Source organism: Canis lupus, chromosome 17 (genome assembly GCF_011100685.1).
Source record: "Canis lupus familiaris isolate Mischka breed German Shepherd chromosome 17, alternate assembly UU_Cfam_GSD_1.0, whole genome shotgun sequence".
Lineage (NCBI taxonomy): Eukaryota > Metazoa > Chordata > Mammalia > Carnivora > Canidae > Canis > Canis lupus.
In genome coordinates this window covers 34883757-35011592 of record NC_049238.1, presented here as the reverse complement: position 1 = coordinate 35011592, position 127836 = coordinate 34883757, and the positions used below count along the sequence as shown (strand labels likewise).

Here is a 127836-nt window from a genome sequence, read left to right as displayed (position 1 = left end):
GTTATGAATCTAGGAATTTGTTTGTGAATTGGTCATAACATTTCTCCTGCTTCCTTTTCATGCTGCAAGCTTGAACCCACCATTCCAGTGGATCAAGATTCTTTTTAATCCTGATTCCATCATCAGGATCCCGTACCTCACCTCTTGGTTTCATGTAGTTTGTGCTGAGCAAGAGGGACAGGTTCTGATCTAGAGCAGCCAACACACCACCTGAAACCTTCATAGACTCTACTTTGTTTATCGACCCTCTGTGACCCCATGTACTTCAGTCTTCTGGTTGTGGCTGGGTGGGCTTGTCTTTCTGGTCTAGCTCCCCTCTTCCAGGCCTGCAATCTTGAGAGTCTCTGCTGCTACATCCTGTGTCCTCCCAGAGCAATCTCAAGGGGACAAAGGGTGGAGCCACTTTTTCCTAGCTGCAATCTAAGCTCTCTCTACTTCAGACTTTTGTCATGGAACTCCTGGGCATCTGGGCAGGACGTGCCCAAGAGGTCAAGACTCGGGTCAGACAGAGCTCCTGAGGGTCTGGCCGGTGAGCACCCAGGAGGAAGAAATGGATACGTGGCACCTCCAAAGAGGGAACATCAATAACCTTTCCTTGCAGTTAATGTGGTGACGGGAAGAGACTGAACTGCAGAAGATGTGACAATAGGATGTACAAGAAGATGTTGCAGCAGCTCACCTCCAACTTGTGTCTGTTTGCTTTCTCAGGCAGGCTGTAGAGGGAGCAAGGCCCCTGGATCACATGAGGCTCCAAATTGCCCCAAGGTTCTGCAAACCAGACTCAGTCTTCTCAAAGGGCCATGGCTACAAGTGCCACGGGTTGAGGAGGAAGGAAATGTCAGTGTCAGATGTGGCCTGGGCCCTGACCTTGGAAAGAAGGGGTAGCCCAGGAAACTATAGGTAATGAGGAAGAGGGAGCTGAGTAGCCTTGAGGAGGTATGGCTCAGGCCAGAAGATGCTGTCTCCCTAATTGACACAGAGACCAAGATGAGAGACTTGAGAACAGAATGACCCTCTGGTCTCAAGGAGACTCACCTGGCCATGCAGAGAGTACACAGCCTACTCAGGGGGCCAGGTCTGGAAGGACTGAAGTCTTTAGTTGACCCAGATACTTCCTATGACAAGTCCTTCTGGAAGATCTATGAGTAGTGGGCTGCTTCTTTTAGCATAACAGAGTGCAGCCATCTCCATGTGCCTGGGCCTCTGCCATCCTGACTATGACCACTTCTGACAAGGCTGCCTGTCCTGACATACTTGCTGCCCAGGCAGCCATGTTGAAAGCTGCACCTGGCTTGCAGTGGTTACCACAGGGATACTAGAGCACTTTGCTGAAAACCCCCCATGCTTCCTGTACCCTCTCTTTGGGCTGAGACCCATCCTTCATGCTTAGCGAAACTCATGAAGAAGTTCCCAGGGACATGCCATTCACCAAAGAGTATCCTCCCTTTCCCATCCCACTCCACTCCTTCCTTGTCTGCTTCACTCACCACCACATGCACACAATTTCAGCTTGGGGTCTCTCCCATCTATTCCTTATTTATTTATTTATTTATTTATTTATTTATTTATTTATTTGAATTTTAAGTAGGCTGCATGCCCCACATAGGGCTTGAAGTCATGACCCTGATATCAAGAGTCACATGTTCTACTGACTAAGCCAGCCAGGCGCCACATCTCCCATCTATTCTTGAATCACATTCACTTTCAGACCCTCTGGCTGAGACAGAATATTCTATCTTTATTTTTTTTTTTTTATTTTTTATTTTTTTTTAAATTTTTATTTACTTATGATAGTCACAGAGAGAGAGAGAGGCAGAGACACAGGCAGAGGGAGAAGCAGGCTCCATGCACCGGGAGCCCGACGTGGGATTCGATCCCGGGTCTCCAGGATCGCGCCCTGGGCCAAAGGCAGGCGCCAAACCGCTGCGCCACCCAGGGATCCCGAATATTCTATCTTTAAATTGAAATCTGCTTTCTACCCTAGGGAAACATTTATGGAGAATACTTTGTGTGCCAGGTTCTGTGTTTTGGGCTGGGGGCAGGGAGATGTGAGGATGAATACAATACAACTTCTATGTTGGGAAGATAGAGTCACGACCAGGATGTATGGACCAACCTGAAGGACCCCCCAACTGACCCTGGGGAAGGGACCCAAGAGCCTTCCAGAGAGGATGACCATTGAGCCAAGTCTTGAAGGATGAACAGAAATGAGGTAGGTATAAGCAGAGGATGAGATACAGCAGGGGAGCAGGCCGGCAGGGACAGGACAGGGTGGGTAGAAGATGAGAGCAGAGCACTGTGGGACCGTCAGGGGGTGCTTGGAAGACAAATTAAGGAATTCACCTTCATCCTGAGGCTGGAGAAGGAGCCACTTGAGAATTTGAAGCCAGAGTCACATGGTCTGATCTGCATTTTCAATGGTCCTTTCTGGAGAAAATCTCAGGAGGTGATATTGGAAGGATGCAGTTGAGAGTGGCTGGATGCAAGAATGGGGGACCAAGAGTCAAGGATGGTTTTGTGGCTTGGCATACATGGTAGTAGAAATTCTCCAAAATATTCCCATAAAGTTACACCTTCTTCCATTCTCATGGAATTCTTACCCCAAAGCTTTTCAGAATGATACACATTAGGTGGCATACGTGTTTGGTGGCTTCTTGGAACAAGGTTCTACTCCTGGGACTGTGGCCACCATCTTTTGGATGTTGCCTCCTGTTTAGAGGACTGTCCTTACACACCCATACCCATGGTGCTGGGCTCAGCACTGTCACTGTAGCATGAAGGATTGTCATCGTGGGCTAGACTATGGTGGCCTAGGAGATACTGCCTCACATGTGCGCCATGAGCTTCTCTGTACTAGTTTTCAGAATGTGGCCCGCAGTGCTGTGGGCTCTGGTGACAGTAGATCTGGGGACAACAGGTAGACTCAGATCAGCAGGACAGCCCTCTCTGTCCTGTTGGATGCAGAGAGGTGGTCTGCAGAGGGTCCTGGCTAACACACAGTGGGGAGAGGCCTCAGCCCAGACAGACCATCTGAGACAGAGCGGTAGGTGCTCGATGGGTTTCCTGTTCCAAGTCCTGAGCCCTCCTGAGGCCCAGCTCCACCTCCCAGGCTTGGACTCCTCAATTGCCCTGTTACTCTATAATAAATTCTCACTTTTCAAATCCTTCAGCAGCCTAACTGGGTCTCTGAATCTTGCCATCACAAGAATGTTGACTGAGACAATGTGTTCCAGCCTTGACTGTCTGTCCCCTTGGGTTGGTTTATAACCCATTCCCAGGACACAACATGAACACCTGAGGCCAGAAAGAAGTGGAACCAGCTTGCTCCTTTCCTGTTTCCTTAAGAACTTCGAGGCAATCTCTGCTCTCTATTTCCAGCAGGTGGCACATGAGGCAGCTGGCCAGCCACACCGGGTGTCCTGGGCCCTATATTCTGAAGGGCAGATCCCCTCCTTGCTCAGGGCTCCCCCTCTACACTCCCTACACTGACCTCAGGGTCATGGAGTTTGGAGACCATTACACTTTTGAGGACTGTGAGTCAGGGGCAGGAAAGTGGCCCAAGATAACCAGAGACAGCTCATTCCAGATCAACCAAAGAATTTCCATGGAGGGCAGAGGGTCCCAGTGGGTCACAGGAAGAAGGGACATGCAGGTGTGTCAGAAAGGTGTGGCTAAAAGGAGGGGAAAGGACAGGACCACACTTGAACTCCTCTCCATACTTCTAGAAGCCCAGCAGCTCTGCTGCCCCCCAGCCCCACACCTTTGGAGGCTGAGGCTGAGGCTGAGGCAGGGGGATCCCTACTGCCGATCCGGCCCAGCCCCAACACAGCCACTTGTCTTGCCTCGCTGCCTCCAAGGAATTCAACTGTAGCAGCAGGTTCATGGCTTCTCCCTGGTGCCCAGAGCTGGCCACCCCCGCTCCCCAGCACCTCTTGCTCTCCAAGGGGGGCCGGGGGGAGGGGACAAGTCTGTCCCATCTGATGATAGATTGTTCTTTCAGGATCCTGCTCAGGAAAGAGATTCCTGGCCTCATCACTGACTCAGGAAAGTCTCTTCTTAGGAGCCTCACTTTGTCCACCTGTCAAATGGTCAAATTCAGTATTTTTATCCACTGTCCTGCCCCTTAGGCCATAAAAGAGTTTGGTATGTTTTGTTTCTTCTTGGGGGAAATCTTACCTTCAAAGTACAGTGCTTTTATTATAGACACTTACAAAAACAATAGCAGTAGCGACTCATGGCTTAATTACAATAGTTGGTAAAAGGGAGAGAGTGGGAGGCTGCACAGGGTGGGGGCAGGGCTGCTTGTTTCCTGACCTGGAAAACTGGGGCCTAAGCTCCCCTGCCACCAGTGCGCTCAAGTCAGAGAATACCAGAAAACCCTACATGGACTTCACTGCACCACGGGTGGGTTATAGCAAGATAGGAAAGGGGCTTTTCTGGGGCAGGACTGACATTAGGCAGTGCTCACTGGGTGGGGGTGGAGGAGTATTAGTGGAGGAAGGGGTAAGTTCTTCCTAACAGCTCACACTGGAGGAGAGAGTAGAGAATGGAGGAGACCAGCTCTTCCTCTTGGCAGCCTCCAGGGGGCCATGGTGCCCCTAGGCAGGTGCTGGGCTCAGGTGAATGGGCTGGAGAGGATGAGGGATGGCCACAGCTGGCCTTTAGCTGTCTGGCACAGTCTCAGAGCAGAGTGGTCAGGGGCCCCCCTCCATGGGCTGGGGCCGGGCCTCCAAAGGCAGTGCTGGTCCTGGACCCTCCCTGGACCCAAGGAGCCAGTGCCCCCAGCCCATTCTGCCTTGCAGCCCTGATCCTCATCTCTGAGTCACCCTTTGATGAGGTTCCGTTTCCTGTCTGCACCCCGTTATTAACTGGACTATTCCTTCTCTGACTGTACTCTTGTCCTGGCTCAGAGGAAACTGAGGACAGCCAGAGGAGGGGTGAGGATTCTGCTGCAGGCTCAGCCCTGACTGAAATTTAGGTTACTTCTTTCCCTGCTCACCCCATCCCCCATGAGCAGCCCTGAATCCCTATGCCCCTCCCTCATCCCTGCCAACCAGGAACATAGCTTGGGGGGGGGGGGGGTGTACACAGACCTAGCCCCTCCCTCCAGGGCTCCCATTGGAGAATGGGGCTGCCACGGAAACTCATAAACTTCTACTACTTCTGTGAACATGAGTAACACATGTTTATTGCACAGAAAATAGGAAGTACAGATGAGCAGGAAAGAATTAAAAACGGCCACGATCCTACCGGAGACAGTGTTTATACCTTCAGTCCACGTGCTGTGTCGTAAGCAGCTGTTTGCACTTCCTAAAGCATTGTGACTATCTTTCAGGTCAAAAGAGCCGTTTCAACATCATTTTCTTTATTGATTTTCCTGCGTGTCCTCTGAGATGCTCATTTCACCATTTCCTTGGTGGTGGTGGCCGTCAGGATAGTTTCCCTATCGTGATTAGTGTTGCCAGAAACATCCCCCAACCATTTAGCAATATTTCCCCACAACCTGCTCAGCCACAGGCACCCTCTGGGTGCCAGGCACACAGCCACTTACAAAGCAGAGACATGTGTAGACACATCTCTGGCCCTCTGCTTGATTAGCTCTTTCAGCTGATGACTGGATGGGGCATTGCTGGGCCAAAGGGCACACCTTCGCCGGGATTCACCCTCCCCAAGGATGTGCCTGTCCCAGGGGCTCTGCTGAGAGCCGCTCTGGGCAAAGCCTGGTGGCCTCTGGGCTCCAGATTGGTGTGGCGGCGGGCGCAGGCCTGACCGCGGAGACAGAGCAGGCCCCAGAGGAAGCTGGGGAGGAGCCGGGTTCCTGGGTCGCGCCGCGTTCTTGCCACCCCTTGGGCCAGGGCTTCGCTGGTGGCTGTTTTCCCAGCCTCAGACTGGGCTGTTGGGTCTGGGTATGGAATATAATATTTGAAATCGGGCCACCCTAAACAACCCAGAGCGGCTGAGGTGTCTCCCCCAGCCGGCTCCCAGGCGGCCCTCGGGGGGCTCTGGGGTGCGGAGAGGGCGCCCCGGCTCCCACCCCGGCCTCCGAGGGCGGTCCCGGCCAGGCCCTGCCCCTCGCCCCCCCTCAGGCCTCCGCCCCTGCCCTTCCAGCGCTGCGGGCGGGCGCCCGGGCGGCTCGGGAGCCCAAACCCGTCGGGCCGGTTTTGAGAGCCTCGGACGCGGGCTGGTGAGGGATGCACCGCCTGCCCCGCGCCCCGTCCGCGCCGCCCGCCGCCTGAGCGCTCCCGCCTGCCCCGCGGCCCGCGGCCCCCATGGCGCGCGCGCCCGGCCTCCTGGCGCCCCTGCTGGGGCTGGGGCTGGGGCTGGGGCTGGGGCTGGGGCTGGGGCTGGGCCCGCCGGGGCCGGGGGCCGCGGACTGCGGGTCCCTCGGCGGCGCAGAGCGCCTGGCGTTCGCCCCGGCGCCCGGGGTCCACCGGCTGGCCCCTCGCGCCCGCCCGCCGGGGCCCCTGAACCCCCTGTACGGCACCGTGCGTCGCTTCCTCTCCGCGGTGCAGCTCAACCCCTTCCCCGCAGGTGAGTGCGCCCCTCCCTTGGTGGGCCTGGGAGCTAGCGGGTCCCCTGCACCGCGGGGCTCGCCTCCCCTGCCCGCGCCCGGGCCTTCCCCACCCGGCTTCCTTCCCAGGAGCCCCCCAGGCCCAAGGGCATCACCTGGAGACCTTCCTGCGTGACCTTGGGCAAGCCCTTTTTCCTCCCTGAGCCTCAGTTTCTCTGCCCTCAAGTGGAAGAACTTACATTAGAAGTTCTCCGAGACCTGGCTAGGATTTTCTCTGGGTCTGGTGGTACTAGGGGTTGGGAGGACCAGCAGGGGCTACAGCCCTGTCCCTCTCAGCCTGCCCCCTGCCTCTTGAAGGAAAGGGCTGCTAGGCCAGTCCCCTTCTCAGCTTTTAACCAGGCTGGTGGCTTCTCCACTGCGGGGCTTAGCTGTAGGGCCACCGAGGAAGGGTCCGCCAGGCCTCCTCTCAGCCACTCCCTGCCGTGGCAGCAGGAAGCCTGGGCATGATGGCACAGGGCTTGTCCTAGGGTGCCATGGTGGTGGGAGGAGCCCTTCCAGAGAGCCCACCTTCTCTCCTGGCAGTGGGGGTAGACACAGGGGCAGGGCAGGTGCTGTCCTCAACCCCCACCAGCTTGACTCTTTCCTCAGAGTTGGTAAAGACTTTGCTGAATGAGCCGTCCTCTGTGAAGGTGGATGAGGTGAGCCCTTGGGGGCCGGTGATGGGCGGAGGGAGCTCAGGGATGAGCATGAGGGACAGAAGTAGAAAGGCCTCCTCAGCTCAACCCATGGCCCACATTGCTGGGAGGCCCCAGGGTAGGGTCTCGGGCATCCCTTCCTCCCTCCCATGTACACTGCCAATGGCACACTAATTTCAGGCCGAAGCCCTGCCACTAACCGGTGGTGAGTGGGCAAACCGGGACCTCAGTCTCCTCATTTACAAGATGATAAATAACAAGGACACCGTACCCCTTGCATGGGTTCAAGGAGATGTGTGCAAAGTGCCCACTGTTTGTGCATGCCCTCCCCTTCGGGTTTCCCTGTGGCGTCAGGCAGGAAGCAGCTGCGGCCTGAGGGTCAGGACAGCCCCTCAGGCCCGCTGCCTTGCCCAGGTGGTGCGTTATGAGGCGGGCTACGTGGTGTGCGCTGTGATTGCCGGCCTCTACCTGCTGGCGGTGCCGATTGCCGGGCTGTGTTTCTGTTGCTGCCGCTGCCACCGGCGCTGTGGGGGCCGAGTGAAGACGGAGCACAAGGCCATGGCCTGTGAGCGAGGCACCCTCATGGCCTTCCTGCTGCTGACCACCCTCCTGCTACTGTGAGGGGCCCTCGGGTCGGGTGGGAGGTGTGGGCTGAGGCCGGAGGTGCCTGTGGGCATCCAGCAAGCCCCTGCCTCCTCCCCCACCCCTGCAGGATTGGTGTGGTCTGTGCCTTTGTCACCAACCAGCACACGCATGAGCAGATGGGCCACAGTGTTGAGGCTGTGCCTGAGATTCTGCTCAGCCTCCAGGGCCTGGTCTCCAATGTCCCCCAGGTAAGTATGGAGTTACCCCTCACACCCCCCGGAGTCTGCATGAGCACCAGCCTCAGGTAGAACTGAATAGTGTGGGGCCTGCAAATTAGAAAGGGTTTCCCTTTCAACACCTGACTGCCCCCTGCTGGAGAGTTGCTGTAACACATAAATGCACGGTCGGCATCTTCAGGATGGCCGCCCAGCTGTGGCATCCTGGGGGAGCTGGGGAAGGGACAAGAGGGGGGCTGTCAGGTGACAAGGGGAGAGCAGCCTCATGCCCCTGTGTTTGCCTAGGAGCTGCAGGCCGTGGCAGAGCAGTTCTCCCTTCCCCAGAAGCGAGTCTTGGAGGAACTGGATGGTGAGAGTTATAGCTGGCTGATATGCTGGGCAGCCCCTGGGTCCCCTGCTCAGGCCTACCTTGGGCGGCCCTCTCTTCCCCTCATCCTGCGCTCCACCTGGGCACACCTTCGCAGAGGCAGGGATTGGGCCCGGCTGGGGAGCACAGAAGTGCTGTGCTGAGGACCAAGAAGCCAGCACCTACCCTGCAGAGCCCAGTGCGGGGCCCAGGGAGGCTGGATGGATGGGTGAAGAGAGCCCCTAGGCTCCTGGGGGCCAGCCCTGCAGAATATCCTGTGCTCTCCAGGTGTCGGCATGAGCATTGGGAGCACGATCCATACCCAGCTCAAGAGCACCATGTATGAAGTGCTGGCCTCAGTGAGCAGCCTGGGACAGGGTGAGTGGGACTGCTGTCCTGGGTGGGCATCTCTTGGGGGCAGGCCCTACCCTCACTCAGCCCTGGATTTCTTATGCCACTGCAGCAAGCCCCTCGCATGACTTCCTGGTGGCTTTATCCCAGGATCCTCAACCTGGTTTAACATGCCCTGGGGCAGTTTCCATTATAACTACCGGGATTAATGACCCACATCCCTTTGGTTGCCAGGAGGGGGAGGTGTTCTATCTCCCTCAAGGCCTGTGAGGTCTCCTGGGAACCATGGAGACACCTCCGTCCAGAAGGGGGTCTCTCAGCCCTGCAGGTCTCTATGGATGACCTGCAAGCCCTGAACACCACTTTGGTGGAGCTGAGGAAGGGCCAGCAGGACCTGGAGCCAGCTGTCTACGAGCGCCGGGAGCGCCTCCTCACCCTGCTGCAGGAGCCCAGCTGTCAGGGTTGCACGGAGGCCCGGAGCCGAGCCCAGGCCCTGGAGCTGGGAGCTGACTTCAGCCAGGTGACTGCCTGTCCAAGTGAAGGGCATTGCTCTGCCTGCTGCCCCGGGAGTCCCTGGACGTTTCCTGAGGCAGACTCCTGATCCCTTTCCTTGAGCAGCTCCTCCCTTTCTGCACACCAAGGGTTAATGATAGCCATCTTGGCACTGGAGCCAGAGCTCTCTTGGGCCATGTGCCATGCTGTGCTTTGAGCTTCATGCCTGTTAGTTCCTTGCATTCTCCTTGCCACCTAGAGAAGTGTTCCCCATTTTGTAGGTGAGGACAATGAGGGTTCCTACCATCCTCCCTCAGGGCTCCTCCTTAAGCCTCTCCATAGACTTTGTCATCAGGCCTGGTCTCCAATGCCCCCATTTTAGGTATCCCCTGTGGACGATGTCCTGCATCGGCTGAAGGGTGTCCCAGAGGCCAATTTCTCCAGTATGGTCCAGGAGGTGAGTGCCTGCCCGTTCCACCTGACTTCCCCATGACCTGGTAGTTCACAAGTGAGGGTACCTCATTTTCCGCCTTGGGGGGTGGGAACCCAGTTGAACCTAAGACTTGGGTCAGGTCAGGGCCTTACCTACTGCATGGCTCCCTGGACTAAGAGACTCATGATGCTGGTTCTTAAGTGCACACAGTCTGGTGGGGGAGGCAGGCCTGGAACTCAGAAGGCAGAGCTGGGCCCCTCAAGGTGGTGGGAGCTGGGGTGGCAGGGGAGCAAGCATACAAGCTGAGCCCTAGAGGTGCAGATGGGCTGTGGGGGAAGGTACAGCGTGAGTCAGCACCTATAACCCAGGGCTTGGAAAGTGCCAGAGTTGGGAAAATGGTGAGTCACCTGTGCCGGGTGCTGGAGCCACAGGTTCCGGGAGGAAGGGAATCTAAGCTGAGGTTGGAGGAGCTGGTTGGAGCTGGACTTCAGGGAGCTAGGCCTGGCATCATGTACAGGGTGGATGGAAGAGAAGAGGATGGCTGGGAGGCTGCCGCAAGCAAGAGGGGTGGGGAGAGAATGGGGGAGGCTTCTAGGAGCAATGTTTTGAGGAGCTGAGTCAGGCTGGGCTGAGGGAGCAGAGAAGAGGCCATCCACCAAAAGAATAAAGGGACGTCCGTTTCCTGACTTCCTGATCTGGAAGCACTAGGACGGATGCCCTCCCTCTCAGCCTGGTGATGTCAGGGGTCCCTCAGGCTGGGACAGCAGGTGGAAAGCAAGAGGCACCTGCCTTTTTGTTCCGGCAGGAAAACAGCACCTTCAACGCCCTCCCACTCCTGGCAGCCTTGCAGACAGCCAATGTGGTCAAAGGTGAGGCTCTGGTCAGGGGCCAGGTTGGCTGCTGAGTGTGCCACCCCCACCAAAGAGGCTTGTGGAGACGGGAGTGGGGCAGTGGGGGTGGGGACGGAGGCTGAAGGCTGTCCTCCGTCTGGGCCTGGTCAGAGAGCGGGTCCTCTCTGTGGGTCCCAGATGTTCCTCCTGCCCATCCATCTTCTCCCCGGGTGACTTTTCCATCCCATAAGTCTCTGCTGCTTTGGGCAGAGCTGAAGAAGGTGGTGGCCCAGAAGCCTGAAGGCCTGAGGACACTGGCTGAAGAGTTCCCAGGCTGGGAGGCAGCCTCTCGCTGGAGCCGGACACTGGAAGAAGTGGAACAGAGTAGCCGCCCCTACCTGAAGGAAGTGCAGAGATACGAGAAATACAGGTGCCCAGGAACCCATGGGGGTGGGGGTGGGATAGGCAGCCCAGCCTCCCAGCCACGCTGGGCCTGATTTTGAGCCCTCATCAACTCCCGGCTATACTCAGCATCTGCCTCTACCTCAGCCAAGACCCCTTTCTTCTTGGGCCTCTGTCTCCACCTTGGCTATGTGCCCTTGGGACCCCATAGGAGCAGTGGGCCTCCATCTAGCTACTAGGTCCTATGCCAGCCCATCCTGGTGCCTTCCTTCTCAGTGACACCACACTCTCTCTCTGGCAGGTGGATTTGGGGCTGCGTGTTGTGCTCCGCAGTCCTACTTGTGGTGGTCTGTAACCTGTTGGGCCTCAACCTGGGCGTCTGGGGGCTGTCTGCCAGGAAGGACCCCAGCCGCTCAGAAGCCAAGGGCGAGGCTGGATCCCGTTTCCTCATGATGTAAGATGGGCTGGGGAGAGGGGAAGGGTCTCTTCCCCTGGGCCAGCCAGGTTCCTCTCATGCCCATATGTGGAGCATGGGAGCATATAGCTCCCAGTGTGGCTACAGAAGCAAGTCCTGGGACTCAAGAGGCTAAGCTCTACTTCTGGCTCTGGCACTGACTCCCTGGGTGACTCTGGGCAGATTACCAACCCATCTGGGTCTCCACATCCTCATCTGTGTAAAAGGGTTGGATCAGAGCAGGAATGACAAATAAGAAGCACTTCACCCTTCCAGACCAGGGGCGATTATAGTAATCAATGGGCACTCTCCTGCTAGGCCAGACATAGCCTCAGAATCCTTCTTAACCCAGCATCTAGATAACATTACCAATAGGAGGCCATGCCAGAAATAGAATCTGTTTGCCATCTCTGGACTAGATGGCTTCTAAGGCCATCTAAGGCTGCCACATTCAGTTGTATAGGCTGGTGACTGCATAATGTGCCTGACCAAGGGGGCGAGTAGAGGCTGAAATCTAGCCCTTGTTCTATTCTCCAAGCCTCAAACCCCAGCATGGGGCTGTGCCTCTCCTACAGAGAAGCCCTGCAATAGGTCAGCAGCACTGGTCTTATTCAGCCCATCTAAGTTGAGGGCCCTACTGTGCCAGGTGGCTCTGTTGAGGGCTGAGTTCTGGAGCCAGTCACCTCCATGTGCCTTAGGCTTAGAGGTGGGCCATCCTGTCTCTTTGAGCAATGCAGCTACTCTCTCTGGGCTGCTGGGGGGAGCCAGGGCACCAGTGATAGATGATGGTGGGAGGTGGGGGAGGGGGACAGCCAGCAGCTCTGAGTTCTCCTTCCTGGCCCTAGGAGGCTGAGTCTTCAAAGGGCTTTGCCCTGGGGCCAACTTGCTGACCAAGCTGGGCCCAGATGTGATGGGGCAGAGGGTGTGGTCCGGGGGAGCCAGCCTCCTCTCTCCCACCTCAGCCCTGTCCCTTTGCCTTCCCCAGGGGTGTGGGCTTCAGCTTCCTCTTCGCTGCACCCCTCATCCTCCTTGTTTTTGCCACCTTCCTGGTGGGCGGCAACGTGCAGACGCTGGTGTGTCAGAGCTGGGAAAGCAAGGAGCTCTACAAGGTGATCCTGCCTGCCCCGCTCTGGGGCCCAGTGGGAAGTGGAAGGGACAAGGCTCTAGGGGAGCTTGGGTGTCCTCACCATCAGCCTGCTCAGGGCTCTTTTCTCTTTGCCCCATTTCTAGTTTGCAGACACCCCAGGGAACTTGCCTCCATCCATGAATTTGTCTCAGCTTCTTGGTCTAAAGAAGAATATCAGTATCCTCCTGGCCTATCAGTGAGTGGGAAGCAGATGCTGGGGGACCTGTGGGGAGGACCTGAGGTAGGTGATGTCAGCACCCCCAACCCTCTGTCCTTTTCTCTCAACTTGAATGACTGTAACTCCTCCCCAGGCAGTGCAGGGAAGGGGCTGCACTCTGGAGTGTCCTGCAGCTCAATGACTCCTATGACCTGGAGAAGCACCTGAATATCAGCCAGGTAAGGGAACCTTCTGGAAGGCTGTGGGGATCCCTCCTGCAGAAATCCCTTCCTCTGGCCTTGCCTCTGTAGTGGGACCATATTATTGAACCCGAGAAGTCTGCAAGAGTGATTGAGGTACCTCAGGGGCAGAGGCCCCAGGTGAAAGCTCAGGGCCTGGCCCAGGGCAAGAGCCCAGGAGCGTTTCTAGGGTGTGTGGGTGGATGGGTGAGTGTCTGGAGGCCATGACCAGCTCTTGCAACTATGCTCCAGGAAGAACCGAACATAGCTGAGGTTGTAGCAGGAAAGGCTGGTGACAGCGAGTGACAGGGCCAGGGGGTGTATATATACTAAGGACAGACATTGGTTGGAATGCTACAGTCAGTAATGGGGTGGTTGGGGATGGGGTGTGACAGTGAAAAGGATAGTGATGAAGTTGGGAGTCACTCAGGGAGGGCTCACCAGAGGCCCTCTGCTGAGCTTGCACAGCCATAAATGTGGGCCAACAAAGCTATTTGATAATGGGTCCCCAGGGAAGGTCTGTGTTGCTGTCCACTAGCCAGATAGGTGCCAGAGGAGAGCTAGGTCTTTGTGGGGTGGGTTAGAGCGGGGACAGCTGAGAAGCAGAGGCCTCCTGGGAGACTAGCTGGAAGTATCTAAGGTGGGGGCCCTGAATATCCAGAAGGAAGGCTCTGTGGTGACCCCTTACCTTATCCCCCTGTCCCCCTCTCAGTACACTGCCAAGCTGCAGCAGGAGTTACAGAACCTCAAAGTAGACATGAAGAATCTGGACCTGCTGAGCCCAGCTGCCCACCGGGACCTGGAAGCCCTGCAGAGCAGTGGGCTCGAGAAAATCCACTATTCCAGCTTCTTTGTCCAGGTGAGCATGGAGCACCTCAGGCCAGACCATGGCAGTCAGAGGAGCTTTTAGAGGAGCTGGGCTGAGAGGTGGTATCTTCTCTCATCACAGCTCTCCACATTCCCTCCACTTTAAAAAAAAATTATTCATTCATTCATTCATTCATTCATTCATTCATTCATAAGAGACACCGAAAGAGAGGCAGAGACATAGGCAGAGGGAGAAGCAGTCTCCCTGTGGAGAGCCTGATGTGGGCCTTCCATCCTGGGACCCCGGGATCACGACCTGAGCCGAAGGCAGACGCTTAACCACTGAGCCACCCAGGCGTCCCTCCCTCCACTTTTCTGCATGTTCCTAGGGTCTCTTCCTGTCGGGAGTGTCCACACACCATGTGCCTCCAGCCTGTCCCATCGGGGCTGGGCAGGAATGAACATACTCCCACCCAACAGCATGTGTCGCTGTTCATGGTCCTGAACCCACTGCTGTGGAGCATGCTGGTGGGAGGTGGCCTCTTCATTAGGTTACACCAAAGGGCGCCTCACTGGTCTTTTTCTTCTATCCTAATGGAGACATATTTCACAGTTTCAGGTCAAACACACTGTGACCCATGTGTTACAATAGACTTAGCTGATGTGGGGTACTTCTGAATAGACTGGGAATTTGAGGGCTGGGGGAGCCAGAGTGCATTCCCTCCTGGCCTCTCCTGTCTGTCTCTAGATCCAGAAGCCCGTGGTGAACACCAACATGGAGAAGCTGGCCCAGGAGCTGGAAGAACTGGCCCGGACCCAAGTGAGAAGGGACCAGTGACCCCACTGGGCAGGCAGGAGTCAGAGAGAGGCCCCGGAAGTGGAAGAGGGTGGGAGTGTTTGGAGTAGGGAGGAACACAAAGGCAAAAGCAGAGGATTGTGGGTTCCAACCAGTGGGTGATGAATCTCTGTACCCCCTGGGTGGGCTTAAGAGTTTTGCAGTATCAGTTTTGATTCAAGCTCTACCTCCAATAGGCTGTGTGGCCATGGCAGGTCATTCAGCATCTTACGGCCTCGGTTTATTCATCTGTAAAGTGGATTATCCTCCACCTCAGATCAGATGAAGTAACTGGTCTGACATGCCACATTTGGGCAAGCATTTCTCAATTCTCGCTGCTCATGAAATCTGCTGGGACAGGTGTGAGGACAGTGTGATGGGCTAGACCGCATATGAATTGTCCTTGAGAAGCTTAAACTCTACTGGGAAAAAAAAAGCATTTTGCATTTATAAATATTTAGAGCTTAAAAAGTGTTCTTTAAGACATTGGCTTCACACCAAGCCCAGATGATGGGTAGAGCTGGGAGTGTTCGTTTTTGGCAGATGCCACCACAGCTCAGGCGACCTCCGGTGTGGTTGGCTTAGAGGCACTTAATAAGTTAGTGGTGGGCCTAGAATTTGGACTTCGTTCCCCCAAACCTGGATCAGGCTTAGGAGCTTAAGTAGGCCTTGATTTTCTGCCTCTGGGCCCAGCACTTTCCACATCTTCTCAGTATGTCTGATCAGTTGGGTAAAGAATATGTTGGCAAAGGCTGGCCTATCCCTGGCAGGGTGCCATTCTCATCTCTGTCTCCCCTCAGGGCAGTTCTGTGCTGGGGCAGCAGCTTCAGGAGGAAGCCCAGGGGCTTCAAAACCTCTATCAGGAGCAGGTCCTCCCTCAGCAGAGCCTTGTGGTAAGTGTGCTGGCCCAGGGAGCCTGGAACTTGGGGAAGAAGAGAGGCAGGGAGGGGTAAAAGAGGAGGGAGGGGCAGCAATGTTCCTTCTCTGTGCATCCCTTCCCTTAATCAGCGCTACTCTCTTCTCCACAGGCTAAGCTCAACCTCACCGTCAGGGCCCTGGCATCTTCAGCCCCGAACCTCCAGGTGGCTGCAGGGATGGGGAGGAGGGGTGGTGGAGCAGGTGGACAACAGAGGGGAAAAGGAAGTAAGGGCCCTGCTAGCTTGGGGTCTCGTCTACTCTGTTGAGTCCCACTGGAGGTTGAGGGTAGGGGGTGGGAAGAAATGTGGGTGGATAGCAGATCCTTAAAGACCACTGTCTTTGGCCTCTGTGTCTTAGGTCCTAACACCCCCAACCCAAGGTGAGTGTGTGTGTGTGTGTGTGTGTGTGTGTGTATGTGTGTGACATGTTGGATTAATAGATGGATGAGTGAATGCATGGCTGTTCCCTGACTGAGCAGGACACTGAATCAAGCCTCTCTCCTTTCCCTCAGATGGAAACCTCTAGTGTCTTGGACAAGGTCGCTTACCTAAAAGGAGAGTTGCCTACCTGGGCCACCAATATCTTGAGGAATGTGAGTGGGAGATGGGACGGGGCAGGAGGGTTGCCACATAGTCAGAGATGGACTCAGGTGCTAAAGCACATGGAGCTTCCACCCAGACTTCTCCAGCCCTGTCCCCTCACCCTGGCTCCCAGGAAGCACAGCTTGGCCTGTCCTGTTGGTGTCAAGCCTGGGGGATGGGGGTGCTGGTTCCTGGGCCATCTGTCAGCCTTGGGCTCCTCTCTTTCCTGCAGGAAAGTGAGTGTTTCCTGATCCGGGAGATGGGTTACTTTTCCCAGTATGTGGCCTGGGTAAGAGAGGAGGTGAGTGGGAGTCCAGGACCTCCTGACCTGAAGCAGGCTCCTCGTGGCACCGGCTCTTCACACTGTTGCATCCCTTTTCTGTCTCCTACAACCCCTGGGGGTGCCCTAGGTCTTCAGCTTTGAACCCAAACTCCCAAATCTGACATCTGCACCCCTACTTCCTGGTGGGGCTCTGCTCACTCAGCCTCTGCCACAGCCCTTCTCTGAGGCCTGGGTGCAAGCTGGGCCAGCCATGGCTCTCTAGAACATGCTGTCCACACCTTGCCCCCATGTCCTTCCTCATGCCGGACCCTTTGCCCAGTTCTCCAACCACATCTCCCCCTGAATGCCTATGCTGACATGGCCTCTGCAAGCTATCCAGTGCCCACACTAGCCAGGTGTGGTCCTGCTGAACCCCGACTGTGCATGTGTATGTGCATGTGTATGCGGTGCGTGCATGTGTGTGTGCATGCAAACGTGGGAGTAGGGCCTTTCCAGTAAGAGTATGAACTTAGAAAAACGTCCTGGGCACATAGTAGAGGCTTAATACAGGCTGGTGAATGGGATGGAAAAGGAGCAGAGCAATGACCCTGTGGCAGTGTGCCTCATGTCTATGTCTCTGCATCCACGTGTCTGAGTACAGGCTGTGCAGTGGCTCTCACCTGTGCCCTTGGACCTATCACTGTCCCTGTCAGCTTCTTTCTCTGAATATGGGGTGTACACCCATGGGTCTGAGTGTCTCTGCATGTACCTGCCTCGTATTGACACTGCAGGTGACTCAGCACATTGCCACCTGCCAGCCTCTCTCCGGAGCCCTGGACAATGGCCGTGTGATCCTGTGTGACATGATGGCTGACCCCTGGGTGAGTGCCTCCAGCTCATAAGGGCTCATGGACATTGAGGCCCCCAGGAAGGGGCAGCATGAGCAGGGCCTGCGGTGAAGCGGGAGCCCTACCCCCAGGCCTGTGTACCAGGCCTTCCCCTCAGCCCTGAGAATGCTTCCCTGTGCCTCACTGAGTCAGTGGGATGACTTAAGGTGGGAAGAAGTCTCTGCCTAGCCACAGCGAGCTGACCACATCCTCTGTTCTAGAACGCCTTCTGGTTCTGCCTGGCTTGGTGCACCTTCTTCCTGATCCCCAGCATCATCTTTGCTGTCAAGACCTCCAAATACTTTCATCCCGTTTGGAAACGCCTCAGGTGAGGAGGCTGCCAGGACTGAGGGGAACAGCAAGGGTCCAGGAAGGGTCTAGTTGCTGGGTACTGACCCCTGCCACACCCCCTCCTGAGACCTCGCCAGTAGAGGAGGCTCACGCCTAGCCTAGCTCTGAAGAGTCACACACTCTGAGGAACTCCAGGACTAGAAAGTCCTTTCATATGTCTGCCCCATATCCTTCTTGCTGCAACACATCCACCCAGGCACAGCTTTTTGGGATTTTTCATACCCCTGGAAAACTTCTGAGGTGGGAAGATCAAAGCTCTGGGCTTGTCCCTGTGTCAGGGCTGAGGGTCTGTGCCTGCAGGCTCACTCACTCTCTTCGTGTGATGTCACAGCTCCACCAGCTCGGAGGAGACACAGCTCTTCCACATCCCCCGGGTCACCTCCCTGAAGCTATAGGACCCAAGGAGGTGAGTTTCCACACCTTTCCATTCCTTGGTGCCAGGAGTGGGGAGTAGGAAGGGAAGGGAAGGGTTTGGGATCTGGGGTCTCTAAGGCCCAGGAGGGCAGGAAGGTTCTGAGACTTGGTGGGTTCTGAGTGTTAGATCTGGCCCATCCAGCCTGAGCCCTGCCGTCCCTATCTTCCCCCTCACCTGTTGGGTTTTTAATCCATAACAGGGATATTTGCTGGCTGCAAGGTGATGCCTGGGGCTGCCTGCCTTCCTCCTCCTTTGACTTGGCCTGGACCAGAGGACTTCTGTTATTCTTGCTCACAGCCCAGACTGGCATCAGGCCTGGATTGCCTTTCAACTTTTGTCACCGGACCCCATTTTGCCTATTTCTTTCCCACCCCCTTGATGTTCATGAACCCCTTTTCTCATTCCCAAAAGCACACTTAACTTTCATTGAGCTACAGGAGCCAATAGCTTCTTCCAAGTATTGATCCCTTATCCTCCTCATGCAACATATTAGCACCAGGAAGAGCCTGTTCTCCACCTATTAGAACCGTTCCCTCACCCATGCGTGAGACAGAGGCCCTGTCCAACCCCATTCTGTCACTAGTTGCCCACCCCCTGTCCATGCCTCTCCCACTCCTCTCTAAGCTCCTGCCCCTTTCTGTCCTCTGACCTGCCCACCTGTCCCAGCTTCACTCTGCCCCAGCCCTCACGTGCTCCCCCCAGGGAAACCTCTTTCCCTGCTTTGTCCCCTTTCTACCTTATCCCATTACCTTGCTGGTACCCAGGAACCCCTCCTCCCCAACCAAACTAATTACGTAAAGCCACCAAGCAGGCAAGGATCCACCAGGGCTCTGCCTCATGGCCCTGGAGTGCTCCACTGCCCAGGGACCTAGACTCCCCCACAGGCCCTGGTCTGGATTTCTGGCCACCCCATGGGGTGAGGGAGGCCTATCTGAAGGCTGAGCCCCTTGCCTGCACCCTGGGATGGAAAGAGTGCTGTCATCCTGCAGCTCCTCTCTAAGCACTGGCTCCCTAGGAAGGGACCTGCGACTTGGGCCAGAGGGGGGGTCACCCCCGGCTCCCCAAAAAGTAATCTCTTCGACAATCACCACTCAGCTTTCCAGGGGATCTCAGATCTGGTGGCCACAATTGGATTTTGAACTGTGGCCCTTACTCATTCTATTCTATGCATGAAGCCTAGTCTATCCCTGTGCCCTTTTTGCATGCTGGATGCTGAGTTCCAGAAACAGGGAAAAGGAGGAAGAAAGAAAAGAGATGGACAAAACCTCAGATTCATTAAAGTATTTTCACTTCCTAAGCCATGGCCTTGGATCTTTGATACCAGCCCAGGCTAGGGCCCTATACGTAGTTGGTACTTAATGAGGTTTTTTTGAAGAGGAGAATCCATGACTTACCCTAGCAATCAGCAGATGGGGAGTGGGACACTTGAAACAGGCAGACCTGGCTGCACATCCTGGCTTTATGCTTGGTAGCTAGGACACCTTGAACATGTTCTGTGTGTTCCCTAGACCTCAGTTTCTCCATTTCTAAATTGGAGAGAATAGTCCTAACTGCCTTCTAGGGCTATGAAAAATGTGACATTGCATGGAAAGCCCTTGGCAGGAGCCTGGCACAAAACAAATGCTCAGATGCTGCATCTTTGATGCAGGCATCCTTGAATGTAGCACAACTGCTTTTTTTTTTTTTTTTTTTTTTTTGGCTTTTCCCAAACCTTTTTGGCTTGTTTCTCATCCGCTACCCTATGCAGGAGAACTGTGGCACCCTGAATATCAAGAATGAAACTGATTGGATAAAAATAGAAAGAGAAAACAATTATAAAAAATTTCTGGTTCTCTATCAAGATTCTCTACCTTATCCTTTATATATGTGAGCATACTGCACATGGTAATTTTACAGTTTAATAACTTCCTAATATGGAAACTCTGAGTCTGTTTCTAGTGTCTGTTGTTTATCTTGGTTTTTCTAGGTTTTGCCTTGTCTCCTCAATATACTTGGTGATTTCTGATTGAATGGCATGCATTAGATCTGAAAACCTGTAGAAATAATCTGAGGCATAGGATGAAGTTATCTACCTCCACAAGGATTATGTTTACATGGCTTGGAATGTAACTTGGGATCCCATGTGTTGGGATCTAGCAAACCAGGATTATTTCAATCTACTTTTGGGACTGAGATGATTTTCAGTCCCTTGGAGTGCTGGTTTACTTCCAATTCTTTTATATTCTGGGAGTAGACCTCTTTGGGGTCCCAACACAGCATGAAAGATTTGCCAGGCACCCCCTCCTCTTCATGGATCTAGTTTCTACCTCTTTAGTACTAGAGGCTAAAAGCTCTGCTCAGCACTTTTGGAGTGTCTTCTGGGATCAGTGGACCTCCCGGGGAGAAAGTAGCCCCAAATTCCAGGCACAGGTGTCTGGGTTTCCTTCTCTTCCCAGATCTTGGCCCTATTGATTCTCTACTGCCTTGTTTGCTCTCTGATGCCCCCAATCAGACTTAGAGAAATATATTTTGAGTAGTTTTTAGTTGTCTTTAGTTGGGAATTTAGGCCAAATTACCTAGTTCACCACAATCAGAAGTAGTAGTTCTGCAAAATTAACAGCCCCCCTGTCATATGCGCCCCCCCCCCAACCTCCGTGACTTGGAAAAGGCTGCCACTCATTGAATTTAGGATCCAGAGACCTTCACCCAGCCAACTGAACACTGTTCAAAGGAGCTTGGTTTGGAGAGCATCACTGTAGGCTCTGGTAACTGGGATGGGGGTGGCACTCAGCAGGTGACAGAGACGAAAATAGCCACAGAGAAAAATATATTACATATTTTCCCAGTTTTAAAGTGCTGGAGTCCTAAAATGCTAATCCCACTTTATGTGTGAAACAAAGCCCCTTTGTGGTAACATTCTCATCTGTTTTCATGACATTCCCTGAAGGCAGTAGGGATTTTCATCCTTGTTTCACTGTTGAGCAAATGAAGCTCTGGAAAGCTACATGGCAGATTCAAAGTCTCACAAGTTGAAGCCCAGCCAGGCTTTAGATTCAGGTCCCCTGGTCCTGGTGGCCCTGGAGGTTTCCTTCTGGGCCTGCTGCCAGTTTCCATTCCCCACGGGTGTGTGGGAGGGAGGCCCTGTCTCCAAGGAGATTTGATCCAAGTGTCCTTGCTGTCCCTGTGGCAGCAGGGATGACAGATTGAAGGCCCTGGGACTTATGCCAGATGCTCCAGCCTGGCCATCCCAGAGCAAAGGCCCCGTGGGCCATGAGTGCCAGATTCTGCCAAAGAAATGCCACGTGGGCCAGGCCGTCTGAGGTCCCAGCTGGCTGGCCAGGGCAGTTCCAGCTGGCTCCAGTGTGCAAAGGAAGGGCCGTGTGGGAAGGGGCTGCTCAGGCTACCTGAGGGGACAAAGAAGGGTAACATTTATGGAGTTCTGAGAATGAACCAGGAAGTGTGCTAAGTACTTCACATGAATTAGCTCAGATGCAAGCTATTCACCTATTCATGGTTGAGAAAACTAAGGCCCAAGGATACTGGATATGAGCTGAATAGAAGGGGCACAACTTATTCAGGGGCATCAACTGATGTTGGTGGCGTTTCCGGCAATATCTGAATTATCTGGAGTCAGCCTGTGTCCCAGCTCTGGGGCGTCATGGACAGTGTCCCTCTTTTCCATCCTCCCAGAGCCTGGACCTACTTTTCTCTCCTAGTGCCTTGTTTCTGCAAGCCCAAACACCAGGGATTGAAGTGGAAGATGGGCCTTCACACCATGTGCTGCCAGATCAAAGCCTCCTCCCTGTGGTGCACACCCCGTTACCCCCACGCTCAGTCTTTCCTTGGTCTTCCTGGATGGGCCACTCCTAGAACAGTGAGCATTTGCCCATCTTACAAATGCTGCCCGAACACTGCAGCACCCTGGAGGAAGGTGGGGCGTGTGCTGAGAGCTGACCCACCTCAGCCCTGACCTCTGCCCAAGAGTGATGCAGAGTTTAGGCGGCCCGAACCTCACCGCACTGAGGATACCCAAGAGTCAGTCAGGTGGTGAGGTTGGAGGAGGGATATTTTCAGGTGAGCGGAGTCCAAGGAGAGGGCTGGGATGCCCACCCTTCAGGCCAGAAGGAAGGGGGCTTCAGAGAGCTTCACGGTGGCCCCTGCTGTTTGAGAAATTGCATAGACTGTCGTCTCACCTCCCCCTGTATACTCTAGAGAGCTGGAGACAGGGTGGCTGCTGTGCTGTTACAGCCAAGGAAGGGACTGCTGGCCCAGGTGAGGGATCATGTGAGGGGGTCGGTGTGGGCTCTTAGGCCAGGTCCCAGGAGGCTGCCTGAAGAGTAAACAGACCACAGTGACAGAAGGTGGAGTCCAGGCTCCTTGGCCACCCTGTGAAATAGGCTAGTCAGGGGCGTGGCCAGGCCCTGAGGACCCATGGAAGTGCCTGCAGGAGGGAGGGGTGTAACTTTAAACCTCCCACAATTGGGCACAGTTGCTGGGCAGCTCCAGGTCCTGTGGGCCACAGCCCCTGCCCTGCCAACCACAGGCCTCACCCCACCAGAATGAGACTGTGTTATATGAGGTGAGGTGATGGAGAACTGTTGCATCCCCCCCACCAAGCAGCTCCCTGGGCCTGCCACGCTTCCATCCCACCACCCGAGGGCGGGCAGAAGAAGAGATTTCAAGGATCAGTGGAAGACACAAATAAAGTGACAGTGACTTTCTAATTCCACAGCTGTGCTGTCTCCGCGTCATGGTGACACCCAGAGTGCTGTGGCAACCAGAAGGAGGCTGTTTTGGGGCAGCATACATTTCTTGAGCTCTTGTGTGAGGAGACCCAGTGGGGCCTCGCTCACAGGCAGAGGCTCTTGGTAGGCTGAGGGCCCAAACCTGGAAACTGTATTGAGGATCTCTCTCTCTCTCTTTCTCTCTCCCTGCACCACCCCTCTTAGCCAGGGGCAAGCAGAGCCAGAGCCCAAAAAAAGGGCCCAGGAAAAAGACACAGAGTGGGGGCTCCATGGAGCCGGGTTCGGAGCACTAGAGGATGAGGAATTTGGACTTGGGCCTGGAGTGGAGAGGATCGTGAGCAACAATTGAGGAAGGTCCAGAAGACCCAAGATTCGTGGGTGGAGGTGGTGTGGACCCCTCACCAAGGGGAGACTAGAGTATAGCCCCCAACCAGCTGAAAGTGCTGCCTCCTCTCAAACGTTGTAACACAAGGAAACAGCCTTCCTCCAGGCTTGAAATGATCCCTTCCTCTCCCCCTCCCAAACTCCCCACCCTTGGGTTCCCCCTCCTACCCATCAATGTGAGGAAACCACAGCTGAAACCCGTCAGGCTGAAGTGTCTGCAGCCCACAAGGTGAGGCTCTCTTGCAGCCTTTCTTAATAACCTTTTTTGGGCCTGATACACTGCCAAGGAATCTGTGGAAACTCCCAGACTCCCTCCTGGGGAAAGTTCGCTGATGCCCACAAGCCCGCACCACTGTTAGGGCCTCTCAGCCCCACTGAGGCCCATGTGAGAGGGCAAGGATCATGGCAGGGACACACATACCCCAGATGGTGCTGTGCCACCTCACTGATGACAGCTGCAGTGGGAGGTCCCCAAGGCCCATGGGCATGGGGGCCTGGCAGGGGAGGGCAGCTGGCCTGTTTTGTTGCAGCTCAGAGCTCCTTACCCTGGAAGAAAGCATCGTGAGTAGTGAAAGTTTGGTGGGTGTCCCAAGTAGCAAGTGGGTGATGCTGCAGAAGGTGGTGCTGGTCTGGGGACTGGGGTTCTTTGGTTCAGCCTCCTCCCAAGTGAGGTCAGGCCTGTTCAGGGTGACATAGTGGGGACTTCTTAGCTGATGTATGGAACATGCAAGGTGGGGTGGGTTCTTATCCACATGGTCACTTTGGGATGAAAGGAACAGGCTGTGTATACTGGCTTTGTCACTTTCTGGCCTACAACCCTGGGCAAATCCCTCAACTTTTTTGGGTCTCACCTTCATCATTTGCAAAGTGACATCCTGACACTTTCCTCCCAAGGCCACTGTGAAGACAGAATGCTCGGTGAGTCCCTGCTTGTGGGAGCTTGCTCAGATCAAAGGTGGCAGTGAGCAAGGAGTTGGCCCGGAGAGCGTGGCCTGTGACCAACAGCTTCTCACCTTCTTTCCGGGGCTCCCAATGGGAGGTCCAGCCTGTCCAGCAGGACAGGACACCCGGGCTGTCTCCTACCCTGGAAACAGTCCTCCTTGCCTCAGTGGCCCAACAACTCCAGACTATTTTCTTCCTCGGAGGATCTGAAAGTTGGAGCTAATTGGTTGGCTCAAAAAAAAAGGGGGGGGGGAGTGAAAATTCTCTCGTGCATGCTGCAAAGGAGGGGGGTGTCTCAGGCTCTGTTACCATGGGAACTGCTGGCACAGGCTGGTTCCTCAGGGTGCAGAAAAGGGAAACTTGGCGGAGGTTTTGGGCACCTGGCTCCTGGGTAGTTTCCTAGGGCTAAGCAAATGGCCAGGAGTCCACCTCCTGAGGGACAGGAAGGATCCCCCTCCCAAACTCAGGGGCCTTTGCTCCTTTCCTCCACCACTACCATCCTCCAGGAGATTTGGCAAGGTCCCTCGGCCTCCCTAATATGGTCCCAATCTTGGACCCAGGTGGGGACAGATGATGGGCCCTGGAGGGACAGGCTGCCTTGGGATACAAGGAGCACAGGAGGGCTGCCCACTGCACAGCCCCATGTAGGATAAAAGGGAGGCAGTTGAGGGTGTGTGTGGGGGGACAGATGAATGAGCTGGAAGGAGCCCTATGTGTAACCCAAGTAATGTGGCCCTGGCGGCTTCACTCTTTCCCGTGGTGAGCCCCCATCAGTGAGGTTAGAGACCCAGAATGATACCCTAGAAAGGATGCCCCAGCACCAGGGGTGGCCAGAGGATGTCTGCAGGGCAGCTGGAGGGACTCCAGGAAGACCCCAAGCCTCAGTGGAGCCAGATCCCTTTTTTAGCCCATCTGGACTAAATTGGCCTGAGGTTGTCTGTAGGGGCTGCAGGGAGGGAAGGGGCTGGCCTATTCCGGAACAGCCTCAGGGGAGGCCCTCCAGGACCCCCCCCAAACACCCTGTTGGTGCTGGAGCTCTCTGCACCCCCCACTCCACCCCCCTGTGACCAAGGCAGGGGAGCAGGGAGCATGTGTTAGAGAGACAGACAGCGGGGGAGGCAGAGAGCCGCCAGCCCCGCAAGCAGGAGCAGGGGCAGAGCCCAGCGCCAGGCAAAGGGGCTTCGCTAGGCTCAGGGGGTTGGATTAGGAACCATTTCTCCCCAGAGTGGGGCAGAGAGCCCGGGAGGGGGACTGCGATCTGTCGGAGAGGGAGGGGAGGGAGGGGAGGGAGGGGAGGGGAAGAGAGAGGAAGGAGGCAGAGCAGAAGGGGTGGAGCGGGGAGAAGCAGGCGGGGCGGGAGGGGTGGGCAGGGGGCGGGCGAGGAGGCGCCTGGAACAATTACGTGTGGGTCCCAGCAAACATGAGGCAGCTGCCAGCCGGCCCCGCAGTCCTGCTCTCAGCTGCGAAGAGGGGAGGCCGACAGCAGTTTCCTCCGGCGCCCAGGATGCATCGGGCGAAGGTAGGCGCCGGCCGGGCTGGGGGCTCGCCCGGGGTGGGGACGGAGGGCTTCGGTGGCCCTGGACCAGGGAGCCTGGTTGGGCTTGCTCCTTTGACCTCAAGCCCTGTTGTCCCCTGTAGGGTCACTTTTGAAAAAGTAAGTGTTGGGCTGCCCAATCTGGGGAGGCTAGAAGCCTGGGGCCCCCCTCTGGACAGGAGAGGCTTTAGGTGTCTGGGGGATAGAAGCTGGACAAGGGAGGACCTGGGGTCAAGCATGTGTCCGGTGCTGCTCTGTCAGTCCCTGGGGCAAGTGTCAGGGCAGCTGACCCTGACCCCGAGCCCCCCGGGGGGCCCACAGCCCTTAGAGGTCGGGGAGGGCTGAGTGCTGGAAGGGGGGCGGTGTCTTAGGTTGAAGGCTGTGAGCAGTGATTGCCTCTTTTAATTAATTGGGTAATTAATGAACACCACTTCCTAGTGGGCGCTGAGCCCCCTGAGCAAGGACACACGATGCTCATGGTTCGGGCTGTACGGGGTTAGTGGGAGGCTGGAGAGAGAAGGCAAAGGAGAACGCCTGGGACGGGGTTCAAGAAATAGTAGAGGGTGTCGGGAAGGCTTGAAGAATAATAAGTAAGTGAGGAAGAGCGAGGGACAGGGAGAGAAGCCGGTTCCCAGACTACAGTTCACACTCAGGGAATCTGTCCTGATGCCTTGCAAGCGCCTCACATGTTTGGGCCAGTCCTGCTTGGGAAGGAAGAGGCAGCCTCGGGCTTAGAGCTGGCTGCTCCTGACAGGACGCCGGCTAGGCTAACCGCGGATTGAACGAGGTGCTTGCATTTCTCTCTCATGCAAAAGTCCGGAGGGAGGCCAGAGAGGGCTGGCTTGGGGGGGGGCATGGTCAGCAGGGACTCAGGCTCCATCTGTCTCACTGGCCCCCATCCTTGAGGTTACCTTAAAGTCCAACATCACTGCTGGAGCTCCAGCCAGCACGTGTAGGCAGCAGGAAGCAGAAAGAAGGATTGGAAAGGAGCCCTCAAATAAAATCAGGGTTTTGTGAGCAAGGAAGACTAGATATTGGGCTGGCATCTTGCAGTGTCCCCCTACCTTCACCCCCGCAGAGGTGGATTCCTGCCCCCAACCCCTCAAGGACAAGGGGCCCAGAGTTAGCTTGTGGGTGGGTCCAGGCCACACTTCCCCAGAGCCTGCCTGGCCCACCCCTGCCCTCTCCGAGCCACCTCCCAGGGATGCCAGGAGGATCAGTAGAGGTGATGACATGAAACCCTTTGAGCCTGGTGACAGGGCACATTGCAAGGTGCCTTCTGTCCTATTACCTCAAGTCTCCCCAGCAACCTCCAGGGCAGGAGCAGAGTGTGCCCTGTTACAGGCATACACGCTATACACTGCACACTCACGCCACAGCCATCACGGGTCCTGAGCATCCACAGACGTCGGTATGAGTGTGCACGGTACAAGCATGCCCCGTGACTGTGCCCACCGCTGACTTGTGCTGCATGCACGTGCATCTGGCCCTTTCCTTGGCCACTGTGACTCGACACTGCCCTCTGTAACCCCTACAACCGGCTTGAGCCCCAGGGGATCTCACTGTGTCTTGAGCTTGCTGGTGGCCTTCCTGTGGCTGGCCTGGCCAGAGCCTGGAGCGGGTCCCACACTTTCTGGTGCTGGGCCAGGCAGGGGCAGTGGTCCTAAGGGAAGCCACTCCTGGGTTCCTCACCAGGGGGATTGTGAAAAACAGTCTTCGACTCTGGTGGTGGCGACTGCAGTTCGGAGCACAGGCTGGGAGTTGGCCTGACTCCTTTGCCCTCAGCCGCCCGTCAGTCATGGTTGGCAGCTGCCCTGAATGACACCCCGTGGGTGTTCAGTCCCTCAGCCTCTCCGTGCAGTCCCTGGTCCTTTGTGGACATCCCGGGAGAGCAGGCACTGCCGCTTCCCCTTCTACAGACACCTAGGCTCCAAGAGGGGAGCAGCTTGTGCAGCTTCAACTCCGTGAGCTCTTAGGGGAAGGGAGCAGAGAGCAGCAGCGGGTCTCCTGTGGCAGGCACAAGCTGCTGTTCCAGGTCTTTAGGGAGTGAGGTCACACTCACTGGGAACCTCTACCTACCGGGCTTCCAGCCTTCTTGCACGGTGCATGTGGGAGGTGGGCCTGAATTTGCTCACCCATTTTCAAAGTGCTCAAAGCCCCACATTGAGATGGGGAGTGAAGTGGCTCTGGCTGCTGCCCAGGTGGAGTCTGAGAGAAGGGCAGGGCTGAGAGGCAGGAGCCCCAAGGTGGCCACTTCTCCCTGCCGGACCTCTCAACAGGCCCCACACCCCTGCATTCTCTCCCTGGATCCCTGGGCAGCCCATGAGGTAGCTCTTGGTATTGTACCCACTCTACAGATGAGCAAATGGATGTCTGCCCTGGATTGTAAGCTGCCAAGTGTTATGGCTAGAATTTGAACCCTGCTCCACTTACTCCAAAGCCCAGTTTCCTAGGGCTTGGTGGGAGGGCTGGGGGTTCCTGGGAGAAGGCTACAAACAGGGAGTGGCCTGCTTGTAACCTGGGGTCCCCTGGTTAGGCCATGTGACCTTGAGCCAGCCGCAGATCCCTCTCTGGGTTGTAGATCCGGAGCTGCAAAGGAAAGGGCCCCCATCTTTTTGAATTCAGGATCTCTTTTCTGATCAAAATCTTCCACAAGAGTGGGAAGTGCTCTGCTGATTCAGGCTGGCTTGGGGCCCATCTGCTCTCCCTGCCCCTCTCCAAGGCAGCTCTGGGAACGCCCGGGAGCAGCTGTGGAGGGAGCCCTGGATGTGACCACTGTGAGGGACCTTGTTTGCAACCTTGTTTGTTTTCAAGGCAAAGAAAGGAGGGGGAACTTGGCAAGTCTTCGTCAGCGGGTCCTCGAGACAGGTGGCAGGGAGGAGGATACAGGGGAGGAGCAGGTCACCACCGGGTGCCATTCCCCCACCCCAGCTCCCTATCCCCACCTGACTGATGTGTCCTCTGAACAGGTGCATCTGTCAGCTGTGATCAGCCTCTGTCCTAGGATGCCACAGAGCAGCCACATCCAGGGAGACAGGAGGAGAACCAAAGGGACTTGCAGGCACCAGAGTTGGAGAGGGGGTAGCTAAGCTGAGCTTAGGCAGGACAGCCGAGAGGAGGCCTGTCCCACCTCCCAGTGCCCACCCTCTCATCTTTGGTCTCCTACCTCAGGTCCCTGCCCAGCAGCTCCCTAACCCCACAGACATGGGCCTGGGTGGTGCTCAGCTGGTCAAAGCAGCCGCTGGTCTTCATGAGCCTCATTCCAGCTCTGCCCCCTGCCCCCAGCTGCCCATCCCCACCTCCAACACATGCCTCCAGGGCAAACAAAGGGTAAACCTGCGTCCACCTGCTGCTGGTGCCATGCCTCTGTGCCCAATGCCCCCGCTGACTCTATTTTAAGATCCTCTCTCAAGACAGACATTCTGAGTAGTGACCTTAGACAGCCAGGTTCCATCCTCGACCTCACCCAGTTGACCCTGTGAGCTTGGGCAGGGTCCATCCCCTCTCTGAGCTTCAGTCTTCCCATTTAGGCCTTAGATACACTCAGCGCCTGCACTGGGCCCTCACCTGAGACTGGTACCTTGTGCTGACCAGTGAGGGCTGGAAGTAGAGGTGGGGGACACTACCAAAAGTGCCAGGAGGCAGGTCTCATGCCCCATTCCACATGTACACACATATGCCCACTGGCTTGTCACAGAGCCCCATCCCCAACATTTGATATTGGAGAGGTTGGTGGCCTGCAGAGGTAACATGGCTGTACCTTATCAGCTGTTAACCTGGCTCTGCATCAGGAGGGTCTGGGCTCAGTCCCACCTCGTTAATGCATTAGCTGTGTGTCCTTGGACAAGTTAGTTGGCTCCTCTGTGCCACGGTCTTCTCATTTTCCTGAGGGGGAATATCACAACCTCCTAGATAAATGAGATCTTACACCAGCCTGCTTAGCATAACCCAGGCATAGGGCGACAGCTCCATAAATGGTTGAAGAGTTAATGTCACTTCTTTTCTGTTTACTGAGTAGAGCCTGGGAAGAGCACTCCAACAGGAGAATGTCATCAATGAGCATGCTGAGTCCACTCCTGGGCTGATGAGGCCCCCCTCATGGCCTAGGCAGCACGGGCCAGGTGAGGAGCTTGTGTCCTAGCCCAGGTGGCAGCCATCAGACACAGGGCAGGGATGACCTGGTCCTCCTTTCCCTGCTCCAGCGTATGTGTGCTCGTGCAGGTGTTGGCAGGGACTCAGGACAGTCTCAGCTCCCCCCTCACCAGGCTAGCTGTCTGGCCAGCAGCTGTAGGTGCCCAGGGGTAGGTGGAGAATCGAGGCTCCCCAAAGCCTCCCCACCCCAAATCCTCGGGGCCTGCACGACACGACGCCCACTGCCACTTCCTGCCATCTGTCCCAAGTGATGGAAATAGAGCGAGCAACGAGGAGTGTTTGCTGGGGGAGCCAGCCTGTGCTGTGCGGCCCCCAGGATGGCACTGGGGGCAGGGGGCAGGCAGCCCCACATCTGCATGTCCCCAGCTGGCCCAGACTCTGAGGCAGCCCTCCTAGGAGGGAGACTGAGAACCTGAGATCCTCTCCTCCCACAGGCAAGGCCCAGAGAACTTCCCCTTTGGTGGGATGAGCCCTCTAAACCTAGCAACACTTTTAGATCTACTGAGGAGCTTTATAAAAATAGAGCAGCACAGGCCCCACTGAATCAAATAATGCGGCCCCCCCACAGCCAGATGTGGGGGAAGCTCCCAGGTGATTCTGATGTGCAGCAGCTGAGCAGAGGGAGTTGGCTGTCTCTCTGGAAATCACTGGGCTGTCGCTTGGCCTGTCCCTTTCTCTGGACAGCAGACTTTACTCAGCATCAGAGGGATGGGGAATGTTGATAATCACGCTCCTGCTGGGGCTTTGTATGTCATCTCACTTAACCTTCCCCTTGGTCCTATAAGGACATATTATTATCCCTATTTTACAGAAGAAACAAAGGTTCAGTGTGGTTGAGTAGCCTAGCCAGGAGATGACAGTCTGGGACTCGGGTCCTCGTCTGGCCGACTTGCAGACCCCTTCCTACTGTACTTGGTGGCCTGAAATAACATTAACCTGCCTGAGATCCCCCTCCCTGGCTAAGCATGTCTTCGGAGCCAGAATCCGGTGGGTCTTGGTGGTCCTTATGCAACCGTTCATGCTATTTCTCATCCATACTTGTAAATATTTGGGAACAATTAGCAATCACTTTTGCATACGCATTTACTCATATGACATTCCTTCTGAGGAAGGGAGCCTGGATGTTTTTAACTAGTGTTTATCAGGACCCTCCATGGCCTCCAGCCATGCACCCCCAACCCCCAACAGGCTGCCCCCTGCCCACAGGTAACCCCTGCCAAGCCTTCTCTGGGCTTGACTTTGGGGGTTCTCTGGAGCCCAGCTGACAAGAACCACAGAGGCAGAAGTGGCTGCTTGAAGGTCTTGCCTCGGGACACTCTTAGTGGCTTGATCAGATGAGGCCCCACAAGATGAAGCTGTGCCCACTGGGCCTTTCAGGAGGCTGCAAGGGGTGGGGACTCACGAGGTGGGATGTCTGAGCTCAGATCCTGGTAGTTTGTTTAAAATGATCCGGCGTCTCTCTATGGCGTGGTGGAAACACTCAGCTGATGGTGTTCCTCATGCAGAGTCCAGACCTTGCTCTGGGGCAGCTGGAAGGCATGATGGGTTGTCTGCCTCCTCCGCCTCTGTGGTGACAGATGTCACAGTTACTGGGGGGACCCCTTGACCCCCCTACCACTACCCACATCTACAGCAGATCCTAAATACCCTCATATCTCCACGACCCACCCCACTGTCTGTGCCTGGCTCAGCACCCCTATTTCCTCCCCTGGATTTGGGCAGTCCTCAAGTTGGCCTCCCACCTCATTGTCCTCCACCCTTCCTCCACTCTCCAGTGGGCCACCTTTCTGAGACAAGTCTGACTGACTCTAGCTGGGACTTGAGAGGGAGAGAAGAGTTGGGGTCAGGGTAAGCCCTGGCAGGAGGAGGCATCCCCAAACCATCCAACTGACAGATCAGAGAACCATCTAGAAGAGTGCTAGCCAATAGAAGTGTCATGTGAGCCACAGGTGTCATGTTAAATGTTCAGGAAGGCACATTAAAGAAAGTTTTTTAAGTGAAATTATTTTTAATATATTTTATTTAACCCAGTATAAATATTATCATGTTGATAGGTTATCAATATAAAATGATTAATAAGCTATGTTACATTCTTTTAAGTAAGGCTTTTTTTAAAAGATTTTATTTATATTTTCATGTGAGACACAGAGACATAGCAGAGGGAGAAGCAGGCTCCCTGTGGGCAGCCCGATGTGGGATTCAATCTGAGGATCACGACCTGAGCCGAAGGCAGATCCTCAACCACTGAGCCACCCAGGTGCCCCCTAAGTAATCCAGTGTCTATTTGCATTGATGGCACATCTCAATTTGGACTACCCCCATTTCAAGTGTTCAATATCACAGGCAGCCAGGGACCACTGTCTGGGACAGCTCAGACCCGAGGGTCTCAGCATGGCTGCATCGATCGGGCCCCCCTGTCTCCAAGCTTCCTGGCTGTTGGTACTCTGCCTTCACTGACTTTGCCTTATCTACCACAATCTGTGTGATTGTTTTCTATTTTTTCTTTCACTCACATTTTAAATTTCAATAAATTCATTGAAAGGGGGATCTCTAAATCATTATTGTAAATGGAAAGGGGGAGCCATTGATGAAGGTGAAGGTAATGGGAAGGATGCCATGAAAATAAAACACCAGCATTAAACCTCACCCCCACCCCATGTGGCCTGCAGAGACTCTGAGCTGAGGCCACACCCCATCCCTGTAAAAGACAAGATGGAGATAGAGGAGCAGTCAAGGCATCTCCTCCCACACCTCCTGGAGTCTAACTCCTGAACCAGATGGGAGCATCTCCCAGGTGCCCAGTGGGACAGCTCCACCCCCAGGAACCCATATCCTCCAGCCAAAGCCCACCAGGACACACCTGAAGTTGGACAGTTAGATTGACTCCCCATTCACCCTGCGCGAGAGGACACAGACCACGGGGGCTCCAGGCAAGCGTGGTAAGAGGGTGTGAGGAAGAACCTATTCTGAGATATGGGCTTCAGCTGGGGGATTTGAAGGACGGTCTAAGGAACCTCAATAAGTTGGTGTGAGCATCAAATAAGACAGCATCTCCACACACCTAACCCAGTGCCTGGTCCACAGGTACATCACCAGCTTGGTGTCCTCTCTGTCCCTCCCCTGCTCCCCACAGACCTGGACTTAGATGTGAGCTGAAACCCACCCCGATCCATCTGGCCACATAGGTGCCGCCAGTCTCAGTTCTGGGTTGTCAGGGAATGGCCCTGCCCACCTGCAGCCTCTGTCCTCCAGGGAACGCGTGGGCCTCAGAGAAGGCTGCAGGTCCCTGGCAGCCCGGAATGCCCACACGTGCCAAGTGTGCCAATGGGGACTCTGTGTGACCTCGGGGCACAGATCCTCTGGCTTCATCGGTCTCTGTCATCCAACCCTGGCCACCCCGTGAGGCCCATGGAGGATGGAACATGGATGGCTCCATCCGCTGTTGAAATAATGGCAGGATCAAGCAGGAGCGGGGGGAGAGGATTCTCAATTAAATTAAGAAGAACATCAGGGGACTTTCATCTAGGCATTTGTAAATATTTCTTGAAGTTTTCCAGTGTGTGTATATATTGAATACTCTTTTTTGTTGGTATGTCGGTATTTTTTATTTGAAACTTGACTGAGATCATTGTGGAATCACGTGTGGTTGTGAGAATCGATGTAGAGAGCTCCTGGATGGAGGCTGCGGGCGGAGGGGCAGCGGGGCCAAGACGCCGGGCGAGCTGCCTGGTGTGTGTGAAGAGCACGGGGCGGGCTGTTAGGGTCAGGGGTGCCCCGCCGACCCGACGGGGGCTTTGTAGACTGAACAGAGGCACTGGGGTTTTATTTGAAATGCAGTGAAGCCACTGGGGGTTCTTAGCAGGAGCTAAGATTTAATTCAAGCTGGGGTTTGCTCACTGATTCAGCTCCCTTCAATTCTATCGCCTTTTAGAACAGAGGCGTCTTGGGGTGAAGGGGTGGATGTGTCACCTCTCAGGGCTCCCTTCTTTCTATGCCTGGGAGCTTCCAAATCAGGAGCAGGGAGCCCAGAGTGGCCACTGACATTTCCAGACAACCCAGGCGGACCCTCTCCCAGACAGACAAGGGCCAAATATTCCTGAGGATGACCTGCGGTCGCGTGTCCCTCCCGCCCTCCCCATGGTCCTCCTGGCAGTCGTCCACTGTGGGGCCTATCTCAGCCGTTGTGGGCCCTCCTATCCTCCGTGAGGACCCCTCCCCACTTCACAGAGGGAAGCCATCGTAGACCCTGCCCGGGGGCTCAAGGGCTCCTGCCCCCACTACGCCCAGCCCCCTGCTTCAGGGAAGACACACATACTGGGGTTCCGTGGTCCGGGAGAGTATTGGACATTCGCAGACTGTTACTCTGACATGGTTAGGGGCCTGGGGAACCCCTCAGCCTCCGGGGCCTGGCCCCAGGAAGGCTATGCGGTACAGCCTGCGCCTGGCACCACCTGAACTTTGGAACCAGGAGACCACAGTACAGAGAGGCCCTGGCGTGCCCCCGACTTCTCCTGGAGTTCGTTTCTTTAAAGTGGGAGTGGTGGGGCCTACCTTGTGGGATTGTCATGATGATGAGACCGCATTGAGGCCCAGAATAAAAGGCACAGCCGGAGCCCTCTGCCCTGCCAGTGGGTCTTCCCAGCCTTTCCTGGAGGCCCCCATCCGGGTCTCTCCCCCATTAGTTAGGCCTGGTCTGCACGACAATCCTCATGACGAGCCACGGGCTCCACGAGGACGGCCCCTGCCAGCCAGCACCGCCAGCATTGTCCTGGGAGAGACAGGGCTCCAAATGACAGCTCCTGGTCCCAATAGAGGCTCTGAGGCCCTCTGCAGTTTTTCCTTCTAACATTTTCCGCTAAGCCCAGCTGCAGAGCCTACGGCAAAGAACTGATGAAGTAATGGAGCACCAGCTGCCCATCTTCCCCCTACCCCTTCCTGGACAGAAATAAAGGCTTTATTCATTGAAGCCATTTCTCTCCTGAATAGGATCATTAATAATGGAGAAGGTGCCTCTCTGACACAGCCAGGGCAGGACCTATGTGTATGTGTGCGCGTGCTAGTATGTGTGTGCCATGTGTGTACAGGGGGCGTCCCTCAGCCTCTCTGGTACCCTGAGACCCCTGGCCACCCCTGCTCACCCTCTCTTTCTGCCCCACCAGGCTAGTGTGTGCTCGCCCTCGCTGCAGCTCCAGGCACCGCTGAACCCGCCCATTGCCAGGGCAAGTCTCGGAGAAGAGAAGGAATGTGGAGGGTGTTGCTGAGCATGTATGTCTGGGGGGTGGCTTGGAGGATGACAGCTATAGAGGCAGCACTTGCAACGGAGAAGGCCCCAGAAATCAGGCTAAGGGGTGTGGACGTCACCCTGTCTAGGCAGCCACTTCACCAAAAGCTGACCCGGAGGCAGACTGTCCAGCTCTAAACATGACTGGGCCCATGGAGCCATGAGCCAACGCAGCATCTGGAGTTTTCTCCTGCCTAACAGGAGCCTGTGGGTTGCAGCAGACCAGTTTCCCTCAGTTCAGGGGACATTGGAGGGATTTTCTTCTTCCTCGTGTTCAGGAAAGCCATACTGAGAACATGAGAGAGACTTGACGTCCAGATGCTTGCTTTCCTGGCTCCTCTTGCAGCCAGGGAGGAGGCGTATGACCTGCGCTGGGACTGCAGATTCCTTTACTCTTAACCTTGAACCTAGAGCTAGGGACTCAACTGAGAAGACCCCCAGAGCAGCCTCCAGGTCCTAGGGGCAGCAGGGCCATGAGACCAGTGGGGGTCCCAGGCCCAGAGCCCCCAGGATGGAAGCATGAGCAGCAGGGGCCAGGGTGCTCAGCTGCGGCAGGTGGGCTCTCACTGCCCTCTTTTGGGGGGGTGACTGTGGCTGAGGGCTGGCTGTCCCTCTGCTTGCTCTTGTTGTGGTTTGTCTTCCAAGCCTGGTTCTGTGTGTTTTCTGGGGAGACTGTGGCTGGCCCAGGCCCTCCCCTGCTGCCAATTCCTTTCCCGTTGTCATCAGCCTGGGTCAGTCTCTGCTTCTTGTGCCTGAGAGCTGACCAATGCAGGGGCTGGGTTTGGGGCCGTGGGTCTGCAGAACTTGCCCAACTGCACGTCTGTATTTTTGCTTTAGGGAGCCACATACTTTTCGGGACTCTACCAAGGTAGCACATGTGAAACTCTACAACCCTGGAAAGATATCACCAACTTGCCACCTTGGTGGTCATTGTCCCAGCCAACCAACCCAACTGCTCAGAACTGGTGCCCATGCAGGGGTGCTTCCTCCTACAGCTGGAACGCAGGCCACATGTCATAGGTCAAGTGAATCTGGGGCAAGACTCTGGGGGGAATGGAGGACAATTTTGCCCAGGAGACTGGGGCTGGCCTGGAGGTCCTCTCTGAGCAAGGGCTCAGGGCTACTCTACCTGTTTCTGCTGCAGGAAGCGATGAAGGTGTCAGATGGCAGCCTCCTGGGGGACCCTGGGCGCACACCGCTAAGCAAGAAGGAGGGCGTCAAGTGGCAGAGGCCCCGGCTCACCCGCCAGGCCCTGATGCGGTGCTGTCTGGTCAAGTGGATCCTGTCCAGTGCAGCCCCACAGGGCTCAGGTAGGGGCTGGGGTGGGCTGGATGAGGGCAGGGGTGGGGGTGGGGTGTCTGTTTGGAGCTCTCTTCTATCTGAGGCTTCAGAGGCCACCCTGGGACCCCAGCCCAGGCCATGCCATCTCCATCTTTGTTGGGAGATAATGTTTTCATTCATTCATGCTTTTCCCCATTAATCCAAGCAAGGCACTGAGCTCAAAGCAGGCCCTGTGGAGGGTGGGGACAGAGGATTGGGCCTGTGCTGGGGTGTCCCACCTGGGTGGCTGGGAGGCTAGAGCCAGGCATCAGAGTCTGGCCTGGTGAGACAGGCCTGGCTCGCTCTGCCTACCTTTTGGCGGGTAACCTGGGCAGCTCCTGCCTCCTTCCGAAGTCCTCTGTAAAAAGGATGAGCAGCAATGTGTGCAGAGGCCCAGTGAGGAGGAAACCCCAGGTCCTAGTCCCTCTTGGGTCCTGCCCAGGGCACCCCAGCGGCTGTGCTGGCTCTTCACCTCGGGCAGCACTGCGGATGTTCCTGAGGGGCTCAGGCAATGGCTCTCTGTGCTTGCCCTTGGTGCTATTTATTTGTCGAGTGTGACAGAGCAAGGGATGCACAGATGGCCTCGTGCAGCCCCTGTTCTCTCACACATACACACGCCACAGTCACACCTGTGCACGCCTACCGACACACCTGTGCCTCCACCACACACACATGTGCACCCCCACCCACCACACACACACAGGCACATGCACTGCTCACACCCACATGCACACACCCACACACATGTGATCTCATACACAAGGTGCGCGGGAGAGTCTTAAAGGAAAAAGGCAGCTGTGAGCCCTGACAGCCTGTCCTGTTTGTTGTCTCAGACACTCTCTGTAGGATTTCCGGGGAGCCTCAGGCCTCTGATGGGAAAATGGGCATAAACCAGGGCACCAGGCTCCCAGGCTGGATGCGGGAAGAGAGAAGGGGAAGGCCCGAGGGGCCCACAGTGGGCCAGGGACTGGCTGCCACTTCCCAGACTCCTGTCCTTTATGCACAACCGCACTTTGGGATGCTCCCAGCCCCTCCTGGCCATTCCAGCACCCCCTTCTGCTGTGTCCCAGAGTCCCTGTCACTCTGTGTTTTCAGCCGACCTTTGCTCTAGACTCCTAACCCTTCGACCCTTTACTTCCATTCTGTTCTGTGCTGAGGCCTTTCACAGAAGCACTAAAGCATATGAATATGTATGTGGGGTCCAGGGCGCTCCCCAGCTCCCTGGGGTTATGATGGGGGACTAGATTTTGCCTGTGGTGGAAATGTGAAGTCACTAAAAGTTCACACAAACAGCTCACCTGGGAAGCTCACACCTTTACAGTGCTGTTAGTTCTGCAGCAGGGTCAAACAACTCCATTTGCTCTCAGGACAGAAACCCAAGAGCAGAGGTGGGCCATGGCCCTGTGGCCCTGTGGTGTGGCCAGCTGTGTGCACGAAGGAGCCGAGTCTGTTCCAACTGATACTGCTTGTGCTACTCGAGTCTTGAATACCCCGCGGGTCTTGCCCCCCAGGCAGTTTTTTTTTTTTTTAAGTGGCTCCACATCCAATGTTGGGCTTGAACTGACCCCAAGATCATGAGTCACAAGTTATATGGAGTGAGTGAGCCAGCCAGGCGCCCCCTCCAGGCTTTTCTTGGCAACAGCACAAGACCATCACCTCAGTGTTCCTCTCTGTCTCTCCCTAATCCTCTCCACTCCACACCCCTGCCTGACCCCCGTGCTTTTTCCCTGCTGAGCCCTGTCTCCAACTTCCAACTCTGTAGGCTGGAGTATGCTGGAGTATGATTGGGGCTGGAGTATGATGTGCCACCTCCTAGCTGGGGCTTTTTGCGCCCCCAAGTGTGGGTGGACATGGAAGGAAAGCAAGCTGGGGGGTGGGTGTGGTATGTTCAAGGTCACAAGAAGACCTTGCATATACCCCACCTTTAGCTCAGGGCAATTCCTGGAGGTCAGGAACGTGTGCTGAACTGTCAGGATGTGTTTGCTGGACTGCTCACAGCCCAGAGCATTGGGTGCCAGAGTGGAGGTGGGCAGAGCAGGGCCCAGGACACCATCCACAGTTTGGGCCCAGCCAGGTGCATTGCCCTGCATGGACATGTTCCCCAGACACTGTGCCAGGCACTAGGAGGCCACGTGAAGCATGGAAAAACCAGATCCTATTTCATCGTATGAGGTAGGCACTCATTACTAGTCAACTGAAGCTCAGGGAGGTCACATGACTCAGCAGGTCACAAGTGTTAGAGGCTGAGCAAGGGCTCTGACCTGGAGCATCTTCCATATACTCCAGGCAGGGTAACCCCTACCCCCCATGTGTGTCTTCCATGTCTTTTCTCTTGGGGAAACCTCTGGTATCTCTGGAGGCAGCAGCCACCATCACAGACTAAGGAGCCAAGACCCCAGGGCACCCCTTGTCTCCATGAGGCATGGCTCCTTGTATGCCCCTCAGGGGTGGCACTGCTGGTGTAGTCACACCGAGGGCTTTGTGTGCATGTGAAATGCTAAACTGTGCACAGATGAGGTGCTTCTGCTCCTTTAGAGGGCTCTGGGTGCAGAGAACAATCGGTGCCATTCAGTGTCGCTCTGTCCTTGAGCTCAGCGAGGCCTGGCCATGGTGTCCTGAGCAGTGGGTGCCTGTGGAAGGCAGGCACAAGGCCAACACCCTACACCCTTGTTGTCAGGGGTTTTTCCATTCAGAAGAAGCAGGTCAGAGAGACAGATTTCTGGGACAGCTTGGGGGAAGAAGCCAAGGCCCAGTAAAACATACAGATGTCCCCGAGGCTCAGGCGACCTTGTCAGGTAGGGGCCGGGATTCAAGAAGGCAATGGCTGCACCAGCTGCTGCTATGCCTGGCAGTCCCTTCCGGGCTGCAAAGGCCCCACATGATGTTGGGAGCTGGTCTGCAGCAGTGGCCTCTGAGATGGGCCCGGGAGCCAGGGAGTACAGGGCAGGCGGCATGACAGAGGAGCACCCATCCTAGGGGGAAAAGTGTGTCCCTCAGCAACACTGGGGAGCCCATTCTCAGTGACCCAGAGGCTGGGACTCTGACCCACTCTGCGTTGTCTCCCTAGCATCTAAAATTCCTTTCTGTCAGGATACCAGAACATCTCTCCGGGAGCATGGCTACGCCATTAACTGGATAGACCGGCTTCTCGGGTCTGGCTCCCCATGAAGACAGCAGGACTGGGTTTCAGAATAACCTGGGGTCTTGGCAGCAGACCACTGAATCCAGGCTGGCTGGTTTAATCAGAGAGGTATTTACTCTAGACTGTTGGGAAGTTCACAGAAATTCTGGGGGACCAGAGAAGGAAGCCTGGGCTCTGCCTGCCACCCCAGGAAGTGCCCCCACTTCCCTAGCTGTTCTGGTGGGAACACTGGAGCAGCAGCCACAGGCTCCCGTGTGTTATGTGCAACTGTCCTTACACAAACAAATTCCTGCCCCCTCCCCCAAGGCAGAGACCCAAATTTTCATCCACCATTGCATTCATCTCTGGGTAACTCATTTCTCTTGGGGTTCCCTCAAGCCCATGGTAAGATCATAAAGCCACTAGCACCCTGATTTAAAAAAGTGGTAGTAGAAAGGTATGAGGGCAAAAAGGTAAATTAACTTGTCTATAATCTGTAAGGATATATAAATATACACTGACAGAATTTTAACATATTTGAAGCACCAAGATATGTGTCACATTGTGTTTCAAACTGAGATGCCAGATCAGATGCAAAGTTTCAAGGATTTATCTGAAAACTGGCCACGTGGCCTTTGAAGCTTTCACCCGTATCAAAAGTTTAGAAAGTTGGATAGTTGGAGTTGCCAGGTGGGGGGAGATGATTAGTGAAGAGGATTTCTCTGGAGAGAGTGTACTGGGTCCAAACTCTGAAGTTGAGAGAGTGATGTTTTGTCACCTAACAAAATACCCCCAAATATCACCATTTTGTTTTCTCTCATGTCTATGGATGAGGAATTTAGGCAGGCTTCCCAGGATGGTTCTCCCACCCCACATGGCATTGACTATGATTATTCACTTGCTTTTGTTTAGCTGGTGGCTGGGCTGGGCTAAGACCGTTCCACACATGTGCCTGTGTCTCTCCGCAGAGCTTCTTGGACTTGCTCACCACATAGCCGTCCCCAGTATAAGGGGGCTGGCTTCCAAGAGGGGTGTTCCAGTAAGAAAAGGCAAAAGGGCTCTTGAGGTCTAGGATCCAGAACTCACATAGCATCATTTCCACTGAATGTTATTGGTCCCAACAAGCCCTAAGCATAGCCCAGATTTGAGGAGAATAGAAATAGACTACCTTTCCATGGAGTTGTGGTAGGAAATTTGTGATTGTCTATAAGGCCTCAGTTAAGGGTCCTTGGTGGAGTGATCCAAACTTTCATTCCCCCGGGATCTGAGTTCTTGGTCATCCTGCCTGTAACATCCCACTAACATTTATCACTGTATTCGGCAAAATTAATAAATTCCCTGGAAAAGTCAGTAAATTTGGGACATAGCACTCCCCTCCCCCACCTCATGTAGCTGCAACCTTCTCCTCTGGATCCTCAGGCTCATTCAAACCAACACCCACTATATCAATTCAGCTAAGTGGTATGAGGAGCCCAAAATGGCCAGGTGGCAGCCTCAGTCTCCAGCCTAGAAGCTGCTTCCCTTAAGGAAGAATCCGTGATTTGGGATCTAAAACCTCTAATCTGGAGCCCAGAGTATTAGAGATGGGAAGCAAAAATGGAAGAGGGTGTTGTTGAGGGCTGCTATGAGGGCTGATTGTCATCCTCTTGGTTTCTGGATCCATCATTCTGCTAGAGAAGGAGCATATTCAGTAGCACATCCCAGCATCTGACAGGACAGCATCTGAATAACCTCATGGCTGGTGCTCAGACCAGGTCTACAGTAGGCTCTTCCACTGTTCAGTAAGGCCAGCTGCTTCTGGCTGTGGGGAATAGGATAAGGTCAGTGGGTCTTGCAAACACTGGCCTTTGGCCACACTTCTTTGTTATCACATGAGTCCCTTGGTTGGTAGCAATGGTGTGTGGGACACTGTGATGGGTGATGGTGTTGGCAGAAGCAGGGCAGGCAGGGATGAAGGTTCATATGCAGAATGAATGTCAGTTCCAGAGAGGATAAGTGGTGGTCCTGCCAGGAAGAAAGGGTACAGTGTAGCTGACCTGCCAACTGGCAGCTGGCTTGTCACCCTGCTGGCAGGCTGGGTACTCAACAACAGCTGTAGCCACAACAGCCTGGTGAGAAGTTCTTTTACTGAACCCCTAAGTAATCTTAGACCATATGACACTTTGTTGGTGAGCAGCGCCAGGCAGCAAGGAATACAGGCTGCCAGGCCATCTTGTCTACCTGGCTACTGAGCTCTTTCTCAGGCCTGGTGCCCTTTGGACAGCAATTACCATGTTTCCTCTTTCCTTTCCTCCACCACCCTGACTCCTGAACAAATGTTTCTCACAGCTGTCCATGAGTGAGCATAAATCCTACCCCAGACCTTCTCTTCTTCCAGGAAATGTGGGCAAGCATATGTATTCAACACTCTGCCCATCAGGAAGATTCCCCTTCTCCATCGTCCTTCCCTGCTGAGTGGGCCACCATGTCAACCTAGTATTGGTGCCAGCATTTCTTGTAGCTCTGTCTATAAATTACATATAAATGCTTTTCTCTTCATTTTTTAAAAAGATTTTATTTATTTATTCATGAGAGACACGCATACACAGAGAGAGAGAGAGAGGCAGAGACACAGGCAGAGGGAGAAGCAGGCTCCATGCAGGGAGCCCGATGTGGGACTTGATCCCGGGTCTCCAGGATCAGGCTCTGGGCTGAAGGCAGCGCTAAACTGCTGAGCCACCGGGGCTTCCCTGCTTTTCTCTTCAGATGGTCTTAGGGGCTCCCCATGAGGTCACAGATACAGGGTTGAGAGGAAGCTGGCAGTGCAGCAAGTTCCATGGGGGCCTGAGTCACTTGCTATACACTTACCTGAGCCCTTCAGACCCTCTTCTCCTGTGCTCAGACATCGCATCTGCACATGATGATGGAGTGCTGCACACACACGTATAGGCCTTTAGAGCTGGGGGAGAGGTTGATACTCAGTGCCTGATGGGCAGCTGAGGTCCATGCTACCTGGTGTCCCTCAGACATTCCATCTCCATGAGAACCAGTAGTGAGCTGCTAGTTCCATGTCAAAAGAAAAATCTTTGCCAAAGAAAGCATGGTTTTACTCAAAACCTAGGGAGAACATGGAGTGTTCCTACTGGGAACTGTCATTGGCCCTGCAGAGCATGCTACCTTGCCTTAAATGCAGGGTAGGCTACTGAATGTGCAGGGTTATCAGGCCCAAGGGGGCAGAGCTGCTTTTTTTTTTTTTTTAAGAGATTTTATTTACTTATTCATGAGAAACACAGAGAGAGAGAGAGAGAGAGGCAGAAACATAGGCAGAGGGAGAAGCAGGCTCCCTACAGGGAGCCCAATGGAGGACTCGATCCCGGATCCCAGGATCACACCCTGAGCCTAAAGCAGATGCTCAACCACTGAGCCACCCAGGCATCCCAGGGGCAGAGCTGCCTGTATGCAGCCTGACCTGCTGCACAGCCTCGCCTGCTCCCAGTAAAACAAACAGTCTGGAGCAGCGTGCTTCACGGTGGTACACAGGAAGGCCATCCCACACCGCACTTCCTTTTACCAGCGGGGAGTGCAAGGTGGAAGAGTTTGTCTTACACTTTGGAGGGAATATTTTGACTTGGCTGCACTTGCATATAACAGAAACCCCAAATAACAGTGGCTTAATTTAGACAGAAATATGAGAAATCTGGGTTAAGCAGTGGCTGGCACTAGTTTAGCAGCTTGGGAATGTCAGAATCAAGGTTTTTTTGGGGGGTATTTTTGTCCTTTTCCTCACAGCCCCAAAGTAGTTGCTTTGGCTCCAGCCATAATGGCTTCATCCTAGGCAAGGGGAAGGAGAAACTGGGTGGAAGGAGGAAATGGTAGTGCCTATATCAGGAAAGCACACTCTCAGGGAAATCTCTGAGAGATTTATGCCTGCATATCACTGGCCAGAACTGAGCCACCTTGACTGAAAGGAAGTGGGGGGATGTTGGTTTTTAAAACTGGGCACATTTCCACCTCCAAAAGAATCTGAATTCTGTAGGTAAAAAAGAGAAGGAGAACGAGTACTGACATGGCGTTCTCGGCTACACATACCTTGTGAGGTTGTTTTGATGACTGAATGCACTGGTGGCCAGAAGGATCTGAGCAAACTGCCTGGTACATATTAGGTGCCCAGCAAGTGTGGGGGTGAGGTGGAGGGACAGCAGTTTCTGCCCGGTCATATATTTGTTTTCCTCTACCCTTCTCGTCAGAGGGACCCCTTCCCATGTCCCCATTCTCCACTCTAGGACATCAACAGCACTGTGGTCTGGTGTCAGTGAGCAGAGACCAGAGGTCAAGAAATAGCCAAAGTCAGGACCTCACCCACCCCCCCGCCCAGCTCTGCCCAGGGCCCCCTGGCCCCTGAGCTTCCCAGGCAGAAGCCTGGATGGGAGCAGGCTATTCCCTTTCTGGCTGCAGAGAAGCCCTGGGACATGGGTGAGGCCCCTTGCAGTGAGATCACACTCTCACCCGAATATCACACCAGTGGCACCTCCTCCACTGGTGCTGAGAGCTCAGGAGCAATGCCCAACCCCACCCTCACCCCCTTCCCAGCCCAAGAAGCTGCAGGAGCCCTTCTGTCTCCAGGAAGAGTGAACTCTGGGGTCCTGGGGAGCCAGAGCCAGGCACAAGGTGAAGGGGCTGGCCTGAGGATAGGAGTAGAGGCTGCTACAGGAGGTGCTGGTCAGGCCCTGGGGGCTCTGCGCTGAGGGCTGAGGGGCAGGTGGTCCTGGGGAAGGCTGAGGGAGCAGGAGGCAGAAACAGAGGACAGAGAAGGGAAGGGAAGTCCAGAGAGGCCAAGACACTGAGGGTCAGGTTGAGACCAAGACAGTGGGGAGAGAGCATTCTAAAGGAAGGCTCTGAATGTCAGGTTGGAGAGAGGCAGGCAGAGAACAGAGCAGGCTGGGGGTGGCCTGCACTGTGGCTGGTCACACAGAGCTGAGGGCAGGAGCTGGGGCCCCCAGGATGAGGCCAGGCCCAGGAGTGGTGGGGCGCCGGGAGACCCCAGGCCCAGCCCGGGGGCCTGCTCTGAGGCTTCAGGAGTGCCACCACGGCTGCAAGAAACACCTGGGAGACATCATCAGCTTCTTCTTCCGCTTCATCTCTGGGAACCTGGCTCGAGGTGAGGGCTGCTTTGATAGGACCAGTTAAGGGAGCAAAAAGAAGCAGGTTTGGGACTCAGGACCAATGTGCCTGCCTCGAGTGGGGCAGGGGCAATCAGAGGGGGCAGTGGCCCTGAGAGCAGAGCTGGAAGGAACCCCCTGGCTCGGGGAGCCCTGCCCTCGAACCTGCAGGCCGTGAGTCCCAAGCCAGGGCTCCAGTACTCTCAGTACTCTCGGGCCTGGGGAGGGAAAGGAGGTGGGAGGGGGTTTCCTTCTCCTGGTGCACAGACTCAGGCTCAGCCTGGCTGGGAGGGAGCAGGAGGCTTTGGGGCCCACCTGCCTTGCACACACTGATCCCCTCGCCCAGGCCTCTCCCCTCCTTCCTCCCCTCCCCAGAGCCCTCTCCTGCTCCACCAAAGAGATGTGTGACTTCTGCAGTGAGGAGTGAGGGAAGTGCTTGATCAGTGACCACCATATTTTAAAATCTATAAAACCAACCAACCTGGAATTTTTGGCAGGGATACAATAGGGCCGCCAGGCTCAGGCCTGGGGAGGAGCCCTGTGTGGGAGTGACAGGTGTCACTTCTCCTCTGCCTCCTCTGCTCCTCATCAGGATGAGTGCTCAAGGGCTAAGCAGGACAAAGACCCAGGATCAGCCATGGGGACCAGAAGGCGGGCACAGGGAGAGGGGCTCCTGCGCTTCAGGACCTGATGTTTTCTTGGCCAGGTGTGCTGGGGAAGGTGGTGTTGGGAGCTCCGGACACTGAAAGGGGAAACCTCAACAGCTCCAGGCTTCTGGGTCCTTTTGTCTTATCCTGTTATTGGAGGGATATGAAGGAAATTAGGCTAAAGTAATTGCATGATTCTCTAAAGAGATATCAAATGAAATCCCTAACACATAAACATGAGTCAGTGTAGACATGTGATATATTGGCTTTCTAGCCAAAGATGAAAAAAAAAAAAAAAAGTACTTTCTGCTGCCCAAAGATGCTCAGAGACACTGAGGGACTGAGTGGGGCTGGACAAAAGCTTGACCTTTTGTCCCCTCTCTGGAGGGTAGGGGCGTTGTCCCTTGCTCTTCCTCCCTGCCCTGCCCTGAGCATCTGGCACAAAGCCTGGAGCATGAAATCCTTGTCAAATTAATGAATAATATTTTAAGAAGAATAAAAGCACAAAATTTAGCATATAATCAAACATATCAGTTATCTCAAAATCGATCAAATAGTAATGGTTTTAAATACTCAAAAGCTGGGATACCTGGGTGGCTCAGTGGTTGAGCATCTGCCTTTGGCTCAGGGTCCTAGGATCGAGTCCCACATCAGGCTCCCCACAGGAAGCCTCCTTCTCCCTCTGCCTATGTCTCTGTTTCTCTCTGTGTGTCTCTCATGAATAAATGAAATCCTAAAAAATAAATACTCAAAAGCTATAATAGATCTCTAGGAATAAGTAGACACGATTCTGATCTAATGAGGCTTGCAGAGGGAGATCAGATGGAGGTCTGAGTCTGAAGCAGGGGTGGAACCTCACGGGCCTCTAATGGGGGACTCAGGCCAATGTTGCTGCAGGAAGTCGGAGCCCAGCCACAGCCAGCTTTTCAAAAGCAACAGAAGATCTGTCTCTGCTGGGGTTGCCCCTTAGCCCCTCCTCCCAGCTGCTGACCTTCCCTACCCCAGGCAGTCACTGTCGGGGACGATGGAACTTTGCAGATGGTAGGCTACTTCTCTGGGAGTGGAGACCCCTGAGGGTCAGGCTTAGTGGGAGAGGGATGTGCCTGGAGTTACCAAGTCTCTGGCCGGGACCTCACTAGCTACTTCTGCTGGTTGGTCCTGCTTGCTCCTGCTGGTTGGTGATCTTGAGCACCTCTCCTGCCATGGTCAGCCTGGGCTCTTCACCTGTCCTAGGGGGATATGTGTCACAGTACCTGCTATACAGGGCTACTAGGAGAGTCAGCAAGACCCCTTGCTTACTGGGTTTCAGTGAATGGGAGTCTTTATTACCCAATAGCTTCATGTACCTTTTTCAAACCTTTTTACATGCTTGATCCTCTTGCAGGCTCATGGAGGCTTTTTCTTACTCCCTTTGTGTGTCTCTCTGTCTCAGTCTGTCTTGAAAGGAGGAAAGAGGCTACAGGTCAGTGTCACCTAAGAGTATAATCTGCCTCCCTAGGCTTCAGGCTCCTCATCTGACCAAAAAAAAAAAAAAAAGAAAGAAAAGAAAAGACACAAAGACTTGAGCTTGCTTGCCTACTTCTGAGCTCCTTCCAGGTCAGGTTGGGATGCTGGTTCTGGGATTCACACTAAGTGGGGGTACAGGGGAGCCATCTGGGACCGGGGAGCAAGGAGGGCAAGAGCAGGCTGGTGTGAACACTGAGATGCTGCTAAAACACAACGTTTGGCCACCAGTGTCTGGAATAAGCCAGTGGAGGTGGTGATTCCTTGTTACCTCTGTCTCTGTCCATCTTCCCTGTGTGATTGCCCTTCACTGTCCTTGGGAGAAATTCTGTTCGGGTCCTGTGGGCATCTTTCAGGTGTTAGTGGGTCCTCAGGGAATCCTGTCTGGGCCAGATCAGAATTCTAATCTCACCCACAGGGTCTGAGGGCGCTCTGCAGAAACGCATCCTCTGCTTCCAGGACCGTCACCCGGTGGGTGTCCAGTTCCCTCCTCTTACCCTGGCTGCCTCTGGCCATTGTAGCCATGGCTGCCACCTGACCTCCTCCAGGTGTGGGTCAGACCCACCTGGCCCCAGGGACACATGCCCAGACCCCAACAGGCTTCCTGGAAGCCCCTCATTGGACAGAGGACTAAAGCCACCTTGGTGTAGGAGGAGGATAAAATACACAGCACACCAACCAACCTTTCCAGAGATGTTCCCTTTCTCTTCTCCACCAACCTTTTCCTTCTCTGCCCCCTGGTGGGGTGAAGAAGGGTGGATCACAGGACCCGGTTACCTAGTCCCTTAGTATGACCTGCAGAGTGGTCTCGGCCATTGGAGCCTCTGCCCAAATTCAAGGAAAGTCACATTTAACACCTGGATTTGAGACATGGAGTCCACTCAAGACAGGGGGAGAGCCCTATCTTCTGAGCCACTCGCCACACACTGCCCAGGCCCAAGGCTCCCAGGGACAAGGCATGGGGCAGTGGCAGGGAAAGGCCAGGAGCCAGGAAAGAGGACCTGTGCTTCCGATTGAGGACACAAAGCCTTGAGGTTCCAGACAAAGCTGGGCACAGCTGGCTTGCATTGTCAAAGCATCATTCTCTGTGTGTTAAAAATATCGTTCTTCCACAAATAGACAGTGAGTATGTGTCAAGGTTCTATTGAAGTACTTAATAAGGAAACCAGCAGAATGACAAAGCTGATTCAAAAGAGAAAGAAACACAGGGATTTTTAGAGAGGGTGGAAATAAAAGGGACACTGACATATGACCTCTCAGTTAGGCTGAAACTAAGAAAGATCCAGGGCAGGGAGACAGCCACCCGAGGGGTTATCTTCTCTGCCAGAGAGAAGAGGAAATCATCACCTCTTATCAGTTTTATAGGCTTGTAAAATGTTTGGGACCTCATCAATTATACTGCTTGCTTCTGCTCCCCTGCAGAGTCTGATGCTCTGGGCAGGCATTGGACAATGCCCTAGCAGGACTGACAGGCTGTGCAACACTCTCTGCACCTTATTCCCATAGTTTTTAAGCAGAATACCGTCTCTGGCACTCACAGCTGATCAAAGGTAAACTGAGGCACGTTAAAAATCTCAAGAGTTTGTTTGAGCATGCATCAATTCAAACAGGGCAGTGCTTACCAGAAGGTGGTTAGGACTGCTCCACGGACAGGAGCGAGGGGAAGGGTTTTATAAGGAAGATACAGAAGTAAAGCAAGGAAATATTTGATTGGCCATGGCTTAATTGGTCGCCTTCTGTGGGAAAGCCTGGTTGGATGTTTGTGACTGGTTGGTCTTAAATTGCCTTGACTCTGGCCTAGGTTTGGGTTGGGTTGCATAGAGCCAAGGCATTAGAGACACCACAGTCCAGTGGCCTCCTTGTTTCATCTCCTTAACCATTCCTCCTCTTTCGGCCATCCTTCATACATGAGGGATTAACTGACAATTGGACATTACTGGCGCCCTCAGCCACCCTCGGGGTTAAGTTCTGATCTTGTCATGAAACACAGATTATGATGTCAGGATGTGGAAGAACCACGTTTGCTGTTCATCTCATTGTTCATCTTGTTTCTGTTTCTCCAAGCATAGTGAGACCATCTGATGTACTTCTGATGGCTGTGAATCCATATTTCAGACCCTCGAGAGAACACAGTGTGCCAGGGAGATCACAGTGATAACTCTCAGGAGAATAATACCAAGAGATTGAAGTGTGAGAGAATGTGTCTGAAGGGGCATCAACCTGTTTTAGCCAAGTGCTTTGTTTGCTAACTTTTTGTGTTTGAATGTCTGCTAATACCGAGGCATCGATCCAGGTACAGCAGAAGGTAACTGCTCTATGGCACAGACTCCTTGCTCAGCCAACAAGCAATTCAACAAGCAAAGCAATTCTGTTATCTAAAACACTTTATCGGCTTAAAATAACACCATGCCAACAGGCATATTTTGGGTGGCATCTTTTGCTGCCCTTTATTCCCTCCCTTTGAAATCCCTCCAAGAAGTTTCACAGCCTAGGGTTTGAGTTGGTGGACTGTGCCATCCCACTGAATGCATCCCTTAGTGCTGAGAATAGATCAGTTCAGTTAAATAGTTGTGTCTTATTTCAGAAAGAGGTACCCAGGGGGTTCCCAAACCTAGGCCTAGATGGTGCAATCAGGTGTTTAGTAAAAGGCATTTCTGTGGAAGCAAAAGAAAAACAAAGGTTAATGGTTAGAGAAGAGTATAAACCAGAGCTTAGAGGGGAGCCAATCCAGAAGATTTCTAGATGTTGAGCTCCTAAACATACAACTCAAAGCATCATCTTTTATAGTTTGGACGTCTCTGGTGGTGTCATCCATGATATGGAGAGTTTTCTTTCTTTCTTCTTTAAAGATTTATTTATTTGAGAGAGAATGAGAGTGAGAGAGATCACAGAAGTAGAAGGAGAAGCAGACACCCCGCTGAACAAGGAGCTCGATGCGAGGCTCCATCCCAGGACCCTGCAGGGATCATGACCTGAGCCGAAGGCAGAAGCTTAACTGACTGAGCCACCCATGTGCCCCTATGGTGAACTTTCTGAGCAACAGGCACAAAGCTTATCCATACATGAGCCGTTGTGATTATTTCTCTAAAGTTTATATCTAGTTGTCTAGCATTGGTTGGCAGGGCTTCAAGGAAAGGGCAATTATTGTTCTTAATGAGTCTAAGTCAGAGGAAGAAAATTAGAAACATTAGTTTGGAAAGCTATAGCCAGATTTCAGAGAAAAATCAGAAGAATTTAGGATCCAGGCCAGGTTACAGGTAGATAACAAACCTCAAAGGCAATGAACGGGACTGGAATTTGATATCCACAGGGGTATGTGATAGTTTTCTACAGAAACTATAATTTTACAGAAACATAGTTTTTCTCTCAATTACCCAATTTCTAGTAAAGAAAATTAGACAAATTTGTTTGCAAAATAAGTTGTCTCATTAAATTTGGCCTGATAATTTATATAAGAATGACAAGAACAGTGATTTTACATATATCCTTAAATATAACGTTCCAGTTAAAGCTCGGTCATATCTAAGGGGCTTTACTGGATACATTAAGTCATTCCTGGTTTATTAGATTTTTTAAAGCCTCATTAATCTAAGAAGTCAATCCAAGGACTTGCCCAATTGTGCCCTGTTAGGAGAACAGATTCTTTTTGAACTTAACAAAAGCCTGCATTGTCTTGAAAAATAAGAACAGCCAGTATGAGTTTCTGGATTCTGATGGAATCAGGCAGAGAGAAAAAAATTAATATACTATTATTATTATATATTATGTAATAATAATTTATATGTTCTATATTTGTTTACAAAGAATACTTTACCAAATTGTGGTGTTATAACTTTTTTAAAAAGGAAAAGAAGCATTTTTTAAATCCAGAAAACAAAACGTTGAAAAATCGGCCATGCCTCAAACAAAGTAATAAGATTTATCATCATCCTCATCCCATTCAGTCCCACATCATTAATTCTTTTTATTTTAAATATTTATTTATTTATTTATTTATTTATTTGAGAGAGAGAGAGCAGAGGGAGCAACAGAGGTACAGAATCTCCAACAGATTCCCCACTGAGCACAGAGGCTTACTGAGGGCCCCATCCTATATGACCCTGAGGTCATCAGCTGAGCTGGAATCAAGAGTCTGGATGCGTAACTGACTGAGCCACCTAGACGCCCCTCAAATCATTAATTCTTGATCCTCAGCAGTTTTACGATGCCATCATTTTTCCCACTAGGACTCTCACAGTTTAGTGGTATAATCTTGAAGTTATTAGGGATCTGTACCTGTCAGAATTCTTTCCATGAATCTCTTTGTAAAGGAAGCCCTTCTGCAAAAGCATTGGAGTAAAACAATAACTGTGTGTAAATATCAAAAGACTTAAAAGTGGCCATGGTTAGGGACGCCTGGGTGGCTCAGTGATTGAACATCTGCTTTTTGCTCAGCGTGTGATCTGGGATCCTGGGATCCAGTCCTGCACTGGGCTCCCTGCAGGGAGCCTGCTTCTCCCTCTGCCTGTGTCTCTGCCTTTCTCTCTGTGTTTCTCATGAATAAATAAATAAAATCTTTTAAAAAAAGTGGCCATGGGTAAAGATCTGAGGAGAGTTCTTATAATGCTGCTAATGAGGGATTTTCATTATTTCTTTGACATACATTTTAAGATAATAACTAGCATTATGATTGATAACATGATACCAGGACACATGAGATCTCTAGGAATTTCATATAATTTCTGGAACATGTAACATCAGTAACACGTATCCATACAAATATAACTTAAAGAAGGCTTAGCATTACTTCTTTGACAATTCTTTCCACTTAATGTAATACATCAAATAAGCTTAATTTGTTTTATGGCTCTCTTTTTTTAAGAAAAGAGAACTAGGGCAGCCCGGGTGGTTCAGCGGTTTAGCGCCGCTTTCTGTCCAGGGCCTGATCCTGGAGACTCCGGATCGAGTCCCATGTCGGGCTCCCTGCATGGAGCCTGCTTCTCCCTCTGCCTGTGGCTCTGCCTCTCTCTCTCTCTCTCTCTCTCTCTCTGTGTCTCTCATGAATAAATAAATAAAATCTTAAAAAAAAGAAAAGAGAACTAATCTGTTGAGATGTTCTAGAGTCCTCTGGAGAATTCCAAGGTAGCTAAGGCCAAAAAGACTTCATGTAGGATTTGATTATAGGAAGTTTATAAAAGGATTATTTATATCAAAAGGTTTGAAAAGTTGATTAAATATGATCTTGATAATCTAGTCGACCAAAGTGATAAAGACTTCTAAGGCAAATGAGCTTTTATGAAATAAACACACACAAAAAAACCTCCTTAGCTCTTTTAATAGTAAAGACTCCTTTCTCCCAATTAATCAAAGAACTTATAAAAAGAACACAAGAAATTACTTTGGTAAAATTCAATCTTTGCTTTCTAGGTGGATTATCCAAAGGTGAAGGAAAACCCTTCGGAATCTCTTATCAAGAGCAGGCCTATCATCCAAGAATACTTTGTTCTTTTAACAAATGAAAGAGAATTACATTTTAATTTTGCGTAGGCATACTATTACTATTTAAGCTTATTTTTAAAATCCTTCTAATAAATCCATTCGATGTCAGCCAACCTGACCACATGAGATTTTCCTCTGTCTCTTCCCACTTTCCAGATTCATTTAGTTTTTGTCCTTCATTCTCTTCCTTCTCATTCTGAAATGACCAGTTACTCTACAGCAGGGCAAAATAACTATTTTCCCTTAACAAAAACGCGTTTTCATATTTTATATCTTTTCTTACCAAAAATACGTTCTACTTTCCTTGCATGCAGAGTTGTCTCTCTCATTATTTCTAGTGGTTTTGATTATGTATATCAGACGTTTTAACCCTTAGAAACCCTAATTTCTAGTTAAACTAAGGAGTGAGCACTTGTGGATAGTTACACCAGCATTCTATAGATTGGCAAACTTATTAGTACATTTCATAATTTCTACGAGCATATTCTTCCCCATAGTAAATTTTTCCACATGGCACAAAACATGTATATCGACAGAAATCTCATCAGTTGGTCTGCATTAAGAAGCCAAAGGTAGGGATCCCTGGGTGGCGCAGCAGTTTGGCGCCTGCCTTTGGCTCAGGGCGCGATCCTGGAGACCTGGGATCGAATCCCACATCGGGCTCCCGGTGCATGGAGCCTGCTTCTCCCTCTGCCTGTGTCTCTGCCTCTCTCTCTCTCTCTCTCTCTCTGTGTGACTATCATAAAAAAAAATAAATAAAAAAAATAAAAGAAGCCAAAGGTAGACAAGCCTAGGTTCGAGTAATGAGTCCTCAGTATTTTATCTTACTAGGAAACTATTGAGAAAGGCAGTCTCATGCCCCACAATCTTTGATGGCCACTCCACCACCTAAGAGAGGGCCTTAGGCCTGGAACACTTCCTTACCAAGAGGTAAAAAGCTCACACAGCCTGTGTTGGGCTTATCACCTTTCATGGGCATATCCCTCCTTGTTTACCTTTCTGAGTATTCTTTTGTCTCTGCTTAAAGTGTGTGCATCATATGGTACCTGGACAACCCAGGGTTATATCTGTCCTCCGCAGGGAGGGGCAAGGAGGGATGAGAGGGGTGCTCATAATAGTTCCACTGCAGCATGAGAAGGGTGCTCATAATGGTTCAGTTGCCCTGTATCAGCTACCAGGAGAGACCTCTAGCCTTGCGGGAACGATGTCTACTCCGGAAGCTGATCTTGCTCTGTCTCTTCTCTATGTAAGTGAAGTGTTGTTCCACCTGATGCTTGGCTGATTTGTGTTTTCACTGGCAACTCTGATCCCAAGATGCAGTGGGCAGAAGTGGTTAGAGTCCTCTAAGTGGGACTGGTAACCTGTCTGTACTCTGTGCCCTATTCTGTTGGGATTGGTAACAAAAAATAGGAGGGCTTTGAATTGCCTTAAGAGCTGCATTTCTGTTCTTGCAAAGAAAAACTGGATTGTAGCCTGACTGATACCAAGGGGCTGGACCCAGCCAGCCAGCCACATAATGTTCAACTTGCTTCTTTATATCAGAGAGAATATTTCCAGCTAAGATGGAAATCAAGAGTCCTACATTCTAGATTTAGAGCGGTCTTTGGGATGTTTTAACTGTTTCACAAAGGCTTCATATTGCTATCCTTCCCTTTTAGCTTTGAAGGCATTTAAAAACTTCCTGTCAGGTTCTGAATATAGGTCTCCAGTTTTGCCACCTTCTTGTCCATAGAAGTCCTCTTAAAAAATTCTTTCAAATATCTTATCATCAGGCTTGCTTTAGGGCAAACAACAAATATTCCTGGCAATGTTAACGCTTTAAAAGGGACCGTTTTGGGCAGCCCGGGTGTCTCAGCAGTTTAGTGCCACCTTCGGCCCAGGGCGTGATCCTGGAGACCTGGGATCGAGTCCCACAGTGGGCTCCCTGCATGGAACCTGCTTCTCCCTCTGCCTATGTCTCTACCTCTCTCTGTGTCTCTCATGAATAAATAGATAAAATCTTTAAAAAAATAAAAGGGACCACTTTGATTAATTTAGTCTTAGAAGCTTCTGTATACCAATCCAAAATGCAGCTCACTGTTTTGGGGAAGTTTGGGACCTTTTTTTCTCTAGGGCATCTCATAAATGGATAAACTTATTTAGGTTAAAAGTCCCCCGCTGTGGCCATTGTAATTCCAGATTATCTTTGATAAGCTTAACCCCCTTGATCAGACAAATTCGGGGTCTGGGCCCATGGTTTTCATGCATTTAGTTAGCCAGAGTCCTAAATGGAGGAGTCCCAGACTCTCTTAACTTGAAAAAAACCTGTTTTCTCCTCTCCTTCCTTTAAAACAAAATTATATTTACCTGAGGCCTCACCCTGGGTTCAGTCCTGTTTCAGTAGGATGCAGTCTGGGAAGCTGGAGAGCTCATCATGTTTAAGTTGAACCCTGTCTGTTAAATAAATGCTTAAATGAAGTCAGAGAGCTGATAATGCAAAAGCTGAGAAGCTTCATCTTCTGTGAGGGACTTACTCATGACCTTCATTCAGGCCCAGGAAGAAAGCAGTGAGCACACAAGGCTCAGCAGGTGCCTACACCTAGCTGCTTGCTGCTCCCAAGGCCCATCGGGGTCTCCTTTAGATTCCACTTCTGACACCAGAGCTGTTAAAGGTAAGTAAACTGAGGCCCACTACAATTTACAAGCTTATTTGAGCCTACATTGATTTGAACCGGGTAATGCCAAACCAAAGATGGTTGAGAGCACTCCATCCATTGGAGCTAGGGGAGAGGTTTTTTATTTTTTTATTTTTAAAGAATATACAGAAGCGAGGCAAGGAACTTATTTGACTGACCATAGCTTAAGCCGTTGCCTTATTTGGGAAAGCCTAGTTGGCTCTTTGTGATTTGTTCTTTAGTTTTGTTGTCTCAGATTCAGGTTCCTGGGCTTAGGTTTTGGTTTGCTTCCACAGGCTACCAAGGCATTAGAGCCATGGCCTCCTTGTTTGAATACTTTAACATAACTCCGCACAGAGCAAATGGCTTCGCACCTCTCAGCTTCTTCATCTGTAAGAGGGTCATAGGAATAACCAGGTCATGAAGAAGGTTATTGTCAGCTGCACATGAAAATCTTTGCACCCGTGAGGTGGGCTTTTACCTTCTCCATTTAGCTACCATGGGGGCTCCCGTACTGGCTGGCTGTGTATTGGTGTGTGACTTTGGGCAAGTGACGTGGTCTCTATGAACCTGTTTCCTTAGCCACTGAACAGGTACGATAGTGGTTTCCAGGGTTCTACTAGAGCCTGTAAAGGGCAAGAGCAGTGCTATTCCTTGTGATTTCAGTGGCAAGGCTGAGATCATGGGGGCTTACTGTGTGACTCACAGCTTCAATTTCTTCCTTTCTGGGCTTCAGTTTCCTTATCTGGGAAGTAAGAGCTGGAGAGGGCAATTTTCAAGGTCAAGGACCAATTATAAATTTTGTGCTTTCCCCCCAAACTCTTTAACCAGACACAGGGACCTGGGAGCTTGGTGTGCATTTTTGGGTCCTGGATCCTGGGCAAGGTCTGCCTTAGGACTACTGCCCACTCCTGTCCTTTCCTGGCTACATGTTCTCTCCAGGTCCTGAAAGACTCTGTGCCCTTTTGCCACTCAGAGAGCCTCCCAAACCTCTCCCCAGGGCCTTGCTAAGGAATGAACTTCAGTTCATTAAAAGCCAACTGTGAGTAGTTTGATGCTCTTCCTTGGCTTGAGTGGGGAGGGCTCTCCAGACAGATATAATGGGCTGCTGAGGTCCCTGCCTCTGCCTGCCTGGCCTCCCCCATTGTCTGCTTCCAAATGGTCAGATCAGAATGGGTAGGAGAGGCGTGGCTGGGGATGCAAAGAGAGGGTTGGCAGGAAAGGCACTGACTGGGAAGGTGAGGGTGGGGGTGCCCCACGGCATCAAGGGCACCACACATACACTATGCCGGGAAAGAGTTCTGGCACAAGAATGTGGTGATGGGGCCCATGTCCCCGTCCTCTTGGGTGGAGGGGGGTTGGGGGTTATTTGGGGTCGTGGGGAGGAAAAACAGGAATAGCTTCCAGATGCTCCAGGATGGGAGGAAATGTTTGTGCTGGCCTGTGGCTGCTCAAGAAAAATAAAATCTTGGTGACTGAGCAACTGAGGCTCCAGGCAGATGGTCACAGGCTGGATTGCCTGGTGGATTGGCCTGGCCCCTTCCTGCCCCCCCTCCCCAAAAGGGTAAGATCTCCCTTGGGGCAGGTATTTCCCCATAAATCCACCAGGGGGCAGCAGGAACACACGTCTGCCACACCGGACCATTTTAATCTTTAGTCACCAGCTCCGCATTCTCCTGACACCAGCTCTTCCCGCTTCCCCTCCTGCCTCCGCAGCTTCTCACCTTTGGAGCATAGGGACAGAGGGATCTGGGGTTCCTGGGCTTCCACCTCCCTTCCGGACACATCTTGGCTCCTAATGTCCCGAGCTAAGCCCAGGACAGGCTAGGATCCTCTCCCCAGCAGGCCTCCCCTCCTGTCTGCTGCCCATGACGGGCCTGCCCCAGGCGCTAGGACTCAGTGTGCCTTCGGGTGGCAATTGTTCCTTCTTGGATCATCCCCAGAGGCCTCAGGAAGGCAGAGTGACTCCTAGTTGTTACATAGGCAAGCCGTCTTTAGCCATCCTCCTCGGGTGTGGATCAGGGGACAGATTCAGGAAGGGGTCGTGTCCACACCCTGGGCTTGTGTCTGATGTGGGGTGGCGGGTTACCTACAGTGATCTAATACGGATGCTTCCCAAAACAGACAGAGCAGGCTCCCGACCACCCATCCGTAGGCTGGTACAGGATTCCCAAGTGAAATGAAGAAAGATAGGTGGTGAACTGACTGTCTGTAAACTAACTGTATTCCCTTTCAATGGTTCACATCTTCATTTCTTCTGAAATAATGCTGAAGAGAGATGGCAGCTAGGATTTTTAACATTTTTTTTAAATGCTCTTGCACTGCAAAATAAAAGATGAAACGTTTATGGCCTCTTCCAAATTTGTGGGGAAACATGAAGGGGTCTATACAAGCCTGACTGAGGCCGGCTGGTAGAGAGGGGGGCTCCAGTGGTGGGGGTGGTAGGCAGAGGCCAGGGACAAGGTGGGGAGGGCGGGTGTCTTGGCTGCAACCTGGGAGGACATTCTCCCCACCACTCTTCAGAGCAAGGGGCAGCCCTGAAGCAATTCACAGGCCTGGGGCTCCCCCTCTGGTGGCCAAGAGCTGTCTGTCCCAGAGAATTGGGCCTGAGCGGCAACCAGAATCCTGGTAATAGAGTGAGGAGTGGCAGATGACACAGTCCTCAGAACAGTGCAACCGGAGCAGGTGAATGAGTGTGAGGGAGTGAGTGGAAGGAAGAAAGGAACAACCAAGGAAGCAATCATTTAGGAGTATTGACCCGCATAGTCCAGCAGGAGGGAGGAAGCCTCATACCACCCTCAAGTTTTCAAAAAGAGAACAGCAGTGAATGGAAGGGTTGGCAGAAACCATGAGCCATGAGCATCTTGGGGCCTGAGCATGGTGACTGCATGTGGAGGGGCCCCAGCGAGGGAGGAGGCTCATGGGGCCAAGGCCACCATCATCCCCTACCCCTAAACGGAAGGGCCGCTCAAGGAGCCTGGGGACACAGGTCAGGCTAGTGGAGAGGGCAGGGCCTTGGGCTGGAGTATGCAGGCCCAGGGAAGACAGACTCCCCCCACCCCTTCTCCTGACCCATAAGCCAGTGGTCCCAGCAGAGAGCACCAGAGGGTAGTCCTCATTACTGCTCACTCCTTGCTTCCTTTTCTCATTTCTGCCTCTCCCATCTGAGGTCTCTCCCTGGAGGTAGCCCCTGCAGGGCGTACTCCACTCAGCAAGCAGCCAGAGGAGACTTTGCAAACATAAGTGAGTCATCCTCCTGCCCAAACCTTTCAGTGGTTTCCCTTGAACCTTAAATAAATTCAGGGCCCTGCTCTTCCTCAGCAGTGTGTCAGTGCCTGCATCCTCTCCACCTAGAGCATCTGCACAGGTGGTCTTTCTCCCCCTTCAGGCTTCCGTTTAAATGTCACCTCCTCAGAGGACTGGCCCCATCATGTCACCGCAGGGCCAGCACACACCGGGTGCCTGACCAAACAGCATTCTGTGAAGGCAGCTCTTGGTTTTGGGGATTCCAGCCAGACTGTCCACTAGGCCTCAAGCTTTCCTGCATATGTGGAAGTAGCAAGACTTCAGGAGGCTGCCCATCCAGTTCAGTTCCAGGGATCAACTCGCCCACCATTAATGGCCAATGGCCACCCAGGATCCCATTGTCCCCCTTGCATTTAAGGATCCCAATCCAATGGCTCTGAGATGACATATAGGCTCCCTGCCCGCCCTTCAAGGAAATCCACGTGCTTGTACCCAATATGCTTCGAGGTAGGGTCACTGTCTCTGTTTATAGCCAGTTTGCAGAGAGGCTTCTGAGTGCTGGCTATGGCCAGAGCAAGAGGCTGGGGGAGGTGAGAAGGGAACTGCAGGGGGCAGAGCGTACTCCCTGGGCCCTCAGCTATCCTTACTCTGACCCAGCTAGGTGAATATCACCATCAACCCCACCTTCTCAGAGCACCTGAGACTTGGGGAAAATCTCACCCATCTGTCTGTCCATCCATCCATCCATCCATCCATCCATCCAGTATACATCCACGAAGCACTGCTGAGCCTGGCACAGGTTGGGAGGGAAGAGGAGCTGGGAGGCCTTCCCTTCTGCCCTCCCCCACCTTGCAGGGCCTTCTCTGAGCACTACTCTCACACACCTGGGAAGCTGCCATGGTTGGGCTTCAGGGCCAGGCTTGAGCTGGCAGTATTTGGGGACCCGCTGCCAGCCTGTGCTGGACAAACCTGGAGCTTCAGGAGCCCTGCATCTTCCGGAGGGACAGGAGCAGAAGCAAGGCTCTAGGTCTGGTTTGTCCTTGCCACCTCTCCCACCCCTCCCCCCATCTTCCCTGGGCCTGGGAAAAAGAACCAAATAATGATGGCAGACTCTACACCTCCCCACTCCCTGGGGCCTTCATCTTGGGCCAGCTTAGTTCCCAAGGCACAAAAAGGGAAACTGAGGCCTAGAAAGGAAATGGGAGCTGTCCAAGGTCATGTAGCTCTGGGAACTCTCAGGTCAATGCTCTTTTCTCTATACCCCACCCTCCAACCCCTACCCCATAAGCTGTCTTAGCCTCAGGGTCCGGGCTTAAGAAGCACAAGGGGCCAAGAGAGAGGCTGAGGGCTCTGTCCCAGCACTTGGAAGAGGCAGGTAGAGTACGCTGTGGGCAGCTGCGCCATTTCCAAGCACTGAATGCACAAGGGAAGTAGTTGAGTTGAGTCTGTGGGAAGGCTGGAAGCCAAAATGTGTGGCTTGGCTGCACTTGTACGTGCGTGCTTGAGTGTGTGTGAGTGTGTGCACACACTTGTGACCCACATGCCCTTTATGATCAAGGTGGGCTTTGGGACTGCCTGTGTGTTGAGGAAGGTGCCAGGTGCTATTATTAAAGCAACATCCTCAGTCCTCGACCAGGCGGTCCCTAGAGATGGCCAACTGACCCCTGGCCTGTGCAATCCCCCTCAGAGCCAGGATCTCAAGGCCAGTGGGCAGAACACGCCCTGGCAGAGGAGTAAACAGAAGCCGGCTTCTCCAGCTGTGGCCTTTGCCAGTATGTAGATGTGTCCTTGGGCATGTAGGCTGCTGGCTGGGGGCCAGGCCACCTCTTGGTGGTGGAGATGCCACAGAAGAGGAGAGGGCAGAGAGCGGGTCTCAGCATAGCCCAGAGGTTTCTAGAAAGGGTAGGAGGGGCCTGGACTGTAGTTCTGGCTCTGCTGCTTACCAGCTGTATGACCTAGGGCAAGTCACTTTACCTCTCTGAGCCTTAGTTTCCTTATCAGTAAAATGAGGAGTGACGACAGAACTTTCCTTTCTAGGCTGAGGCAAGGATTGAGTAAGATACAGACATAACGCAGGAGTGCCCAGCACACGATGAGTGCACAGTAAATGCTCTGGCTCCTGGCTCGAGGCTGAGCCTCAGAGTGGCCCCAGCCGGCCGCGACACACTGATACGGCTGTCATCGAGAGTACCTGGCTTCTGAGACTCAGCCTTGTCTTGCATTTTAATTAAGTAAGAGTCCAGGGTAAGACCAGGGCCCCCAGCATCTGCTCACGTGCAGTCCTCCACCCCGACCCACTGGGCCTGGGCCCGCCTGACTCACACTTGCCAGTGTCAGCCACCTTGGGTGTTGCACTGGGAGCGCTCACGCGCCCCGAGGTGGGCCTCAGCAGCCCATTTTACAGATGAGTCCTGTGGTTTCCGGGAGGTTGGGCAACCTGCCCAGGGTGACCTAGCCAGGAGCGCCCGGCTGTATCTGATTCCGCAGCCCATGCGCTTGGGGAGCCTCTGCATGGGGGACACCAGGAGGAGCTCGAAGCTGCAGCCCTGGGTGGGCCTGCGGGGGCCGCCGGGCAGGGACCCCTGTGTTAAGTGCGTGGCTGGCGCACACATTCACAGTTAAGCCGAGTAAATATTTACAGCCATTATGGCAATTGATTGCCTTCGATCCTGTGTGCTGCTGTGAGAGAGGCCTGCTTACTCATGCTTTCTTAAAAACAGCCTCTTCTCTCACACGTCTTTAATAATTCAGCTCCTAATTGTCTCCAAACGCAAACCTGAAAATGCTAACTCAGGGCCTTTGTCCCTGGGCTGCTCCATCTCCCGTCCTCCTTGCTGGGGGTTGGGGGGACTCACCCCTTTTCTGCGGCAGACCCAGGCCTCCAGGCCCCGCCTGCGACCGCTTCCGGGAGGGGCTCAGCCTGCTGGCTGCCAGTGTGCCCCACCTCTGGCTGTTGGCAGCAGCCCTGAGGAAGAGAGCCTTGGAGTAACTGAGTTGCAGGGCTGAGTGGGGAGGAGTCAGGAGCAGGAAGGTGTGGCTGCGGCTCCCCAGGGAGCCCTGCAGTGCTGAAGAGTAAGGGGGGGCAGGAGGGAGGACCTGGGGGCAGCTTGAGGTGACCAGGGAGGCCAACCCTGAAAGGGTCTCACTTGAGACCAGTGCCCTCAAGGGACACACTTGAGGCCAGAAACTGCTCCTGCCCTGGGCTAGGCAGGTGGGTGGCTGGCGTTGCTCCCTGGCACCCCCTGGGGGCCATCTCCATAACGGGGAGTCTGGGAGAGTGGATGGTGTCCCAGACCTGCCCTCCTGGCAGCGTGACTGGGGCTCCTAATAGCACCACTCTGAGCTCTACTTCCCTTCTTCCTCCAGGCCCAATCACGGGAACACAGGGGTTCTAAGAACATTTGCCTAACCTTCCCGCCAAGCAGAACATCTGCCCGCTGAAATCCTCATGGCTGTGAGGGCCAGGTCCGGTGAGGCAGACACCATGGCAGGTGCAGCAAGGAGAGAACCGGTCTGTGATGGCCTGTCCTGGCCCAGTGGCCAACACTGCAGACGGTCTCTGGGCCAGAGCACCAGGACTGTGGCTCTCAGTCCCTGTGAGGTCCCTGGGCTTACGAGGGATCCATATGAACATAGGGGACTCCTCCATCCTCTAGCTCCAGGCCAAGCCAAGACCACCCAGCTGTACATTCATTCATCAAGCTATCAAGCTTTTTGGCCAGGTGCTGTCCTGGGCCCTGGGGAAGTAGAAGGGATCTAAGATCAAAATCTCTCTAGTTTATAGGCTATAAAATGAGGCTGATATATAAATTATATATTTGAAAGTAATAGGGCTCCAGAAATTACACAGAACAAGGAAAAGGGGCAGAGGGCTCAGGGAAGGGCTTGGAGGGAATGTGTGACATTTGAACAGAGATGTGAAGCGGGGAGAGAAGAGCCTAAGGGAAAGCTTTTCAGGTGGAGGGACGGCATAGGCCAAAGCCAGAGGTGGGGGCGAGTGAACATGTCTGGAGAACCGGGAGATGGTCAGAGAGGTCACGGGTCAGGGCAGAGTAGAGAGGATCTGTGTGAAGCCCAATGTGGGAAGCTTTAGCTGTTGGTGGGAGTAAGGCAGAGCCCAGGGATTTGAGCAGAGCAGTGTAGGGAGCCCGGGAGCCACCTCCAGCTCTGAGCCAACCCTCCTGCTGCCACTGTGGGAGGGTGGCGGTGTGCTTGTGGCAATCAGGCACACAGGCTGGGGCAAGGTGCAGGTGATGGAGGTGATGAGAAGGAGGCTGGTCCTGAAGGCATTTGAGGGTGGAGCTGAAAGGATTTGCCAACAGATAAGTGGTAGGGTGTAAGAGAAAGAGAGGAGGTTAAAGATAATGGTGAGGTCAAGATATTTGTCCTGAGCATCTGGAGATCTAAGCAATTGTTCAGGGTGGTGGGAAACGGAGGAGCAGGCCTGGCGTGGGATGGGGGAGGTGGAGTGCTGGAGGTGGTTCCTCAGCTGTAGCTCATTAAGTTTGAGACATCTAAGGACATTCTAGTAGAAGTGTTGAGGCAGTTGGCAGTTGGGACACGGGATACTTGGGGACTGGAGAGAGAAAGTTGAGAATACACGGGATTTTTTTTAAGATTTTATTTATTTATTTATGAGAGACACACAGAGAGAGGGGCAGAGACATAGGCAGAGGGAGAAGCAGGCTCCCTGCAGGGAGAGACTGATGTGGGACTCGATCCCGGAACTCCAGGATCACGCCCTGAGCGAGGGCAGATGCTCAACCACTGAGCCACCCAGGCATCCCCATACATAGGGTTTAAAGCCAGGTACACACACGGAAAGGTCTCTGGCTCCTATGCCCATCCCCTGACATCTGCAGAAGGTTTCTGTTGTTTATTCTATTCAAAAAAAGCACTTATCCATGTTCTGGAAAGTGACTTTCATCTTGTTCTAACCATTGGTTGTGATGAGGGCCCCCAGGTTTTCATGCTTCTTGATCTCTATGTGGGCCCTTGGCACTTCTAGGCCTAGCATAGCAGGAGTACCCACTGGCCAGGGCAGGCACTTGGCCCATCTGGGCCAATGAGAACCCTTTCCAGATCCTTTGACAGTGAATGGCCCTTTGTCTGGAGCAGAGATACAGTGACACAGTGGCATGGCAGTTTCTAGTATCCAAGAATAGAGCCATGTGGAAGAAGCCATTTGGGTGTGAGAGGTGGAGAACAGTCTGAACCCACATTTCTGGTCATTCTTGTCCTTTTTCTCTTCCTGTGGTTTGGTTTAAGAGTAAATAAATCCCTTTGCCTGAGCCAATTTGATCAAGGGAGCCCTAATCTCAGCCATCAGATGGAGAGAAGAGGCAGGGACAAGAGCGCCTGGGGAGGTTCAGAACACAAGGGCAACACAGATTCTCCTAAGCCCTGGGAAGACTGACTACCCCCAACCAGGCCTACGAGGAGCACAGGACACACAGGTAACCGGTTTCAGAGGCCAGGGCCACATGCAGTGCTGATTGAGGTCAGTACTGACAGATCAGTACTGGTGATCTGATACTACTGAGTGCATCGTTTAAATAGATATACAAGGCCTGTATGGGTTCACCTGGATTCCCGACAGAGGTCTGACTATTGGTTTCCTTGATTGTTGATTCCTCCACTAAGAAACTTAGGGAAACAATGAATATATGGGTGAGGTTCATGCACAGCCAAGTTGGGTGGTTTTGGGGTTTGTGGTTCAGGGCCTCCTCCCCATCCTTTCCTTGTATTCTGGGTACAGCCTCCACGAGGGCCCTTGTTTGGGACCCAGTAAAGCATCCCTACCAAAGGATAAACCAAATGGCACACAACTGTGGAGCAGGATCCAGTGGGCATCTCTGCTTGGGAGCTTAGCGGGTATCACCTTCACACTTCCTCATTGCATACATCCTGGGAAAGGAGGTGGTTAGGAGGATTGAGAGCCTGCAGGTACTTTACTTACATTAGGTAAGGGAGATCAGGCCAAGTGACCACAGTACACACTTGCTTCCAGTTCTCCCTGGGGGGACAGAAAAGATAACCAGAAAAGAATGAAGAGGGGTACCTTTGGTGAGCCAGAAATTGTGAGGAATCCCCAAAAAGGCAGAAAGCAGATGAGATCACACCAAAGAGGGAAGCCAGGGAAAACATAGTGCAAAGGTGTGTCGAAAATGCCATGGCTTTCAGACTTGGGTAGGTGGCGACAGAGGGCAGAAGGGGTGCAGAAGTAGGATCATCCGGGGAAGAAACCCCCTCTCCGCTCCACCAATCCCTTGTCTTTGCACAAGGGAGCCTACCCCGGATCAGAGCTAAGTTTGGGCATGTGGACTCATGTGGCATGAGCAGTGCCCAGGGTGCCTGGCAATGTTCAGGGAGCACGGAGAGCCTAGTCCCAGAAGACGAGCCACAGGTACACCCTATGCATCAGCCACCCCACCCTGCCTCACCCTCCCTCCAGGGATAGAGCCACATGTACTTTACACGCAGACCCTTGGACCAGTGCCTGAGAGCCACCCAACATTTGAGGAAAACCAACACCATCAAAGAGAGGCATTAAGCTCAGAGAAATGAAGAAGCAACACCCAAATCAACAAGAGTTATACTAAGACAAACAAAAGCAAAAGAACAGAATAAGGATCATAAATGCCCTCAGAGATCCAAGAGAATATTATATATGTACAAGAGAATTACAATCTTGGAAGGAAAGCGGATTGCTGAAATATGGGAATGTGTCCTGGATGGGTGAATAGCAGAATGGTTGCCCTAAAAAACAAATTAATGAGCTTGACTCTGTAGCCTAGAATTTCCACCAAGTTATATTTACTGAAAGAGAAAAAGATGAAAATATGACAAAGAATTGAGTCATGGGGCAGTTCTCGCAGTTTCAATTTGCAACTAAGAGGAATAAACAGGGATGGAGAGAACAGAGAGGAGGAAATACCTGTTCAGAGAAACTATGGGAGTCATTTCATTACTCTTCCAGCAATGCAGTGAGGGACCCCGGGGAGATGAAGTGATTTCTCTGGGGCCCCACAGCTATCCAGAGGATCCACTCCTGGTTCAGCCTCCCCACTCCCCACTGAGCTGGGGGCCACACTAAAAGAGACGTGCTGGCTGTCCTGAGAGCTGACATGGTAGGATAGTGTTTCTCCAAGTGGGGTCCGTGGGATAGTAGCATATGGCACGTGATCAGGGAGCCTGTGGTCAAATACATTTGAGAAGTACTAGTCAGATGAGAGTAAACAAATTTTGTTTTTGTGACCTTTGGGAAGACTTTTGGCCTCGACTTTCCTATCTGTTCAGTGGGACTCATAATTACATCCCCGGCTGTCTTCCAGGTTTTTTTTTTTTAAGATAGATTTATTTATTTATTTATTTATTTATTTATTTATTTATTTATGTATGAGAGAGAGAGGCAGAGACACAGGCAGAGGGAGAAGCAGGCTCCATGCCAGGAGCCCGAGGTGGGACTCGATCCCGGGACTACAGGATTGCACCCTGGGCCAAAGGCAGGCGCTAAACCTCTGAGCCACCCAGGGATCCCCTGTCTTCTAGGTTTTAAGGCTCAAAAGAAACAATGCGTGTGACATTGCATGTACGATTGTACAAATATGAACTATCCTGCCTTGTGTGAGTCCCGTCCCTAAGCCCTCTTGTGCTTCAGCCTGTGATGCGCAGCTGTACAGACTCAGCTTCTCAAACATCATTTGAAAATTTGCTCCCCAGAGTCTATTCTTTTGGTAAAAAGGCTTGTGGTGAGAGGAGACAAGGGTGTTCACTGCAGGGCATGTGTGTCTGGGCCTTGAGCCCTGGCCCTCAGGTAAAGCAGGACAGCTGGAATCCATCTGCCACCATGTCAGCAGGAGTGGGGCTGTGTGTGTGCCTCCCACCCCTCAGGCTGCTGCCCTGTGTCTTCTAGATACTTAAATCTGGGGGGATGAGGGCTGAAGAAGGAGACTTGACCAAGGAGTTGAGAGGCCTGGGCTCTTGTCCCCACTATGCTACTGTGTGACTTCACAGCCCCCTGCTGGGTCTTACTTGTCTCATCTGTGAAATGGGAGGAAATCACTGCAGCCTCTCCTACCCCTAACCTGGTCATGCAGCAGCTAGAGAGGTCATTATAAGGAAGAAGGCAGGGCAGGGACAGCAGAGGAGGGAACAAATGCCTCATTGCCCTCGAGATAAAGCCCTTTCTGAACCCTTACCTTGACCCTTGACTTCCTGGCCTCTGGCTGGCCCTGCCTCTGTCCCCTGATCCTATGGCCTCTTATACCAGCTTGCAATCTGACCCACCCGCACCCTCCCAACCTTGACCTGCTCACTCCAGGTCACACTCTCCTGCCCTGGAGCTACATGGTCAAATCCTCTTCACATTCCTCTTTGCCTTCAGACCTGGGCTTGGAAGTGTTCCAGCTCCTCTGGGAAATCTGACCTGGGCCTTGGGTTGAGATGGAGATCTTCGCAATATGTCTTCCACCACCGTCTTTGGCCTGCCCCATTATAATTATCTCACAATCTGTCTCCCCCTCTAGAATGTATGCTCCTTGAAGCCAGCAGCCAAGTGTGACATGTTTAATGCTGTATGTCTGGGCATAGAATAGACAGTAAAATATTTGTTGAATGAGTAAATGCAAGAATGAGCCTGGTCTCCTTCTAACTCTGAAATCCTATGTCTCTCTGGATTGAAGGGAGTTTCTTTTTATTTTTTTTCTTTAGATTTTATTTATTTATTCATGAGAGACACACACAGAGAGAGAGGCAGAGACACAGGCAGAGGAAGAAGTAGGCTCCATGCAGGGAGCCCCACATGGGACTTGATCCCCGGTCTCCAGGATCACGCCCTGAGCTGAAGGTGGCGCTAAACCACTGAGCCACTGGGGGTGCCCTGAAAGGAGTTTCAAAAACCACTTTTCCTCCTCTGGGCCTAGCAAACAGACTTCTCTGGTTCCTGATCCCTCTTGCACAATGGCCTTGCAAGCCATGTGAGAAGGGAGATGTTGGACTGTTGCTGAGGACCTTCTTGGAGCATGTGCTCAGGTTAGAACCCTATGCTTCTGGAGAGTACTAGGAGGGGCAAGTCCTGCAGCTCCGTTGTTACAGTCATGAGTGGGGATAGTAACAGAGGTGTGAAAATGAGACAATGTTATGCACGTGAGTGTCTAGGAGAGTGCCTGGCATATATTAAGTGCTCAGTATATGAAGCTGCTACTATTCTTATTCCCCAATTCCCTCACTTCACTGAGCTCAGGGAGAAGTATGGATTGGCTGACTTCCCAGCTTGAGGGAGGAGGCAAGGGTGGATCTCAGATCTGGGATTTTCAGCTCCCAGCCCAGGGTTCTGGCTTCTCCACTGCTGCTTCCCATCTCAGACCCCAAGGTTTTGGTTCCAAGCCATTCGTCTGCATCGAGCTGATGCAGGGCATCTGGAATCAGCACACCTCCCTGAGCTGCCAGAGGCCACTACAAGAGCTGAGAACCAACACCAAGCATCCCGGATGGAAATTCCCCAAGACACCCTTGGGCCCTCGGCTTGAGAACAAAGAAATGCTTATGTCCAGACTTCTTCTCAGATCAGCAGCAAGGATATGACTTCAGAGCACTTAGCATCAGTGTCATAAAACATGAGGATTGATGACCCCGTGTGACTGGGGTGAATGCCAGGGAGAACAACCAGACTCGGAGTTGGCCAACAATGCTTCCTGTGTATATTTGGTGCACAGGGTCCCGGCCTAGATTCAGCAGAGCATTAAAATGACATGATGCTAATTAACATGGGCATGGAGCCCCTGTCATGTGCATGGGTACACCTGATTCTCACGACAATATGATGGGGTGGGCCAGGGGCTAAGGAATGTTTATCCACCTTTGGAGATGAGGAAACCAAGGTCCAGGGAGGTGAGAAGCAATATAGGTTAGGTGATACAGCCTTTGATCTCCTGATTACCTGATTCTCTTGCCAACACAGAGAGGTGGGAAAGCCAAGTTCAGCCAAGAAAAATTCATTTGCCCAAAGAAACATGGTTGACATTGTATAAACTATAAGTGTCTACAGTGAAGTTGCTTAGAAGAACTATACATGGCCTTAACCAGTCCAATCATCCTGAGACTGGTTGGTTCATCTGGCCTGGACCTGTAGGCTAAGAAAAGACATAGGAAGAGACTATAATTCCTCCAAATGATAAAGGGAATAGGAATCTTCTATCACAAGGATGTAAGGAGTGGCATAAGGGGCTCTGAAGACAAGGCGCCCTCAATTGCCTCTTTCCAAAACCTGTTCACTATTGCTAGACTCTTGTGAATCCTTGGGACAGTAGATGGAGATTTGGATATGCCTTGTGTGCAGATAGAGGAATGAAGAGAGATCCTCTCTTCCTGGCCAATGTGTAATCAAACATGGTCATTGGGTAATTGAAAGAGTTTTCCTAAGTAGGCAGTGAAGAGTCTACTATTTCGTAGTGACAGTTGGAGACATGTCCACATGCCAAGCAGCTCAGTTCTCTCATGCCTTCTAAGTCTTTCTAGACCATGTGGACCATAGGAAGAAGAACTGCTCAATTAAGGAATATGAAGTTCCTTTCTTTCCAGAGACCACTGGCCTGATTCTGGGGATTCTCAAGATGCTGAGAGATCCCATGATGCCTGTGAAGGGCAAAAGCTTATTCCCAGAGGCTGATTCTGACATGGTAAACTCCATCTCTATAGCTAGTGGAATGTGTCTACTGATGACAAAATCTCTCAGTTTTTGTGTAACTCAGAGTATCTTGACTTGCCCTTCATTTTTGAAAGACATTTTTACTGGGTATTGAATTATAGGTTGACCAGTTATTTCTCTTTGAGCACTTTCAAAAAATGTTACTCCACTGTATTCTGGCTTCTATGGTTTTTGTCACGAAGTCTACCATCATTTGTATTATGTCCCTGAATGTCTTTTTTTTCTCTAGATGCCTTTGAGATTTTTTCTCTACCTTTAGTGTTCAGCTGTTTGACTATTATATGCCTAGCTGTGGTTTTCTTTGTATTTATCCTACTTTGGTTTTTTTTTTTTGAGCTTATTGAAAACACAATTTGATATCTTTCTTTAATTTTGGGAATTTTTCTGCCATTGCTTCTTCAAATTCTGATTCTGTCTCTTGCTCTCTCTCTGCTTCTTCTGGGACTCCAATTACACATTTGTTGGGCTTATTTACTTTGTCCCACATCTTCCTTATATTCTTTTCTGTTTTTTTTTTTTTTCTCTGACATTCATTTATAGTCCATTGACACTTACTGTAATTATTGATGTGGTTGGATTTTCATCGGCCATTTGCTACTTGTTTTCTATTTGTCTCTTTTTTATTCTCTGTTCTTCCTTTACTGCCATCTGTACTGTGAAACATATATTTTTAGTGTATCATTTTAATTCCTCTGTTGGTTTTTAACACTGAATTATTTCTACTTCCTCGCTTAGTGGATCTTTTGGGGATTACGATATGATTTTAATTTATAACAGTTTACTTCAGAATAATATTAACTTAATTCCAGTAAAATATAAAAGCATTCCTTCAATATATTTTCTTTTTTCTCTCCTCCCATATGCTATTAACATCACATATATCACATTCATATATGTTATAAGCCAAAGCATACAGTGTTATAAGTATTGGTTTGTGCAAACATATCTTTTAAAGATATTAAGAGTAAAAACAAGATAAAGTTATATCTACTCAGTCTTTTTTTCTTTTTTATTTTTAATTTTTATTTATTTATGATAGTCACAGAGAGAGAAAGAGAGAGAGGCAGAGACATAGGCAGAGGGAGAAGCAGGCTCCATGCACCGGAAGCCGGATGTGGGATTCGATCCCGGGTCTCCAGGATCGCGCCCTGGGCCAAAGGCAGGCGCCAAACCGCTGCGCCACCCAGGGATCCCTCAGTCTTTTTTTCTTAAAAGATTTTATGGATGTATTTATTTATTTATTTATTTATTTATTTAACAAAGAGAGCACCAGCAGTGGGAGCAGTAAGCAGAGGAAGAGAGAGAAGCAGGCTCCCTGTGGAGCAGGGAGCCCAATATGGAGCTCAATCCCAGCACCCTGGCATCATGACCTGAGCCAAAGAGAGATGCCCAACTAACTGACCCCCCCCCCCAGGTACCCCTTCTTAAAATACTTTATTTATTTGCAAGGGGAGAAGAAGAGGAGGATGAAGAGGGACACACAGACTCTTCACTGAGTGCAGAGCCCAATGGGGGGCTCAAAATTAAGAGTTGGGGGATCCCTGGGTGGTGCAGCGGTTTGGCGCCTGCCTTTGGCCCAGGGCGCGATCCTGGAGACCCGGGATCGAATCCCACATCGGGCTCCCTGCATGGAGCCTGCTTCTCCCTCTGCCTATGTCTCTGCCTCTCTCTCTCTTTCTCTGTGTGACTATCATAAATAAATAAAATCTTTAAAAATAAATAAATAAAAAAAATTTAAAAAAAATTAAGAGTTGGACACTCAACCAACAGAGCCAATAGGTGCTCCTTTACTCACTCTTTTACATTTATTCACAGAATATAAGTTGCTGGCACCCTTCATTCCCCACCCCACCCCGTGGATTTGAATTACTTTCTTTCAGCCTCAGGGACTTCCTTAAGTATTTTATTATTTTTTTTTTATTTTTTTAAGATTTTATTTATTTATTCATGAGAGAGAGAGAGAGAGAGAGAGAGGCAGAGACACAGGCAGGGGGAGAAGCAGGCTCCATGCTGGGAGCCCGATGTGGGACTCGATCCCAGGACTCCAGGATCATGCCCTGGGCCAAAGGCAGGGACTAAACCACTGAGCCACCCAGGGATCCCTTAAGTATTTTTTTTTAAGATTTTATTTATTTATTCATGAGAGACACACACACAGAGAGAGAGAGAGAGAGAGAGAGAGAGAGAGAGGCAGAGACACAGGCAGAGGGAGAAGCAGGTTCCCTGCAGGAAGCCCAATTCAAAACTCAATCCCAGGACCCTGGGATCACAACCTGAGCTGAAGACAGATGCTCAACCACTGAGCCCCCCAGGTGTACCCCTTTAGTATTTCTTATAAGGCAAGTCTGCTAGCAATGCACTCTGTCTTTGTCTGGGAATGTCTTTATTTTGTCTTCATTTTTGAAGGATGGTTTTAGCTAGATGAAGAATTTTTGGTTGATAGTTTTTTTTTTTCTTTCAGCTCCTTGAGTATGTCATTCTACTGCTTTCCAGCTATTTCCATTATTTCTAATGAGAAGACAGCTCTTAATCATATTTTTCCCAGTATGTGATGTGTCATTTTTCTCTTGCTGCTTTCAAGATTTTCTCTTTGTCTTTGTATTTCAACTGTTTGATTGTGAAGTATATAGGTAGTGATATCTTCATGTTTATCACATTTGGAGTTTTTTGAGCTTCTTGTATATGGAGATTTATGTTTTCCATCAAATTTGGGAATTTTTGGCTATTATTTATTCACAGGTTTTCTTTGCTTCTCTTTCACTCTCTTCTTTTCTTCCAGGACTCTCAATCACATTTATGTTGGTATATTTAATATTGGCCTACAGGTATCTTAGAATCATTTCATTTTTCTTCAATGTTTTTCTCTTTGTTCTTCAGATTAGATAATTTCTATTGATCTATCTTCAAGTTTACTGATTCTTTTTTTCTGCTAGCTCATATCTGCTATTGAGTCCCTCTAATGAATTTTTAAATTTCAGTTATTTCACTTCTCATCTCCAGAATTTCCATTCATTTCTTTTATATTTTCTGCCACTATATTGAGATTCTTCATTCACTATGTCATTGATCACACTTTAAGTCTTTAAATATGGTTCTTTAGTTCTTTGAATATATTTACGATAGTTGCTCTGAAGTTTTTCACTGCTAAATCCAACATCTCACCATACTCAGAGACAGTTTCTACTGACTATTTCTGAAACATGAGTCACATTTTCTTGTTTCTTGGCATGTCTTGCAATTTTTATTTAACACTGGGTCAGGCATATGTGCAGCTTCATGTGGTAGATGGTGTCTGCTTCCTCTGCAGGTCACCTGTGTTGTTAGGGTTGGAGGCAGTGAGAGACAGATGTGGGTTCCAGCTTGTTTTCACTTTTTCTCACTTCATATCCATCCTTTTCCCCTCTATTCTGATCCTGCTGACCTCCAGCAACTTCGGGCATATATAGAGACAACAGCCTTCCATGGACTTCTTACCCAGCACCCCCAATTGCATAAGGTCTTGTTCTTATTATAAAGCCTCTATTCCTTATCACTCTATGTTCTATATCTATATTCTGGATCAGTCATAGTGGTTTTGCTTCCATGATCAACCCTAATGATGCAAATTTCCAATTCTCTGTTGAAATTTAAGCTTCATCTTTTCATTCATTTTGTCCATTTCCTTTTCTATTTTTGAAAACATACTAATTATAGTTATTGTGAAGTCCTTATCTACAAAATCTCAGTCATACCTGTGTTTCTATAAAGTTCATGATCAGCCACTTTTCCTTCTTCTTCACATGTCTCATACTTTTTTATCACATGCTGAATGATATGCTTGTTATGCATGTGAATGGTATGTTGCATGGCTCTGGGTTAGCTTATGTCCCTTGAAAGAGTGTTGAGTTTAGTTTTGGCAGGCAGTTAACCTCCTGGCAAACCACACTCATCCTGTGAAAGATTGCATTTAGGCTTTGCTAAGGTATATCTGTTTTAACTTTTTTCTTATTTATAGAATGTAGCTCTTAAGTCACTGTTGTAATTCTAAAGTATGGCCTTTCTCGGACCTAAACAGAAAGCCTAAGTTGTTCACCAGTGATTTGGCTGAGCTCAGCCTTCAGTATTTCCTCAGGCTTGTATAAATTCCAAAATCTCTGTTTAGCTGTTAGTTCCCTCAGCCACTATTCTCTATAAGCCCTCTTGGAGTCTCTCTCTGCTCATGAACAGCCTAACAATTGACCAAGGGATCCAAGAGATGTTTTCATAGGGGTCTGTTCCTTCTCTGTAGCTCCCTCATTTCCAGAGACTTGCCCTCTCAAATCATGGTTGCCTTAGCAATCCTGAAGTCTGATCTCTATTTCCTCCATCCAGTGTGACCACCATACTAGGAGGTTTTGCTGCCCGGAATTTTGGAAAATGTGCTCAGAAATAAAGAAGAAGTGAATGTGGGGATCATGTAATAGGATTCTCAAGGATCATTGCCCTATGTTAATTGATATCCAGTGCCCACATATAGTTGCTTTACATGTTTTGTCCAGATTTTATAGTTGTTTCCATCGATAAGGCAAATTTGATGCCAGCTACTTCATCATAATTGGAATCTTCCTTTTCTGCTCTCAATAGGGCTGAGAGAGGTAATGTCATTTGTATAGGTAAAACACAGATGTGTTCAAACTCACCTATGTTCTTGCTTATTCTCTGAGTGTCGATAACATGTACAATGAATTCCTTTCTCTGTGATAATAACAGAAGCTTCAGCCCTTACTGAATACCTCAAAAGGGTGAAACAGTGCCTTTTCTAAGTACTTTACATGCAGTAATTTATTTTACACTCATAATCATTCTGTGACATAGGTATTATCATTCTCATTTATAGTTGCAGAAACTGAGTCTTGTTGAAGCTAAGTTACTTGCCCAAGGTCACATGGCTAATAAGTGGAAAGCTAGGGTTTGAACCTAGGCAGTATGTCTTCAAAGTCTGCACTATTAAGCAATATGCTACACAGTCATTTAAAAACAATCTCGAGCAGCCCCAGTAGCTTAGCGGTTTAGCGCCACCGTCAACCTGGGGTGTGATCCTGGAGATCCAGAATCGAGTCCCACATCGGGCTCCCTGTGTGGAGCCTGCTTCTCCCTCTGCCTGTGTCTCTGCCTCTGTGTGTGTGTGTCTCCCATGAATAAATAAATAAAATCTTAAAAAAAAAACAATCTCAATATTTAAAAACTTGTTATAGAGGCACCTGTGTGGCACAGTTGGTTAAGTGTCTCTTGGTTTTGGCTCAGGCCATGATCTCAGGCTCATGGGATCAAGCCCCATGTTGGGCTTCACACTCAGCATGGAGTCTGCTTCAGATTCTTTCTCCCTCTCTCTCTCTGCCCCTCCCATTCATGCTCTCCCTTGCTCTCTCTCTCAAATAAATAAATAAATCTTTGAAAAAGAATTTCTTGTTATAAGTTAAAAGAAAAATCACTGTAGGAGCAGAGCCTTAAAAATTATAGCTTTTCCTCCTAGGCTGCATTTGGAATATGCAGAATCTATTGGCTTCCTTCATTTCTGTCAGTGAAGTTCCCTCCTTTCCAGTTCTTCAGCCTTTACCTAGGTGCAGGCAACCTTCATCTTTCACTCAAGCTCTTCCCTGTCCTCATCATAGGCTTCTCTGCCTACAGGCTTGTTCTTAAAGCAGCAGGGCCAGAGAGGAAAGGCAGGAAGCTAAGCTAAGGAGTGCTGGTGAGGACCGGGGCCAAGAAAACCAACCCAACCATTGGGCTGGAGGATAGAATAACCTGGAGGTGGTGAGGAGAGCAGCAGAACAAAGAGCTGCGTTCCTCAGCTGGGGACTGAACATTTATTTTTTATTTTTTTAAAAAGATTTCATTTATTTATTCACGGGAGACACACAGAGAGGCAGAGATACAGGCAGAGGGAGAAGCAGGCTCCATGCAGGAAGCCCAATGCGGGACTCGATCCTAGGACTCCAGGATCACGCTGTGGGATGAAGGCAGACACTAAACCGCCAAGCCACCCAAGGACCCCCTGGGGACTGAACATTTAGAAGGAAGCTCCCAGTAGCAAGAGTGGCAGCTGGCAACTGGCAAGTAGCAGGCAGACATTAGGCAAGGCAGGGGCCCAAAAGAGTCAGTGGTCAGCACACGAGGTGGATGGGGGGACAGGGGTTGTGGGGCACATCACTCATTTCTCTGTGGTACTGCCTTCAGGATATATTCAAACCCCAGCTTTGCCTCTTATCAGTGGTGAGCACCTCTGATATACACAGTGGTGTATATCTCTCATGCCTCAGTTTCTCCTCAGCTTCATAGAACAGAAAACCTGAGTAATTGTGACTTAAATGAGATCAAGGTTTAGTTTTCTCAAGCAATAACAAATCCAGATGAAGGTAGTTGTTAGGTTTAGTTTGGCAGCTCAAGTCATCATAATTCAGTAAACTGTGTCCTTCTCTCCTGGCTCTAGGTATAGCTATCATAACCCATTCCAGAAAGAAGTGAAGAGAAATAGCCAAAAAAGGGCATATGACACTGAGTCTGTCCCACTCCTTCAAGGTGGTTTCCTAGGAGCCCCACTCAATGACTTCTGCTCATTGGCCCAAACTGTGTCATATGGCCATCTCTAGCCACAAAGGAAGCTGGGAATGTAGTTTTTCAGCAGAGTGCATTGTTGCCCTCAACAAAATTAAGATTGTGTTAGAGAGAAAGAAGGGAAGAATAGATCCTAAGTCTATGCAACCAGAAGTCTCTGCCACAGGGGTAATGGTGTTATTTCCTCCATAATTAGGGTCGACATGAAGATGAAACCAGGTAATTCTTGTAAAGAATCTCTCAGATATCTGGCTCAGTCCATAGCAGGGAATATTCTCAAATTTGAGGAATTTTTCAAATAGCCCACCTAAGAAAGTTCTCCACAAGAAATTGACTGTAGAGTGCTCACCAGGACCACCCACAAAGTGAGGGCACAATAAATATTTGTGGCATTGACTTATCCAAGACCCATCCAAGGAGAGAGCATTCATTGAGTCTGGTGAGACATAGTCTGAAGTAGGGCGTTGGGAAGTGTGCCCTCCTCTGGGACCATAGAGCTTTCCAAGTTTTCTGCTAGTGCAATTTAGGAAGGCCAAGAGTTATTGTGGGTCTTGATTACTCACAGGATTTTGGGGGCCAGACTTCTACCACACTGTAATTCCCTCAAAGACTTGGTCAGTTTCTGGTCCATTTTCTTCTAGTTGGTTCTGTGTTCAGTAACCACTACCAAAGTTCTTTTCTGAATACAGTTCTCCCATAGCTACTTTATTTCTTGGCTTTCTTGTTCTACCTATTTCTGTCTCTCACTTGAGGCCATTTCTGTTTGCCTGAAAATTTGGCTGATAAATCTTAAAGGACCTTTGAAAAATGCTTTCTGCAACAATCTCATTTCTGTTTTTTGGTCCAAAAGTATTTCCTTCCAACATTGTGAAGACTTCAATATCTCATATCTTCCTCTTCCTTTCTACCTCTATTTTCTTTTCTTTTTTTTAAAAAAAGATTTTATTTATTCATTTGAGAAAGAGAGAGAGTGCAAGCATGCGGAGGGAAGGGCGGAGGGAGAAGCAGGCTCCCCACTGAGCAGGGTCTGATCCCAGGACACTAGGATCATGACCTGAGCTGAAGGCAGACGCTTAACTGACTGAGCCACCCAGGCACCCACTCCTCTACCTCTATTTTCAAAATAGCCAGCTCTCACCTCACTTCATTTCTTTCTTTAAGAGATTTTTAAAAGTTTCTTTCTCCCTTAACATCTCCGGGTGAGTGTTCCAGCTTGGTGGACGGTTCTGTTCCATGTGGTCATTCAGGGAGTCAAGTCCCTTCCACCTTGTAGCTTCACCCTCTCCTCCCCTCCCAGACTTGTCATCATCCGCATGGCTGAGGCTGGTCATCGACATGTCTGGGTCCCAGCCAGCAAGAAAAGAGAAGAAAGAATGATAAGGAGACTCACTCACTGACTTAAGGCCTCCATCCCCAGAGCAGCACCCATCCTTTCTACTGTTAAGAACTTAGTCATATGGCCACAACTAATTGCAAAAGGGTCTGAGAAATGCTGTCACCACTGAGCAACCATGTGCCTAGTTAAGGCTTTTTTACTATAGAAGAGAGGCAAATGAATTTTGGTGGAGAGCTAACAGTCTTTTCTACAGTAGTGCTCTCATTCCTCTTGCCAACAAGAGATTTAGGCATGACATGTGAAATAATTCCAGCCACGAAACAGAAGGAAGTGTTCATGAGAAGCTTAATGGGTAAGTCTTCTTCACTATAAAAAAAAAGAGACATAGGAAGAGATGAACCTGTCTTTTCCAGGACACTGTCATGTTAGGATGTGATGTCTAGAACTAGGCATCCATCTTGTGTCATGAGGGGAGCTGGTTGTGGGTAAGGCTGACTCCTATGGTGTCCCCTCCAAGGCGTTTCTGGCTCTGAGGAAGTGGGCATCTATAGGAACAGAGTCCCTCATGCTTGTCTTGGGTTGCTTTCACATCCATTGGCTTGTTGATTCTCACAGCTCATTGTTTGACAGGCAGGTAAATGTCACCAAGCGAACCCACATTATAAGAAGGAAAGGGAAGCTCAGAGAGGTGGTGTGCCTTGGCTAACTCTGCTGGTTAGGGTTAGAACTAGGGATGTGGCCCTGGTTCTCTTGGGCTCCCAGTCTGGTGCTCTTGTTAGTGATACCAAGACAGCCTCTGCTGAAATAATTGGAGGAAAAGCATCATCTGTCATCCCATTAGTTATCTATAAATATGTTGAGGCAGGTGCTACTTATACCTTCAGAAAATTTACAGTCTGGTGGGAGAACAGAAGCAAATAAATGAACACATAAGTAAATAGCTAAACTCACATTTTGAGACCTGCAAAGAGGGAAGGGGACTAGCAGAGACTAATAAAGGCAAACAGGTCAGGGAAGACACTCCGCAGAAGTGACATTTAAGCTGGGACCCAAAGGACAAGTAGGCACTAATTAGCTGGGTGAAAAGGAAGAGGAGGAACAGGAAGAAGAGCCTTCAGGTCTCAGGGAAGAGCATGTGCAGAGATCTGGAGCCTTGGGTCTATTCAGGTAGCTGCAGGTGTGGCTGGGGTCATGTGAACAAGGGAAAGGAGGACCACACTGGTCTAGAGGGGCAAGGCAGGATTGAATTAAAATTGCAGGCTATGGAGCTAGAATATTTGAGTTCAAATCCTGATACTGTGTAGTATAAGCTGTGTGCCCTTAAGCAAAGAATTAGCCACTCTGTGCTTCAATTTCTTCTTCTTGTCAAGTCCCTGCCTTACTGGGAGCTGCGAAAAATGAAGATAAATGGTATTGCACTGCCTGGTACATAGTGAACTCTTAGTAAATGTCAGCTTCTCTTATAGGTCATATTAAGGATTTGGTCTTTGTTCTATGAGTAATGGGGGTTGCATCAATCAAGACCCTTTGGTTGCAAGGAACAGCAGCCCACCTCACATTGGGGTAAGCAACAATAGGGAGACTTACTGGCTCATGTAACTGAAAGATATATAGGTTTAGGTGTGCCATTAGGCACAGCTGGGTCAAGGCATATAACATTGTCAACTGGGCTGGGGCCATTCATATTTTGTTCTGCTTTCTCAAGATATAACTTCATTCTCCAGCCTGCTGGCCCCACATGGTGCCAGGGTGGCCATTCAGCTGCCACAGTAAAAAAGAGTGTCTCTCTCCTGCTTTCCCAGGGCCAGTCATAGAGGTATCTCATTGTCCTGGCTCCTAGCTGGTGAGCTATGGCAGCTGCAGCTACCTGGTGACAGTGGAGCCAAGAGGAATGAGCAAGAGGCACAGTGCCAGGGTTTGTTGGTAGACTGGGCAGGAGTGGGCCAGGAAGATTCCAGGCTAACCCAGGGTTTGGGCCTGAGCAGCTAAGACAAGGAGTGTGAAGGAGGGGCAGGTTTAGGGAAGGTTGATAGTTTAGCTTCGAATGCATTGCATTTGAGGGGCCTTGGGACATCCAAGGGGAAGAGTCCTAGAGGCATTTCTTTGGGATGAGGAACTCTACTCATGGACATTCTTGTCTGGTTCCTATGAATATGAGAAGGAGAGATAAATTGAATAATGACTATTCTGTCCACTAGAATGCTCTAGAACCAAGGGTGGCTTGTTCTCTGCAGGAGCTGAGAAGAGAACTTGCTGAGCTGTTTGCTGGGCATGGGTCCCTCAAACAGTATGTGTGGTCCAGTCTCTCCTTTAAAAGTCAAAAGATCTTTTGACATCCTTGGGCAGCTGGATGGTTAGTAGGCTGGGGCACCCAACTAATGTTGGTCAATCTGACAGGGTGCCACCCCACAGAAGCTGACAGTGCAGTGTGGTGAGAGATGAGAAGCACGAGATGACATGGAAGATGTCTGGGCAGACAGCCAAAACACAATGCAGAATGGCATGGCCCAGGCAGCGGAGGCCATGGCGGTTCTGAGGAGAAGGGGGTTGATGCAGGGCTGGCATAAGCTGGGGAGGCTTCCTGGAGGTGGAACTGGAGTAGTATCAATATTCTAGGCATAGGAAGACCATGACCTCAGGTGTGGGGTGCAAGGCTAGGTTTGGGGTGTGCCCCAGCCTTCCCCAAACAGCTGGAGGTCTAAAAACTTTCTAAACTGGGCCAGGACACCAGGGCCTCCCAGAGCCTTCCAGACATCCTGAGGTCTTCAAGTGAGAGCTCAGGACTCTCCAGCCTTCTACTATCACCTGGGGTGGAGCGAGTGGCTCTCTCCACATCGCCCCTCATCTTTGCCCACTCCTAAGGCAGTCCTCAGCACCCCGCGCTGTGGAGATTTCTCTGGATGTGCCCCTCCCCTAAGGCAGGGAGCTGGCGGGGAGCCCTGTCAACACCCAGAATGCCCCCTGCCACAGGGAGGCACTTGGGGGATATTAGGGAGGGGGCAGGTGGGAAAGGCCTGGCCTGGCCTGGTGCTTCATCGGTGTGGGGAGGATGTATGGGGTCTAGGGGCTTGTTGCCAGCTTCTCTGCCCAGGTCCTGTGGAAGTGGAGAGTGTGATGGGGCCATCAGCCCAGCCTCAGTGGACCTGGTTGGCCCTAGAACTGGCATGCGCCAAGCTAGTGAGTGAGCGGGGGAGTCAGCTTCCCATCCATTAGGCCCATGGCCCAGGCTGCTAATGCCGAGCGGACATTCTGCTCTCATCCCTGGTATCCACTTAGGCATCGTTAATATTTTACACCGCATAGCCAGGGGATCAATGTCTCATTTATAGCTCAGTGTTTATGAGCAGTCATTGAAGCTTTCCCAGGGAAGATGCTCAGGAGCACCAGGGGAAACTGAGGCAGGGAAGGAGGGGTGGACCAGCCTCAGGAAGACCCTCCATATGGCTTCCTTTGCTTGCCCACTTCTCTATCCCCCTATCTATCTCACATCTGGTACCCTGTACATACCCCGCTCCAAGAACACGTCCTAAGGAGCCATCAGAGCCTGTGACACAGGCCAGCCCTTGTCTCACTTGATCCTTTACAAGCCCCTCCCTGGAGAGGCTGGCTTGTCATCCCCATTTTAGGAAACTGGCTTAGAGAGGTTAATGTACTTTTAACCAGACCATTGATTGAGGATTAGTGGCAACTAGCTGGGACCTACAGGCTAGACTTCACTCAGCTGGTAAAGTGTGTAAATTAGAGTACAGGAGGGGTTTGAGCCTTTCTAGACTTAACACACTTTAGCAACTCATGTGCTGCCACAGAGCCATGCTCTCTGGCGATCATTGGCGTCTCTGCTTAGAACTCTTGCTTTGGTCAGTGGAGGCTCACCACATGCCCACTTAAATGCAATTGAAAGCCGTGCATTTACAGTTCTTTAAAAATATCTCCAATAACTCAGACTTTTAACCAGGTGTGTTAAATACTGAGGTGGAACCACACAGGCCAGAAGAAACCCAGCAGCCTCTCTCCCCTCCTCTTCCACTGGAAACCGTGCGGTATGCTGGGCCGCGACTGCTCTGGAACCCAGGAGACCTGGGCTGCAGCCTGCGCCCCTTCCCTAGTCCACCCTCTAGGTCTTGGTTTCCTTAACTGGAAAGTGGGCAAGAGAAAGCCCACCGGGGCGGCCCTTAAGGATTACAAGTAAACATAAAGGCTTGGTTCCTGTATGCCAGCTCCGGAGGGACCCTTGGCCGCACGCTCCGGCTCCCCCCCCCGCCGGGGCACCAAGCTCTGTGCCTGGGGCACAGAACACATTCAGCATTTGTTGAACGAATGACCGAGTGGGCAGCGGAGGCTCATGATGGAAGCTACTAGTGCTCGGGCCCTAGGTCCAAGCAGGCGTGGAGCGGGGCTGGATTTCCCCTCCACGAAGGCAGCGGGAGCGGGAGAACTGGAGAACTTGGCGCTCCAGGGCAGCCCCTGCTTCCCGCCCTCTACGCCCCGGGCGCGGGCGGGGACGCCTGCTGAGAGCCGTGCCCGCCGGAGGGCAGCAGAGAGCCGCGGCTCCTGCCTCGGGTCCGCGAGTTCGCGGACTTGGGAGGGTTCCCGGGCTCCGCCCTGCCACGCCCACTCCTCTCACTTGGCTTTCTCCCTCCTCTCCGCCCCAGCGCCCCCGTCCACAAACGAGTTGGCGCTGCTGGGCACTGCCCGCGCGTTGCACCTGGCATCCCTTTAGCTCTTTCCTACAGCCGGAGAGGCGGGCATGCACCAGCCCCTCCGTGTGGAGGAGGAGTCTGCAAGTCCGTGACTCGACCAAGGTCATGCTGCAGAATCAGGGGTGGAACTCGGTTCCGTAGTGTCTAATGCCAAAGCCCACACTTCTCCAAAAGCCTGGCGCGCACGTGCGTTTCCGGAACTGGATAACTTTGGATACCAACTTTTTTCATTTGCATCGGGGGCCAGACCAGGGCCAAGTTCAGTCTCGAGCGGAGAGCTGGCGGTGCGGGAAGCAGCCCGGGGCGAGAGGGTTTCCCCGATCCCCAAGGCCGGCTCCGCGCTGGCGGGCGGGGCGATGCGCGGGGGGGGGGCGCGGGCTCCGCACCCCTCAGCCCGGAGTCTGCAGCCCCGACTCCTCGCGGCTGAGCGGTGCTGCGGCTCCCCTCCTGTCTGGTCCCCGGCCCCCTCCCCAGCCACTCCGCCCTGCTCCGGTAGGTGGAGGTAACCGCCGGCCGCGCGGCCTCCCGGGGGCGGGCCGGGTGGCGTGGCGGAGCGCCAGGCGCGGTCGGGGGGCTGGGCGGCGCGGGGCGGGGCCACCTCCCTCCGCCCCTTCCCGGGCTGGCGCGGGGGGGCCGCAGGGGACGCCTCCTCGGGTGGTCGCCGCGCCTAGGCCAATGAGCGCGCGGGGAGCCGCGATGGAGGCTGGGGCGGCCGGAGCGCCCGGGACCCCCGCCGCCGCCGCGCCCCCGCGCCCCCGCGCCCGCGGGGCTGGAGAGGGGGCGAAAGAGGCGCGGCGCCCGCGCCGGCCATGGAGGCGTCTCTGGCCCGCGTCGGCCGCCCGAGCTGCGCTCCGCGCCGCCGCCGCCGCGCCTCGAAGTTTGCCGGCTGACTCGGAAAGTTGCGCTCGGGCTCTGCCGCCGCCGCGTCCGCCTCCCGGCCTGCCCAGTCCGCCGCCGCCCTCCGCGGGGCCGCGGCCCCGTCCACACCCGCAGCCCCGCCTGCCGGGGGATGTGAGCCGCGGCCTCCCCCAGAGGCCGGGCGGGCTGCACCGGCCCCGGCGCCTCCCGAGGCTCGCGCGGGCGAGGGGCACGGCCCGGCCGCAGGAGCTCGGGTCGCCATGGGCATCCAGGGCATGGAGCTGTGCGCCATGGCCGTGGTGGTGCTGCTGTTCATCGCCGTCCTCAAGCAGTTCGGCATCCTGGAGCCCATGTCCATGGAAGGTAACGCGTGGCCCCGCGCGCTCCGCCGGGCCCCGGTGCGCAGGGAGGGAGCCGCAGTCGCGCTCCGGGGCACGGGTCCGCGGGTCTGCCCCGGCGGCCCTGCACCCGCCGCCTTGGCCGCCGTCCCCTCGGACTCCCGAGGGCTGGTCCAGGACTAAGCGGACGGAGGCCAGGGGCTCCCAGGGGCTCCCAGGAGCTCCAGAGGGGCCGGAGCTGCGGCGCTTGGGGTGGGCGTGAGCTAGATGCCTGGTGACACCCTGAGCCACCCTAGGCCTGCGGGCCCTGGCCGCCCCGGGTGAGCATAGCCAGCGTGGGCCTCCCGTTGGCGGGAGGTGGCTCAGGGTGAGGATGACTGGAAGGATCTTCATCCCAGGGTGAAGATGGTGGCAAGTGATAAGAGACCTCAGCCACATCATGGGACTGCCCCTTTCGCTTCCACCCGCATCCCTGGGCAAGGCTCAGGCCCACGGGATCAGTAACCAAATCCTCAGGCGCCACATTTCTGTCCCAATAAAATATTAACTGAGGAGACAGACCTGCTCTTAAGTCAGACAGTGGACAGCCTCCCTGGGACCCCTGAGAGGCACCCTGGGAGCTGCTTCCCAACCTTGGATACCTCCCTAAGACTTCTGAGCAGGTTAGGAGGAGGAGCCCCTCTAGGGCACACCCATTCTGAAGGGGACCTTGCCCACTGGGATGGAACTCCCCCTCTACCCAGTTCCCCGGAGGCAGTTGCAGCCCCTACCTCTGTACCGTGCAGACGGGCAGGCCTGTCCTGTGCCTGTTCCCTATGCTCCCTTGCTGTCCTCTCAGGGGAGGATGGGCTTCCTGCCTGCCTCAGCACTCTGCTGACCTTGCCAGGCTCCTGCTCCTGGGACTGAAACCCAGAGGTCTAGGCAGGAGAGGAGGGAAGAACGTGTCCTTGCCTCTGAACTGCCTGGCAGCCCCTCCAACCTGAGGATGTGCCCCAAACCCCTGCCAAGGGCTACCAAGGACAGGAAGGGGCACAGGGCCTGGAAGCAAGGCCCTTCCTCCATTTTGCCTTTGGAACCTAAAGCAGACTCTTTACCTGACGTCCATGACTGTGTGCCCCTAAGAAGCCATCAGGCTCCATCACACCTCTTCTGGATGAGTTCTCCTTCCCAGAGAGAAGAGACATATTCACGGTGGTTCTGAGAGGTGCCACTGTAAGCTTTAAATTTTTTGGAGAGGAAAATTGCCCAAGCGAGGCCTGTGCTTGTCTGGATGCTGACCCTGACTGGGGAATCCAGTACAGGGAATTTGCTCGGGATGAGGTAGAGGGATAAGCATCCTGCACTACTGTGCCCATGAGGACCTATGCCTCCCATAGGGCACTAGTCTGTCCTGTAACCCCTCTCCTTTGCCCATGTGAAGTCTGTGATGGGTGTGAGGAGTGGTTGGTACTCAGGGAAGCCATGGCCCCTAATGGATCTTCCCCATTTCCTGGCCCCTCTCGGGCCACCAAGGGGCTGAGAGCACTCATGGCCTCATTCTACTTGGTACTGCAAAACCTTCCTGAGTGAGGCAGTTCCCTCACAGGGCTGGGCCTATGAAATGTGCTGTTGTGATTTCTAAGGAAAGGGGATTTCTTTACAAAGAAAGAAAATACTTGGCTGGTATGCACAAGACTACAGATGCTGGATTCAACCTGCTAAAAAACCCACTTGGGGCTCTACTGAGTTTCTCTTTGCTGGTGCAGTTGCCCACTTGGGCCCCCTTGGAGTTCTGATGTCTTGATGTAGTGGGAGGAGCGTAGAGCTTCAGTGTCAGCCAGGTCTTAGCTGGGATCCTGTCACTCACACATGCTGGCTGGATAAGCTCCCTTCACCTTTCTGAGCCTCAATTTCATTACCTGTAAAGTGGGCTGTGTGGCAGACTTATAGCACCATTCTTGGCGTATAAGAGCACAAACTTTGTGGACCATTGACATCATGAGTGATTAAAAATGGAGTGATTACTCGTAGTGACAGGACTGATTCATGATCGAAAACATTCTCTCACTCAAATGGGCCTCCTCTCCTGCATCAGAGGGAGGGAGTTATAAGTTCCAGTGTTCCATGTTGATGGGAAGTGGTGTCCTTTAAGTAAGTGCCTGGCAGGCCCATTGGCCAGGCAGCGTCTGAGGGTCAGTGTCTGAGGGAGCCCAGGCCTTGCGGCCCCAGCCTGGTTGGGAGCTGGTACTGAGGGAAGAGAGCTGGTGCCCGGCTCCCCGCAGGCATGCGTGGATTCAGTCGTGTGTCTCCTGTCCTCCCGGAGCCTCCGTAGTTCCCATCTGTGAGCCGCCAGGGTTATGATGCCCCTGGGATTGTTAGGAACTAATGGATCTGGGTTCTAGGCATGCAGCCTTCTAGAAGTACATGCAGAGGCTGAAAGGCCCTCTGTCTGCTTCTGGGTGACTCCGTGGGGCAGTTCCAGCCTGGTTTGGCCACTAGCTTACCAAGTGACTTTGGTGCATTAAACATTCTTAAGCCTTTATTTCCTTATCTGTAGAATGAGGACAAAAGAATATGTTCCACTATCTGCTTCACAGGGGTGTGGTGAACTAAAGCACTGCACAACTTAAAAGCTGAACTCAAGTCTAAGGGACTCACAGGGTGGGTGGGGCATACAGGTACAAAGTGACTCGGGGCTGATAACCCTTGGTGCTTGTCTGCAAGCCCTGACACCAGACCTTTTTGTCTACATTTGTGCCCAAGGCTTGACTTTGGTCACTGCCTCTTATCTCAGTTCACATTTCCTAAGTTCTAGACGAGTAGCTCTCAACTGAGGGCAATTTTGCTCTCTAGTGGAAATTTGGTAACATCTGAAGACATTTTTGATCATCACAACTGGGGAGAGGGTACTATGGGCATCTAGCAGGTAGAGGCCAGCAATGCTGCTAAACATCCCACAATGAACAGGATGGCCCCTACAAGAAAGAATGATTAGGCCCCAATGTCAATAGGGAGGTTGAGAAACCTTGTTCTGGAAGGAGCACTGGGAGCTAGGTGGCCAGGAGCTAGGACAGCTGCTTCTCAGCCCTGACTTACTCACTGACATGCTGTCATTAACTTAGACAAGTCACTTTTCTTACCTGAGCTCTGTTTGCTCATCTGTAATGGGGTGTTGGAGGGGAGGTACCATCTCGCCTGGGAACAATCCCTGACCCTCCTGGCTCCCTGCCCCTGTGACTTGTGTTAGGTGATGCTCTTCTGAGATTTTCTGTGTCCACATCCTCACCCCACCTGGGCTTTCTGAGGGGGTCAGTGACTTGTGTGTATACACTTGTGACCCTAGAGTGTGCCTATCACTCCCTGGTAAACAGCGGGTATTGAGTAAGTGTAAATTATATGCCATCACCAGCATACATTCTCTGGGCACCCTTTGTGTGCCAGGCTGTATGAGACCCCATCAGGAGCACAAGTAATGCAGAGTCTTGGCCCTCCCCTTAGGATACCCCTGGGCAGATGCCCTCTGAGGGGAGGACCCTCTGGCTGGGGGTGGGGACAGGGAGGTGGAATTGTGACAGTGGGTGTGTAGGTGGGTGAAGAGACAGAAGCGTGAAGAGGAGAATGGGGGGTGCCCAGGTGGAGGTATGCGTGGCCAGCCCGACCCACCAGCCCTCTGCAGTGGCCCTCTGTGCACAGCTGCCTGCAGAGCCCTGGCAGGCACAGGTGGCCTGGGAACCTGCACGGTCCGCAGCTGACTCCAGGCTCCAAGCAAGGCCCAAGGGGGTGGCAGTTACTCCTGCTCTTTCTCTTGTTCATCTTCTCCATCCAGCACCCTCTTCTGCCTTTGCTGAGGCCTGCGGATACTACATATCCTGGCTGCCCTTTCTCTTGGCAGGGTCTCCCATGCTCTATAACCTGCAAGTCCCTTGGCCTAGGTGGCCTCTAAGCAGTTTCCAGATCTGATGCTGATGGCAGTGGCAGCAGCCCACGTCTAGTGAGTTCTCTCCTGGGGTGTATTGTAATCTTGTCCTCAACAGCAGGCCCATTCTAGAGATGAGGAAGCTGAGGCTCGGGGAGGCTAAGTCACTAAACTGAGGTTACCCAGCCAGGGAGTGGCAGAGCCAGGACTTTTACAAACTCCGGCACACCCGTCCTGGATGCCTCTCTAACTCCACACCACCGAGGAGCCATAGACACGTCCCAGCCTCTTACAGCACGTGTGTCAGCAACCCAGAGTGGAGACAGCTGCCTGGGTACAAATCCAAAGTGTCCCTCATTGAGCCTAAGTGTGTGGCTGTGTGCAAACTCATAAAGCAATGCCCAGCACAGAGTAAGCACTTTATAAGTATTACCTCTTGTTACTTCTTGCCAAAAATGCCCTGGCTCCAGTTCCCCCCAGTGTCATACATCACTACCATGTACTAGAAGTTAGTGGGAAAGGCGGATGCACTTGACAGGTCCTTCGTTGTGATAGGCGGACTTCCTTATGTGCTCTGTGAGGTCCTCCCAACTGGATGGCCGGAGACTCCCGGGCTGGGCCCTGGGAAAGGGAAAGGGAGAGGCGGGCTCCAGGTGGGTGGCTTCTGCGGGGCAGGGAGGTGGTCTGGAGCTGAGCCTGAGCCTGATGCTGCTGTAGGATGGGGGACTTGAGCAAAGCCCCTTCCCTGCCCCCCTGAGTGCCTCAGCTGTGGTGTATCTAGTGGTTTCATAGCCCCTTAGCCATGGAATCTCGGACAGAGTCTTAAATAGAAGCCCAGTACCACTGACAGAAGAGGTACTGCTAGCATTGGAAGGGGAATCTTGCCCTGCAGTGGTCCCTGGGGCTCCTCGGGGGGACCTCCAGGTCTAGGGGTCACCTGACCAGCAGGGGCTATCAGGGCTGACATCTGCCAGCCAGGTAGGAGGGATTGGAGCCAGCCAGTGTGGACAGCACTGTGAAAGAGTTTTGCTGCAATGGGGAACTGGGATGGGTGCTGGCTGGCAAGCAAGAAGGTGCAAGAGAAGATTTTATAGCTGCTTCCAGGGGAGCCTGGCAAAGGTGAAGGCAGCCCAGGGGGCTTCACCAGGCTCATGCACTCAGGAGGCAAAAAAAAAAAATGCCTCTCACCCAGTACCTGGTGCATCTTTGATTTGGAGCCACCTTTTCCAAATCCCTACAGGTGCGTCCTGCCCAGAAGGGGCCATGTGGCGTGGGGTCAGGATCAAGGACTGGAACTTCAGCTCCCTGGGAGGAGAGCCCAGTTTGTGATTTGTCAGGTTGTTGTATAACTTGGAGACATTCTGCTTTAGAACGCCAACAATAACAACAACAATTTTTTAAGTACAAAGTTTTAAAAGCCTCATGCTTTCACTCCTTTAACTCCTTTGTTTGATGGAGAGGTTAAATCTTTGTTGCTGAGCCCCTGGTTATCAGTGATGGGGGGTAAATAGTGTCCAGGACAAGCCTCTGGAAGGGCGAGAGGAAGGCTGAGCCCAGGGAGAGGTGAAAGGGAGACAGGAGAAGCAGGCTAACTTCCCAATCTGGCCAAGTACAGCTCCTCAGGGGTTTGTAGGAAAGCTGTATAAAATGCTTGTTTAGATCCATTAATCACCAGACCCCCCTGTAATTGCAGAGGGTGATGTGACACCCCTGGCAGGTCCTAAGAGGTCTGGCTGCATCTCTGCTGAAACAAAGCAGGGGGATAAGTCTGGGATTTCTCTTGTGGATGAGCCAGGAGAGGTCTCCAGTGTCCCCTGAGAGCACATGGGGTGCCTGGCATTGGGCCAGATGCTGTGGGAGTCAAGATGAAGAAGCCAGGTCCCCTGTACCTAAGACAGTTCTAGACAGTTCCAGTTCCTTGGTACATATGTGTGTAGAGGGGGTGAAAAGAAAGTGGGAGTTGGGGTGGAGGTAAGGGGGTGAGATCTCCCTTCTTCTTCTTATAAGACCACCAATCCTATTGGATGAGTGCCGCCCCCTAGGACTTCATCTTACCATAATTACCTCCCAAGCTGTATCTCCAAATATAGTCACATTGGCTTAAGGCTTCAACATACGAATTTTGGGGAGATACAACTCAGTCCATAGCACCCGTAAACATAGAAGTATGCATCTGGCGGGGAATCATAGCCAAATGAAGAAAAGTAGAACAGAGATGAGAGAGAGATAGGCATGGTGGGGGGTGGCACCTCAGAGGAGGTAACATTTGAACAGACGAAGGAGGTGTGGGTTCTGAGGGAAAAGCAGTTGAGTGAGAGAGGATAGCAACTGGGGGCCCTGCAGAGGGAGTGTGGTGGGCTGGAGGGGTGCAAGGGGCCAGAATGGCTGGAGCAGAGGGAGCACAGGCAGAGACATGAAAGATGAGGTCAGAGCTGGGCGGGGAAGGGGCCTGGGGGTAGCGTGCGTTTATTGGCTATTTACTGTTGGGGTTTTTTTTTTTAAGATTTTATTTATTTATTCATGAGAGACCCAGAGAGAGGCAGAGACATAGGCAGAAGGAGAAGCAGGCTCCCTGCCGGGAGCCCGATGCAGGACCGGATCCCGGGACCCCAGGATCATGACCTGAGCCGAAGGCAGGTGCTTAACCACTGAGCCACCCAGGTTATTGGTTATTTTTATATTCAGAGCTTGGGGAGGCTGTTGAACAGAGGAATGCACAGGACATGTTTTCAGCAGCTTCCTTCAGCGCTATTTGCAAACTAGACCTAGGGGACCCAGGGCAGAAGCAGAGCAACACGCCAGAAGAGCTGATGGAGCCTTGGACCAGCGTGGGGCCGGTGGAAGTAGCAGAAGGTCTAGAGGTGAGGTGCATATTGAGAGTTAGAGCTGGCTGGCCACACGTGTGGGTTGAGCGCTGGGAGGAAGGTCTGCGCCCAGAGTTTTGGCCTAAGCTCCCGACAGGATGGAGTTGCCGTCCCCTGAGCTGGGGAAGGCTGTGGGTGGAACAGGTTCTGGGAGGAAGATCAGGAGCTCAGTTTGGAAATGCTCCATTTGAGAACCACCTAGACATCCAAGTGCAGATGGCAAGCAGGCGAGTGAGTCTGGAGCTGCGGGCAAAGTTAGCCCACATTCCCCAAAGGAGACTTGACTTTTAAAGAAGCTTTCAGATTTTGTAGATTTAATAAATGTTACCTTTTTTTTCCTTGTTGTTCTCAGATGTGTTTTTCATGCTAATTATTTTGAACACCTCTTTGTGTACCTATCACCTTTTTCAGTTTGCTCATCTCTAACTTGCCCATGTATATCCTTCAGCCATTTCTTTTGGGATTGCTGTCTTTTTTCTTATCTTCCAAATGTCCTATTTTGTCCAGACCAGAGGTATATTCTCTCTCTCTCTCATTTTCTCTTGCTCTGGGTACTTAAAAAAATTATTATTTTTTTTTTTAATTTTTATTTATTTATTAGAGAGAGAATGAGCTCAAGTGGGGGAGGAGCGCAGAGGGAGAGGACCTCAAGCATACTTCATTCTGAGTGCAGTGCCCCACACAGGGCTTGATCTCACAATCCTGAGATCACCACCTGAGCCTAAATCAAGAGCCTGACAGTCAACTGACTGAGCCACTCAGGCGCCCCTCTAATTACTTTTAAACATTTTAGTTAACTTCTAACAAATTCAAATATACATTTGATACATATATTAAAAAGAATAATAAACACTAATGAGCTACCTTCCCCACCCCCAGAACTAGGACCCCACCAGCCTGCCTCTCTCTGAGTTTCTCCCCTCCCACCCCACAGAGATTACCACTAGCCAGATTTGCACCTGTGGTTACTGGATTTTTGTTCTTATGTATAATTTTATTTCTTACTATCCCTCCCTACAAATTATTTGGTTATTCTTGGATTTGAATTTTGCAACAAACGGAATCACACTGGTCTCCTAGGACTGGTTTTTCATCCAACAATCCGTTTCTAGGACGCATCCATATTGCTGTGTGTTATGGTTCACTCACTGCTATAGGACATTTCATCCAGTGGATGGCCCACAGTCTATTTATCTGCTTTATTATCAGCGAGCAAGTTGATTCAAGCTACTGTTATTGTAGAGTGTTGGGGTGGTGGCTCTTCTGCAAGTCTCCTGGGCATTGTTTCTCTAGCACTCTGTCTAGGGGAGGGTTACCTCACCATAGGGTATGCAGATGTGTGCAGCATTAGAATGAAAATACAAATACTTCCCCACTGTGCCTGCTTGTACCAGTTATGCATGCGCCCTAGCATGCTGAAAAGTTACCGTTGGACCTGGGTGGCTCAGTCAGTTAGGCATCTGCCTTCTGCTCAGGTCATGGTCCTGGGGTCCTGGGATGGAGCCCCATGTGCTCAGCAGGAAGTCTGCTTTTCCCTCTCCCTCTTCTCCTTACCCCCTGAAAGTACTCTCACTTGCCCTGTCTCTCTCTCTCAAATGAATAAATTTAAAAATCTTAAAAAAAAAAATTACTTCCTTCGTCTCCCCAGCCAGCACTTAGCATTGGTCAGCCTTCTAATTTCATTTTATTATTTCCTGCCGATCTGGCTGTTGCATTTTCAATGTAATTTGCATTTTCCTTTTTATTAATGAGGTTGAGCCATCTTTCACACATTTATTCATCTTTCCCAGTTTCCTTTTTTGATGATTACTCTAGATATTCTTCTTTTGACTATTTTAAACACTGTACACTGTCTTCTCCCATTCTGCTGAGTGTCTAGAACTGTTCACGCTGCCCTTTTTTAAATAGAAATCTTTAATTGTGATGTAATCAAATTCATCAATTTTTTTCCTTGATAGTTTGAACTTTTGAAGCTTGAAGAAATCTTTCCCCATCCTTAGGTAAGCAAGAGATTCTTTTACATTTTAACTCTATAACTTACCTTTCACATTTGGGTCTCTAGTTTATCTAGAGCCCACTTTTGCATGTGGTGTAAGAAAGGGATCCAGGGGGTATCTGGGTGGCTCAGTGGTTGAGCATTTGCTTTTGGCTCAGGTCATGAACCCCAGGTCCTGGGATCAAGTCTGCATCGGGCTCCCTGCATGGAGTCTACTGTTCCCCTCTGCCTATGCCTCTGCCTCTCTCTCATTGTCTCTTACGAATAAATAAATAAAATCTTTTAAAAAGGGAGGGTATCCAGTTTTCTATGCTGAGCCAGTTTTCCTAAAACCACCTACTAGACAATTTGAGACTTCCACAAATCTTCTGTGATGTTCCTGCTATACCTCAGTCTCTTTGAGCTCTCTGGTCTGTTTTTTGGTGTGTTTGTCTGTTCTTATACCAGCCACACAACTTTTTATTATAGTGACTATGTATATGTATTAGCATTTCATAGGGGAAAAATCCTTCTTTTCCTTTCTAGATTTTTATGGATTTTTGTTCCTCCGTATACATTTCAGAGTAATTTTATCAAGGTCCTCAAAAAGCCCAACTGGATTTTTAATTGAGATTGTGTGGAATTTACAGATTCCTGTGGGGGAGAAGTGGCATCTTTATATTATGTGGTCCTATCTATGATGGAATGTCTCATTTATTCAGATTACCTTTCTATATAGAAACCCTTTGAGTTTTGGTTAATACTTAGATAGTTTTGAGTTTTTATTGCTATCATGAATTGGTATATTTTTAATTATATTTTATAGGTGGTTATTACTAGGGTAGAAAATTGCTATTGATTTTTGTAAATTAATCTTATGTCTGGCAACCTTACTAACTCTCATGTATATTAATTCTTTTGGTCCCTGTAGGGACCAAACATCTACAAGTAATGTTAGTTTTATCCTTTACTTCCCAATTATTATATTATTTCTTTCTTTCTTGAAATTTCCTTAGAGCATTGGCAGGATATCAATTAGTGGTGATTGTAGCCAACCTTGGCCAGTCCCAAATCTTAAAGGGAATGTGTCTAAGCCTCTGACATTCAATCTAATATTTTCTGTAAATAAATATGTAACTTGCAAATATAAGCTACATCAAGTTAAGAAAGTTCCCTTTAATCCTAGTTTGCTTAAAGTTTTTGTTTGTTTAATTACAAACAGATGTGAATGTTTATCAAATATCTTTTCTGTATTAAAGTTTTCATGTGATTTTTCCCTCCATAGAAAACCTTGATCATGGTGTACTGGTTTTTAGTACAATTGGATTCAATTAGCTAATATTTTGTTTGAGGTTATATCAAAAGTGAAATGGGCATGTAATTTTCTCTGTTTGCTATTCCAGCTTTATTGAGATATAATTGACATTTAACATTGTATAGGGGCACCTGGCTCCATTTGTTGAGCATCCAAATCTTGATTTCAACTCAGGTCATGATCTCAGGTTGTGGAATCAATCCCCAAGTGGGGCTCTGTATTCAGATGCAATCTGCTTGGGATTCTCTCCCTCTTCCCCCCTCCCAATAAATAAATAAATAACAAAAAATTATATAAATTTATGAAATTATTACTATAATAAGGTTAATTAATACATCCATAATCTCACATAATTACCCTTTTGTGTGCAGGGAGATAGTGAGAACATTTAAGATCCATTATTTTAGCAACTTTTAAGTACACAACACAGTATCATTAACTATAGTCAACATCCTTTACATAGACCCCCATAACTTACTCATTTGGTAACTGCAAGTTTGTGCCCTGTGACCAATACCTCCTCATTTCCCCCATCCCTCTGCCCTGGCAAACACCAATCTACTCTCTGTGTCTATAAATTTGGGGGTTTTTTTAGATTCCACATGTACATGAGATCATATAGTATTTGTCTTTCTATGCCCTGACTTACTTCACTTAGCATTATGCCCTCAAGGTCCATCCAGTGTCACTGTAATTTTCATTCTTATATGGCCTTTCTATGATTTAGGAGTCAGGGCTACTATATTGATCACTGGCCTAGCAATATGGGGATCACTGGTGATTCTTTGAAAAGCATTTTGTGTGGACTGGTGGGGTCAGTGCCCCATAGGACTAAGTTCAAGGGAGAATAAGAGATGAAGTAGAGACAGTGAGTTAAAGAAGAGAAGAAGGAAATAGCTGGAAGGGACAGTAGGGTCGAGGAAGAAACAGAAGCAAATTTGGGAATTTTTGTTTTATTTTTTGACCCTTAGGGATAGAGGATTAAGTTATTTCATATTCTTTAGTTTGTGGGACATTATCAGTTTTGACCCATTTAAAACCCCTTTCTTATTTTATTTTTTCCCTTTATCCCCCCATTTCCTTCTACTTATTCTAGTTTCTATTTCATTTGTTTCTAATCTACATACGGTAGAGTTCCCCTTTTTTGGTGTCCAGTTCTATGAATTTTGACAAATGCATAGTAATGTAACCACTGCCACAGTCAAGGTATAGAACATTCCATCACACAAAAGAATCTCTCCTGCTGCCTTTTTTGTCATCTACATGTCCCTTGTGCCACAGCCCCCTGCACCCACTGATAGATTGTCTCTCCCTATGATTTCTGTGATTTTATCTTTTCCAGAATGTCACTTAAGTGGAGTCATACATTGCATGTCTGGATTCGTTCACTTAGCTAGTGCGTTTGAGGTCCATCCATGTTGCTGCTTGTATAATAATTGGTTCACCTTTATTGCTGAACCAATGAAGGTATTCCACTGTATGAATGCGCAACACACTGTTTATCCATTCACTGGTTGAAGGCCATTCCGGTTATTTCCAGCTTTGGGTGATTGCAAATGAAGTTGCTCTACATATTTGCATAAATAGTATTGTGTAACTATAATAGGTTTCGTTTCATTTCGGTACCCAGGAGTAGGAATTCTGGGTTGCATGGCCAAGTGTATGTTTCTGAGAAACTGCCAAACAATGATTTCTAGACAGGCAGTACCATTTTCATTCCCACCAGCAAAGTGTAATGGTTTCAGTTACTCCACATCCTTACCAGCCCTTGGTATTGTCAATATTTGTCAGTTAAGTGATTCTAAGAGGTATGTAGTAGTATTTCCTTGCGGTTTTAATTTGTATTTCCACAATTGCAGGTGGTGTTAAGCACCTTTTTATATGCTTGTTTGCCACCTATAAGTCCTGTAGGTCAAGTGTCTGGATAAAGTTCTTCATATAATCTGGATATATGATTTGCAAATATTTTCTCCTAGTCTGTAGTTTACCTTTTTATCTCTTTTATTTCTTGAAGAGTGAAAGTTTTGTTATTAAAAAGTACAGTTTATCAAAAAATAAAACCAAATCAAAAGTGCAACTTATCAGTTTTTCTTTTATGGATCATGCTATTGGTATTGTGTCTAAGAACTCTTTTCTTAAACCTAGGCCATAAAGATTTCCTCCTATTTTTTTCCTGAAAGTTTTATAGTTTTATGTCTTATGTTTAAATCAAATCTGTGCTCTGTTTTGAGTTAATTTTTGTATGAGATGTATGGCCCATGTACCATGGATATATATATACCATACATGGGTTCCTGGCCTATGGCTTGCTTATTGGGTTTCTTAATAACTTTATTGGTTTTTCCTCTATGTTTGTCTGTTTCTTTTTCACTGATTTTCACTCTTATTTTTATTATCTCCTTTTTTCTAATAACTTTGAGCTTAATTTGCTCCTTTCCTGGATTCTGAAAAGTGTAGATCTAGAAATTTATATCATTGACTTTATATCTTTTTCCATGGTAATGAAGTATTTTAAAGCTCTGAATTTCCCTCTGAAGGCCAGTTTACCTGCATCCAGAAAATTTTGGTATGTTGAATTTATATGATCATTCAGTGCAAAATATTTCAAGACTCACCTTGTGATTTTCCTTCTCCGACTTATGGGCATATTAGAAGTGTGTTGTTTAATTTCCAAGAATTTGGGATTTTTTATCTATCTCGTTTTTTTTTTTTTTTTTTTTTTGGACTTTGATTTAATACCATTGTGGTCAGAGTTTTGCTTTATATTCCAGCATCTGATATATGTGGGAAGCACAGGATGTGCTCCTGAGAAGAATGTGTATCCTAGTTGTTAGGCATAGGGTACTATAAATATTAATTTGATCAGATTCATTGATAGTGTTTTTCAAATCTTGTGTATCTTTACTTGTACCATTTATTGGAAAAAGGTGTTAAGATCTTCAACCTTAACTGTGGTTTATCTGTTTCTCCTTTTAGTTTTGAATTTTTTTTGCTTCACATATTTTAAAGTTGTTATTGGATATATGTATATATTTCATATTGCTCTGTCTTCTTGATGAATTAATCCTTGTATCATTATAAAATGTTCCTCTTTGTCTCTAGTAGTACCCTTTGTCTTGAAGTCTACTTTTTCTATTACTAATAGAGCCACAGCCGTTTTCTTATCCCATTCCACTCTTTCACTTTCCATCTGTTGCTGTGATTTAAAGGTATCCTTTTTATAAGTAGCCTATAGTTGGGTCTTGCTTTTTCATCCACTCTGAAATGTCTGCCTCTTAGTTGAAGTAAGCAACTGATTTTTAACATCCATTTATGCTGCTGTGTCCCTTCAATCTACTGCATGGTCCGTGGTGTGCACCCCCCCATGTTGTGCCCACCCATACTGCCTGTGATGGACTCCTGGGAGGTCTCCAGCATCCCTGTCAAAAATACCATTGCCATGAACATCCTTGCACAGCCCCCTGGCTGGCTCAGATTCTATTTGGGATGTTTACCCAGAGTAGACTGGCTGGCTTGCAAGGTTTGCCTATACTTAATTTGACTAAGGATTGCCAGATTTAACAATATGTCCACATGGTGATGGGAATGATCCAGAAGGGAGAGCAAAAAGATGATGAGGAAGGAGGAAAGAGTGGGGAGGCTTGCTGCAGCCACATGCTCGAAACAGTGGGGCTGGGACCCACTGTGCAGGTGGAGGGGTTTACCTCATCTGGGAACCTGGGCAGTTCATTCCCAGAGAAGGAGGGAAAGCAGTTGTTTGGGCCACTACAGGTAGATGAGTAGATGTCGGGGTGGGAGCTTGGAGTTTTCTTCTGTGGCTTCTGTTTTCTCAGTGATGTAGGAAGCAACCTGACAAAGGATGGGGGTGGAGGCACTGGGAATTAAGAGAGAAGGAAGGTATGAAAAAGTTGTCTTGGAGATCAGGAGCATGGATGGCCCAAGGCAATAGACCTGATTGCTGGGCACTTTGCAGGGCATGGTGGCCCTTAGCGAAAGGTAGCGGTACTCATGGGAGGGGCCTGGGTTCAGGGCAGCCTCAGGCAGGGCTCAGTGGACTCCGGTTAGCAGTGCTCCTTGTCTGGTACTGCGCTGGGCTCTGTGGGCACAGGGTGGGCAGTGCAGGGAGGCTCACAGTGCTCACCCTGCAGGGGGAGCCAGTGAGCAGCTATGAGATAATCATGAGCTTCCTGTTTTGCGCAGCCACGGGAGGACAGGGGTGGTGACAGTGCCCTGGGGATGGTGCTCTCCATTTCAGTGAGAAGTTCTGTAATTATATGAGCATGCCTTTTAGCAAGGCGCTCAGTGCTGTTCTGTCTATAGCTTGATTTTGTGTTGTAGAAGTAATTCATACTGTACCAAAAGAAATAAAAATGTAAAAAAAAATTCATAAATAAAAAAGTAAAGAACACCTGAAATTTGCCTCCCCCACCAAAGGTAATCATGGTCCCTGCCCTATGGGCCTGTGAGGTCTGACCTCCTACTTAAATGTGAATGACACTCTCACACCAAATGCAGCCAAACAGCAGGCATGTTAGGCTGGATGGGCCAAAAGTGGTGACCTCCTCATTACTGAGAGAAATCAGAGAAGGCAGCATGGAGGAGGTAGTCCAGGAATTGGGTCTCAAAGGCTGAGGTCCCTTGAGTTTGTCTTGCTGTCTTTTTTCCTCCCATCTCCCTTTGTTTAGTGTATCTCTAGAATAAGGCCAGCTCCCACCCCCATCCCACATGTGGCTGAGAGGGTGGACACAGTCTAGATGAGGCAAGTGGGAGGTGGGGGCTACTCCCTGTGAGGAGCAGAGTAGCAACGAGGCACAACTCCTGAGTGTGTGTCATTCTACCACAGCCGCGCCATTTGTGCAGTGCACAGCCTGTGAGGCCAAACGTGGTAGTCATGTAAGGAGAGTCCCTCCACCCCTACTTTAGCCCATGGCCTGGTGCCCACACCGGAACAAGAGGAGGAGCAGGGGCACTTGTTCCACCCACCCTGGGTCTCTGTCCCCTTCCAGATAGCAGCGACAGCGAGCTGGAGCTGTCCACAGTGCGCCACCAGCCAGAGGGACTGGACCAGCTGCAGGCACAGACCAAGTTCACCAAGAAGGAGCTACAGTCCCTCTACAGAGGCTTCAAAAACGTGAGTGCTACCCATCCTTCCAGGAGAGGCCCTGATCCACTTAGCCCTCCTGTCCCAGGCTCCAGGAAGGAGGAACCCTGGCCCAGAGAGACCTTCTAGAAACTTCTCCATGGCACAGCAAATATCCTAGGGGCCTTTATGGATCTTATGTTTTGTGGGAGAGCTATCTGGGGGTGGGTCATGTCCCAGAATCAGTATTCTGAAGGCACCATCCTCCTTTCTGTGTGTTCCCAGTCCTGGTACAGGGGAGGAGTGTGGAGGAACCAACTGCCACTGTCCCACCCACTTATCCCTCCTGCATTACCATGCCCCAACGCCACTTTTTCCTCAGTTCCCAGGCTCATAGAGCTCAGGTGGCAGTATCCCCAGAGGGAGGAGAGAAGCCAGGCTCTGTGGAGTTTGGGCATGGGGCTGGGGATGGCCAAGGTCACTGAAGGGTGGCTCCCTGCCGCAGGAGTGTCCCACGGGCCTGGTGGATGAAGACACCTTCAAGCTCATTTACTCCCAGTTCTTCCCTCAGGGAGGTGAGTCTGAGGCCAGGCCCCCTGGCTCTCCCCCAAACCCCCCATGGCCCCACTGTGGCAGCTCTACAAACAGTGGGTGTCACTTTTACTGGGAGGGGATCCTTGCCTTTGGCCTTTGCCTGCCGGAGGCCTGGTGTTGCCTCTGTCTTGTTGGAAGCGCAGGGAAGTCCAGCTCAGGATGCAGCTGGACCCCACAGTGGGGCTGCCTGGAGTGGGAGCCCCAGAACACCCCAGTGCTCACCCTTGCTCTCCCCAGATGCCACCACTTATGCACACTTCCTCTTCAACGCCTTTGATGCCGATGGGAATGGGGCCATCCACTTTGAGGTAGGTCCCCCTTGACCCCTCCTGTATCCCCTGCCCCCTGTAGCCCTCGAGGGGAAGGTGGGGGGGTCTCTCTGCCCTGGTGCCTCTCTTGGGCCTTTCAGAGGCCCAGACAAGATCCTGGGCATAAATGGTCCAAGGTGTCATCCCGAGAAGGAGCAGACTGTGCTCAGCTGGCCCTGGGCCTAACTGTGGACGTAGGGAAATGTGACGTTGCCGCCTGGCCACCCTATTCTCACTCATCCTCCTCTTCCATTCCAGCCCCACCAAGCCAAGGGAGCGTCTAAGGCACTCTGAGGTGGTAGGAAACCCAATGCGAATTCGCATTTGGAAAGGGGGCGAGGCTTCCTCTGGGGTCTGTGCTCCTGGCAGGGTTTCAGATACTCAGCCCCAGAATTTAGCCCTGGCCACAAAACAGGTGGAGCAGCCAGCCTGAGCGGAGCGGCAAGTGTAGCGTGCTGTGGCGTGCCCGCCTCAGACAGCTGCCCCCCAGGAGGGCCTTGCCGGGACTGTGTGGGGCAGGCGAGCAGGCTGGCCGAGCTGTGGGCTCCACCTCGGCTTGGCCACACGGGACCCATTGAGAGAGGCCCCGTCTGTGGAGCCCAAGCCCCTAAAAATAGCTGCAGGCGAAAAGCTGAAACCTCTTTGGACGGGAGAACCTTGCTGAGAGCCGGGCCTGATCGATAACCACCCTGCTCCGCTTCCAGGGCCAAGGGCAGCTGACAGGAAGGCAGAGGAACAGGCAGGCGGGCTCAGAAAGCCCCTGGACGAGCCGGGGTGTAATAATAACCTGTCGGTAATGCCTCTCAGTTTATTTTTATGCCTCGGCCAGCCTGCACACTGACACGGCCGAGCGGGCGGGGCGGCCCGAGGCCACAGCCTTGCCCTGGGACCGCAGGGCCCCCCCCCTCCCCAGGCTGCAGTCTCGGGGCTGCTGCCTGTGTAAGTGTACGCTGTCGTCATCTTTTCTGTCTTCGCTAATACCTGCACACGGTAAAAACCCAAGCACCGCAACGGTAGACGGGGAGAACTGATTGTCCTCCGCTGTGACCAGGCTCTTGTGTATCCTTTGGGGGGCAGCTAAGATTTCCAGGAATGAAGTGTGAAGAGGAATCTGTGAGGAACCCAAGCAGGGCTTTGCGAGATAGTTTTCCTTGTTCAGAAATCAGCTGATCGAACAGCTCACCAGAGTCCCATTGTACGCCCCCATGGGTGTCTGGAGGGACTCTGGCACCTTCCTGTGGTCTTTGCTCTCGCTCCCCTGAGGGAGGGGTCTTGTAGTCCCTTTGAGGTGGGTGGTGGGTCTCTGTGGGGTGTGCATCAGTGGCTTAGTTGCCGGCACTGGTGCTGAAGCCCATCTGCTGGGCGCCTTCTCAGAAAGTCAGGCATCTCTGGCATCATCCCGGGCCTTCTTCATGCTTCTTTGCCATGAAATAGGTCCTCTGGTTTCATATGGGTATGCTTGTTTATCTTGAAGACCTTCTTGATTTCAGTGTTCTTCTCTAGGAAAGCTTTTTCAGAGAGGAGGGCACATATGTCCCCAAGGACCTTCCAATCAGCAGGGCCTAATGCTGAGTGCACCAAGGTTTGGGATTCCTGTGGCAGGAAGGACTGCAAGAGGTGGGGGTGACTCTGGGCCTACCGGAGACTGAATCTTTCCATGTGCCCCTAAAACAAAGTCAGGTCAGATTATTGATATTTATAATGATCCCAAATTCTTGTTATAGATTCTTGAGAGAAAAGACACATGTTAGCTAAAATGTATTGATGTGGTTAAAAAAATTTCAGTTCCCTACCCTTACCAAAAAGAGTACCAGAAAACAAAACGGCACACAGGCCAACCTCATCTTTGCCAAGCGGGAACAGCGGTCCCATGTCCCACCTCGGGTCCTCCTGCTGTTCTGTTCCTCTTGGGTCCTCTGGGATTTGCCCACAGGAGGGAGCCTGGTGTTGGCCTCCGCAGCCCAGGCACAGCCTTGTGCTTACAGATGGTGGAGGGCCAGAACCCACCATGCCATCCAGGGCCTTTCTCATTCAACCCACTCATTGTGCCAGCACACTGCTGCTCCTTTGGAGAGTTGGGGCCAGTCATGTCTGGAGGAAGGTGTGGCCGCCTCTCCCTGAGCTCCCTCTGCGGTAACCCACTCCCTGTGTCATTCGTTGGCTAAACCTCATGTGACTGCAGTAACCAGAGAGGATGCAAGCCCGTAATCACACCCTGCGTTCCCCCTGCTCCCAGCTGAGCTCCTGCTCTGTGCTCTACTGGAGCACATTTCCATTCTCCATTTTCATGTTCTTATGTGCACCTAGGGGTGTCTTAGCCTGGGAACAGAGGCCCGTATCACTGTGCCACAGCAGAGCCCCTCATCCTCCCCCTCCCCAGGCTCTGCCTCTGGGACAGCCGCGGAGCAGGGGCTGTGGATGTGATGGACTTCATCTGCCTTGGAGTTAAGATCAAGGAGTTACAACTAGTGACAGTCTCATATGAAATTGCCCTTGTAGGGCTGGACATTTAGAACTACCAGGTACTCTGGCTTGCGCTGGCAGGACATGGGGTCATCTGTGTGTTATGGAGGATGAGCCAGTGGCCTCGCAGGGGACATTCCCACTCATCTCTGTCCTAGTTCCATCCCCACTATTCTACCTACACGCTCAGGGACACAGAATGAAGACGTTCCTTGGCTGTGGCTGACTAGGAGGGCTCTCAGGCTGCAGGCCTGAGTTTATGAAGATAAGACGGAGTGAGGGGCAGTGCTGCTGGCACCCTCCTGTGGCCCACATGAGAAGCGAGGCCCTGTGCAGTCCTCCCTATTCCCTGCTGCCTTGAGTGGGGCTCCATACCTTTGCCTCAATCCCAAGGACGTGATTTCAGGGACGTCGTACCTCTTCACTAAATCATGCACAAGCTTTAGGGAGGATCCCCCAAACCTGGGCATGTAGGAACTATCATCTGTTTCTCCTGTTTCTCCATTTTCGTGTTCTTTACTTAAACACACATGGCTGACTTTATGAGCCCAGCAGATTTACAGGATGGGCTTTGTTTTTTTTTTAAATTTATTTTTGTTTATTTATGATAGTCATACAGAGAGAGAGAGAGGCAGAGACACAGGCAGAGGGAGAAGCAGGCTCCATGCACCGGGAGCCCGACGTGGGATTCGATCCCGGGTCTCCAGGATCGCGCCCTGGGCCAAAGGCAGGCGCCAAACCGCTGCGCCACCCAGGGATCCCACAGGATGGGCTTTGGAAACCCAGCAGTGAACCACCAACCCACACAGCTGTTGTAGCCAGTTGCCATTGTTTGTGTCCATGACTCCTAGGCACATACGTGTTGCCTCTTCCTGGCTGCCCGGTCTCAGACTTCCTGCTCGCTGTTTGGGGGTGGGGGTAAGGAGCTGGGCCTCCCATGTGCATACACGCCTTTCCTATCATCCGCTGGCTTTCTGGAACTGTAGGATTCAGGCAAAACAAGGATGGTGGTTTACTCTCATGGCGTGAATTGGATGCCCAGCTGAGTGAGTCTTCTGATAAACTGAGTCTGTTGTCCTTTCTCTCGCACCTATTGTCATTTTGCCTCCAGTGAACAGTGGTCCTGATGTTTGACTTGCCTGGGGGTGTGATCTCATCATTAATTCATCCCCAGGCCTTTCTCCAGTCGTTGGAACAGGCATCTCCTGGGAGACAGGGGATGCTCCCCAGCCTGTTTCCCCAGGCTTGGGTCTCCTGGTTCCAGAATTCCTCATCTTCTCCTGTTTTATCCTCTTTCTTCAGGGGTGCAGCTTCTAGCAGCTTTCTGCAGCTTCCTATGAAAGAGTATATGGGAGGTAACTTCCTGCAGCTTCCTATGAAAGAGTATATGGGAGGTCACTTAGCTGTCTGGAAGCATCTTCACTGTATTCTTGCTCTTGCTTGATACATTGTGTTGGACCAAAGCTGTTGCTGCCAAAGGCAAAGCATCCTGCATCCTGACCCTGTGTACAGGGCCTGATTTTGTTTTTTCTGTTTGGTTGGGTTTTTCTCTCCGAAAGCTTGTAGGATCCTGTTTTTGCACCCAGTTTACTGAACTGCCATCTGACCAGGTACCTGCAGGCAGCACTGCGGGCTGTTTCCACTGTGCGTGGCCTCGGCAGGAGCTGGACACTCCCCCAGCCTTCCATTCTGGGGAGTCCTTCCTTACTTCTCTGCTCTGCTTTCCTCCATTTCCTCTGTATCTCCCTGGAACTCCTGCTGTACGAGCAGTGGTTCCTCCATGGTGGATCTCTTGTGATCCTCTTTTCTGTTTTCCAGCTGTTTTGCCTTTTTCACACAACTTTACAGAAGATTCCACTTGCTCTTCCGAACCTTCTTCTGAGTCTGTCATTTTGCTTTCTTATTTTTAATTTCCAAGAGCTCTTTCTTGTTCTCAATCATTCCCATTTTGTAGCATGCTATTTGTATTTTAGGGGTGACAGATTTCTAATCTCTGCTTCTAGTAATTTTTGTTGAGGTTTTTTTCCTCCTGGAATAAATTTTGTTCCTCCAGATTGCTTCCCTATTTCCCTTTGTCTCTCTCAGGTACAGGCCTCAGAGTCAGAAAATCTGATGTTTGAGTGGCAGCCCAGCCCTTTGGGGTACAGCCAGGGCTCCCTGCAGTCTATCGTCCTCCACTCCCTGATCGAGATAGCCCTTCTCTGCTTCCTTCTCTCAGAATAACCTGGGAGGACCCCATGGGGCAGGGAAGGCTCAACCTGCAGGCTTTCCGGGAAGTAGAAGAAAGGGCTTGCTTTCTACCAACTGTTAGAGCAGTTGGACTTTTCACACAGGATGCTGCTGGAACATTCATGTCTTGTAACATTATAATAAATTATCTGTCATGCCTCAGAAGTGACTGCAGCACACAGGGTATGTCACAGCCCCAGAGCTGAGCACTGTTAGTTTAGCTTTTAAACTCTAAGTTAAAAATAATAATAATAATAAATAAATAAATAAATAAATAAATAAATAAATAAATAAATAAATAAACTCTAAGTTTTCAAGCACCTTGACATGCAGATACTTGGTAAACTAAAAGTAGAGCACTCCTCTTTATTAGAAGAGCACCCCCAGGTCTTCTCTATCAGTAGCCGTGCATTAAATGGGTCTAAGACACGATGAATTTGAATATCTTTATTTGAGATCAGTACCAGCCACCATGCCATCCCCAACACACACACACACACACACGCTCACACACCCGTACATACACACACATGCATATACTCACACGGTGTTGACCTAACAGACACCGTCTGCCTGCACTATAACACAGGCTCCTCATGTGTAGAGGCGTGAAGCCACATAGAGAACTGGAAATAAAATCTGGGCTCTGGGCTGTCACTCCTCACCCTCCCCTCCCTCCTTAGGACTTTGTGGTCGGCCTCTCCATCCTCCTGCGAGGAACAGTCCATGAGAAGCTGAAGTGGGCCTTTAACCTCTATGACATTAACAAGGACGGCTATATCACCAAAGAGGTACAGGATGGGCGGGCTCCCTGCCCCTCTCCCTCACTGCTGCTTCACACTCCCAGCCTCTCTCCTCTACTCTCCTGCTGTCCCAGCTGTCCTGTCTCCCTTTCCTGTTCAGAGACATGACTCTCAGCCCAGCGCTGGAGGGGAGAGCAGCCAGGGGGGGCTCTCTTCCTCTCCAGGCTCTTGGTCATGGACACCTGGGTGCAGGGAACATGGAGCTTGTGTGGCCCTCACTATACATCTTGAACTAGTTCAACAAATGTTCTTAGATTATTCTTTCTCACAGGGAAGTCCTGAGGGAGACACAAGTGGAGAAGCTGGGGACAGAGGGCAGGAGGAGCTGGCCTTGGCTTCCACCAGTCAAGGGGGCAGTGTGGTCCCTTAAGGCAGGTGGGAGTCCTCACCATACAGGCCTACAATCAGGTTTTGGTTAGCCCAATCATTTTTTGGTATATGAAATAGTCGCTATAGTTTCAAATTTTAGAGATGGCACATCAAAATCTCTCTCCAACTTCTGGAGTCAGAGGCTTGCACTGCCTACGCTAGATGGGAGTGAGCTCATCTCTCTCCAGCTGGGGCACCCTCCTGCTCACTCACTGCTGCCCTGGAGGTGCCGTCCACCCTCTGATGGGGCCCCTCCCCTTGGGCCCTGGTACCTCCCTACGTCCTTGCAGCCAGGCTCATGCCAGCCCCTCTGGCCTCCAGGAGATGCTGGCCATTATGAAGTCCATCTATGACATGATGGGCCGCCACACCTACCCTATCCTGCGGGAGGACGCACCTCTGGAGCACGTGGAGAGGTTCTTCCAGGTGAGAGCTCTAGCCCCGGACTTGAGGGGAAGGGCAGATAGAGGAGGGAGGGGGTCCTCCTCTTAGGACAACCCTGCAAGCCACTCCCCTCTGTGAGCCCCCATCCTGCCATGAGGAGGTTAAACTTGCATCCCCTACCTTGGTCAGGATCCCAGTGAGCAAATGAAAACATCATCCCCACTCCCCAATCCACTGAACCTCATCTCAGGGCAGACCAGGGCTTATGGATTCAATGGGGCTGACACACCAGGCCAGTGTTCTGGTGCCTTCCAAGAGCCCTCCCAGCTCCTCCAGAAAAACAATGCAAGAGGATTGGGGTTGGGAGTAACCTTGCTCTGTGTCCAGGGGGATGAAAGGGACTAAAGTTTCCACCTCCCATGTACTGGTGGCCCCATCTGCCCTGGCTGCCTGTCAGGGAGATGAGGGGGTCAGAGGAGCATGGGGATGCATTCTGGTAAGTGTAAGCCCAAGGAAGCTGCTGGGAAATGGCTGGGTGTGGGGATCAGGCTGGGGAGATGGCAGAGAGGTCAGCTGTGCCACAACAGGTAGCTGAGGAGGGCACTTTATATGGCCTGGATCCAGAGTACAAGCCAGAGGGGACAAGTTGGGATGGAGCAGACCCAGAGACTCACTGAGGGCTTGGCTTGGGTTACAGAAAATGGACCGGAATCAAGATGGGGTGGTGACCATTGATGAATTCCTGGAGACCTGTCAGAAGGTAGGTGGCATTAGGGGTTGAGGATACCCAGGGTCCCCTGCCAGTCCCCAAACCCCTCCTAACCTCCAAACTCCATGTTTGCACTTTCCTCTGAGCCCATCCCATTGCCACCAGCTCCTGCCAGCCCTCAGTCCAAGGGCATGCCATTCCTCAGACTGCCCCATAATGCCTCACATCAGAGGGGACAGACATGGGCCAATGGGAGGATGATGGGCCCTGTGGCCCTCAGTACAGGGTCACACTGTGATCAAGGTGCCTGGAGGATCCCCCAGCATTGCCATGGATCTTCCTGTTCAGAGCACCCTTGGGGCGTGTGACCTTGTGCCTCCACTGGCCTTAGCCACCAGCATCACTCCCAGATTGGCCTCTCAGGTATCTCTGGCCTCCATCTGAGTGCAGCCAGGGAAATGTGTCCATCAGCAAGTCAGCAGCCCCTAGATGGGCTTGCAGTCAGACTCTGGGGCTGAAGACAGGCTGGGCCTGACCAGCTGCCCCTTCACTCAGTGAGACAGAGTGATCACTGTAGGGTTCCGAGTCCCCGGCAAGAATCTGCTCAAGGTAGGAGCAATTTGGGCACTGCTCTGCCCTGTCCACCCAGGGTCTGACCAGGCCTCTCATCCCCCTTCTCTCTCCACACAGGATGAGAACATCATGAGCTCCATGCAGCTGTTTGAGAACGTCATCTAGGACATGTCGGTGGGGAGGGGTCCTTGGGTGGCCACTGCCACCTCTGCCCCCAAAGAAATCTCAGTCCTGCCAGGAGCAGCCTCCATGAGAAACTTTTTTTCTAATATATTTGCAAAACGTGAACAGTTTCCTCTAGACACACACACACACATACACACACAGCCCATTCCTTTGGGCTGGTAGAGGGGGTGCAGAGGTCAGGGAGGGACTGAGTCTGGCTGGGAGTTGGATCCAGGTGATGGGAGCCAGACTACCCCAGCCAGCCCCTGTCCAGGCCAGGGGGGTGGGGCTGCCTCTGGAGGGGGCACTGAAACAGCAGTGTTTGCAGGCTGCTGGCCATGGGGTGCTGTCAGGAAGGAGCTCAAGATCCCCTACAGCAGAGGGTCCGGTCTCCAAAATAAAGGCCCCTCTGGTGTGTGTCCCCTTGCCCCTCCCTCCTACTACCCTTCCTTCTCACCACACATGGGCCAAGTTCTGGGAACTACTCTGGCCTTCTTGTCCTTTAACCACTCCCTGCCCACTGATTGCACTCCCAGGACTTCACCACAGGACAAGGGGGGACAGGCAGCGGGATCAAGAGAATTGGGACTAGGAGAGAGAGGTAGTAATGGAGACAGCCTGCTGTTTCCTGGAAATGCTTCCTTGGATTCCCAGGAATTGCCTGCCACTCCACTGGCAAGCCCCAGTGGTAAGGGGCCACTGGACACTTCTCTCCATCCTGGGAAGGGGGCCTTTCAAGCTCAGGGATTGGGTTTCTTGGTGGAGAATCAGGGGGACTGTCTGCCAAGTCCACTGAAATGGAAGAAGCCTTCCCTTGCCCTAGGCCTAGCTCAGTGGGAATGAAGTGGGTGGGGCCACCGTACCCCTCTGGCACTAGAGTGTTCGACCCCAAGGTCATTATAGGTTCTAAGAAGAGGTCACAAGGCTCAGGGACTGGCAGCCAGGGAGCCCAGGTGGCAGAGCAGGCCTCCTTTCTGAGCAGCTCATCTTCCGCGGCCCCCCACTACCACTTCCTGGTTAGGGTCCTCTAGCAGTGTGGTCACCCTCTCTACACAGCTCATCCAACCCCATACACAAAGCACAAGCACCCAGAGCAGCTCAGGTGGCAGCCCACAATGCAAGCCAAGGACACTTGTTCCAAGATCAGGCCCTCCTAGCGGGCTGAGGCCTGGGTTGCGATGGCCCCGATGCAGGTAGCTCTGGGCAGGAAGCATGGGGTCAGTTCTGTACCTCAGAGCAGTGCGGGCTCGAAGCCCGTCCCCAGCCCAGCCCGGCCCAGCTCACCAACATTCAAAAGCACAAACCGTAGGGACTCTCCCTGTCTGGGTTCTGCTCTGGGGATGGAGGCTGATGTCAGCCTGAAGGCAGAGCCAAGAGTGAGAACTGAGGGGCCTGAGGCAGAGTGGTAGGTCGACAGAAACCTCCAGGAAAGAGAGAGAGGCTGCTCTCATTGGCTCAGGCCTCCCCAAGAAGGAACCCAGTACCCCCCTGGTAGCGTGGGCCTTTCTGAGGAACATTCCCGTACAATACATTCCACCGGCTGCCACCCCCTCTCTGCTCAGGCCTGGCCCAAGGGTGAGCAGGGCCCTCAAAGGAAAGGTGGAATGGTGGAGGCCATGGCAATTGGCCTGGTTTGTCCACGGGGACCCCTTGGCATCCACACCACACAGGTGGCCCTCTCCCTCAGAGTTGTACTGACACCCCATCTCCAGTTTGACTGGGGTGGAGGAGTCTTTCTTCCCTCCTCCAGGAGGGCATCAGCTTTCCCTGGCTCAGGGATCTTCTCCCCCTCCGCCCACCCCTAGGCCCTCCCAGCTGGTGTAGCTGTGCTTCTAAGGGGCCGAGGCCATAGGAGAGTGTCACCACCATGCCCCTGCCCCCTCTTGGCCTTGGGCCAGACTGGCTGCACGTACAAGCAGGAGGGGTCTGTCTCCCACACTGGGATGCGGACTGGCCGCATGTCTGCATGGCAGAAGCGTCTCCCTTGGGTGCAGCCTGGGAAGGTGGTTCCTGTTCTCAGCGCCCACCAATATTCAGTCCTGTATATTTTAATAAAATAAACTTGACAAAGAAGAGGGACTCTTGTTGGCTTTATCCCAACTCTGGATTTCAGTCCAGCCCCTCCTATCCCTGCTGCTATTAGCCATGGCTCCTGCCCAGGGTGATGCTCGTAAATGTTTAACATTCCCTGAATTGTAGCATTGCCAATTTCCATGCTCATTTTATTTCAAGCTCCCACTGTGATGTCACTGAAGGTGGAGCCAGGAAGAGATGCCCACAGTTGGGAAGCCTTTACCAGAAGCTCCAGCCCTGCAACCTCTGCAAAGCCAGTGGAGCAGGCTGACTTTTTGAGGTGCCATTTGTATTTCATTCCCAGACCATTTTTTTTTTTCCAGTTCCAAGAAGTCCTTTCTGCTGTGTCCCCTTGGCTGGAGGGTGCAGGTTACAGGGCAGAAGCAGAATCTGCCTGAAGACATCTTTTTTTTCCTGGCTTTATTTTCAAAAGTGTAAACTCAGTGAGAGTTTATGCTAGGGGAGGAGTAAGAAATGAGAACCTGGCAGGGAGGAGAGGAAGGGGTTTTCCCAACTCAAGGATGGGGAGGAGGGAAGTTCCGGGGGGATCTGCAGTGCTTTAAGGACCAGACCCCATGCCATGTGACATCACCTCCACAGTGAACACAGACCCAAGCCTCCATGAGTCACCAGGTTTGGCTGATAGGGCATCTCAGCAGTAGTTGGGAGGACAGATGACAGGAATCCACTTCCACCACCACACACACCAAAGTCTGCCACTCCACTTGTGCCCCAGGGGCTTGGCACAATCCAGGTAAGGAAGCCCTGAACTTACTGTCCAGGATGGGATATCCTGCATTTGCCACGGGCTAACCACCATGCTGAGCATGTTCACTTTGTCACAGCCTAAAGGGCACAGATGGGAAAGCTGAGTTAAAAGATATTAGGACCGCTCAGTCATTGAAGAATGGAACCAAGCAGGTAGCTCTAGGCTGGGTTTAAGCACTGAATTGCCTACTTCATGATGGTCTACAGAGCTGAGAGTGGGGAAAGCCCATCTATCCATCATCCATCCGTGATCCATTCTCCATCATCCATCTATTTGTATATCTGTTTTTCCACTCATTTACTCAGCACCTTCCTGACCTGGACACAGTACATAGGTGGTGACCAGGCTATGCCTTCTGTGTAGCTGGGTGGCAGTGAGGAATCCAAAGGAGCCCTGGGATCAGGGATAGAAGATAGTCCTGACCTGGGCCATAACATTTATGTAGCCTTGGACAAGTCTCATCCTCTCTCTCTCTCTCTCTCTCTCTTTCTCTTTCTCTCTGGGTATTGGTGTAGAAGAGAGGAGGGAACACTTTCCAACTCATTTTAAGGAGTGGTATTACCTGGATTTTTTTCTTAAAAAATCAGTCATGGATAGGATAAGAAAGAAAAATCACAGGACATTCTCAACTACAAAAGAAAGATGTAAAAAGTCAGAATATCAGTAAACTCATTTCAACAATGTATGTTATATGTACATGGTATATGTAATATAACAGATTTGGGTTTATCCCAGAAATGCAAGGTTTAAATAAAAAATATAGGCACTTTAGTTTCCAATAACAGAGTGTCTAGGTAACTAGATTATTCCTTCCACTGAAAACAACCAAAAATCTAGAATAAAATAATTTCTTAGATGCATCATTGAACTGGGCAAAAGGTAAAGCATTCTTGAACCAGGAACTAAGTGGATGTGGAAATTTAGAAATGTAAGTAGAGCCCTGAAAGGAATTTTTTTTAAGCAGGTGAGCTTGGCTGTGTTTGGTTTCACATCTTTCCAAAGCCTAAGGTATAAGAGATAAAGCCCAGGAACGATCTGGGTGAGGAGTCTATCAAGAAATCCCTTCTATAGTGAACTGGGGGCCCCAGTTACACCCTTGAAGATAAAGAGTGTGAAATAGAGGCAAATCCAGCCATTCCCACCCTCTCTCCCAGGAGGCTGCAAGAAAAGTTGACTACCTCAAGCCCCCAATAAAACAGTGGGAAAATTTACCCCTAAAATTAGGAAGCATGAGGGGTGCCTAGGTAGCTCAGTCAGTTGAACATCCAACTCTTGATTTCAGCTCTTGGGGTCATGGGACCGAGCCATGCGTTGGGCTCTGCAGTCAGTTGGGAGTCGGCTTGAGATTCTCCCTCTCCCTCTGCATCCGGCCCCTGTGCTCACATTCTCTAAAATAAACAAATAAATAAATCTTTAAAAATATATATATTAGGAAACATGAGCTAAACTTTATGTGAGTTTGCAGCCCAAATTCACACAGAAAAGATGATTGAGAATGTAATTTGTAGTGATATCTGTAAATTCAAAGGAAAATGAGCAGATTTCAATCAACAATGACTTAGTATTCAAAGAAACAAGCATCATAAGTGAGGTTTACCAGAAACCACAGGCTGCATCAACAACCTAGAGGTCTCCAGATAATGGAATTATCAGACACAAGCAGAAATGACTATATTTAATATGTTAATAGAAATAAAAGCCAGGGATCCCTGGGTGGCGCAGCGGTTTAGCGCCTGCCTTTGGCCCAGGGCACGATCCTGGAGACCCATGATCGAATCCCACGTCGGGCTCCCGGTGCATGGAGCCTGCTTCTCCCTCTGCCTGTGTCTCTGCCTCTCTCTCTCTCTCTCTCTCTCTCTCTGTGTGACTATCATAAATAAATAAAAGCTAAAAAAATTTAAATATTAAAAAAAGAAATAAAAGCCAAACTTGAAAATGCATGTAGAAAACACTATATTGAATGCCTAACCATATCTTTAAAAAAAGAATAAAAAAATATTTTTATGACTGAGTATATATTATGACTAAATTTAAAATTCAAGGAATGGGTTTAGCAGTAAATCAGACCCAGCTGACAAAAGAATCAGTGACTTGAAAATCTAAATCTAGAGAAATTATTCAAATTGCAGCTCAAATAGAAATAGAATATATAGAGGAAAATAGAGAATATAGAGCAAGAAAGTAAACCTTAAATCTCAATGGATTCCCTTAAAGAAATGGGAATGGCCAAGAAGTTCCAGACTTGACTAACACTTTTAGCCATTATTCTCCCAGAAGAAGGGGACAAGTGTTAAGGAATTGGCTCACATGATTGTGGGGGCTGGCAAGTCTGAAATCTGCAGGGCAAGGTGGCAGGCTGGACACCCAGGCAAGAGTTGAAGTTACAGTCTTGTAACTTCAAAACTCACAGGGCAGGCCAGAAGGGTAGAACTTGGAGCAAAATTTCTGTGGTAGTCTTGAGGTAGATTACTTCTTCCAGGAAACCTGTTTTCTCTTATAAAGACTTTTGACTGACTGAATAGGCCCACCCACATTCTGGTGGGTATCCTTCTTAAAGTCTACTGATTTTTTTAAAGATTTTTTTATTTATTTATGAGAGAGAAAGAGAGCACAAGCAGGGGAAGCAGCAGGCAGAGGGAGAGGGAGAATCAGGCTCTCCAGCGAGCAGCGATCCCAATGTGGGGCTCAATCCCAGGATCCCAGGATCATGACCTGAGCCAAAGGCAGGCACTCAACTGACTGAGCCACCCAGGCACCCCAAAGTCTACTGATTGTAAATAGTAAGTTCATCACAGTATACCTTCATAGTGACATTTAGACTAGTATTAGGCACCATCGTTTAGACAAGTTGACACAGAAGATTCATCATTACAGACACCCATACACTAAGAAAACCAAACAAGTTCCAAGCAGGCTAAATAAAAGGAGACTGTCACCTAAGACATAGTATACTGAAACTGCAGAACACCAAAGACAAAGATCACCAAGCCAGCCAGATAGGAAAGAGCAACAGACTGACAAATGACATCTCATTGGTAACAATGAGGCTAAAAGATGGTGGAATACCTTCCGTTTGTTCAAAATAATTGCCAACCTGGAATTTTAGACTGGGCAACATAAAAATGTTTTCAGACAAATAGACACTAAGGAAAATCTGAGAGATTTACTTTATCTCCCCCAGCTACAAGGTCTGAGGTGCAAGGAGCATGAAGAGCCCAGAGAGCAGTAAATACATCCATTCCCCTGCTCCAAGCACTGGCTCTGTAGAACTTGGCTGCTCGCTGCCTCTACTTCCCTGGTGTGTGCAGTGTGTCTTTCTGCTACCAAACCTCTTTCCCTCTGGAGAGCACAATCTTGCTGCCCCCAGAGGAATCACTTGTACTGTAGACCAATCCTTCCCCCCGTCACCCCATCCTGCTGGATGTGGTTTTTCACTGGCAGAGCCATCAGCAACCTACGAATTGGCTGTCATGGGACAGGTGTCAGGGCTAGTCCAGTCAGCTTTGTGGGCCAGGATGAAGTGACTCTCAACCAGTAATCAACAGAAGTCCAGACTAGAAGGGGTGGAGCTGCCCAAGGTAGTTGGGGTGCTGGGGATTGAGGGAGGCTTCTTATGGAAATCTTCTCCTCCCCTCTACCCCACCCAAGGTAGAGAAGAGCTGTGTCCTTACACATTCCCATAACATCCAGACATGCTACGCCTCTGAGGCCCTGTGACATTTAGAGCATAGGGTTCACGCTTTGGTTTTGGAGCTTTGTTTCATCCTAAACACATCAGTTTACTTTGCTGAGCTTCAGTTTCCATACTGTAAAATGAGCAGAAAAACAATCCTCCAACTGAATTGTTACAATGATTAAATACGAATATTTACTAGCCTCTTGATAAATACAAACATCCTTCTTACCCTACTGAAGTTTTTGTGTCTTTTTCCCCTTCTATAGAAGGGTGACTCCTATCAATAGGCCTCCAAAGAAAGGACAGATGTTTCAAAAGGAGTTTCCAGATATTAGAAATAAACATGTATTGGTTCCCAGTTTCCCTGGTAACTTCCAAAGCCCATTTGAGGACCAGGTGAAGTCAGGCCACATCAGGCAACCTGCTGTCCACATGTCCCATCCTCCTGCCACCACTCACTGAGTGGTCAGTCACACTGACCTGCCCCAGACAGGAGAGAGGACACAGAGCAAGTGCAGAGGGTCCTGTAGCCAGGCTTGTCTCATTCACTCACACTGGCCTATCCAGGAAGCCCCTCCTTGCTACCTTTATTACAGGGAATGGGAAAAGAGGCCCGAGACACTGGGTTAGGAACCCATACCATGGCCCATCATGTTCTGCTGCACAGCTTTCCAGAGTAATGACCAGCCTACAATTTAGAAGATGCATGGCTTCTCTTTCTCTCCGCTATGTGGAGGTTTTATTGGGAATACCTTTTGCTTGTGATTACAAGTGCTGTGCTCCCCGTTGACCACCAAGGGGTGACTGCACCCCCAAATGGGCCTCCTCACAGAATTCCTGCCCTCAGGTTCCCTGAGGAAACTAATTGGGACGGGAGCAACTTGTCCTTTCTTTTGCAGCCCAAAGATATTTTCCTATTTCTGCCTCATTCTCCACATGGTTTTTCTTCAGAAAACTGACTTGATCAAGTAGTAATTACACAAGAGTCTGCTGGGCTGGGTGCTGGGCGAGAGGACACATAGTCCCTATTTTATTAACCAGGACACACATAACTCCTCATCAGACTACATAACTGTTACCACACTGAACTGCTTTAATTCCAGCCCACAGCAAGTAAGTTAATGTTTGGGCTCACAGGTTAGCCTTGCCCGTAAGGCTTTTGAAAATCCCGGAAAAAGGCTTGAAAAACCCAATGGCACCCTTTAGGGCCTAGAAACCAGACAGGAGATGGTAGTTTGTCACAGAAACATCTGGGCTGCCAGAGACCCTAGGGGAAGGAGTCATGTAGAGCACGCTTCAAGCAGCTGAGAGTGTGATCCTGACAACCAAACTTTGAAACAACCACACCCTCCCCTATAAACACTTGTGAGGACTGAGGTATATTTGCAATCTCTCGGTGTCGCTAACCTTTGCTCAGTTGCCCTGGAGCCCTCAGTAACAGCAACACTGTCCAAGTTCACCCTGCCCCAGAGGCTCCCAAAGTTGCAGAGCTGTCTCTCCTCTGTGAGCTTCTAATCATTGTTTGTCTGCTTTGGGTGGTTTTCTGCATCCCCCTTCACACCAGGCAGTGACACTCCAGTAATCCTCTTCCCTGCCCCTGCCAAGTTCCACATTCCTTAGTCTCCACCAAGGGAGCCATCATTCTACATTTATTAGACACCTTCCACACACCAGGTGTGGGCTGCAATGTGAGGAGACCACTGTGGATAAGCCACAGTCTCTGCCTTTGGGAAATTCAAGTCCTCTGGGGACCCAGAAGGCAAAAAGTCCAAGGCAGTGATTCAGATCAAGAGGCACACAATGAGGTGGGCATGGGGTGGGGGACAAAGTTCTTCCAGAAGGATTGCTGGAGGACCTGTACTTCCCATAGAATTGTGAGTAAAACTAGAAACAGGGTCAAACTGAGGAACTGAGGGACTTTCCTCAGGATAAACATTTGTGGTGTCCATTTAGAGTGGTTGGGAGCCTCTTTTCCCTGTCTGTCCTGCCTTCCCTGGCACAGTCCAGACAGGAGCTGTGCCGCAGAGTCAGTTAGGCTTTGAGAGCTAGTGTTAGGCCCTCCTCAAGCCAAGTCTGTCATCCTGGACACAGTTCCTTGTTCTTTGCAATGCCCCATTAACCTTCTCCATCCCAGACAAGCCTCCAAGGCCTCCAGACACTGCTGCCAACCCAAAGTGGGTACTGGGCCCCCCTCCCTGCCCCCTCACCCACTCATATGAGCCCTAACCCTTCAGATTAGGGGCACACCAGAGGCCAGTCTTCTCTGGTTTCACATGGGCCAGCTAGAATCACATGGACTTTGTCTGAACTAGCGTGTTGTAAAGAGAACATGCAGAATCTAGCTGCCTGCAGGGTTCAGAGATTAGAGAAGAGTGGGGTATAGGTAGGGTCCAATCTGCACAGAGAATGGTGCCTGCGAGCCAGGACCAGAGGTAGTGTGGCCAGGAGTAACCTCTCCCTAAGCAGGGCCAAGATGAGATCTGTAAGAAACTCTCTGCCCATTGCACCCACATCCCTCCCCATTCATGCAAGAAATTGCACATATCTTAAAGGGGAAGATCTTATAGGGTTTAATTAGACCCTCCTCAGAGCTGAGAGGTCCCAGAGAAGGGGCAGTGTAATGAGACTGGCCTGAGAGGCCCTGGAAGGGCTTCAGGCTCCTTCTGACCAGGCACTTGGGCGCAGCCTTGTCTTGGGTGCCGGTGGCACCAGTCAGGGGACTGTCCAACCCACTAGCCTCCCTCTGGCGGCTGTCCTGACTGCCGAGCGCCATCAGTCTTAGAACAGGGCTCCCTGACAACTGCCATGTCCTTTTTCATCCGTTTCTCCAGCAGGAAGCCCCAGCTTCCCTCTAACTCACCCTGCACCTTGATCTGGACACAGGGCGCCTCTCCTCAGCTCTCTTAGCTGGCTTGGAGCGTTACTGAGTCCTCCTGTGAACGCAGGGTCTAGTCTACGACTTCGCTCTCGCGGGCGTCCCTGGGCACCATGGGGACGAGGAAGGTCGCCTGCCTTCCACCTCCCGGGCAGCCTCCCTCTTCTGCCGGCAGTAACCTGCGAGCCCCTCCTGGGGAGACCTCCTTCACTCCCCCTCCTCAAAGCCTGGCGGGCCCCATCACCTCCAAGGCCAGACTAAGCCAATCGCGGCAATGCCTGTCCGTGTCTGTGATTGGCCGAGGGGCGGGCACCTGACCCGATTACAGCCAATGAGGTCCAGGCAGACACGTGCTGGGCATGCTGGGAAAGCCGCCGCCGGCTCCCGGAAGCTGGGGTGAGTTAGCGCTATAGCTGTTCCTGCGGCTCTGTTGACCCCGCGGGGAGCCGCAGGAGCGAAGCTTGTGCAGAAGATGGCCTGGCTGAGGGGTGCAGAGAGAAAGCGAGGTCCGGGGAGGGCGAGTGGAGGCGGGGGGTGGCCCTTGAGCTCAAAATCAAACTACCTTAATAAGCCCCTCCCAGTCTCTAGACTCTGCTTATGAGCCACTAGTAGGGATCCCCTCGTCACCCCCCCAACTCCTACCCCTAGGCCAGCTAGAACTGGGTTGACTGGCATTTATACAGAAAAGTTCTCAGTTGCTGTGGCCCGTAACACCAAGCCCAGCGGTGGGGTGGTGAACTGCTCTCCAGACTCCAGCAGGCCCTGAAGGAAGGAGGGGCCGGGGCCGGGGCCGGCGCGCCTGCTGCTGTCTCTCCTGCCAGACTGTGGGCATCTTGGAAGCGGGCGCCATCGTGTTCCCTCCTGGGGCCCGGGAGCGGCACTGTGGCTGGCACATGGGGGAAGGGAGTGGTCAGTAAGGCTGCGGAACTGAAGGTTCAAGGGAAGGAGGCGGCAGCAGACAGCCCAGGGTAGGGCCAGGTGTCAAAGCCCTGAGCCTCCCACAGCACCAGAGTCTCTTTGAAACATCTCCTCAGGCCTGCACTGTAGGGTCCCTCAGCCTGAGCACTCACCCCAGCCCAGTCCCTCTTTCTTCCATTTTTCCTTTCCTGAGCAATTCTGGCTGTCCTGACCCAGGAGGAGAGCAAATGAAGCCAGGCGGTACTTTTTCCTGGTTTTGAGAAATTACCAAATACAGTAAAATCTCCAGAAACTAAAAATAAAGCCCCAAAGAGCAAGCTGTCAGTCCCGGACAGCCAACTGCCAGCCCAACCAGTATTGTGAAATCCTCAAGTTCCCTGCTTTGTTGACAAACTTCCCCAGCGCCGAGTGCACAGAGCAAATGGGGCCCAGAAGGAGGAGACCGTGGTCTCTAACTTGTGTCTCCTGCCCCCACCCCAGGCCACGTCCCCTGTGTGTGTGAGACAGGCATCTTCACTCCAGCTCCCACCCATCCTAGCCCCCAGCCCATTGCTTCATCATTCATTTGTTCCCTGAAAAAAACAAGCAACAACTGTTGTACACTCAGCACTCTGCTGGTGTTTGAGGATAAAATGGCAGAATATTGGCAAACCCTTCCTTGGTAGAGCCTACAATTTCTTCAAGACAAGGCATTAATAAAGTAACTCATTCAAAAGCGTTTAAATTTACAACCAGTGGGCAGCCCCGGTGGCACAGCGGTTTGGCACCGCCTTCAGCCCAGGGTGGGATCCTGGAGTCCTGGGATCGAGTCCCACGTCAGGCTCCCTGCATGGAGCCTGCTTCTCCCTCTGCCTGTGTGTCTCTGTCTCTGTCTCTGTCTCTCTCTCTCTCTATGTTTCTCATGAATGAATAAATAAGATCTTTTTAAAAATTTTACAATCAGTGTTACAACCACAAAGGTGAGGTCTGTGGTTATGCGAGAACTTTACAACAGTCCACATGACCTCAGGAGGCTTCCTAAGGAGTGGCATTTGAGCTGAACCTGAAGGAAGAGTAGGAGTGAGCCAGGTTAAAGGGCTGTGGTGTGGGAGGGAGACAGTGCTACCCAGAACTGGGCTACATGGATGGGGCTTGGAGTCAGGAATCCTGAGTGTAAATGCAGGTAAAATGGAGAGGTCCTCTGAAGGCTTGGGCCTCAGCCCGAGAGCAGCAGGAAGCCACTGATGAGTGTCCTGTCAAGTCAGTGTTTTGAAAATGTCCCTCTGGCCGGAGCATGGATGCCAAATTGGAGGGGGCCAGAGAAGATGCAGGGAAACCAGAGAGGAGGCTGTTGTGGTCTGCTACTGCAGCATAGCAGTCCTTGGTTGTTACCACATCTCACAGTGATGCTTGTGCAGGGTCTCTCTTGCACTTAAGTTAGACAGTGGCTGGGGTGGGAGTCATCTGATAATTGAAGTTTATGGCAAATAAGGATGCTATATGGAGCCTTTGGAAAGCGCGGATCAGAGAATCATCACGGTCCAGGTTCTAGGACTGTGGAGCACATCTGTATACCCTCTTGTGAAATATCTACTCTCACTTTGAGAACAGCTCTGGATTGCTGTTGGGGGTTTGTTAGAGACTCAGCACCTAATCATGGGATATTAGGTGGCCATGCAGTCTGAGCTTCCCAAATAATCTGGGTGTTGTTGAGCCCCCCAGTTATAACGTAGGACGTGTGCAGCAACAATCTGCATCAAATGGAAATGGTAGCTAAGAGTCCAAGCTCAAGCAAGGTGTGGAAGATACAACTAAGTTGCATGAGCAGTTGACGTAGATTCTTTTCACACCAACTCCAGTTCCCACATGTGGGGCATTTTTTTTTTTTTTTTATGAGAGAGAGAGAGAGGGAGAGAGAGAGAGAGGCAGAGACACAGGCAGAGGGAGAAGCAGGCCCCATGCAGGAAGCCCGATGTGGGACTCGATCCTGGGTCTCCAGAATCACACCCAGCGCTGAAGGCAGTGCTAAACCGCTGAGCCACCAGGGCTGCCCATGCAGGGCTTTTTCTCAACCCATATGCAGAGCTTCCTGGAATGGTCTTTGGTATCAGTTTATTGAAGATGAAAAAACTCAAGCATAGTTTACAGATGGATCTGGATGATTTGATGCTAGTACTTCCCAAAAGATAGAAGGCAGCACAGCATGACTCTCATTCAGGGATGACCTTGAAGGTCAGTGGTAAAGAAAAATCTTCCTTGTGGTTGGAACTTTGGGCAACATGTTTGATTTTCTGGAGTGAGAAATGGCCAGAGGTATGAATCTACTGGTTATTGACTCAAGATTCAGTCATTAATGGTTTGGCCATGTGGTCAAGGACTTGGAAAGAACAGGAATGGAAGATTGAGGTAATAGGGTTCTCTAGAGAACAGAACCAACATTGGTAGATGAATAGATTTTTTAAAAAGATTTATTTATTAGAGAGAGTGAGCATACACATAGAGGGAGAGAGAAACTTAAGCAGAGTCTGTACTAAGTGTGGAGCCCAACATGGGGCTTGATTGCACAACCCTGAGATTATGACCTGAGCTGAAACTGTTAGACACTTAACTGATTGCATCACCAGGTGCCCCGATAGATAGATATTTTAAGGAATTGGCTCATACGATTGTGGAGGCTTTGTGTGTCCAAAATCTAATGGAGTAGGCCAGCAGGCTGGAGACTCTGAGAAGAGCTGCAGTTTGAGTTGAAAGGCCATCTGCTGGAAAAATTCTTTCTTGGTGGGAGTGGGTGAGTATCAGTCTTTGTTCTGTTAAGGCCTTCAATGGAATGGCACATGCACACTGTGGAGGGCAGTCTGCTTTACTCAAAATCCACTGATTTAAATCTTAATTTTATCCAAAGAACACTCTCACAAAAACAGAATAATGTTTAACCCAAGTTCTGGGCACCATGGCCAAGCCAACTTAATAAGTAAATTACCATCACAATTGATGAAAGTAAGTCTGGAGAAGAGGTATGTGGATGGACCTCCCTGAAAGGACACAGACTTTGAAGATAGTGTACATGTAAATGCCCACCAAAAGGCGTCTGTTGCAGAGGAGACACTTAAAAATAGATGGACAAAAATGGCATACTCTGAATGTTAGTTAGCCTCACTCCCCGCCACCCTAGTGCTTGCTCAGTGGGCCCATGAACAGAGTTGACCGGGATGGCAGGAATAGGGTCCATGGCATGGTCTCTGCAATGTGTACTTCCTCTTAACCAAGACTGACCTAACACTGCTGCTGAGTGCTAATCTGCAGAGACAAGTGCTAATCCCTGGTATGGCACCATTACTTGTGGGCACCAGCTAGCCATCTGGTGGCAGATGGATTACATTGCTCCATCATGGAAGGGGCAGAGATTTGCTTTACAGGACCCATATTAGTAGTAAAGTTTAATGAAAAATACAACAATATCAAAGGTTAATGAAAAAGTATAGAAACCAAAATAGGCAGGATTACTGAGGGCTCAAACCTTTTGGGAATGAGAGTTTAGGTCACTCCTTTAGGTAAAGAACCTTGACCAGTTGAGGTTCTCATTTAGGGCAGGGGAAATACAGAATGTACAGTGAAAGAAGAAAGCTAGCAATATTGGTTACAGCCTTGTGACAAATTACAGAAAGAATTGTAGTAGTTTTGCTTCTTTTTTTTTTTTGAGTTTTTCTTCATTGATTTTTTAATCATTTTTTTCATCATGATACTTTTTAATTCCCATCCCCCTAATCCCCCACCTCCCCTTTTGTAATCACCAGTTCTCTACACTTAACAGTCTGTTTCTTGGCTTGTCTCTCTGTTTCCTTTGCTCATTTGTTTTGTCGCTTAAATTCCACATATGAATGAGATCATATGATATTTGTCTTTCTCTGACTTATTTCTAACTGACTTATTTCTAACTGATTTCTCTAGCTCTATCATGTTGTTGCAAATGGCAAGATTTCATTCTTTTTTTTAAAGATTTTATTTATTCATGAGACACACACACACACACACACACACACACACACAGAGAGAGAGACAGAGAGAGAGAGAGAAGCAGGCTCCATGCAGAGAGCCTGGACTCAACTCAATCCCGGGTCTCCAGGATCACGCCCTGGGCTGAAGGCAGCACTAAACCACTGAGCCACCTGGGCTGCCTGATTTCATTCTTTTTTATGACCAAATAATATTCTATTGTGTACACACATGCGCAACACACACACACACACACACACACCCCACTTCTTTGTCCATTCATCTGTCGATGGAAACCTGGACTGCTTCCATTGTTTGGCTATTGTGAATAGTGCTGCAATAAACATAGGGGGTGCATGTATTCCTTTGAATAATTTGTGTTTTTGTATTTTCTGGGTATATACTCAGTAGTGTGATTACTGGATCATAGGGTAGTTCTATTTTTAATTTTTTGAGTAACTTCCATACTCTTCCACAGTGGCTGCACCAGTTTGCATTCCTACCAGCAGTGCACAGGGTTCCTTTTTCTCCACATCATTACCAATACTTGTTTCTTGTGTTTTTGATTTTAGCCATTCTGACAGGTATGAGGTGCTGTCTCCCTGTAGTTGTGATTTGCATTTCCCTGATGATGAGTGATGTTGAGCATCTTTTGATGTACCTATTGGCCATCTAGATGTCTTCTTTGGAAATATCTGTTCATGTCTCTGCCCATTTTTTATTGGATTGTTTTCTGGTTATTGGGTTGTATCAGTTCTTTGTATATTTTGTATACTAACTCTTTATTGGAGACATCATTTGCAAATGTCTCCTCTCATACAGTATGTTGCCTTTTAGTTTTGTTTATGATAGTTACTTTTGCTGCATAGAAATTGTTTATTTTTATGTAGTCCCAGTAGTTTATTTTTGCTTTTATTTCCTCTGCCTCAGGAGACATATCTAGAGAAATGTTGCTGTGGCTGATGTCATATTATTGCCTGTGCTCTCTTCTAGGATTTTTATGGTTTCAGGTCTCACGTTTAGGTATTGATCCATTTTGAGGTTTTTTTTGTGTGTTTAGTGAAAGAAAGTGGTCCAGTTTCATCCTTTTGCATGTGGCTGTTCAATTTTCTCAACACCATTTGTTGAAGAGACAGTCTTTTTCTCATTGCATATTCTTTCCTCCTTTGTCAAAGATTAATTGACCATATAGTTGTGCATTTATTTCTGGGTTTTCTGTTCTATTCCATTGATCTATGTGTCTCTTTTTATGCCAGTACCATACTGTTTTGAAAACTATGACTTTGTAATATAACTTGAAGTCTGTAAATGTGATACCTCCAGTTTTGTTTTTCCTTTTCAAAATTGCTTTGATATTTGAAATCTCACATGGTTCCATACTAATTTTAGGATTCTTTGTTCTAGTTCTGTGAGAAGTTTTGCTTTTCTATTTGACTGTTATATTTGGATAGGCTAACCATTTGTTCTTCTCTCCTTCCCATTTTTCCTTTATACACAAGTTATCAGAACTTAATTTTACATTTTAGGCAACAGAATATTCTAATCCAGAGCTGATGCTAAAGTTAAGGAACAATTAACATAGCCGGTAATGGATACCATGACTCTTGGGGAAAGAGTGAGACCTTCTTCACTCCTAAGAAGCATAACCCCATATTAGATAACAATCAGTTGTTTTCTTGATGTACAGAACCCAAATGTGTGTCAAGGGTGCATATGGAAGCAGAGTCCTCAAAGGGTTGGACTGTGCCAATTACCTATTTATTGTTTGGCAGCTTGAGATTCACCTTTTTTTGCCTACTCTATAAAAATGGATGCAGGCCCTTTAAATATTTTCTCCTTGCCAGCTGACGCTGAAGCATTGTCTGCAGAGGGCACTGGAGAGACATTTTAGGAGGAAAGGATTTTGCTTTCTGGTTTCAGCATTCTCACTAGACAGACTCCTGCAGCATGGGCAACTTCTCCAGCACCAGGATCCTGTAGCATTCCCCTCTTCCCCAGTGCCCGCTCCTGCAGTACCTGGTACCAGCAGCACCCGTGGCCAGCAGCCTTCCTTGGCACCCCCTCCCTCAAGTGGCTTTGTAACACAGTGCTTGCAGTAAAATGTGGCCAGTACCCTAGAGCGCTGATTTTAAGTGAGCTCCAGATTTCTAGCTGATTTCACCAGTCCAGCACTAAACATCTCTGCTGTCTCCAACAAGGTCTGGATCTCAGCCCTGGCGGGTTTCTTCCTTGGGTTTAGTCTTAAGGGTTTGACTTCTCTTTGTATCTGATACTTTTATATTCTTCAGAGTCTTACTGGGCAATCCCTCATGGCTCGAATCCTGTTATAGTTAACACTTCCTTATATTAAACTTAAATCTGTTCAAATTATCATGGAATTTCTTTCCTGACTGGACTCAGACACTTGTCTGGACACTTGTCTTGAGGGAGCCAAAAAGGTGGCTCTACCACCTTTTATTACCTAGCTGTTATTGTGTCCTCCCAAAACTCAAACATTGAAGTCCCAACCTCTAGTACCTCAGAACTGTATTTGGAGATAGGTCTTTTAATGAGGTAATTAAATTAAAATGAGGCTTTTAGGGTGGGCCCTAATCCAGTGTAACTAGTGTCCTCATAAGAAGAGGAAAGTTGGACACACAGACACAGGGGTGCATGCATAGAGGGGCGACCATGTGAAAAGCCAGTAAGAAGGTAGTCATCTACAGGCTAAGGAGAGAGGCCTGAGAAGAATCCGACCTGCCAACACCTTAATCTCAGATCTCCAACCTCCAAAACTGTGAGAAAACAAATGTCTGTACTTTAAGCCACCAGTCTTATGGCAGCCCCCAGCAGATTAATACACTAGCCTCGCAGTCAGGCAGGGTCATCCACCACGCTCTATTTCGTAGAAATGAGTCACTAAGTTCAGCCCCACGGAAAAGGGGATGGAAATAGATACCCCTTATTGATGAAGGAGCATCAGAGAATTTGTGGACATATTTTAAAATCATCACAAAGGCATAGCAGGAAGGCAGCCAGATAGAATATAATAGTCATTTGGCTTTGGATGCTGGGAAGTCTAACAATTCAGATTTGGGGGAGGTACTGTTGCTAGGACATGAAGATGGGTTGGAAATGGAAGTGAGAGTGTGGGAAGCGAAAAGACTGAATTCTGGTTTGGGAACTGCCCAGCTGGACAGAGGGTCCTGACATTGCCGGAGAGACAAAGATCATGTCTGATGTGGAAAAGTCATAAACTCAGTCTTGGACATATTGTTTATGGTGCTTTGGAGACATCAAAATGGAGATGTCCAATAGTCACTTGGATTCATGAGAGACTTCTTTCTTTAGTAATAATTAAACCATCATGCATGAAAAAGATTGCTTAGGAATACTACTGAGTGAGAAGGTAAGGAGCATGCCTTGAGAGATGCCAACATCCACAGGTTGGACAGAGGAAGGGAAGTCTGAATGAGACTGAGATGGAGGAGGGAACTAAAGTGTGTTATAGCTGGAGACTTACCAGTTCAGATCATGTATGGCTGCAAGTAACAGGGATCCAAAATAACAGTGGCTTAAAAAAGGATTTTTTCTTTCACTTATGTGAAAGACCAAAACCCCCATCTGTCACCCCTAGCAACCATTAATCTGTTCTCCATCTCTGTAATTTTGAGATGTTCTATAAATGGTATCATACAGAATGTGACCTTTTGAGATTGGCCTTTTTCACTCAGCATAATCCCCTTGAGATCTATGCAAGTGATTGTGGATATCCAAAGTTGTTTCCTTTTTATTGTTCACGGTATGGATGTACCCACGTTTTGTTTAGCCAGTCACCTATTGTAAAACATTTTGGTTGTTTCCATAGTTTTAGCCATTACAAATAGAACTGCTATGAACAATCATGTATAGGTTTTCATTTCTCTGGGATAAATGCCCAGGATTACAGTTTCTGGGCCATATGGTAAATGCATGTTTAGTTTTTAAGAAACAGCCAAACTGTATTCTGGAGTGTCTATAGCATTTGACATTCCCATCAGCAAGATATAAGAGATCCAGTTATCTGCATCCTTTCTAGCATTTGCTATTGCCACTATTTTTTTAATTGTTCTAATAATTGTTCAGTGAAGGCTCATTGTGGTCTTAATTTGCATCCCCCTGATCTCTATAGAGATGTTGAACATCTTTTCATGTGCCATCTGTTTAGTTTCTTCAGTGAAACATCTCTTCGTGTCTATCCATTTTGCAATTAGATTGTTTTTATTTTCTCTGTTGATTTTTCAGGGTTTTTCTTTTTCTTTTTTTTAACTGAAGTGTAGTTGACTCTATTTTACATTAGTTTCGGGTATACAACCTAGTGATTAGACAAGTCTGTATGCTGTGGCAGTTTTTATGTATACTAGATACGAGTTCTTTGTCAGATATACAGTTTGCAGATATTTTTCTTTGCCTGTAGTTTGTTCTTTCATCCTCTTAACATCCTTTTGCAGAGCAAAAGTTTTTAATTATGATGAAGTCTACTACTTGGTGTTTTTTCCCCCTGTATTATGCTTTTTGGGGTAATATCTAAGAACCTTTCACTAAGCCATATGTCTCAAAGATTTTCCCCTATATTTTCTTCTAAAAACTTGATAACTTTACATTTTAAATTTAACTCTGTGATCCGTGGGACCCCTGGGTGGCTCAGTGGTTGGGCGGCTGCCTTAGGCTCAGGTTGTGATCCCAGGATCTGGGATCGAGTCACACATCGGGGTCCTGTGAGGAGCCTGCTTCTCCCTCTGTCTGTGTCTCTGCCTCTCTCTCTCTCTTTGTATCTCTCATGAATAAATAAATAAATCTTTAAAAATAAATAAATCTGTGATCCATTTTAAGTTAAATTTTGTATAAGATATGAAATTTGAGTCAATGTTCATTTTTAAAGAGATGGATGTCCAGTTGTTCAGCACCATTTTTTGCAAAGACTATCTTTCCTTCATTGAATTGCTTTTGTATCTTTCTCAAAAACCAGATGAGCATATTTCTGTGGGTCCATTTATGGGTTCTTTTTTCTGTTCCATTGATCTGTCTGTTCCTCTGCCAATACCACATAATCTTGATTAGAGTAACTGCATAATAAGTCTTGAAATCAGGTTGACTGATTATTCTCACTTTATTATTCTTTTGCAAAATTGTTTTTTTAAAGTTTTGGGGTTTTTTGATGATTTTATTTATTTATTCATGAAAGAGAAAGAGAGAGAGAGAGAGGCAGAGACATAGGCTGAGGGAGAAGCAGGCTTCCTTCAAGGAGCCCGATGCAGGACTCAATCCCAGATCCCAGGATCACGCCCTGGGCCAAAGGCTGATGCTCAACACTGAGCCACCCAGGCATCCCTGCAAAAGTGTTTATTCTAATTCCTTTGCCTTTCAATGCAAATTTTAGAATAGTCTTGCTAAAAATCTATGGGACATAGGTAGGAATGTATTAAACCTGTATATCAGTTTGTGGAGAATTAACATCTTCACTATGTTAAGTCTTCCAATCTATGACATGGTATGTGTCTCATTATTTTGATCTTTTATTTCTTTAAGATTTTATTTATTCATGAGACACACACACACACACACACACACACACACACACACACACACAGAGGCAGAGACACAGGGAGAGGGAGAAGCAAGCTCCATGCAGGGAGCCTAATGTGAGACTCGATCCAGGGACTCCAGGATCATGCCCTGGGCCAGAGGCAGACACTAAACTGTTGAGCCACCCAGGGATCCCTGATCTTTTATTTCTTTTATCAGTATTTTATAGTTTTTAGCATACAGGTCCTACACATGTTTTGTTAGATTTGCACCTAAGTATTTATTTTTGAGCAAATAATACTATATTTTTAAATTTCAGGATGCACATTTTCATTGCTAGTATATAGAAGTACAGTTGATCTTGTACTCTGTGGCCTTCTTGAATTCATATATTATTCCCAGGAGGTTTTCCTCCCACTATGAATTTTCTATGAAGACAACCATTTCATTTGCAAATAGAGATAGTTTCATTTCTTATTTTCCAATCTTTATGCTTTTTTCCCTCTTTCATTGCCTTATTACACTAGCTAGAATTTCCAGTACTGTGATAATTCAGAGTGGTAGCAGGATGCCTAGGTGGCTCAGTCCATAGGTATCTAACTCTTGATTTCAGCTCAGGTCATGATCTCAGGGTCTTGAGATGGAGACCCAAGACAGGCTCTGCACTCAGCAAGGAGTCTGCTTGAGTTTCTCTCTCTCCCTCTGCCCCTTCACTTACTTGTACTAAACATACATACATACATACTTAAAAAAAAAAAAGATTGGTAGGAATGAGAATTCTCTCTTTGTTCCCAATTTTAGGGGGAGATTCAATTTTTCTTTTTTTTTTAATTTTTTTAAAACATTTTTATTTATTTATGACAGTCACAGAGAGAGAGAGAGAGGCAGGGACATAGGCAGAGGGAGAAGCAGGCTCCATGCACCGAGAGCCCGACGTGGGATTCGATCCCGGGTCTCCAGGATCGCGCCCTGGGCCAAAGGCAGGCGCCAAACCGCTGCACCACCCAGGGATCCCTCAATTTTTCACCATTACCTATGATGTTAACTGTAGGCTTTTTGTTAGATATTCCTTATTAGAATAAGGAATTCTCTGAGAGTATTTGTCATGAATGGGTGTTGAATTCTGTCAAATTTTTCTACATTAATATGACTTTGTGATTTTTTTTTAGCTTATTAATATGGTGGATCTATTGAGTAATTTTTAAATATTGAACATGCCTTGCATTCCTGGAATAAACTCTATTTGGTCACGGCAGAGAATTTTCTTTCTATATTACTGAATTATATTTGCTAATATTTTGTTAGGGACTTTGCATCTGCATTCATGGGAAATATTGGTTTGTAGTTTCCTTTTTTTTTTTTGGTACTGTCTTTGTTTTCTGATATTGGGTAATACTAGCTTCATAAAACGAATTGAGACATGTTCCTTCCTATTTTCTGAAATAGATTATGTAGAATTGGTGTGCATTCTTTAAACATTTGGTAGAATTCTCCAATGAAACAGTCTGGGACCGGATGTTTCTTTTTTAGGAGTTTTAAGTTGCAAATTCAATTTGCTTAATAGATACAGTGCTATCCAAATTATCTCTTTCATTTTGGGTGAATTGTGATGGGCTGTATTTCAAGGAACTGATCCATTTCGTTGAGGTTGTCAAATTTATGTATGTAGATTTGTTCATAGTATCCTCTTACTATCTTTTAGATGATGGTCTTTAATGACATCACCTGTGTCT

The 127836-nt window shown here is 50.4% G+C and overlaps 2 protein-coding genes and 1 long non-coding RNA gene across 4 annotated transcripts; 2 read left to right on the top strand and 1 right to left on the bottom strand.

Moving 5' to 3' along the window:
- The first annotated feature begins 6269 nt into the window (after positions 1 to 6269).
- On the top strand, positions 6270 to 19839 carry PROM2 (prominin 2). The gene is made up of 24 exons (XM_038561399.1): positions 6270 to 6531; positions 7160 to 7209; positions 7621 to 7823; positions 7919 to 8039; positions 8313 to 8376; positions 8662 to 8751; positions 9045 to 9244; positions 9599 to 9673; positions 10455 to 10518; positions 10750 to 10909; positions 11183 to 11335; positions 12321 to 12444; positions 12566 to 12657; positions 12773 to 12857; positions 13570 to 13716; positions 14413 to 14484; positions 15300 to 15392; positions 15528 to 15581; positions 15929 to 16009; positions 16231 to 16299; positions 17052 to 17141; positions 17369 to 17475; positions 17830 to 17904; positions 18113 to 19839. Exons 1-23 carry the CDS (start codon positions 6270 to 6272, stop codon positions 17891 to 17893), a joined length of 2520 nt encoding a protein of 839 aa, XP_038417327.1. The 3' UTR covers positions 17894 to 17904; positions 18113 to 19839.
- A 5488-nt stretch (positions 19840 to 25327) lies between these two features.
- On the top strand, positions 25328 to 108351 carry KCNIP3 (potassium voltage-gated channel interacting protein 3). 2 transcript variants are annotated; one of them, XM_038561397.1, is made up of 9 exons: positions 25328 to 25482; positions 36075 to 36240; positions 97606 to 97730; positions 98185 to 98254; positions 98511 to 98581; positions 103957 to 104064; positions 104767 to 104871; positions 105527 to 105589; positions 106229 to 108351. In XM_038561397.1, the coding sequence occupies exons 1-9, from the start codon at positions 25384 to 25386 to the stop codon at positions 106274 to 106276; spliced, it is 855 nt and encodes a 284-aa protein (XP_038417325.1). In that variant the 5' UTR covers positions 25328 to 25383; the 3' UTR covers positions 106277 to 108351. The 2 variants fall into 2 exon arrangements, with proteins under 2 accessions (XP_038417325.1, XP_038417326.1); XM_038561398.1 differs by lacking the exons at positions 25328 to 25482; positions 36075 to 36240 and adding an exon at positions 82421 to 82575 and having other exon boundaries at positions 106229 to 106307.
- On the bottom strand, positions 107759 to 116040 carry LOC119869752. Its single transcript, XR_005372384.1, has 3 exons — positions 115655 to 116040; positions 110331 to 110506; positions 107759 to 109195 (listed from the first exon to the last, which is right to left on the bottom strand). It is a non-coding gene; the product is annotated as an uncharacterized LOC119869752 (long non-coding RNA).
- Between the last annotated feature and the right edge of the window lie 11796 nt (positions 116041 to 127836).

Excerpts from the sequence above, each read along its gene's own strand:
- KCNIP3 (XM_038561397.1), top strand. The coding sequence starts at position 25,384 with ATGAGGCAGCTGCCAGCCGGCCCCGCAGTCCTGCTCTCAGCTGCGAAG. Across the intron at positions 104,065-104,766 it reads ACGGCTATATCACCAAAGAG|GAGATGCTGGCCATTATGAA; the intron begins GTACAGGATGGG and ends TCTGGCCTCCAG. Across the intron at positions 105,590-106,228 it reads TCCTGGAGACCTGTCAGAAG|GATGAGAACATCATGAGCTC; the intron begins GTAGGTGGCATT and ends CTCTCCACACAG.
- PROM2 (XM_038561399.1), top strand. The coding sequence starts at position 6,270 with ATGGCGCGCGCGCCCGGCCTCCTGGCGCCCCTGCTGGGGCTGGGGCTG. Across the intron at positions 8,752-9,044 it reads AGTGAGCAGCCTGGGACAGG|CCCTGCAGGTCTCTATGGAT; the intron begins GTGAGTGGGACT and ends GGGGTCTCTCAG. Across the intron at positions 13,717-14,412 it reads ATTCCAGCTTCTTTGTCCAG|ATCCAGAAGCCCGTGGTGAA; the intron begins GTGAGCATGGAG and ends GTCTGTCTCTAG.